Raw genomic sequence first — 118,684 nt, 5'->3', positions numbered from 1 at the left:
ACTTCATCTCCCAGAATCCCCCAGGCAGCTGGCTGAAGGAATTGAAGCCCACTGAAGTTGCCAAGGTTGGGCATCCCTGAACTAGAGGCTGAAGGAGATCCAAACTCAAAGCCAGGGGGATTTTCCTGACTGGAGGGCTATGAAGCTATCTGCTGGACATGGAAGCCTCAGCATGGCTGGCAGGGGAATTCTGGGAGATGAAGTGTTTATTTGGAATGCTTATTTAATTTGTATGCTGCCCCACTCCCGAGGGACTCGGGGCGGCTAACAACCAAAAAGGGGGGGGGGGAGAAGGGGATACAAATAGGACAAAAGACAGACAGAGTAAAAACAACGTCATAACATTTCAAGTGGGGCTGGAAATTCATCATCCCCAGGCCGGCCGGAACAACCAGGTCTTTGTGGCTTTGCGGAAAGCCTGGAGGGTGGTCTTAAAGTTGCCACAGTTGGACAGCCGGGGTTACGTCACTGAAGGCCAACTGAGATGAGGAGAAGAAACACACCTTCTACTCACCTACAGGTCACACCTGAAACTTGGAAGCAGCAACGACTGACCAGACCAGATAGGAAGACAATGACCAGAATTGGAATGCTGCTTTGATTCACACGTACGCAAAATCTCTTAACTTAGAAAAGCAACTTCTTCCTACCATTAACAGACCCCCCCCCCCCACAGACGGAGATTCTGAGAATCCTTGGGTTGGAAAGGACCGGGGGTGGGTGGGGGTGGAGGGGGTGTTCAAATTCAATCTTTCAAATCATCCCAGAAGAAGAGCTTTGGATTAAAGTCTCCTTCCCCACTCCCTCCCTCCCTCCCTCTCTCCCTCTCGCTTCCATTAATCCATCAATTAATCTAACTAATCCATAGTTAGACTGAGCTCAGCTAGTGCTATTCAGCCACCCCATCTCTCTGCCCCTCGCAGGCCCTTTTAGCAAGCCTTCCTTCCCCACACGAAGCCGATTTTCTTCTCAGCAGCAGTGAGGAAAGATTAAATAGGGCCCCAGGGAAGGTCTGAAATGAGATTCTGCTCAAGCAGAGGGTTGGACTAGGAGACCTCCAAGATCCCTTCCGACGGTGTTCTTCTGATATTCTGGTGTATTCCGGCCTCCTTTGGGCAACCAGCATGGCTGGCTGGGATAATTTTGGGCGTTGAGGCCCACAAGACTTACAGATCTTAAGGTTGGACATCCCTGGCTTAAGCTTTTCCACCCATAATTGAGTCTCCAGTTAGGAAACAGGCAAACATCTGCAACTTAGTTCAAACGAAAGAAAGGAGGAAGACGACAGCAGTATCCAAGTATTTGAGAGGCTCTGCCCGCAAAGAAGAGCTGGGGGGGGGGGGTCCCACCTATTCTCCCAGGCACCTGAAGGCAAGACAAGAAGCAATGGATGGAAACCAGTCAAGGAGAAAAGCAACTTAGAACTAAGGAGAAATTTCCTGATAATGAGGACAATTAACCAGTGGAACAGAAGTTGCCTCCAGACGTTGTTGATGCTGGATTTTTAAGAAGCGACTAGACAGCCATTTGTCGGAATGGTAGAGGGTATCCTGCTTGAGGAGGAGGTTGGACTAGAAGACCTCTAAGGTCCCTTCCAACTCTGTTGTTCTGTTCTGACCCCACAAAGAGACCTTTTTCCCAAGCAGATTTTCCCCCAAAGGTTAGTGTTTAATTCTCCCAATCACCTTTTATGGATTCTCTTCCTCATTCCTGCCCTGCTATTCCGAGTGATTTTTCTCCGGGATGAATGAGATTCATAACATTTTTCCCCCCGAATTAATTCCGAATCTTCTGCTACGCCCACCCCCTGGAGGGTAACATGCAACCTTTGGGCTCCTACTTTTCATAGATACCCCCAACCACATGGATGCCTAAATGCTGGTTTTCTGGCACCTGTTTTAGTCCTTTCACTCAGGAAACCTTCAGCTTCACGTCTTCTGTGGTGTCAGATGCCCTTCGCCCAGGCCTTTCTCTGAGGTGCACCAGGACTCAATTATTTCATCTCCTTTCATAATTCAAACTCTTGGTGGCTTACTCATTTTCCCTTCCGAGTTGCCATTCTCCATGGGCCCCCAGATATTTGCCTCCGCTACTTCCCATGGCTTTGATGAGTCAAGATGTTCTTATTTTTAATAAGTTCTCAATCCCTAATCACACCCGGGTCTCATGCAGCGTCTCCGGCTAAGCGTGACAATTGTATTGTTCACACTGGGTACATGTGTGTGCCAAAACGCCTTCCCCTACATCCAAAGTCTAGTTCAGGGCCATCCCCAAGGTGTGATCGAAACAGTCAACATCAGGGCTTCCCAACCTTGGCAACTCTAAGACTTGTGGACTTCAACCCCCAGAATTCCCCAGCCAGAAGGGTTGGAAGCAGGCGTGGCTTCCTGCCAGTTCTCACCTCTTCTATAGAAGAGGTTCCACAAATCTACTGTGCCGTTTAGAAGTGGTTCCAGCTCCCTCCCCTCTACCCGTCCGCACATCATCAAGATGAAGAGCGAGAGGAGGAATTCTGGGAGTTGAAGTCCACAAGTCTTAAAGCTGTCAAGTTTGAACACCCCTGGGTTTTTTTTTCCTAAAGGGTTAGGGGCGCGAGGGTCTTGTAACTTGACAGCTTTAAGACTTGCGTGCTTCAAATGCCAGAGTTTCTGAGCCAACATTTTGGTTGCTAAGCAAGAGCGTTGTTAAGTGAGTTTCACCACATTTTACAAGTTGGCCACGCCCACCTGGTCACATGGCTGGCAAGCCATTCCCATCCAGTCACATGACTACAAAGCTACTCCCACCTGGTCACATGGCCAGCAAGCCACTCCCACAAAGCAGGCCACACCTACCGAAGAGGTTCTAAAAATTTTTGAAACCCACCACTGGTTGGAAGGCACCTTGGAGGTCTTCTAGTCCAGCCCCTGCTCAAGCAGAAAACCCTATGTTATTCTGTCCAGTCTCTTCTCGAAAACCTCCAGTCATGGCGCACCCACAATTTCAGGAGAGAAGCCGTTCTACTGATTGTTTGTTCCCGCTGTCAAGAAATTCCTCCTTAGTTCTAGGTTGCTTCTCTCCTTGATTAGTTTCCATCTGTTGTTTCTTGCTTTGCCTTTTGATGCTTTGAAAAATAAGTCGACGCCCCCCTCCCCTTCTTTGTGGCAACCCCTCAAGTATTGGAAGCCTGCTATCATGTTGTGATGTTCCCGTGGGTCGTCCATGAGGCCAATGTGGAGAAAAGACACGGACACGATCCTTCTCGGGATGGAGCGACCAAGATTGGTGTCTGGAAGCCCCTTTTATTGAGATAGGACAAAGGCAGGAGGAGCAATAGCATGTGAGTAAAGACACCCTGTAAAAGTACAATTTCTAATCTACTGCTCAGGGAAGTTCTGTCTATATATGGTCAATTCCTGGAGTCGTTGGGTAAGGCACATCTAGAGTAAACCTCAGGATGTTATGTTATTCACTATCAGAATATTAGGATGTTATGGAGTTTGTTTCCTGTGGTTCAGCGTGGCTCTGCATGCCCTGTTATCCACTGGGCCATGGGTGACCCGCACCTAAACAAAGAGTTATATTACAACATCTCCTACTTTTTTCTTTTTTGTCAAAAAGACTTTTCCCTCTTCGTCTGACAGGGCTGTCAACAGTGTGAGAGACCGCCTGCTGCCAATCACCTCCGCTAGACCGATTAGATCCCACAGATTAGGCCTCCTCTGAATTCCATCCGCCGGCCAGTGTCGACTGGCGACTACCCGGAGGAGGGCCTTCTCTGTGGCTGCTCCGACCCTCTGGAACGAACTCCCATGGAGATTCGACCCCGCACCACCCTCCAGACCTTCCGCATAGCCCTTAAAACCTGGCTGTTCCGACAGGCCTGGGGCTAAAGAGCTGTTGCCCCCGTCTCGAATGGTATGACTGTTGTGTGTTTTTAAATTATGTATTGTTATGTATCGTTTATTTTTTATTTTTTTGTCTGTACCCTCCCTTCCCTGATTTGATTTGTTAGCCGCCCTGAGTCCTCTTCGGGGGGAAAGGGCGGCATATAAATATAATGAATGAATGAATGAATGAATGAATGAATGAATGAATGAATGAATGAATGAATGAATGAATGCTTTTTGTTGCTGCGCATCAGGGCCTGCTAAAGCCATGTTGATGCTCTTTTTCTGTACCATGCCCTCCACTGTGGACTGGATTATACTTCAGATGACAGGGATAATCACAGCATTCTACACATAAACCAATAGAAAATCACATCATGGCAAAGGGTGGGCAAAGGGGGAATAGAAAGTTACAAGCTGCATAGCATAGGGAGGGGAAAGGGCATGTGTGGGAGTAGCTGGCTCGCATAGTTCATGTTACATGAGGCTGCATAGTGAGTCCTGGCCGTTTAGCAATAGCAATAGCAGTTAGACTTATATACCGCTTCATAGAGCTTTCAGCCCTCTCTAAGCGGTTTACAGAGTCAGCATATTGCCCCCAACAACAATCTGGGTCCTCATTTTACCCACCTCGGAAGGATGGAAGGCTGAGTCAACCCTGACTCAGGCCGGAAAGATGTTTCTGGTGCGATGTTTTTGCATCCCTGTGTATGTGTGTTTCAGACAGCAGAAACTGCCCTGCACACACACACACACCCGGAATGGATTCCAACCTCATGTCACCCCTAGTCCTTCTTTTCACTAGACTAGAGATGCTCAATTAAGATTTATGCTTCTCTGGAGTTCTGGCAAGGAACCAGTTCCTAAGGCCAGAGGGTGCTTTTCCCGTCTCTGCTTTGAGCTAAACGGGAGCGACAAAGCAGGTCTTTCTGGCGGCCTTCTCACATTCCGGCTGACTTTGTGGATAATCTTGTTTGTAACAGGCAGCCTGATAGGAGTGGAAAGCACAGGGCAGCTCCTTGTGAAAGGAGTTCAGAGAAGCATCTCGGGTCTCTCGAAAGGCTCCTGGCGCGTGGGGCAAATTCAAGGAGGTTTTGTTCCAGATCAGTGGCCTTCAGTTAAGGGATGGTAGATGCCGTCTGGATGTTGGGCAGTTCCCTGCTTGAGCACGGGGTTGGACTAGAAGACCTCCTAGGCCTCTTCCAACTGTGTTATTCTGTCAATGTTTCCTAACAATAAAAGCCACCTGAGAGTAGACCTCCTTCCCTAGAGGGGTGGTGGGTTCAAGAGAGAGGTGTAGCAGGGTATGCCAGGCACAAGAAATCGGGAAGCAAGGCTGTTCAAATGAGTCCAGGTTTATGCCACGCTGGCTCTCTACAAGAATCTGAACTCGACAATTGGTGGTAGATAAGAGGCAATGGGATTCAAGGAGGGCTGAACTTAGATCTCTTAGAATGATGACATGCTTGACCCCTCCCTCCCTCCCTCGGATTCCGCCTGGCCATCTCCTACATCAGGACTGTTGGAAGAAACATCCTTCTGGGTTCAGCTCCAAGTGGGGGAAAAGGCCGCAATTGGTGTACCAGGCAAACCTGGGCAAAGGCCCCCCTGGCTTCTTAACAGGCTCCTCCTTAACAGCTCCCAGAATGCATCTTTAATGATGTCGATACTTTGCTTTAGTTTGGCAAAATTGGTGTCGAATTCCAAAACCCAAGAATAGGTATATTGGGATGCTTCCAATCAGATTTTTTTATTGATCTTTGTCTATAAACAGGTTCTTGCCAAAGTAAAGCATGCAAACATTCTCACAAGGCTTATACTCTCGGAACCCTTAGGGAGCACCCATCTTCAGCCTCTTTCTCTCACACAAACGATCTGAATTGAGTTGTCTCTTACTAACAGAATTACAGAGCTGGGAGGGACCTTGGAGGTCTTCTAGTCCAGCCCCCTGCTCAAGCAGGAGACCCTATACCATTTCAGACAAGTGACTGTCCAGTCTCTTCTTAAAAACCTCCAGTGATGGAGAAGGAAGGAAGGAAGGAAGGAAGGAAGGAAGGAAGGAAGGAAGGAAGGAAGGAAGGAAGGAAGGAAGGAAGGAAGGAAGGGAAAGGATAGACAAGTGACTGTCCAGTCTCTTCTTAAAAACCTCCAGTTATGGAGAAGGAAGGAAGGAAGGAAGGAAGGAAGGAAGGAAGGAAGGAAGGAAGGAAGGAAGGGAAAGGATAGACAAGTGACTGTCCAGTCTCTTCTTAAAAACCTCCAGTTATGGAGAAGGAAGGAAGGAAGGAAGGAAGGAAGGAAGGAAGGAAGGAAGGAAGGAAGGAAGGAAGGAAGGAAGGAAGGAAGGGAAAGGATAGACAAGTGACTGTCCAGTCTCTTCTTAAAAACCTCCAGTTATGGAGAAGGAAGGAAGGAAGGAAGGAAGGAAGGAAGGAAGGAAGGAAGGAAGGAAGGAAGGAAGGAAAGGATAGACAAGTGACTGTCCAGTCTCTTCTTAAAAACCTCCAGCACCCACAGCTTGTGAAGCCAAGCAATTCCACTGATTAATTGTTCTCAAATGTAAGGAAATTTCTCCTTGGTTCTAGGCTGGATCTCTCCTTGATTCATTAATTACTCCTCTGAAATGCAGCCCCTCCTTCTGGGAATCCTGGCCACATTCCACCACAGCCTTCCTGGACGGGGCAAGGGCGACTGTTAAGATCTTGAGCCGAGTGTTCATCAATTGCAGCTGCCTCTGAAGAGTTCCTTCAAGGCCCAGAGAGCGTCCTGGTGCTGATAAAACGAAATGAGATTCCCGTGATCTATTCATGTCATCCGCAGGGTGGGTCTTTTTAATTGGATTGCTGGAGCGACGAACAGGGCTTGCGAGCGGGATCGGAAACCAGGGGGATTAACGGGTGTGCTCAGCCGCCAGCAAATAGCCCTTCAGTCATAAAAGCTGCGGAAGTCAGCAGTGAGTCATAACCAGCAAGAAGCGATTTAATGAAATTCCATACTAATGCGAAGGAAATGGGCGAGCATGGAAAGACGAAGAAAGAAGAGATGCTCGCATTGAAAACATTCTTAGGTGTAACATCTGTGGATTTTTTTCCCCTTTCCTTTCAATGTGTTAGAATTGGCATAAGAGGCAGAATTTTACCAAGCGTATCACTTCACTGATAGAGGCACAGAAGCAGCAAAGACAATTCTAAAGATCCCCCCGGGAAGCAGCTAGGTGGATTCCCCTTTTCCCCATCGGCCCCTCCTCTCCAGTCCATTGTCCACCATTCCAAGGCATCCTTTGTGTTTTGAGAAACAGCCTGGGACGTAGGGAAAGTTCTCATATGACCTTGAATTGGGCCTGCAGCCTTCGCAGGATGTGAATTGCAGAGGGGGATCTGGGGCAGGGATTCCTTCTGCCTGACCCATCCAGAAGAGGAGGGCCAGGCGGACAGTGGTCTCCCGATGCTTACGGTGCCAGATGTTGGGCCAGGCGTTCTGTGGAAGCTCCCGCCTCACTCTGTGCATGGCCAGAGGAAAAAAGCTTTGCTGGGAGGAGCTAATAAAATTACCAAGTTGGAAAGGACCTCGGACAGGGGTCCCCAAACTTGGCCACTTTAAGACTTGTGGACTTCAACTCCCAGAATTCTCCACAAGTCTTAAAGTAGCCAAGTTTGAAGACCTTTGACCTTGGGGGGGGGGGTCTTCTCCCAGATTAAGATAGGGACAGAACCAAGATCAAGAGAGGTATTAACACCACTCTATAAAGCCTTAGTAAGACCACACCTAGAGCACTGCATGCCACGATAGGAAAAAAGATGTTGAGACTCTAGAAAGGGTGCAGAGAAGAGCAACAAAGAGGATTAGGGGGCTGGAGAATAAAACATTTGAAGAATTGGGTACGTCTAGTCTGATGAAGAGAAGGACTAAGGCAGACATGTTAGCAGTGTTCCAGTATTTGAGGGGCTGCTTCAAAGAAGAGGGGGGGGGGTTTCCACCTCTTCTCCAAAGCACCTGAAGGCAGGAGGAGAAGAAATGGATGGAAACTAATCAAGGAGCGAAGCAACCTAGAACTAAGGAGAAATTAACTGGCACTGCAAACAATTAATCAGTGGAATGGCTTCCCTCCAAAAGTTGTGGGTGCTCCATCACTGGAGATTTTAAAGAAGAGATTAGACAGCCATATTCTCCAGCCGTTGAGTAGGAAGTAGGGACTAGAAGATCTCCAAGGTCCCTTCCAGCTCTGATATTCTGTCCTCTTCTGCTACTCATATCTGAGTGGGACCAAAGAAAGCACAGAACAGCATCCATCCTGATTTCAGGCCGACAGAGAAAGCCCCCACCCTTGTCCCGAGAGAGTCTTCTGCTTAGCCTTTTTGTTTTATTTCTCCGGCATTTTGCATTTTTATCGTTCTGCTATGAGCCACCTGGGGAGACTTTTGTTTAAGCTGAAGGGGGGGAATCCCAGCACTTCCCAAGCGAGGAGAGGAACACATGTTTTGCTAACTCCAGGAGGGGGCTGACAGTTGGGCCGGCTGCTCCCCCGGGGAGCGCCATCTCCCCCTCGGCAGCCATCTGTCCCTGGCACTCGGATGCTGGCACTGAGCAGAGACCGGTGGAAGACGGATGAGCTCCCTTTGCTTCCTGCATCGGCCAGACCCCTGGCTCTGGGGAGCCTCCCCGTCTAGGAGTAGGTTATCTGGGGCTCTGCTGCCCCTAATCCAGGAGGAGAAGACCAGCCCTCGACTGCCCTGTCGTCCTCTACTTTTATTGATTTTATTTATTCCATTTCTATACCTGCCCATCTCGATTAATGGCTCAGGGTGGCTTTCCATTCCAGATCTGCAAATTTTTAATTCTGCAGAATTAAAAAAATCTGAGAGAAAATTTTTACAAGATGTTCTATAGATGGCATTTAGATCCTAAAAAGTTGTATCCGAATGTACAGCCTAAATGTTGGAGGTGTGGTTCTCTCGATGCTACGTATTATCATATATGGTGGACCTGCCAAAAGGTTAAGGCATTCTGGATAAAAATATGGTGGATTATGCAAAATATCTTTAAAAGAAGGATAAAGTTTACTCCTCAGTTATTTTTACTAGGTAAAGGTACTGACTTTACAGTGGTAGAGACTAACTTGATTCTGCACCTAATAACGGCAGCAAGACTGTTGGTGGCGCAATACTGGAAGAAGGAATAGCAATAGCAGTAGACTTATATACCGCTTCATAGGCCTTTCAGGCCTCTCTAAGCGGTTTACAGAGAGTCAGCATATTGCCCCCAACAATCTGGGTCCTCATTTTACCCACCTCGGAAGGATGGAAGGCTGAGTCAACCCTGAGCCGGTGAGATTTGAACCGCTGACCTGCTGATCTAGCAGTAGCCTGCAGTGCTGCATTTAACCACTGCGCCACCTTGGCTCTTGCCTACAACTCAAGAATGGACATTGAAAGTCACGAACTTAGCCGAGATGGCTAAAATATCGGCATATCTTAAAGATCACTCAAATGAGAGATATAAACGAGACTGGAAAAAATGGATTGACTATATACAAAATAAATACGGGACCAAGAAATTCCAGTTAGCCTATGCTTAAGATCAGAAATGATTTAAACTGTTAAAAGTTAGTTCAGCAAGAAGAAGCTAAGGTCAATGCAGAATGTCATTAATTTCTTTATTTCTTTTTTCTCAATAGATTTTAGACTGTGTTAGTTAAAAATCTATACCGTGTACGGGTTCTGGGAAGTCGGGGGGGGGAAGGAGGAGGGGGGGTGGGGGGTGGAGGGAGGGAGGGGCACACACAACAAAAAAAAATTGTACTTCCATGTTTTAATGATTGAGGAATGATGAAATATTTGTGTTTTTTAAAAGAAATAAAACCTTTGGGGGAAAAAACAAATCTGCAGAATTAATCAATCGATCTGAAGGAGTCTATGAATCAATATGAATCGATATTGGCTATTTGCTTTTATTATGAATTGCTTATGTTACTTTATAATTGTTACTGATTAAACCAATATTTGCCGTTTGCTTCTGATATGAGATACTGCTAGAAATCATTTATTAAGAATTGAGCTTTGCTGTTGGCTTCTGCTTATATTATTGCATACGGGTCTGCCCGTTAAAGCTTCCTATGTTTCTGACATTACCTGCTTTCCAGAGGCAAATGTGGAGAGTCCTTGGCTTACGACCACTCACTTAGGGACGGTTCAAAGTTACCACATGACTAATTTAGGATCCTTTTTTCACACTTACGGCCATTGCAGCTCCCCCGTGGTCACGTGATCCAAATTCAGACGCTGGGCCACTGACTCATGACGGTTCAAAGGGTCCTGGGCTCACCTGATCCCCTTCTGGGACAGCGAGGAAGCCGGATTTAATGGACAACCGTGCAAATAACTTAACTGCAAATGATTCACTTAACAACCATGGCAAGAAAGGCCGTCAATGGGGCAAAATTCATAACTGCCCCGCTTAGCAACATAACTTATAGGCTGAATTACTGTCATAAGTCGAGAACTCCCTGTATTCTTTATTTGGGAGCCATAAATATCCCCATGATAGAGGCAGGATGTAAGTTTGAGTAATAAATAAAAATAGGGGCAGAGAAGGCCCACCAGCCTCCTTCAATCCTAACGCTTAAGTCTTCTGCGTTCTTCCCAGCCTGGTCTGCAAATATAATGGGATGTGGTTTTTTTGGGGGTGGTGGTGGATTCATTCTAAGTGTTCACCGTTTTGCCACAAGGTCTGTCAATACCTGCTTATTTGACCTCCTACTTTTGACACCAGACTTCAGTCGTCTCTCTGCCTTGTCTAGAATAATAATAATAATACTTAGACTTATATACCGCTTCATAGGGCTTTCGGCCCTCTCTAAGCGGTTTACAGAGTCAGCATATCGCCCCCAACAACAATCTGGGTCCTCATTTTACCCACCTCGGAAGGATGGAAGGCTGAGTCAACCCTGAGCCGGTGAGATTTGAACTGCCGAACAGCAACTAGCAGTCAGCTGAAGTAGCCTAGAAGGACCAGAGGTGACACAATAGCATCTTCCAATGTTTGAGAGGCTGCCTCAGAGAGGAGTTGGGGGTTCGAGCTATTTTCCAAAGCACCCAAAGGCCAGACAGGGAATAATGGATCCAAGGAGAGATTCAACCTGGAATTAAGGAGGAATTTTCTGACAGTGAGAGCAATCAACCCATGGAACAGAAGTTGCCTTCGGAAGTTGTGGGAGCTTCATCCCTGGAGGCTTTCAAGAAGAGTCTGGACTGGCATCGGTCAGAAATGGTGTAGGGTCTCCTGCCTTGGCAGGGGGTTGGGCTAGATGACCTGCAAGGTCCCTTCCGACTCTGTCGTTCTGTTTGTCTTGGTGCTCAGTGCCCGTAGTGGATGTGACCTTCCTCCTTCCTTTCTCAGCGAACGCTCACAAATCCCAGGTCCTTCCTTTCAGCGCAACCTTCTGCAGGAGAATCCGTTTCTCGCTGCTCCCCTCCAGGGTTTTGCTGCTTCGCTGATCGCTTTAGATGGGAATTGTCCTCCTGTTGTCTCACAGTTGGGAGAGATTGCACGACACACAAAAGATTAAATCCCGTTGAGTGAAGCAGGGTTCCCATAACACCTTGTGCCTAAATCAATAAGCCAACCAGCCAGAAGGTGGCTTACAGAAGCCGTGGCATAAGCCGGGCCCCGCCCAGAGGCTCGTGTTGGATGGTGGTGGAAGAAGCCCCAATTTAGGACCCTTTAAAAACAAAACTGGAAGCAAATAAGCCAGACCCTTCATCCCCAAAGACTCCACTCCCACCTTCCTTGAGAGCCTCCAGACAGAGGGAGGGAGGCTGACAACCCTCCCATTGGCATAGGCCAGGGATGCCTGGCTGGGGGATTCTGGGAGTTGAAGTCCACAAGTCTTAAAGTCCCCAAGTTTGGACACTCCTGGCAGAGACAGAAAAAGAAACTCCGGGGACAGACGTCTCTGGAGATGTCTCAGCCATCATCCAGGCCACGCTTGTCCCCCAAGGTGCTTTTCCAAGAGGCAACTGGAAGACATTTTGGATTTTCTCTGAAGACGTTTTGCTTCTCATCCAGGAAGCTTCTTCGGTCTCTCAGGTCTCAGAACTGAAGAAGCTTCTTGAATGAGAAGCAAAATGTCTTTTTAAAAAAAAACCCAAAATATCCAGTTATACTGCAATGTGCTCTACATGGGGCAGCCCTTGAAGAGTATTCGGCGACTTCAGCTAGTCCAGAATGCGGCCGCGCGAACGATTGTGGGTGCACCTCGGTTCATCCACGTAACACCTGTCCTCCGCGAGCTGCACTGGCTGCCTGTCGATCTCCGGGTACGCTTCAAGGTGCTACTTGTCACTCATAAAGCCCTCCATGGTAGTGGATCTGGGTACTTGAGAGACCGCCTACTGCCAATTACCTCCACACGACCTATTAGATCTCATCGATTAGGCCTCCTCCGAGTTCCATCTGCCGGTCAATGCCGACTGGCAACTACGTGGAGGAGAGCCTTCTCGGTGGTAGCTCCGACCCTATGGAACGATCTCCCCGTGGAGATTCGTACCCTCACCACCCTCCAGACCTTCCGCACAGTCCTCAGAATCTGGCTATCCCATCAGGCCTGGGGCTAAGATTGTAACCCGCCCGAATGGTATGAATGTCGCGCTTTTAATTATGTATTGTCTTATATGTTAAAAGTTTGTCTCCCCCCTCCCTTTTTGGTTGTGAGCCGCCCTGAGTCCCCCCAGGGAAAAGAGCGGCATACAAATAAACTTCAAATCAAATCAAATCAAATCAGTTGCCTCTTGAAAAAGCACTCCTGGGGCAGAATTTTACCAAGCGTATCACTTCACTGATAGAGGCACAGAAGCAGCAAAGACAATTCTAAAGATCCCCCCGGGAAGCAGCTAGGTGGATTCCCCTTTTCCCCATTGGCCCCTCCTCTCCAGTCCATTGCCCACCATTCCAAGGCATCCTTTGTGTTTTGAGAAACAGCCTGGGACGTAGGGAAAGTGCTCATATGACCTTGAATTGCAGGGAATTTTCTCAGGCTCAGTCATTCAGCTCCCCCGTCCTTCCCAACTCCCACCCCGAGAATTCCTCCCCCTCCCTTCTCTTTCTGTGGTCAATCTGCAGGAAAAATTGCAAGGGGGGGGGGACCGAATCCGGGTCAGCCTGGCCCTCCCTCATGCCTTGGTGGGCAGCTCCCTCTGAGCGTGGCCCAGAAGGAGTGCTGGTGCTCCTTCCTTTGTGGTCTGTTGCGTGGGTGCTTGGGTGGTTTCGGGGCAGGGGATTTCGGGTGGGGGGGGTGCGTGGGGATTGTCGTGTGTGTAGGGCCTGGTCTCTGGTGTTATGTGAATGTTGTTGTATGGGCACACTGTGTATATAAGTACAATGACAATAAAGTATTGTTACTCTTATTCATTTAGCTCTCTTCTTCCTCGCCTGGTTCTTGGGGTCCCACCCCTTATGTGGGGGCCCCTGTGATGACAAAGAAGCCAAAGCGGTCCTGAGCTGCCTCCATCTTCTCACTTCTCCCCAGAAGTCCCCCTTTGGGGCTCTGCTCTGCCCCCGCCTGGCATTCCACTGTTGAAAGAAATGTCCTTCTGGGTTCAGCTCCAAGTGGGGAAAAAGACACTGGAGACATGGAGGCTGCTTGGAAAGATGGCTTATTGTTGGACAGGGCCACATGGCTTGAGGTGGCACAGTGGTTAAATGCAGCACTGCAGGCTACTGCTAGATCAGCAGTTCAGCGGTTCAAATCTCACCGGCTCTGGGTTGACTCAGCCTTCCATCCTTCCGAGGTGGGTAAAATGAGGACCCAGATTGTTGGGGGCAATATGCTGACTCTCTGTAAACCGCTTAGAGAGGCCTGAAAGGCCTATGAAGCGGTATATAAGTCTACTGCTATTGCTATCTACTGCTATTGAGCCCTGAACAGAAAAGGTGGATCACATGCTTCAATGTTGGTGGAGAAGAAGAGAAGGGCTGAGGGAGGGGCTTGCTAGGCTTTTTATACCCTGTTTAGTCCCACCTCTCTGTTTCCTATCCCTGCGTAAGAAATGTATTCTGATTGGTTGTCAGACTCCCATGGTGCCATGCAGGGGGCTACTCTCTAGGCTGTGATGAGTTCTCAGATGCCTTGTGGTCAGTTGAGTAATATCCCTTCCCCCTACAGCTGCAGTGAGGAGAAGTCTTTATTATGTAAAGTGGGCTGGCCTGGCCATCTTAATGGCCCATTAGCTGGGGATGGGCAGAAAGCTACAGGCAACTATTCTGTCTTTTAAAACATGTTTCTTTTCACATCCAGAGAAATATTCTACCTTTTCAATATTTCCTAGGATATTTCATTTTTCTGGGAGAGGGCTGCGTGATAACTTCCCACACCACCAACTTCCCTTCCAGAGGCATCAATCCCCCAGCCCATGCGCCCACACCCACAGAAGCACCCTGCTGTCCTCCTCTGCCTCCAGCCCTGCCATTGCTTCCTTTCCAAGTATTTCTATTAATTTTCTATTAATTGCATTTCTTAATGCTTAATAAACATCATGTTGTTTGGGTATTTAATTTGCTTAGCCATGCTTCCTTTCCAAGTATTGACAGCTTAGCCGGTCAACTCCGCAGAGAGAGCTTGTCCAAATGAATCACCTCGAAATTGACAAACCTGCCGGCTTGCTGGTTGGCGAGGGCCTCACCCAAGAGGCTGGGCATCAGCCAAGATCAGAAGGCAACCAGCAGCTGTGGCTTCCGCTCTCACGCTCGCTGGAGGGAGATGGTCAGTGGCGCAGAGCAGACTCACTCCAGGGCCGGACAGAGAGGACGAGGGAGAGGCCGGACGAGCGGGGTTCATGCCAGCTCCAGCTGAGATCTATTAACGGGCCTTTCCAGCAATGGGAACTCAGCTTTAACATTGGGGAGAGGGAGGGAGGGAGGGAGGGGAGGGGAGATCTGGAGATCTGTTTAAGAAGAAATTGTCCGATGTTCTTTAAGAAGAGATTGGACAACCTGAAATAATATAGAGTTTTCTGCTTGAGCAACGGGTTGGACTAGAAGACCTCCAAGGTCCCTTCCAAGTCTGTGACTCTGGGAAGGAAAGATTGAAGGAAAAAGTGAGAAGGGAGGGAGGGAAGGAAGGGAGAAGGGAGGGAGGGAGGGAAGGAAGGAAGGAGGGAGGGAAGGAAGGAAGGAATGAAGGATGGATCTGAATATGAAATACAGGGAGTCCTTAACTTACAACCGTCCATTTAGTGGCTTCAAATTTACAACAGCCCTGAAAAAAGTCATTTATGGCCATTTTCCACACTTATGACCATTGCAGCAACCCCATGGTCAAGTGACCAAAATTGAAATGTTTGGCAACCAACTCATATCTATGACGGTTGCAGTATCCCAGGGACATGTGGTCTCTTTTTGAAATCTTCTGACCAGGAAAGGCCCTGGGGAAGCCACGTTCACTTAACAACCGCAGCAAGGAAAGTCGTAAAATGGGACAAAACTCACTTAACAAATTTCTCACTTAGCAACATACGTTTTGGGCTCAATTGTGGTTGTAACTCGAGGATTACCTGTAGCCACTATTGTGATGCCTTGAAACAAGGCTCTGAAACCTTCGTCCTTTTAAGATTTGTGGGAGGGGGGCTTCAACTCCGTGGGCTCAGGCAGCTGGAGAATTCTGAGAGTGGCAGCCCAGCCGTCTTCAGACGTCCGTGGAGGGACACGGAAAGACCGATGAAGCCCAAGGGGAAAGGAAGGGAGTCTCTCGTGGGTCTCAGGTCCTCATCCAGAGCCTCCCGCCTGGTCCAGGGTGGGTTAAATCTCTCCTGCTGATTGTAACTCCTCAGCTGCTAAAGGCCACCCAGCCAGGTGATGCTCTGAGTAAAGTCAGGCCAAAGACACAATCCCCCCCCCACCCCGAGGATGGCCCTGCCGCCCTCCAGGTCACCAGATTTGCCCCCAGATGTGCTGGGGATGAAGCTCCAGAGCAGTGGGTCTCAACCTTCCTAATGCCGCGACCCTTTAATACAGTTCCTCGTGTTGTGGTGACCCCCAACCATAAAATTATGTTGTGTTTTCCGTATTACTTTGAAAATATGTCTTTTCCGATGGTCTTAGGCGACCCCTGTGAAAGGGTCCTTTGACCCCAAGTGCCCTGATCTCTAGGCCGCCCTCAGCAGCTCTCCAGGCCCCTGTGATGAGGAGCTGCAGCTTGGCTGGCTCGGCTGACCGGCGGCTAATTAATTGGCAGGAGGTGGATGGATGGGGGAAGAGCTGGCGGCTGGTGATTGATCTGCCACTGTCCCAAGTGCTGAATTCTCATGGCTTCCACCACCTGAGTTGCTGCTTGAACAGGGTGCAGAGAAAGGCTGTGTATTGTTCCATTCCATTCCATACCATTTTTGTATTATTTTATTTTTTTATGTTATTATTATTTTTTATTATTTTATTATATTTATATTATTTGTATTTGTATTTGTATCTATATTTATATTTGTATTTGTATTTATATTTGTATTTATTATTTGTATTTATTATTTGTATTTATTATTTGTATTTATTATTTGTATTTATTATTTGTATTTATTATTTGTATTTATTATTTGTATTTATTATTTGTATTATTATTTATATTTATGCAAGGCAAAGGCCATGTCAGGCCCGCAGCCCTCTTTTCTTTCGGATCTTTGGCCTGCCACACTTTGTATATCTATATATCTCTATACCTATACCTATCTCTCCCTCTCTCTTTCTATCTATCTATCTATCTATCTATCTATCTATCTATCTATCTATCTATCTATCTATCTATCTATATTAAAAAGAGTCAAGGTGGCGCAGTGGTTAGGGTGCAGTACTGCAGGCCACTTCAGCTGACTGCTATCTGTAGTTCAGCGGTTCAAATCTCACCAGCTCAAGGTTGACTCAGCCTTCCATCCTTCCCAGGTGGGTGAAATGAGGACCCGGATTGTTGTTGGGGGCGATATGCGGACTCTGTAAACCGCTTAGAGAGGGCTGAAAGCCCTATGAAGCGGTAGATAAGTCTAACTGCTATTGCTATTGCTATTTCTTCGTATGTTTTAGCCTCCAGCCCCCTCATCCTCTTCGTCTCCACTGGAGCCTGTCCTACTTCCCTACCTCTCGTTCAAGCCATGCCTCAGCAGACTGAACAGCCCAGGGCTCCGAATGTGCCTCTCGGAGCTTCTCTCTGCCTTGACGCTGGAGAGCAGATGAAGGGCTAAAGTGCCAAGGGAGACCCCCCTGAGAGATGGAGGACCACCTGCTGAAGGGCCTCTTGAAGCTGTTGCTTTTCTCTCGCCAAGCTTCCTTCTGCCTCTCCGAGAGCAGCTGCTGGGAAATGCAGCAAAGGAAGCCCTGGCTGGCATGGGCAGGGTCTGCTCCAAAGCAGATGGCAGAGACCCCTCCCCTTAAAAGGGAAGGGTTTCTGGGTCCCAGTCCACCCTGCGGCCTGGGGCTTCATAGTGGTCTCCCATCTCATTGCCAACCGAACCTGACCCTTCTTAGCTTCTTCAGGATCCACCATAATCAGCCAGTTGTGCTGGCATAGGTTGCGTTGCCCCCTAAAACAGGGGGCAACAGGGAAACTGTTGCCCTTGTATGACTTGTGGACTTCAACTCCCAGAATGTCAGCCTAGCCAGCAACATTGCTTTCCTTCAAGCTTGCTGCCGGCTGCCTTGGAAACAGGGAGGGAGGGAACGATGGGCATTTGGGAAGGGAATTGTGCAGGTGGTGTGAGAGTGGAATTGCTGAGAAGCCATAGGGAGGCTTGGAATCAGGGAGGGCAGATTGGGTTGTTTAACAGCTTCAAGGCCAACCGTCCGTGAAATGGCATGCAAGAGGGCGGCACGGAGCACCTGAACCAGAGACATTCTCAAAACATATTCCTGGCCAATGATTGGACTGTGGTTGCCTGGATACTGAGGTTAGTTTCAATTTGTCTTTTGTTCTTTCACAGTAAAAGTCCCTTTTCTTTGAATCTATGGAGCCAAGGTTTTTCTTCCCTGGGGGTTGATCGGAGGCAGCCGTGACACAGAAATTCCTGAGCCAACCATGCTGGCTTTGAAGTGCCCAAGTCATAAAAGGCCCATAGTCCCCAACCTCCGTTCTAAAACAAACGAAAAAGACGCTCCATTAAGTTGACCTGCATTCTGGGTGATTTCATGGATGTTTCCCTATATTCCTATCTTTTTTTTAATTGACAAATTAAATCAGGTGGTTGGACTAGAAGTCTTCCAAGGTCTCCTCCCACCCTCTTCTTCAGTTGTTTTCTTAATAACTAGATAACTGATTTTTCTTTTTGTTACTTTATCAAAGTATAAAAGATAAAGAAAAATGCAAATAATGGGAAAGTTAGGAAGGGGAAAGGAAATAGGAAGAAGTATAGGGTAAAGATGAAAAGGAAAAAAAACAGTATGAATACAGTAGAATAAGGTAATAACATGCAGACCTGATTGTTTCCTTTTGCACAATGATGCTTACGGGACGTTTCTATAGCAATAAACTTCGTGTTTCCTGAATAGTAATGAAGAAGTATATGAATCGATATTGGCTATTTGCTTTTATTATGAATTGCTTATGTTACTATATAATTGTTACTGATTAAACCAATATTTGCTGTTTGCTTCTGATATGAGATACTGCTAGAAATCATTTATTAAGAATTGAGCTTTGCTGTTGGCTTCTGCTTATATTATTGCATACGGTCAGAAATTAGTTTCTCTCTAGGACAGCAAATTGTAACCTTAATACTGGACTGCAAATGTTATCTCACTGCTGTGTCTCGCTTCTATTCTTGGCTTCAAAGCTAGGCACATTCTTGAAAACATAGAAGAAATTGTTACACGGGAATATCAGGCCCCATAGATAAAGGAACCAAACCAGGGAGTTTTCCTGGCTCATAAATCCTTAAAGCCTTCTGCTGAAATAACAACTTGGCCAAGGGGGGCTGCCACCCCCTCCCCAAGGCTCTAGGGATCCTCCACAGAGAAGGGAGACAGAGACAGGAGCTTGGCTAAAAGGACGCTTTAAAGATCAGGTTTGTCTCTGATTGGATAAACTTTGTTTCTGTCTGCCCAAAATGTATATAATACTCTGAGCTCCTCTTGCAGGGTGTGGCTATTCCTTACATGCATTGGTTTGTATGTTTTGGTCGTAGTTTCGTCACCCAGCAGCGTTTGCTACGGCCATCAATAAAAGCTGGTGGTTTTTTTGCAAGCCTCGTCTGGCGTCTCCACTCTCTTGGGCATCTCAGTGGCTCAGGCAAACGGCTGGGACCCCACAATAACATGCAACTCTTTCTTTTTTGCCTTCCCTTGGGATGACTCCCCATCCTCAGCCCAGCCTCCAGTCCTTTCGCTCTCCCACGTGAGGGGTCCCTGACAGGGGTCAGCCGGAGGGCTGCACAGAAAGGCTGGGAAGCCTGCCATGCACTCCATTGCCCCTACGCGGTGCTGGGCCTCCAGGATAAAACATCCCCCTGCAGGTGTGCGGAGACTGAGAGGAGCCTGGGTGGGTCTCCGCTTTGCATAGCACAAGGCCAGCCGCACCTTTGGGGAGGCTGATTTCCCCCCTCCCCCCCCCCGATCCCGGGTCTGTCTCCGTCTCTCAGCTGCTGACCCCCTCCAGCCGACCAACCATGAACAGGCTCTGCCTCTCTAAGTGGAGCCCTCCCACCCTCTGGGGAGAGCAGAGAAAAGGCAGCCTCAGGCCCCCAGAGGAGGCTCGTCTGGTGCACACAGACATACGCATCCCTGTGTCTGATGCGTCCAGGCAGATGCTTGCAGTTGGTGAAGTTGTGGCTTGCTTTTGTGTTGTCCTTGCTTGTGCTGCACGCTTGGCTGCCCTGGGGAGGAGGGGGGGGTGACCCCATTTCTCTAGGCAGACCTTTGCGCCTTGTTAAAATGGAAGCATGAATAGCCTCCGCGGGTAGCTGCTTGTTTCAGCCCTTCCGCTGCGCAGCAAAGCATGAAAGAAAAAAAAACCTGGATAGACACACGATGCGCAAATGTAGAAAGAGAACCGCAAGGCCTCTCCGTCTGAGGCAGAGAAAGCACACACCAGCAGGCAGCATTTTCAGCATCGTTGCGTTGCGGTTCTGGGCCTGTGCAGGAGAATCTGGAAGTCAGCACAGGATTCAGCATTTGACGTCCGTCTCCTTCAGAGTCAAAACGAGGAGACGTTTGCTGTTGCTGAGGCACAGAAAACCTTCTCCAGGGTCTGCCGTTGAGGCACAGATTGTCTGCACAAGGAGGCTGGAGATGAGGTGGGTCTGGGAAGCCCATTCCCCACAGATGGGGCCTGCCAGATGTTCGGTCCAGACTGGCTTTTGCCAATGGAGTCCTTTCTTCTCTTTCCCTTCCTCAACTGGTAAAAGCAGAAAGGAAGGAAAACGCACACAAAAACTAGCATTTCCCAAGTGATGTGAGATTCTCAGCCATCCAAGTCACGGTTGTCTCAAAGGTGTGGTTTTGTTTTGTTTTCAAAACAATCCAAGAAGCTTATTCATAAAGAGAATTGAAGATGCTTTTGGATGAGAAGCAAATTGCTTTCAAAGGAAAAAAATCAACAAAGTCCTGTTGCCTTTTTTTTTGGGGGGGGGGGGGGGAAGAACCTTTGAGATTTCCAAGGGACAAGAGACAGGCTTAAAGGAGGGAGCAGCGTGGACAACAGACCCATCTTCTAATTGTGTCATCATTGAACTTGGCCAAAGATGTCCAGATGCTCATCTTGCTGGTTTTGGGGGAGAAAATGGCTAGCAATAGCAATAGCAGTTAGACTTATATACCGCTTCATAGGGCTTTCAGCCCTCTCTAAGCGGTTTACAGAGTCAGCTGTGCCACCTCGGATAGATAGATAATTAGATAGATGATAGATAGATAGATAGATAGATAGATAGATAGATAGATAGATAGATAGATAGATAGATAGTTAGATAGATGATAGATAGATAGATAGATAGATAGATAGATAGATAGATAGATAGATAGATAGATAGATAGATAGATAGATAGATAGATAGAGCAATAGCCCCCAACAACAATCCAGGTCCTCATTTTACCCACCTCGGAAGGATGGAAGGCTGAGTCAACCTTGAGCCAGTGAGATTAGAACCGCTGAACTGCAGATAACAGTCAGCTGAAGTGGCCTGCAGTGCTGCACCCTAACCACTGCGCCACCTCGGCAATGTGTGGTTGGAGGGAGGCAGCTGGAGTGGACAGGGTGGTCTATAATGAAATGAATGCAGCAGGCCAACTTAGGGGTGGGGGTGGGGGCACAGTCAAGCTGGCTCAGGTCCAAAAACAGACTTTTGGAGATTTAGCAGGGAAAAAGGGGAAGGATAGAGAAGGCCTTCTCCGTGGCTGGGGGTAAGCAAAGGATGACTGTCTGGGGCCACACCCTGGAGAAACAGTTGTGGCCTCTGTCAGGGTAGTGACTTAAGAGCTGACCAGTTGATGCAATGATGCAATGATGGGAATGAGTCAGCAAGGTTTTTTGGCTGTTATCTCTTTAAGAGCTTGTATAATAATAAGAGGCCCTGTTAGGGCATCTCTCCTTCACCATGTGTTCTTCCCTGCTGTAATTTACTGATTGTTTGACTTCTGCCTATAGTACATGTATGTATAGTATATATCATTTTGTAGATAAAGCCTGTGTTTGCTGTTATTGATCCTGGGCTGTCTCACATAGTAAAGCTGGGCGAACTCTGATACCCTGCTCTTGTGAATTGGTGACATGATAGTAGTATTCCAATATCTAAGGGGCTTTCACAGGAATAGGGAGTCAAGCTACTCTCCAAATCACCAGAAGGCAGGACAAGAAGCAATGGCTGGAAACTAACCAAGGAGAGGAGCAACCTAGAAATTAGGAGGAATTCCTTGACAGTTAGAACATTAATCAGTGGAATGACTTGCCTCCAGAAGTTGTGAATGCTCCATCAAGAAGAGGCTGGACAGCCACTTGTCCGATATGGTATTGGGTCTCCTGTTTTAAGTTGGGGGTTGGACTAGAAGACCTCCAAGGCCCCTTCCAATTCTTGTTATCCTGTTATTTCTGCACAATGGTCACAATACAAAAAGTAACATTTTCAGCAGAAATGATTTAGGCATTATTGCTAGAGGTAAATGTACTCAGATTGCAATTCTTTAAGACTTCGCCAACCTCATTCCTACAAAGGCTGGGTGTCCCACCTTGGCTACTTTACGCCTTGTGGACTTCAATTCCCAGCATTCCCCAGCCAGCAATGCCTAGTGTTTCCCAACCTTGGCAATCGCTGGCTGGGGAATTCTGGGAGTTGAAGTCCGGACATCTTCAAGTTGCTAAGGTTGGGAAACACTGCCTTAGATATCTGGAACTGAAGTACACAAGGCCTAAAGTTGCCCCGGTTGGACACCCCTACGGCCAGTGGTGGGATACGACCGGTACCCCCCCTGTACAGGCGTACTGGTGCCTGCTGGGAGCACAGGTACCGTTCCGGAGGGCCCACCTGCCCGGCTGCTCTCCGCCAAGCAGGTGGAGCATTGCGGGTGGTGGGTATGCATACATGCGCATGCGGTGGACGCCCGGCCCCATTGCAACAGTTGCAACGGGAGCTGGAACCCAGCACTGCCTACGGCGTGTCCATTTCCCCCACCTCACGACTGAAGCTGCCCTGCTTGAAGGGGGCTTTGGGATGCCCCATTGCCTGGAGCCTTTGGAGAGGTCTTCAGAGCACGCGATCATGTATGTAGTTACAGCCAGGGCTTCTTGAGCAATTCTGCAAGGACTGAGATTGTAATGCAGCAACAAAAATTAGGTCAGCCTTGGCCTTGTCCCAGCGATGGACTCCCTCCCTCCCCTCCCCTCCCCCACCCCATCAACTGCTAGTAAAGGAGGAGAAGGACATGAAGTCTCCAATGAGCATCTCTTTTGTGTGAACAATTCTCTGGGACAGAAATCCCCGCACCTCTAGGAAATCAGGAGACCCTGTTGGACAGGCTGGGATGGCTCCAGTGGTGTGATCTGTTTTAGGACACCAGTCAAACACATCCCCACTTTACTTCCCCCTGTTACCCACCCACCCCCATTCCATGCTGGAATCTATTCAGAGCGGGGGAGGGGGGGAAGGGACCAAGCTGCAAAGTTAAGAATGGCTCTCAAAGCTTTCCCTTCACCTGTCCAGCCTTTGGGGCTGATGACCCAGGGAGTTGTTGTGTGTGACAGAGAGAGGCCCCAGGTTCTTACTACCCAGAGAAAGACAAAGTCTTCACCAAGTCACACTCAACTGCTAGACACGGAAATCCATGGAGAACTCTTGACAACATTGTGGAGGTACTCTGCTGGCCCTTTTCCAGGGGATTAGAGAGAGAGAGGGAGGGAGGGAGGGAGGGAGGGAGGGAGGGAGGGAGGGATGGAAATGTATGTATGGAGAGGGAGATATGGATGAATAGATGGATATATATAAGACAGAGAGAGGAATAAAATGATAGATGGACGAGAGACAAACAGGATAGATGATAGATAGATAGATAGATAGATAGATAGATAGATAGATGGATGGATGGATGGATGGATGGATGGATGGATGGATGGATGGATGGATGGATGGATGGATGGATTGCAATGTATGTATGGAGAGGGAGATATGGATGAATGGATGGATATATATGACAGAGAGAGATATAAAACGATAGCTGGACGAGAGACAGACGGATAGATAGATAGATAGATAGATAGATAGATAGATAGATAGATAGATAGATGGATGGATGGATGGATGGATGGATGGATGGATGGATGGATGGATGGATGGATGGATGGATGGATGGATGGGACTATGGATGGATGGATGGATGGATGGATGGATGGATGGATGGATGGATGGATGGAAATGTATGTATGGAGAGGGAGATATGGATGAATAGATTGATATATATAAGACAGAGAGAGGAATAAAATGATAGATGGACGAGAGACAAACAGGATAGATGATAGATAGATAGATAGATAGATAGATAGATAGATAGATAGATGGATGGATGGATGGATGGATGGATGGATGGATGGATGGATGGATGGAGAGAGAGAGTAATATGACGAATAAATGGGTGCCGGGCTGAGTGTATGAATGGGTGAATGGATAGATCAGAGGTCTTCAAACTTGGCATAGCTGGCTGGAGAATTCTAGGAGTTGAAGTCCACAAGTCTTAAAGTTTGGGGACCCTAGGGATAGATAGATGAGACAGAGAGATAGGAGAGAGATCGGAGAGAGACAGATGGACATAGAGATGGATGGATGGATGGATGGATGGATGGATGGATGGATGGATGGGGAGGCAATCCACTCTAAGTGCTAGGATTTGCAGTGGTGTCTCATCCAAGTACTGAGAAGGCCCATCCTGGCTTAGCTTCTGAGCCCATCAGCTGCCACCACTCACTGGGATTGCTGAGCTCGCCCTCTTCCCCAAATAACCAGCGCAGGGGTGTCGTGTTGCCCCTTTGACCTTCTTTCTAGCAATTCCGTGATGCCTCCCTGTTGGCGTTGACAATCTTCCGTTGTGAGGGTCCTTGTGATTGGAAGGAAGAACCGGGGGGTCTCAGACTAGCACCTACCCATTAAAGAAGCAACACATCGTGCCCAAAACTGCCATGGCATCAGAGCAACAAGCTGACACACTCGTCTTCACCACCCACTGCCAGCAGGCGTTTCCATGGCACTCAGCACCCAAATAGTGAGAAGCCTTGTCAAGGAAAAGCTGTTCAGATGGGGGCTACGGGGATGCAGGGCTTCCATCCTGACTTTCCCCTCCGTGGTTGACCCATCAAGGGCCAAGCGGTCCCTCCAGGGGTTGTCAGTCAGTGAAGGCCTCTGCCAGGGGAGGCTCCGCAGGCGAGGAAAGGGGCACGGGGAAAGGATGCTGCAGGGAAGCTCAGATTGCAGGGAAGCAAGGCTAATGGCTAGAAGGTGCCCTCGTGGTCACAGTTTTCCACCAGGCTAAGCCAAGAGTGCCCACCCATGGCAACTTTTAAGACCTGTGGACTTCAACTCCCAGAATTCCCCAGACAGCATTCTGGGAGTTGAAGTCCACAGGTCTTAAAGGTGCCAGGTTTGGAGAGCTCTGTGCTAGGCAATGGGGACGGCGGGCGGCTCTTCCCTCCTGCTGGGTTGAGAGGGGAGCTCTCCAAGGTGCTGATGGGGGGGACGGGATGAGGCTTCGTCACTGGATCTAGAGACCGGCTGTTCTTTGTGCCTGAATCTCCCCAGCCTCATTTCATTCATTTCATTTCATTTCATTTATTATATTTATATGCCGCCCTTTTCCCCTGAAGGGGACTCAGGGCAGCTAACAAATCAAATCAGGGAAGAGGGGGGTACAGACAAAAAAGAAAAAAGAAAACATAACAATACATAATTTAAAAACACACAACAGTCATACCATTCGAAACGGGGGCAACAGCTCTTTAGCTCCAGGCCTGTTGGAACAGCCAGGCTTTAATGGCTTTGCGAAAGGCCTGGAGGGTGGTGAGGGTTCGAATCTCCACGGGGAGCTCATTCCAAAGGGTCGGAGCAGCCACAGAGAAGGCCCTCCTTGTCATGAGTCACGAACGTCTGCAAGAAAACAACCAGCCACCCTCAGAGAGCACCAAGGACCCCACAGTCCTCCTCCTCCTCCTCCCTGCAAAGTCCACTCTCTCATAGCACTGATGATGTTTCATAGTTGGATCATGAAACGTCTGCAAGGAAACAGCCAACCAATCTCAGAGACCCCACAGAAAGGGTCCAAGTTCTTGAAGGGCAACGTGAAGATCTGTCCCATCCGCATTTACACATAGCTCCCTCACTCAAGCCCACCCTGAGGGCGGAAATGCCAGCCCTCTCCGGTCTCTGGCCCCTCACCCTCTTCCCCCACCCACCCCCAGGGAGGCCAGGATATTTGCCTTCTGCAGCCGGGGGGCTTTGAAAACTCCCCATCCCTGCTGAGCCAGCGCATTTAAAGGCTGCTCCTGGCTTCACTGGGTGTCTCTGCATTCCACCTGAAGGAATATTTGAATGTTTGAATGTTTATTTCATTTATATGCTGCCCTTTCCCCCCGAAGGGGGACTCAGGGCGGCTCACAACTCAAACCAGGGAAGGGGGGATACAGACAAATTAACAACAACACAAAAACAATACATGATTTAAAACCACACAACAACCATACCATTCGAGATGGGGGGGCAACAGCTCTTTAGCCCCAGGCCTGTCGGAACAGCCAGGTTTTGAGGGCTTTGCAGAAGGCCTGGAGGGTGGTGAGGGTTCGAATCTCCACGGGGAGCTCGTTCCAGAGGGTCGGAGCAGCCACAGAGAAGGCTCTCCTCCGGGTAGTCGCCAGTCGACACTGGCCGGTGGATGGAATTTGGAGGAGGCCTAATCTGTGCGATCTAATCGGTCTAGTGGAGGTAATTGGAAGCAGGCGGTCTCTCAAGAGGAAGTTCTTCACCCGGGGAATCTCTGGAGAGGGAGGGAGGGCATCAGCAGCTGCAAAGGAGGAGGGGGCCACACAGGCCCGTCTGCACCGCGGATGCTTCCAGACCCACAAGGGCAAAGGGGAGGCTGGATGTGCCTGGGGAAGGGGGGCAGGAGCCCTCTTTCTTTTGCTTTTTTGAGTGCCAGTCCCTCGACTCTTTCTCATTCCCTCCTTCTCCAGAGCCATCTCTCTTGTTGATCTGAAATAGGACACCCGGCCTCCAGCTTCTGGGAAACAGGCTCAGCAAATCCGGAAGGTTGCAGTGGCTCAGGAACCCGGAGGAAGGCGGGGGAGCTCGGATACACTTCGACAGCCGTTGGCAAACGTTGGTGGTTAAACCTGCGTTGCCCAGACTGCAGCTGCCTTCGCCCAGGGCCCACACTATGGGCTTTGTGGAATCCACTCAAGGGATCCCTCTCTGCCCCCGGATAGTGGATCCTCCTCAATGAATCTCAATCTCGATTGAGGGTGGGAAGTTTCTTCCCTTGCTGCAAGAGGCCTCAGCCAGAGTAATATATTAACAGAGTTGGAAGGGACCATGGAGGTCTTCTAGTCCAGTGTTTCTCAACCTTGGGGACTTTAAGCCCTGTGGACTTCAACTCCCAGAATTCCCCAGCCAGCTGTGCTGGCTGGGGGATTCTGGGAGTTGAAGTCCACAGGGCTTAAAGTCCCCAAGGTTGAGAAACAATGTCCTAGTCCAACCCTTGTTCAAGCTGGAGACCCTATTATATTTCAGACAAATATTTTCTTAAATTCTTCCAGTGTGGGCTCACTGACAACGAGCCGAGGTGGCGCAGTGGTTAGGGTGCAGTACTGCAGCCACTTCAGCTGACTGCTAGTTCTGCAGCTCGGCGGTTCAAATCTCACCGGCTCAAGGTTGACTCAGCCTTCCATCCTTCCGAGGAAGGTAAAAAGAGGACCCAGACTGTGGGGGCGATATGCTGACTCTGTAAACCGCTTAGAGAGGGCTGAAAGCCCTATGAAGCGGTATATAAGTCTAACTGCTATTGCTATTGCTATTCTGGAGACAAGTGGTCCCATTGATTAACAGAATAATACAGAAGAAAGGGACCCTGGAGGTCTTCTAGTCCAACCCCCTGCTTGAACAGGAGACCCTACATCACGGGTGTCAAACTGGCAGATACGTTACACACAGGCCATGCCCACCCCAGCTCCACAAATGGGGGGGAATTGCAAAACTTCACATGACAGCAACGTAACGCAGCAAGTTTGAGACCAACGGCTGTCTTCTTAACATTTCCCAGTGTGGGCACAGTCCCAACTTCTGGAGGCAAGTAGTTCCACTGATTAATTAACCGAATAACAGAGCTGAATGGGACCTTGGAGGCCTCTTAGTCCACCCCTCTGCTTCAACTGGAGACCATAAACTGTCAGACAAATGTCAGCCCAATCTCTTCTTCAAAACCTCCAATGTTGGAGCATCCACAGCTTCTGGAGGAAAGTCATTCCACTTTTAAGATAATAAGTTAAGTTAAGTTAAGCTAGGTTAGGTTAGGTTAGGTTAGGTTAGGTTAGGTTAGGTTAGGTTAGGTTAGGTAGGTAGGTAAGGTTAGGTTGTTAAGTGAAAGTGAAAGTTGTTAAGTTAAAGTTAAAGTTAAGAAGATAAGATGATGATGAGAAGAGAAGAGAAAGGAAGAGTTTATTGTTATTTTTTACTGTGGGCACACTGGCACACATTAAAAATGAAATTCTGTTGCCTGCTCTCAAAAGAAAGTATATATCTATCTGTTGTGACTCAGCAGCAGATTCCTGCGAGTTGCGTCGGGATGCAGGAATAATGAGCAGCTGTTGCTCGTTAGGGTCGTCTTCTGCAGATAAAAAACGGATGGTGCCACGCCTTTGTGGCAGAAGTCAACGTTCGTGGTTCGTCGTGTGTGGTTCATCGTTGCGAGATTCAAAGAGGCACTTGGATAAGTGATTTGCTTTCTGTAAACCTGGTTTGCTGTAAGAGCTTTTTGTTTTTGCTTTTGCTGTGCAACTTTTTGCCAGAGACTTCATCTACGTTTATTTTTGGGCTCGCAGCCAGCTTGAGCCAGGACTGATAAAGATATTTCCTTTGAAGTTCTGTCTGACTGTCGTTTGTGAACGAGCGAAGAAGGGGGGTCAGAACACCTATCCATACCCATACACAACACACGTATACACATACTATATGCATACATGTACTGTATATACCCTACACTGATTAATTGTTCTCAGTGTCAGGAAATTCCTCCTTAGTTCTAGGTTGCTTCAGTCTTAGATTAGTTTCCATTCATTGCTGCTTCTCCTGCTTTCATCCAAATGCTTCTGATGGGTCCCCATGGGGCTGAAACTAAGCTGAGGGGCTGAAGGCCCCCCAACTCTCCAGCGCAAAGATATTAAAACTCTCAAGCTAACAAGAACTGCAATACTTGCTGATGGTTCAGACATGCTTGTAAAGGCAGCTTTTTCCCGTTCTTCCTGCAGTCGGCCATCAGTCCAGGGAATCCAAACTCCACCTCCCTCCAGCTGCAAGGGCCTTCCCTTTTCCCACTGGAAGGAAAGCCACCTAGACATAACATCCCCCCCCCCCCGTTATCTCTGTAGCCCCCCTCCGACAGTTAGAGATTTGGCCAGGCTGAAGTAACACTAAATTCCTTTACTAGCAAACCTAAAAGCTAAGAAAAGAATAGACAATATAACATGCCATCTTCAGGCTTGACATAAGTGAAGTTAAGTGAATCTGGTCTCCCCCATTAACTTTGTTTGTCAGAAGGTCACAAAAGGTGATCATGTGACCCGGTGGTGAAATTCACATTTTTTTACTACCGGTTCTGTGGGTGTGGCTTGGTGGGCGTGGCAGGGGAAGGTTACTACAAAATCCCCATTCCCTCCTGATCAGCTGGGACTCGGGAGGCAGGGAATAGACAGGGGCGAGGCCAGCCAGAGGTGGCATTTGCCGGTTCTCCGAACTACTCAAAATTTCCGCTACCGGTTCTCCAGAATGGGTCAGAACCTGCTGAATTTCACCCCTGATGTGACCCCGGGACACTGTCACCATCATAGATGAGAGTCGGTTGCCAAGCGCCTGAATTTTGATTACGTGAATGCTGCAACAGTCATAAGTGTGAAAACAGTCATAAGTCACTTTTTTCCAGTGCCGTTCCAACAGTCCATCAAGGACTCTCCGCTGGCTGAGGAATTTTGAGAGTTGAAGTCCACAAGGCTTAAAGTTGTCACAGTTGAAGATCCCTGGCCTAAATCCCAGCTTTTTCTCTGAATCTGTTCAGAAATCTCACTCTCTTGAATGGGGTGGGGGGGGGGTGTTCTGTGTTTTGCTATTTATTGGGTGTGATTCCGGATCCGGGTCAGAGTCGGAATTGCACCAAGTCCTTGCCAATTTGATGTGTTCCTAATAAATGGACTTATAATAGTTATAAGAGGAATATATGTACATAGAATGATGGAAGATGTACAGAAGTTGAAAGAGTAATATGTATAGAAAAAATCTAAGCATAAATTACCATATGAGTAGATGAAAAATGTGTGTATGTGTATGTATGTATGTATGTATGTATGTATGTATGTATAAATAAAGGTATACATGTACGGATAAAAAGAGTATAATGGAGGCTTACCGATGTGGAAATGTTGCAAAGCTGAAATTTGTGTTTTAAAAAATGGGGGTGGGGGTGACCCGGTGTAATAAAAACATTTAAAAAAATCCATCATCTGGAATTGAAAATAAAATAAAATAAATAGGCTTTAATGGAAAATAGATACCTTTGATTTCATTTCATGGGACATGTTACTTGGAAGCCTGACACCGTGTTACTAACTGAACAAGTGTTTAGGTTTTAGGTTTAGGTTTCGTTTTATTTATATGCCGCCCTATTCCCAGCGGGACTCAGGGCAGCGCACAAACCCAAGAGGGGAAGGGAAACACAAAAACTACAAATACAAGCATTTAAAAATAACCAACAGACACACAATCGAGAGGGGAGGGGAACTCATCAACCCCAGGCCTGCCGCCACAGCCAGGTTTTGACGGCTTTTCGGAAGGCCTGGAGAGAGGTGAGGGTCTGAATCTCTGCGGGGAGTTCGTTCCAAAGGGCCAGAGCTGCCACAGAGAAGGCCCTCCCCCGGGTAGTAGCCAGATGGCATTGGCCAGCGGATGGAATTCGGAGGAGGCCTAATCTGTGGGATCTAATCGGTCCAGTGGAGGTAATTGGCAGCAGGCGGTCTCTCAAGTACCCAGGTCCAATACCATGAAGGGCTTTATAAGTGACGACTAGCACCTTGAAGGATATCCAGAGACCAATGGGCAGCCAGTGCAGCTCGCGGAGGATAGGTGTTACGTCGGTGAACCGAGGTGCACCCACAATCGCTCGCGCAGCTGCGTTCTGGACAAGCTGAAGTCTCCGAATGCTCTTCAAGGGCTGCCCCATGTGCAGTGATTCACTTAACAACTGTGGCAAGAAAGGTGCAGAATGGAGCAAAATCCACTTAACAACTCGCTCAAGCAGCAGAAAATTTGGGCTCAATTATTTCCCAAAGCAGCCAAAGGCATGACGAGAAACAACAGATGGAAACTAATCCGAGGGAGAAGCAATCTGGAATTAAGGAGAAGTTTCCTGATAGTGAAAACAATTCACCAGGGGAACAGCTTGCCACCAGAAGTTGCGGGTGCTTCATCACTGGATGGGATCAGACAACCGTTTTGCCTGCAGTGGTGCAGGGTCTCCTGCTTGAGCAGGGCGTTGAACCTCCCAAGGCCCCTTCCAACTCTTATTATTCTACGTTCTGTGGGGCAGCTAAGTTGTGGGGCCGGTCCCAACACCATCTCCTCCAAGGACGGTGCTCAGGCCTTCAGCTGCCCATTGTGGACAGCGGTCCTTCAAGCTTGGTGAGAAGGTGAAGCCGGTGACCCAGGTCCTTCCGTGTCCTTGGGGTGAAAGATGGGCTGATGTCCCTCTCCCTACAGGAGCTGAGCGGCTCCCCCAGGACCCCTCCCCGCTTTCTCTGAAGGCCTTTTCGCTCTGCCTGGTCAGATCCTCCTCCTCCAAAGACCCCGGAGGGCAATCGTGGGAGTGAGGCTCGTGAAAGTCTCCATAAATGTAATTTGAAGACAGAATCACGAAAGGCTGGTTTAGCTGGAGGGAAAACTCTTTATTTTCAAAGAATGAAACAACCTGAGAATTGTGCATTTGAACAATCTCATCCTTCCATTAGAAAATATCCCCATTGTTCCCTTTACGTAACTCATTTCCTTAATAAACCACGCTTGTGAGGGTTATGGGGTGATGAGCATCCCTCTGGCAGAGAATAATGGGGGCCCTGCAACCGGAGCTGGAGAGATGCTCTTAAAACACTCCAGTGAATGCAGACGCCCCCAACCAACAGAAGCAGCCCCCCGAGGGAAAGTGGGGCCGGGCTGGATGGATGGGGCTTCGCTTATAAGCTCATCAAGATCCCAACCAACATCTCCATCCCTCTCTCCTCTCTCTTCCTGTCTTTCTTCCTCTCTTTCTCTCCCCCTCCCTCCTCCTTACTCTCGCATTCTCTCTCTCCCTTCCTCTGTCTCTTTTCTTCTCTTCTTCTCTCTCCCCTCCCCCTCCCTCCCTCCCTCCTTTACTCATTTGCATCCTACCTGGGGCCTTAATTTTCCTCCCTCTCTCACCACGCAAAGGGACAGGACCACTGAGCTTCTCCCCACCCTCCAAGGTCCCCCCCCAAAAGCCTGGGCTTTGCAAGAGATGGGGAGAGTCAGAGGAGAGGGCACACACACACACACACACACACACACACACACCTTGGCTGACTGGGCCACCCTCCCTTTCTCCTTCTCAGTTCCACCTGCAAGAATCAGAGCAGGACACGCTGGCAAGGTGCAGGGGGGCTTAGGAGGAGACAAGGGGCCCTTTGAGAGGGCCCGTCCCCCTCCCCAGGGTCAGTTGCAGAAGTGCCCAGGTGAGAAACGACGAGATGAGTCTAGGGACCCGATTGGCTGGGCTGAGGCTCAGGGGATCTTCCTCTTTTGAGAGCTGGGCATCTGCTCTCTCCCCTCCCTCCCTCCCTCCGTCCCTCCCTCCCAGAGCTTGGAGCATCTATGTGCAGACCGCCTCCAGGTGCCGCTTCCTTCCCAGACAGGATGGCATGCAAACTATGGGAGGGTCCTCCTGCCCCCCCCCAATTCCTAGAGGCCAGGCCCCTCTGAAGGCAGGACCCCTGGTCACAGCAGCCTCCGGGGAGGATACGCAGAGGCAACTCAGTCTGACTCAGACGGTCTCTCCATCTGGGCGGCTCTCTTGGCAGCCACAGGGAAACTGTCTCCCACTCCTCCTTCTGGCAGGCTGTCTTCAGCCGCCTCCCTCTCCTCCGCTCCTGCCCCAGAAACCCAGAGGGGGGGGCGCTCCCAATTGAAGCCCCCTGATTTCCAGAGGCAGCCTGGGGGGGTCCCACCTGGCTGTATGGGGTTTAGAGCCAGTTTCCTCCCCTCCCCCCACAAACACACATCTTAACAGAATAGCAGAAGGGAGGAAGGGACCTCGGAGGTCCTCTAGTCCAACCCCCTGCTCAAGCAGGAGACCTTGTACCATTTCAACCAAAGGGTTGTCCAGTCTCTTCCTGAAAGCCTCCAGTGATGGAGCACCCACAACTTCCAGAGGTACACTGGTTCTTGGGGACTTGGTACCAGAAGGGATCTACCTGCTGAGTGGGGACTAGGACAGATTTTCTCTGCCCCACAGGGCTGGTTCTGGGGGAAACACGGGGAGCCCCAGCTGAAATCCTAGCTATCCAGGAAGGGGGCGGGGCGGGGTAGCCTCTCCAGGACAGTCCACTCCACTCCCAAGGCAATTGGGAGGAAGCACTTTCACAGGAGGGGGGGCTGTGGGACCCCAGGCCCCCATGGGATCGACCAGGGAACCTGCAGCCCCCCCCCTGCCTCTTCAGGAGCCCCCCCCCGCGGGTGGATGCTTTTCAAGGAGCCACAAGGGGGGCTCAGAGCATAGTCGGGTGGGATGGGGGCCGCGTGGCCTCACCATCTCCCTTGAAGCCAGAGGGAGAGACCCCCGCCCCGCCCAGCTCAGGTCGAGGCCATTTAGAAGGGCTTAAAAGGCAGGAGTTTGGTTGGCGCTGCTTCCCTCCTTAAGACCCGGTGGGCGAGAGCGGACTCTTGGGGGGGGGGGCGACCTCCTCTTCCTCGCCCAACAAGGTGGGGGCGGTGACCCCGGAGGCCGGCTGGGGGGGGTGCTGACCTGCCCCCCCCCCAACGCCCCGCTGTGGAGGACTAACTCGGGCGAGAAGCGGTGCTGGGGGTCCGGCCGGCCCCTCGGGGGTCGCAGCCCCTTCGGGTGTGCGGCGGCTGAGCGGGCGCGGGGCGGGGCTTCTTGGCGGGCGCTTCCCGGGGCTGCGGCGGCGTTGAAAGCCGCCAGGCGGGCGGGCGGGCGAGGGGCGCAGGGGCGGCTCCTCCTCCTCGTGCCAGCCTCGCTCCGGGCAGCGTCCAGCCAGCCACGCCTGCCCTCCCCCTGCGGCAGCCCGCCTGGATCCCGGGCAGCGCAGCTTCGGGGCCTTTCCTGGCGGCGGCGGCGGCAGCGGCGGGATGGGCTGGAGACGGGCAGCTCGCTAGGAGGGCAGCCGGCGCGGTCGGAGCGGCTCAGGTGAGCGCTGCGGGGCTGCGCTGCGGGCAGATGCGGGTCCCGGCCAACGAGGGAGGGGGAGGGGGGGTGCCGGGGAGGGGGGTCGAGGAAGGGCGGTCCCGGGCGAGGGGCAGCCAGGAGGGGGCAAAGCAGAGCCCAGGAGAAACCGGCCTCCCCCCTCCGCCCCTGCCTTACCCGCAGAAGGGAGCCCTCCGGGGCGCAATTGGGGGGGGGGGGGCTATAAAGCAGGAACGGCAGGACCCCGCTGGGCAGTTCCCTCTTCCCGGCCGCTGTCTGGAGAGCCGCGGGACGTCCCGCATCCCCTGAACTGCTGAACGAGTCCAACGGCCGCCCCCACCGGCGCACCCCCACAATGATCAAGGCGACCCCCCCCGGGCCTCCTGTACGGCGGTGGCCCCTGAAAGCGTCGCGGGCGATGCGGGAGCCGAGCGATCCTGCTCCGCAGCGGGAAAGGCTGGCGCGTCGTTTCTAGCGGCTTCAGCCCCGCATCCCGCCACCCCAGAAATAATGCTCTGGATGTGGGCTGAGTGGTCCCTACCTGCGGGAGGAGCAGGCGAGCCCCGGAAGGCAACGCGAGGCAAGAGAGGAAGGTGCAGGCTAAGGGCTGGGTGTGCCCCCCCCCGGATCCCTGGGAGGGAGCAGCAGACGGTGCTCAGGAGCAGATGGGGGGGGCGAGGGCGGCAGGGCCAATTCCGGACTCTCTTTCAAAGTGCTGGGGGCTGCCGAGGGGGGGGGAGTGGGCGAGGCCGAAGCCAAGATGGGTGGTCGTGGGACGCAGCAGCCTTTTTCCATGCAAAGACCCGGAGCAGGAGCCGCGCTGTGGGCTCAAAGGCCCAGCCCATCCGGGGTTGTATCTACACAACTACCCATCCTTCCCCCAAAGCAGGGGGGAGAATTTTTTTCTCCGCTGGGCACCGCAAGAATTCCTTGGAAAATGGCGCAGGGGCTCCCTGCCACGGAAGAGCCCCCCCTCCCCCTGGCGAAAGGTGTTCTTGGGCCACGGAGACACATACATACACACACACACACAAACACACGTGCTGAGATTCCTCCCCGGGTGAGGACCAGAGAAGGACATTGGGACATGTGCAAAGAGGCCCACCCTGGAGTTTGGGGCCAGGAGGAAGGTTGGGCTTCCTGGTCACTAAAATGTGCCGTTTGTGTTTATTGCCCCTCGCAAAGTGTTAGAAATCGTTGGGGCCTTTTGTTCCGGATACAGCCAAATGGAGGCTGCGTGGATGGGGTGGGCAGAGAAGGGAGGAATGGGCTCCATTGTCGTGATTCACTGTGGATCTGGGCCTGTGTTCCCAACACCTTCGAAAAAGCTCTGTGGAGAACCGTTTCTGTGATAAGGACGCATCTGGCATCTCTGGCGGGGGGGGGTTATCGTGGCAGATGAGGGAGGCGACTGTTGGCATTCCTGTGATGTTCTGATTTATTTGCCAGGCCGCTTAGCTGGGCAGCTAAGATAGGCTAAAACCATCCAAACATCGCATGCAAACCAGCACCCACGGACCATAACTCCCACCGCCTGGCCCCCTCCCTCCCTGTACGGATGGCTCACACAGATCTTCTGGGAGATGCCGTGAGGGCAGCTTGGCTGAGCCAGAATGCAAGGGGCTGCCACACCCACCCAGGCCAGCCAGGGCTCTGCCCTTTGGCTGATCTCAGATCCTTTGGCATCTCTTCCGCCCTCAGCCGGTGCTCAGAGGAAGCGGAATCCCTCCGACTGGGGGGGGGGAGGGTTGGGGAGGGGACCCGGGAACATCCGCAAAGCCCCTTTTGTACATTTTAAGTTTCCCCCTGACTGTTCTGGAGGCAACGATTTATTTGTTTGTTTTAACTGAATTTTTAGCTGCTCGTCTCAGCGACTCTGGGAGCCTTACAATATAATTACGAGTTTAAAAAGGCCGTGCAAGCAATTAAAATTAGGAGGGCTAAATAGAAAACCTACAAACCAAGATGACGACGGCCTGGGGTGGGAGGGGGTCTCCTCTACCGGATCAAAGTAGTGGGGTCTCTGGAGGGGCCCCAGACCAAGCGACAGAGCCAGGTTTTCAGGCTCTTCCGGAGGTTCAGGAGGTCAGATCTCACCTCTAGCAGGAGAATACGCCTGAGGGTGGGGGCCACAACAGAGAAGGCCCTTCTCCCGGACCCCCTTGGCCAAACTTCTTTAGCAGATGAGCTCTGCTCCGCCCATTGGAACAAGTGGGGCAGGACAGTCCCCTTGGGGTAAGGCAGCTCCTCCAAACCCTGGACCCACATCAGGAAGGGCTTTGAAAGTAAAGGCCCACAGCCCTCGAATTGGAACTGAAAGAAATCCCTCCTGTCCATTAAGATACACGTAGTTGTATGACACACACATAAACACACTCTCTCCCCCTCACTATCTCTTCTCTCTTTTTCTCTCTTCTCTCATTCCCCCTCCCTCCCTTTCTTTTCTCTTCTCTCTCTGTTTCTCTCTTTCTCTCTTCTCTCACTCCCCTCCCTCCCTCTCTTCTCTCTATTTCTCTCTTCTCTCTTTCTCTCTTCTCTGTCTCTCCCTCCCCCTCCCTCCCTCCCTCTTTTCTCTCTCTCTCTTTCTTCTCTCTGTTCTCTCTCTCTCCTTCCCTCTCCCTCCCTCTCTCTTTTCTCTCTTCTCTGTGTTCGCTCCCCCCTCTCTTCTCTCTTTCTGTCTTCTCTCTCTTTTCTCTCTCCTTCCATTTGTGAGTCACCCCTTGATGAAAGCCGTGCAGCCCCCCCTCTCTTCGGAGCCCCCTCCTCTTCGCTTCCAACACCACCCATCCCCATCCAGGTGTGGAGATCATAAGTGAGTGGAAAAGCGTAACAGGCACACTTGGCTCTTTCACCTCCCCCCCCTTCGAATGTGGGGCTGACGGACTGTCTAATGGAGAGGAAGGAGGCGTGGGCCCACCACTGCTGGGAGTTTGGGGCATGATGCTGCTGCTGCTGTGGGCACCTGCTGGCACAAGCCGCCTTGGGGATTCGCCTTGCCTGACCCCTTTTGGCCTGTTGCTGCTTTTTGTGAATGGAGTGAAGGGGCACGCCTCCAACGCGATGCCCAGCTTAGGCTTAACCTGATCCAGAGGGTCATCTCGCTGTTGTTGAAACAATATGACCAGGTGGATCTCTTGGCATAGCAATGGCCACCCAGCACTCAAACCACCTTTTAACCAGAGATGCCAGAGCAGCACCCGGTCTGGGCATCCTCACTCTGGGTGGAGGGCATGGCCCAGGGTGAGTAGGAACAGGTGGGAGGAAAGGGCTCCCTTGGCAGACTGAGAGCCTGGCAGAGGATCGGCTCCAGAGGCTTTTTTTCTGCCAGGGACCAGGATGGCCTCTAGCCAAGGAGCTCAGGGCTGAGATGAGGGGCCCTGGTGGCTTCCATGCAGACCTTTCATCACCCAACTAGGGAACTTCCTCAGTGCTAGAAGGGAGTGGGGTTTGTGGGGAGGAGGAGGAGGAGGAGGAGGAGGAGGAGGAGGGGAGGCTGTGGAGTCTTTGGTGCTCTCTGAGCTTGGCTGTTTTCGTGCACATGTTTCCTTACCCAACTAGGAAGCATCATCATCATCAAAACTGCTGATGTTACCTAGTTTGGGTCGTGAAACATCTGCAAGGAAACAATCCAGCTCAGAACATCAAGGGCCTACAGTCCTTCTCCTCACAACTCCCTTCTAGCACTGATGACGTTACCTAGTTGGGTCATGAAACGTCTGCAAGAAAACAGCCAAGCTCAGGGAGCCCTAAGGGCCCCCCAAGGACTGAGCTTGGAGCGGGAGGGGCCCCTGAAGCAGGGAGGGGGACCTCTCATCCTAGAGCACCCCATGGGGGAAGCGCCTGTTCCTTCCCCCCCCCCCAGGCAACCCCTGCTGGGACTCAGGTCTTCCTGCTTTGTGCACCTTTCTGCTCCACCCAAAGACTCCAGCTGTGGCTGTGGCTTCTGGGCAGTGGCATCTCCTCAGGGTCCCTCAAGCATCGGACTGAGGGCAGGGAGGCAGATCGGGCTCTGCCCTCTCTGTAGGTCCTCTGATTTCCAGAAGCCCTGGGGCTCATTCCTTCAGCTTTTGGGGGGGGTCCTCAAAGGCAGCTCTCCCTCCTCTGCATCCTGGCATGTTTAGCCCCTGCAAGCCAGGTTTGATTTTTTTTTTGTAAAAAGTTTTATTTATTTTTTCTTTCCATATACATTCCCCGTGGAGATTCGAACCCTCACCACCCTCCAGGCCTTCCGCAAAGCCGTTAAAACCTGGCTGTTCCGACAGGCCTGGGGCTAAAGAGCTGTTGCCCCCGTCTTGAATGGTATGACTGTTGTGTGTTTTAAATTATGCATTGTTATGTATCGTTTTTATTTTTCATTTTTTGTCTGTACCCCCCCCCCTTCCCTGATTTGATTTGTTAGCCGCCCTGAGTCCCCTTCGGGGGGAAAGGGTGGCATATAAATATAATAATGAATGAATGAATGAAATGAATGAATGAATATACATTCCCCTAGATACTATTAATATTTATCTGTTGACTTTTAGCATTCATCACAATCTGTTTAAGAATATAAAAACCACAATTGGGGTCACTTTCTTGCCACCCCGTATATCTATCAAATATTGCAACAACCCTCCTTCTTTCTTCCCAACCTCCCTTCTCTGCTTTCTTCTTTCCTCCTCTCCTTCCTTCTTTCTTCTTCCCCTCCCTCTCCCCCACTTCTCCTCTCTTCTTCTCCCTCCAGCCCTCTCTCCTACCCTTTCTGCCCTCCCCTACTTCCTCTCCTTTACCCTTTCCTCTTTTCCCTCCTCTTCTTCCTCCCTCCTTCCCTTGTTGCCCCTGCTTCTCTTCTTCTTCTTCTTCTTCACTCTGGTGGATTTTGGGGTGAAATTCGCGCAGTCCCAAATGAGTCACCTTTGGTTGCTCCTCAGGGATTTCAGCCATCAAAAACCCCACTGAACATCACGCCACCAGCTTTGGGCTCCCCGCACAACAACTACTCCCCCTCAACAGGTAGAGGGGAGGCCAACTCGCTCCTTCCTCTGTGAGTCTGGTTCTCGTGGCAGCCCTGGCATCCGGAGGGTGCCCCAGACCAAGGCCCACTTGACTTGCGGTGAGAGATTTCTGGTTTCTGAACCTTTTCAAATGGGTTTAAAAATGGAGAACGACGTTCATTTCATTTGAGCCCCGTTCTCAGCGGCCAGAATATTGTGCCATGAGAGACTCGCCTTTATGGGGAAGGAGAGGGAGCCCCTTGGCCGATGGCATGGCAGTGGCACTGGACAGGACAGTGCCATGGGCTCAGCTGGCAATGCCAAGTCCAGGAAAGTCCACTGTCAACCAGCCAGAGCAAGGATGCTTTTAGCAGATGTAGGGATTTCATGGAGCTCACCTGCCAAATCGTAGAGGTGGGATTCTGGGTTGCCGTGGCAACCAGAGAGAGAGAGACCCAAATGCAGTGCAGTTAGCAAAGCAGGACGGGGGGGCGGAGAATGCCAAATGAGGGAGGGGCAAGTCCTTGGCGTGGCTGCGGATGAGCTGAGCATCCCCAGATCAAATTGCTTATGGGGTGGGCAGGGGAAGCAGCATGGTGGATGTGTATCTACACAAGTGGGGGGAGGGCGGAATGGAGTAAAGGCCTGAGGGCACGAAGAAAAAGGTTAGCACAGATTGGATCAAAAGTGCAGGCGGTGAGATCAAACAGGATTGTGACCAAGGTGCACTCATCTGCAAAATCAGGTGTGGACAGTAGAAATGCCAACAATTATCCAGCAGAACGACTTCCCTCCAGAGGTTGTGGCTGCTCCATCACTGGAGGTTTTTAAGAAGAGACTGGACAGCCATTTGTCCGGAATGGGAGAGGGTCTCCTGCTTGATAGCAGAGGGTTGGACTAGAAGACCTCCAGGGTCCCGTCCAGCTCTGTATCTCCTCTTCACCAGGAAAAGAGAAAAAAAATCAGAGAATCGGGATCAAACGCTGGCCTGTATTATTCAGTTCTGCCCTGCCTGGAATTTGATGCTGGTCAATTATTCCCATGAATCTTCAAAATGGCATGCTTTTTTATAATTTTGTTTTGGACATCTTGGCGGTGGGCATGGGACCTGTAATCCAGAAATGCCAGGCTGGAGAAAGCTGCCCTAGGAGAAATCTTTTGACAGTCGCTCCTGGTTCACCACCGTCTCCCGGTTAGATGGGGAAAAGCCTCTGGACCTTCAATCTTCCCCTTCTTGTCCATGTAGTCCATGGAGATTCTAAACGGGACTGGCTCTTTCTCTCCCTTGAATGCCCGGGGGGGGGGGTGTTATCTGGAACAATTGGCACCGTCGCAAAAGACATTTCAGGTTGATTGGTGGGGCGGGACAGACCGAGTCTAACGAATTATATTAAAATGCATAACGGTTCGTGAGCTGCTGCTGACATGAGCTTATGCCTTTTAATACAATTTGCTCCTTGGAAAAGGTTTTCCAGATGAAAAGATTTTGGGTAACTATAAACCAGGGGTGTCAAACTCAAGGGGCCGCAGATCTGGCCCATGGGGCTGCTCTGGAAACAGCAAAGGATCGGTCCACAGGGCCCCTGCCAGCAAAAATGGAGCTCAGGAGGGCCACATGTTAACCACCACCCCCAAATAAAACCTCCGTTCTCGCTGGCAGAGGGCTAGCCAAGCCAACTAAAAACCAAACGAAGGGAGAAACGTTTCCCCTTTTGCATCTGAGCGTGCAAGAAGGGACAGGAAAGGGAAAGAGGAAGGAGAAAGAAAAAGAAAGATGTGAAGAGATAGAGGAAGGAAAAATAAGTAAAGAGGGGAAGGAAGAAGAAAGGAGAATGAAGAGGGAGGGAAAAAGGAGGAGGGAGGGAAGGAAGGAAGGAAGGAAGGAAGGAAGGAAGGAAGGAAGGAGGGAGGATGGATTGTAATGTTCCCGTGGTTCGTCCATGAGGCCAATGTGGAGAAAAGACAGGAGCTGATCTTTCTCGGGATGGAGCGACCCAGATTGGGGGTCTGAGAGCCCCTTTTATTGAGATAGGACAAAGGCAGGAGGAGCAATCAGCATGTGGTTAAAAACAACCTCTAAAAGTACAATTTCTAATCTACTGGTCAGGGAAGTTCTGTCTATATATGGTCAAATCCTGGGCGTCATTGGTAGGGCACATCTCAGAATGTTATGTTATGAACTATCAGGATGTTATGGAGTTTTAGGAGTTTGTTTTCTCCTGTGTGGTTCAGCGTGGCTCTGCATGCCCTGTTATGAACTGGGCCATGGGTGACCCACACCTACACAAGGAACTATATTACAACAGAGGATTACAATGAGAATGAAGCAACGTCTGAGGGATGTCCTGCATTAGCACTTGGCCACCACAGGTGCTTCCGACATGACTGACATTGAGCTGACCACACCTCCCCCCCCCAGGTCAAACACGACCCCGATGCAGCCCTCAATGAAATCAAGTTTGACACCACTGCTATCGACTAACCCCGCTCTTCTCCTAGATATGTAGAACTCCTACATATGTCCAATGTTGGCGATTTTCAGACTTGTGGACTTCAACTCCCAGAATTCCCCAGCCAGTCATGGGTCTTAAAGTCACCAAGGTTGGAGACCCCTATCCTAGGCCAGGGGTCAGCAACCTGCGGTTCTGGAGCCGCATGTAGCTCTTTCATCCCTTTGCTGCGGTTCCGTCGTCAATCAGTGCCACAATTCTGAGAGGAGCTTCCGGGGGTGGGGGAGAGGCACAGTGCGCCAGGAGAAGACTCTATGGTAAGGGGAGGGTTTTCCAGTTGTCTCCACAATTGATAGGGCTTTCGGCTATGACAGGTGGAGGAAAAAGTATGCCGCTCTAGGAGGAGACTCTATGATGGGGGAACTGAACTTCCGGTCAGCTCCAGAATTGAACAGGGGGCTTCCGGTTAGGACCTTTGTGGCTCCCGGTATTTTCTGTGGGAAACAGGTCCAAATGGCTCTTGGAGTCTTTAAGTTTGCCACCCCCTGTCCTAGAGGGTCTTCATGCTGGTGACTCTCTGGGCAGCCCTATAAATTCCCTCTCCAGACCGAAGCTGCGCATATAAAACGAAGGCATGTGACAGATGGCGGGAGAGAAACCTCCTATTTGCTATCAGTGTGAAATACTGGGGACATTGTGTTGGCTAAAGGCTAAAGGCTCTTTGTGCTGAAGAATACACAAAGCAGAGATGCGGCCAATTTCTCCGTAAACTCTGCAACTGGGTCACATCGATATGCTTTGGGTAGCCTAAAATTGCCTCCACTTCTATTTTTGACAGCTAAGGCAACCTATGGATGGGGAAGGAGATGATTTTACACTTTCTAGTCATGGAAACCAAGTATGGTCTATTTCAGTGTTTCTCAACCTTGGTGACTTTAAGTCCTATGGACTTCAACTCCCAGAATCCCCCAGCCAGCATAGCTGGCTGGGGAATTCTGGGAGTTGAAGTCCACAGGACTTAAAGTCACCAAGGTTGAGAAACACTGGTCTATTTTATCTTCTTTCTTCAACTCACCAATCTTCAGGGTAACATATAAGAGAATAATAGAGTTGGGAGAGACCTTAGAGGTCTTCTAGTCCAGCCCCCTGCTCAAGCAGGAGACCCTCTACCATTCCAGGCAAATGGTTCTCCAGACTCTTCTTAAAAAAGCAGCCACAACATCCACTGGTTAATTGTCTTCACCTGACATCACTGTTAAGAAGCTTCTCCTTAATTCCAAGTCGCTTCTCTACTTAATTAGTTTCCAACTATTGTTCTGGTGCTTTAGAGAATAGGTTGACCCCCCTCTTCTTTGTGGCAGCTCCTCAAATATTGGAAGTCTGCTATCATGACACCCCCTAGTCCTTCTTTTCGCTAGACTAGCCATGCCCAATTCCTGCAACTGTTCTTCCTATGCTTTAGTCTCCTGTCCCCTAATCATCTTACTTGCTCTCCTCTACTCTCTTTCCAAATCTGAATATCTTTTTTATAGTGACCAAAACTGGAAGCAGCGTTCCAGTTACCATTTGGAGAACCACAGCTGCTGAAACCAAATCTGATTTTTTGTTTTTTTTAGCTTTCTCTAGTTTTTCAGCATGAGGCTTCAGCCAAATGCAATCCCTGTGGTTTGAATTAAGAGCCTGCTTATTTCCTTTCCTGGTCTTCCCAAAATGTTCTCTGCTAGTGGAGTTTCCTGTTACAGAGGCGGGATTGATGGACGGAATAGGGAAGAGTCCAGCAGGATGATGGGCTTCTTTGCTGTGCCATAAGGGCAGCCTCCTGGCCTTCTGTAAAGCTACTAAGTCCTGGCTGTTCCGGCAGGCCTGGGGCTGTTGAAGTATCCAGCCCCACTTTAAATTGTGAATGTTGTTGTATTTTAAATTTTGTATTGTCTTGTTTATCCCGCTTCCCTTTTTTTTTAACTGTTAAAATGTTTTTATTTTTCATTTTTCATTTTCATACAGTCACATATATACTGTGCCTAACCGGGGCCATACAACATTAAACAATAATCACAGCAGTTCCTCTTGTCAGCAATACCCCCCAAAATATAAATAAAATCAAACTCAAACTCAAACTCAAATAGAAACCCAATATACCTCTTCCGCTCTCCGTACACCTCTTTCTTCCGCCCCCCTCCAACTTACTATCTTCCCTCCATCATCCCCCTCTACCCTACTTCCCCTCCCCCTCTACCACTCCTCTCTCCCAGTCCACTCCCTCCCTTCCTTCTCACCCTCCCTTCCATCCTCTCTACCCCTCTTCCTTCTATCCCACTCCTCCTCCCCTTGGTGTAGTTCTACTATATGTCAATGTATTCAGCTTGTCCTATTTTTACGGAGAAATTAAAGAGAAACGGTATACATGTGAAATCTAACTCATAGTATACGTCCCCCCCTGCCCTACCCTCCCCCCTAACACCCCACCTCCCTCCCCCCGCCGACTTCCCAGAGCCCGTACACGGTATAGATTTTTAAGAAACACAGTCTAAAATATATTGAAACAAAAGAAATTAAAAAAAAGAGGTTAATAACATCTCTACATTGATCTTAGCTTTTTCCTGTTACACTAACTTTGAACAGTTTAACTCATTCCTGATCCTAAGCGTAGACTATCTGGAAATCCCCCTTCCCTTTTTATTGTAAGCCGCCCGGAGTCCTTCGGGAGTGGGCGGCATACAAAACCAATAAACTCAACTCAACTGATGACCGGATTCAGGAGATGAAGGCCATTGAGAACAGCTGCTCAGTGATGATGCTGAAAAGAGAGAGAGAGACAGCATTGTATCTATTGGGGCTTCATGTCTTCGGTAGAAAGTGTTCAGCTGGAATATCTTCCTTCCATTCGAGTTCACCCCCCTCGGTTGGGTTCCCTGAAAGGATGGCATTTTGAAAAGGGTTTGTGTGCATCTCTTGATCTTCTCTTTTCTAGACTGTCCATTTCTTTCGCTGTCTTCATAAGGCTTTTTAGCAAGCCTCTTGATCGTCCTTGATGCTCTTCTCTGAACCCACCTTCATTTCTCTGGATCCATCTTCAGCCATGGGGTCCAGTCTGACCAAAGCAGAAGAGCACAGTGGCTTCCTGGGATTTAGAGGCTGTCCTTCCCTTGGGACAAACTGGGATTGCCTTTTGTGCCAGTCTTGGCAGTTGGCCTCTATTAAGCTTACCTTGAGTTACAATTCCAGGTCACTTTTTCAAGGATTCTTCATCCTTTTTTTTTTAAATCAATTTCATATATACATTCACAATTATATGATCTCATAACTGTTATTAATAATATGTATTTATAACAATTTTTCCCTACTGTTGACAATATACTTAAAGATTGCTTTCTTAACATCCCATAGATCCATCTTATCTTACAACGGTCCTACTTCTTCTTCCCTCCCTCCCTCTTTCCTTCCCTCGTTTCTTCTCTCCTACTCTCCTTCCTTCCCTCCTTCCTTCCCTCCCTCCTTCCCCCTTCCCTCCTTCTCTCCTTCCTTCCCTCCTCTCCTTCTCTCCTTCCTTTCCTCCTTCCGTCCCCCTTCCTTCTCTCCTACATTCCCTCCTTCCTTCCCTCCTTTCTTCTCTCCTTCTCTCCTTCCTTCCCTCCTTCCTTCCCTCCTTTCTTCTCTCCTTCTCTCCTTCCTTCCCTCCTTTCTTCTCTTTCTCTCCTTCCTTCCCTCCTTCCTTCCCTCCCTCCTTCCTACCCCCCTTTCTTCTCTTTCTTCTCTCCTTCCTTCCCTCCTTCCTTCCCTCCCTCCTTCCCCCTTCCCTCCTTCTCTCCTTCCTTCCCTCCTTTCTTCTCTCCTTCTCTCCTTCCTTTCCTCCTTCCCCCCCCTTCCTTCTCTCCTACATTCCCTCCTTCCTTCCCTCCTTCCTTCCCTCCTTCCTTCCCTCCTTCCTTCCCTCCTTGCTTCCCTCCCTCCTTCCTACCCCCCTTTCTTCTCTTTCTTCTCTCCTTCCTTCCTCCCTCCTCTCCTTTCCCTTCTCTCCTTCCCCTTCCTCCCCTTTACCCTTCCCCTCTTCTTCCCATTCCTCCCCTCTTTCCTACTCTTACATTCCCTCCCATTCTTCCTCTGCCTTTCCCTTTCTCCTATTCCTCTCCTTTCTCCTCTCCAGGATTCTTCATCCTGGAGCTCTGGACTTGTTCCTTTGCTGCTGATCCATTATCATTTGCTTATTTGCAGCTCTTTTCTGTACCCCCTCCCAAGATCTTTCTGGGTTTTATTCCTGCCACCCCAGTCTTCTGTCACTCGCATGCAGGGAACATCCCTTCCAAATTAAGACGGTGAAGCGTGGAAGACCAGGATTGGTCCTCAGGCCAGACTCTGGATAAGGTCTAGGACAAGTCTCCCCAGCCAAGTCACCGTGAAGACAGCTCATCGAGGGGGAAATTCAACAGGGAATAGATAACTCAAGCAAAGGAGAAGTGGATTGCAGTGGGCCTTGTCTTGCTTTTAGGTTTGAACCTTCTCCAGGTAGACATTCCTGAGTCTGGGCTGAGCTGCAATTCCCTCGTCCCCCTTCTGAGTTGCTCCGTTAAAATTGTCCTGCCACCAACTGTCCTCATGGCGAGTTGGCTTCAGGAGGTTGGCCAAGGCGAGTTCTCCCATTCTGCTTGACAAGGCTCTCCAATTTAAGAATTCGCTATTAGTAAGCACTCTTGAAGTTTTTAAAACCAGCTATATATCTACTTAATGTCAGCCCATCCACCCACATTTAAGTATTTATTTATTTATTTATTTATTTATTTATTTATTTATTTATTTATTTATTTATTTATTTATTTATTTATTTATTTATTTATTTATGTATTTGTCTTGTATGCCGCCCACTCCCGGAGGACTCCGGGCGGCTCACAAAAGACAAGGGAAAGGGGAGAACGAGACAAAGACAACATATTAAAAACAAAACCAACATTCACAATTTCAGTGGAGGTAGATGTTTCTCAGCTCCCCCCAGCCTGCTGGAACAGCCAGGACTTGGTGGCTTTGCGGAAGGCCGGGAGGGTAGTAAGGGTCTGGATCTCAACAGGGAGCTCGTTCCAGAGGGCTGGAGCTGCAACAGAGAAGGCTCTCCCCCGGGGAGTCACCAGCCAACATTGACTGGCAGATGGAATCCGGAGGAGACCCAACCTGTGCGATCTAATTGGTCTGAGAGAGGTAATCGGCAGGAGGCGGTCTCTCAGGTACCCAGGTCCGATGCCATGTAGGGCTTTATAGGTAGCGACCAGCACCTTGAAGCGGATTCGGAGACTAATAGGTAGCCAGTGCAGCTCGCGGAGGATAGGTGTAACGTGGGTGTACCTTGGTGCACCCACAATCGCTCGCGCAGCTACATTCTGGACTAATTGGAGTCTTCGAACACTCTTCAAGGGCAGCCCCATGTAGAGCGCATTACAATAATAAGTGCTCCTAATTAGGGTTTTTGCATGGTTCAAAGTATTTGGATAGTGTTCCCTAAGGCTCCAATTTACAGCATTGTTTTAAGGAATCTCCTAATTTTTTTTTTAAAAAATGAGATAAGGTTAATTTATTTAATTGATCGATGATTGATTGATTTAAGAGATCGATCTTAAATCTGGCCCATCCATCTTAAGTAATTCTGAGTGGCTCAGAATAATGAGAAAAGCAATAAATAAAGCAGTAAAAACAGAGAAACAATAAAAGGCTGAGTGGAAAAGACTCGTTCCTGACGCATCCATGCCAATTTTTTAGTAATAATCCCCGTCTCATTTAAAAGGTTCTTTTGAAGGTACATTTCATCCTCTGTTCACCTTCTTAAGACTTTAACCTCCCACGGAGTGGTCTGCAGACCCTCCTTTTGAAGATTGCTTTTCTTGAGTCCTCTGGCATGTCTCCCTTTGCCCAGGATTTCTCAGAGGCAACAGACAAAGGCTCAGCGGATTCCTTCAGCAGGCAGCGGCTCTTCCCCAGCCAGGAATTCTGGGAGTTGAAGTCCACAAGTCTTAAAGTTCCCAAGTTTGGACACCCCTGCTCTAAACTGAGTGAAAATAAAGGCATGTCCCTAACTGTGTTTCTGTCGAGCTCCAGTCCTGCTCTTGGGCCTCCTGGCTGGAGAAGAAGAGTGAGCCAAGCGCTGCCTCTTCTCATATTCTCTCTTCCCTGAACAGCATCAAAGGTTCAGGAGCCATTCTTCCTTCCCCCAGACTTCCTGGAGCTCTTCTCAGCCTCCCTCTGGAGCCTCAGGTCACCTTGAACCAAGCCTCTCTCCTCTGCCGTCTTCCTTCCTCTGCCGTGGGCCCTCTTTTTAATTTCAAGGAGGTCCAGAATTTTTTTTTCTTTATTTTTTTTTAATTTTTTAAAAAAGATTTTATTGGTAAAAAGAAAATACAACATCCATAACTTGTAAAAAACAATACAATATTTCGAGATATTCCCATACTATCAAATCATTATAAACATCAAAGGTTAGGTATCTTATTCCTTCCCTCCCTCTTCTCTTCCCCCATTTCTTCTTTTCCATACCCTTTTCTTCCCTCCCCCCCTTACTTCCTTCTCCCCTGCCTTCCCTCCTTTCTTTTCTCCTTTCCTCCTTTCCTTCCCCCTCCTTTCCCTCCCTCGGTCCCCCCCTCCTTCTCACGTACCTTCCCTCCTTCCCTTCCTCTTTCCCTCCTCCTTCCTTTTCTCTTAATCTCCCTCCTTTCCTCCCTCCTTCCTTCCTTCCTTTCAACTCTCCTTCTCTCTTTCTTTCCCTCCCTCTTTCCCTCTTTACTACCCTCTCCTCTTCCCTCCCTCCTTCCTCCCCCAGTTTCTTCTCTTTCTTCTCTCCTTCTTTCTTCCCACCTTCTTTCCCTTCTCTTCTTTCTCTTCCTCCTCTTTATCCTTCCCCCCTTCTTCTGCCTTTCCTGTTCCTCTCCTTTCTCCTCTCCATCCTGACTTCCCTACTGTCCTCCTTCCCTCCCCTCTAACCTTTGTTACATTTACATATTTTCCTCTGCTGAGAACAACCTGGTTCTCTTTTCCTTTCCTTGCTTAAAGAGGCAAGGATTATAAATCCTCTCGCCTCATCTAAAATGAAGTTTAATTGCTAATTCCAAGCAGGTAATTATAGCGGATTTCCTATCAGCTTTTTTAAGTTTTCCCAACATTGTAGTCTAACAAAAATTTTATTAGGCCTTTTATATACAGTATTTTTCAGAGTATAAGACACACCTTCCCCCCCCCCAAAAAAAGAGGGTGAAAATCTGGCTGCGTCTTATACACTGAATACAGCATTTTGGGGTTCCGGAAACCCCCGCTCCCTTTGCAAAGATGGATGTGCAGAGGGTTTGGGAGGCCTGCAAAGCGCAAAAACTTTCTTTTTTAATTTACCTCTTCAAAATCTTGGTGCGTCTTATAGTCCGAAAAATGCGGTACCCACTAGTGCATCTTCCAAAGAGCTTCAGAAGTAGTGGATGCTCCATCCTTAGAGGCTTTCAAGAAGAGATTGGATCAGATCATTTGTCTGAAATGTTCAAGGTCTCCTGCTCAACCCGGGGATTGGACTAGAAGACCCCCCCCCCAGGTCCCTTCCAACTCTGTTATTCTGCGAATTAATCAGTGGAATGTCTTGCCTCCAGAAGTTGCGGGTGACCCATCCCTGGAGGTTTTCAAAAATAGACTGGACAGCCACCTGTCTGAAATAGAGCAGGGGGTTAGACTAGAAGACCTCCAAGGTCCCTTCCAACTCAGGTCTTTTGTATTCTAATGTGCCCCCACTTTGGCTGGTTGTTGTCTTGCAAACGGGATGTTTTTCCTCCCAGGAAGAAAATGAAGGTAATTGAGGAGGTGTGGGAGACAAGGGTTGGTGAGGAGGAAGTGCCCAGTGAGGAGCAGACAAAGGGGGGCGTCTCTGACCCCCACCCCCAGGGACCTTCCTCCAGCCTGCCTTTGCTCTGATGTCAGCTGGCCACTGTCTTGAAGGCTTGTAGGTCAATGGAGGGGAGCCGGGAGGAGGAATGTGCTTGGGGGGGGGGGGAGCAGCTCCAAGGGAGTCCAAGAGATGAGATGGGGTGATCGGAGCCCTTAACTCGTCAGTTCTTGGAGTGGGGGGGGGGAGAAGACAACGCCAGGAAGTGGGAAATCCCCCCCCCCCCAGGCCTCCCGAAGCAGCTTTTGCCCGGCACAAGTGGGCACCGAGGCAAGGGGAGCCGTCCTGCCTGCCTCCTTCCCTTGCGGTCTCTGTGTCTCCTATGCCAGGCACTGCCCAACCCAGCTGGAGCGCCCAGAGGAGCCCCTGGTCCTGCACAGCCCCCCCCCCCCCCGGGCGTCTTTGGTGTCCGCTGAATTTCAGGGTCAGCTGGGCGGGGGGGGCTGCGGCAGGTGCCCCTCCTCCCCCAAGGACGTCCCAGGCATCGCTCTCCGAAGGCGAAGCGAAGGCTGCCCGGGAAGAGCTCCGAGGGTTCCGGCCGGGCGACGTCGTCCCAGCGGAGGGCTGGGGGGAGGCAGGGCTGGCGCGGGTGGCAGCGGTGGGGCGCTGCGCTTGGGAGCCCGGGCGGCGAGTGCGAGGGCTGCGCTGACGGGCGGCGCGGGCTGTCTCGGCAGGGCAGCCATGGGGGTGCTGATGTCCCGGCGGCAGACGGTGGAGCAGGTGCAGAAGGTCAGCCTGGCCGTCTCGGCCTTCAAGGACGGGCTCCGCGAACGGCCCGCCGCCAAGCGCCCGGCCGAGGGGGCCGCCAGCCGCCGCGGGACCCTGGAAGAGCACGCCGTGCAGGAGCTCCGCGAGGAGGAAGAGGAGGCGGCGGCGGGGGGAGCCTCCCGGCCGGGGGGCTTCAGGACCGCGAGCGCCGCCTGGGCCAGGCTGCGGGACGGGCGCGGCGTGGAACCCGAAGACCTGGACCGGCCGGGCTCCTTCTCGCCCCCGGCCCTGGTCCGCCCCGTCCGGCCGCCGCCCGAAGAGGAGCAGCGGCTGGAGATCAGCCTGGAGCAACGCGAGCAGGTAAGGTCCCCGCCCAACCTTTCCATGGGGGGGGCTGTTCCTGGGAGCGACCCAAGGTCTGAAGAGCCATCGAATCCAGTGGGCGGGGCGTTCCTGCACCTGCTGGTCTCAGGACCCGCCCCCTCTTGTCCAGGTGTCCTTAGGAACACCTTTTCCCCGGAAAGGGGGGGGGTATCAGTCAGCAAAGCTGGCCCCCAAGAGCCCCGGCTGTCCATGGCCCACCCTCTCTCTCCTCTCTCTCTCTCAACCACCTTGCAAGTGGCATAGGTAATGCTTGAGCAGGGGGTTGGTCTGGAAGACCTCTAGGGTCCCTTCTAAGTCCGCGACTCTGCTAACTGGGAACTGGGAAGTGTCCCAGTAACTGAAGAACCCTGGGAGTTCTCAGGGTTCTTGAGAGCCAGATCCTAGTCAACCCACCTGAGACTGGATTTTCACACACACACGCACACCCCACACAATTGGCTGCCATTCCTATGAGGACCAGCATCCATTCCCATAGCTGGAGTCTGCTGTGGGTGGGAGAGTTCCTTTGCTTGGCCTGAATCTCTTTAACATTTTGGGCAAGGGGGGGCCTGGCCCAGACCTTCTTCTCTCTCCAGACGGTGTGGCTGCTCAAAGGGGGGAGGGGGCAGCCTGCACCAGCCTTTCCCTTGTCTCCTTTGTGCCCCTTTTAGCCCCTTCCCCAGTTCTCTCGTCTCTCCCTTAAGCGCCCAGAACCACAGAGAGCCGACCTCTTTCTTTCTCTTCGCCAGGATTCCTCACTTGGGGAGTCCAAGCAGGTCACCCCCATGGTTCCCATTTCCATCCTTCTGCCCTCCGTGACTTCAAAGTCACTTTCCTATCCTTCGCGGCCGGCTCAAATCCCTGAGATGCTGCCGGTCTGCTATTGGGGTCAAGGACCCCAAAATTTCTGTTGCTAAGGGAGATAGTTTTAAAATGATCCCCCCCCCCTTTTATGACCTTTTGATATGGCCTTTTTAAGTGAATCTCTGCTGTTGTTAACACAGTTGTTAAATGAGCCTCCCCATTCACACAACTTGTCAGAAGGACACTGTTGAAAGAAATGTCCTTCTGGGTTCGGCTCCAAGTGGGGGAAAAGACACTGGAGACATGGAGGCTGCTTGGAAAGATGGTTTATTGTTGGACAGGACCACATGGCTTGAGCCCTGAACAGAAAAGGTGGATCACATGCTTCAATGTTGGTGGAGAAGAAAAGGGCTGAAGGAGGGGCTTGCTAGGAGAAGTCTTTATTATGTAAAGTGGGCTAGCCTGGCCCTCTCAATGGTCCATTGAGAAAGTGGGGATGGGCAGGAAGCTACAGGCAACTATTCTGTCCTTTAAAACATGCTTCTTTTCACATCCAGAGAAACATTCTGCCTTTTCAATATTTCCCAGGATATTTTACTTCTCTGGGAGAGGGCTGGGTGATAACTTCCCACAACACAAAAGGGGGTGACCCCAGGACAGCCGTCATAAATATGAGTCAGTTACCAAGCATCGGAATTTTGATGATCATGGGGAGGCCGCAATGGTCGTAAGTGTGAAATTAGAATGGAACGGAGTAGAATAGAATATGAATCAGGAATAGAGTAGAACAGAAGTCATAAGTTTCCGTGCGATTGTATTTTCGAACAGCCACTAAAGGAACGAAGTCGAAGGCTACCTTTGTGTCTTTGCTCTGAACTGCATTTGCTCAAAGCCCACCCCCCACTTTTCATGTCCTTTTTGGATTTTACCAGCCTGCATTAAGATCTGCAGAACGTACGGAGGTTAACAGCCATTTTTCTGCAACATTCGGCACCAAAAATTACCCAGCCCCCTCTTAGACTCAACTGTTGGGCCGGCCCAAGCGGTGTGTGTGTGTGTGTGTGTGTGTGTGTGTATGCTAAGGGTCGCTCACACAATGACCTTGCAGTCCTCAAAGCAAACTTTCTCTCCTCCTCTGTCTTGGAGGCCAGGAGAACAAACAGCTCCTCCGGGAGCCTCATAGAAAATTCAGTCACGTCTGGAACAGGTGAAGCTCAGGAGGAGGGAAATAATCAGCCTCCTGAGGGGAAGATGTGAAACAAAGGTCGTTTCCCCCCCCCCAAATAATAATCAGCACTCCCCGTTGACACAGTCCTGATGTGCTGCTGTTCATTGTCTAAACACATCTGGAAATGCCGAGTTGGACAGGTCTGCGCTAAAAAGACGACCCAGTTCACGTTGATTTATTCCTTCCATTTCGGTAGCTGCCCAAATCAACCAAGTGATTCTGGAAGGCTTAACATTCTAAAACAGTCGAAATATGACAGAGTAAAAACCAAGGAAAATGGTTTTTTTGTCTGCACTGTCACCATCAGAAGCTCCGGGGCTGTTGAGATGGGGAGAGGAATGGACAAAGGACTCTCCCGTTCATCGATGAATGTCAACCTGCTTAAATTAGTCTTTCTGACCCAAACAAAACTAAAGCGTATTTTATTAAAAATAAGCCATTTCTCCAGAGGTGAAATTCACATTCTTTTACTACCAGTTGTGTGGGCGTGGCACAGTGGTGGGTTGGAGGCGGTACACCCTAGTACAGGTGTACTGGAGCCTGCCTGGAGCATCAGATACCCTTCTGGTATGGTGCTCTGGTGGGCTCACCCGCCCGCCCAAGCCCCTTACCGATCTTTTAAGTCTTCAGCGCTTCTGCGCACGTGCACAGCTTGTACAACACCTGCGCGATGCTCTGCTGAGCAGCTGGAACATCATGGAGGCTCGCGGAAGCATTAAGACACATGCGTGCACTGTGCATGTGTGTTTGCATGCTGCACGCGTCCATGTGGACAACGCCGGGCCGGTTGGAACGGTATCCGGAACCCACCACTGGTGTGGCAAGGGAAGGATACTGCAAAATCCCCATTCCCTCCTCACTCGGGGGGCAGCCAGAGGTGGTATTTGCCTGTTCTCCGAACTACTCAGAATTTCCGCTACCGGTTCTCCGGAGCCTGTCAGAACCTGCTGGATTTCACCCAGTGGTGGGTTTCAAAAATTGTTCGAACCTACTCTGTGTGTGTGGCCTCCTTTGTGGGAGTGGCTTGCCACCCATGTGACCGGATGGGAGTGGCCTGCCACCCATGTGACCATATAAGAAGATGCCGACGACACTTGTCAGAACCACCTTAAATTACCTCACACACAGCGCTGGCATGCATCAGAATAGGATGTAAACTTGTTTTTTAAAAGGCATCTTTGGTTTGCGTTAAAACAACTTCAACACACGCAATGTCCTGATTGCACCACAAACGCAGTAGTCATCCTTACCTTTCACAGAGGCACTGAGTTTTATAAATAGGAGCATGATAGTGTAGAATAATCATATCCAAGGACCATTGGTGGGTTTCAAAAAAAGTTTGGAACCTCTTCTGTAGGTGTGGCCTGCTTTCCGGGTCCACTGGTGGAACCTCTTCTAACTGGCTCGGTAAATTTGACAAACCGGTTCTACCGAATAGGTGTGAACGGGTAGGAACCTACCTCTGATTTCACCCCTGCATTTCTCCCATTTTGGTGCAGTTCTTCATCCCAAAACAGCTGGAGGAAAATGCACTTCTGTGTATTAGTTAACAGAGGAAAGAACGGCTTTTGGAAGAGGGGGTTGCAAGGTAGGGGAATATTCTGAAAAAGGCCCAAAAATGGTAAAGGAGAAGGGCCTATTTTGAGGTGATGCATGACAAGAAATGGAATCCGGTATGGTTGGAAGAACAAATAGTGGAACCAACTGAAGATACTTGGGAGAATCAGAACATCTTCCAGCTGCCTCATTCTCCCCAGGACAGAGGTCACCCTCTGGCCCCAGTTGGCCCCAGTTGGGATCCTGGAGCTGCTGGTCCAAGAAAGTGGCTCCTGTCCAGGAAGACCCTGGAAACTCCTGTGTTTGGTGCTAATCGTTAACACCTGTCCTTGTGGGAGCAAATTTAGTGGCCCCTGATTTGGGCAGTCACATTCTCTGGGGGTCCCATCCACTTCCTGTCTGGGAAGGGATCCTGAGCCCTTCCTACAACCCTATTGCCCATAGATGTTGCCCATCTGCAATAATACAATAATACAATAGCAGAGTTGGAAGGGACCTTGGAGGTCTTCTAGTCCAACCCCCTGCCTAGACAGGAAACCCCATATACCATTTGAGACAAATGGCTATCCAACATCTTCTTAAAGACTTCCACTGTTGGGGCATTCACAACTTCTGGAGGCAATTTCTGTTCCACTGATTCATTGTTCTCATGGTCAGGAAATTTCTCCTTAGTTCTAAGTTGCTTCTCTCCTTGTTTAGTTTCCACCCATTGCTTCTTGTTCTACCCTCAGGTGCCTTGGAGAATAGTTTGACTCCCTCTTCTTTGGGGCAACTCCTGAGATATTGGAAGATGCTATCATGTCTCCCCTGGTCCTTCTTTCTATTAAACTAGATATACCCATTTCCTGCAACTGTTCTTCATATGTTTTAGCCTCCAGTCCCCTAATCCTCTTTGTTGCTCTTCTCTGCCCTCTTTCTAGAGTCTCCACATCTTTTCTACATTGTGGTGACCAAAACTGAATGCCGTATTCCAAGTGTGGCCTTACCAAGGCCTTATAAAGTGGTATTAACACTCCACGTGATCTTGATTCTCTCCCTCTGTTGATGCAGCCTAGAACTGTGTTGGCTTTTTTGGCAGCTGCTGCACACGGCTGGCTCCTATTTAAATGGTTGTCCACTAGGACTCCAAGATCCCTCTCACAGTTGAGCAAGGTACCACCTATACTGTACCTGTGCATTTCGTTTTTGTTGCCTAAATGTAGAACCTTACTCTTTTCACCATTAAATTTCATTTTATTAGACAGTGCCCAATGTTCAAGTTTGTCAAGATCCTTCTGTATCTTAAGCCTGTCTTCTGGAGTGTTGGCTACTCCTGCCAGCTTGGTGCCATCTGCAAATTTGATGAGTTCCCCATTTATTCCCTCATCCAAATCATTGATGAAGATTTTGGAAAGAGCCCTGGGCCTAAAACAGAGCCTTGGGGTCCCCCACTGCATCCCTCCCTCCATGAAGATGCATTTCCATTGAGGACAACACGTGGAGTGTGGTTGGTCAGCCAGTTCCGAATCCATCTGGTGGTGATGCTGTCCAACCCACATTCTTCTACTTTATCTAGTAGTAGGTTATGATCTACCTTATCAAATGCCTTACTGAAGTCCAAGTAAAATATATCAAGGGCATTCCTCTGGTCCACTAATTTTGCCACTTTGTCAAAGAATGCAATAAGATTAGTCTGGCATGATCTGTTTTTGACAAACCCATGTTGGCTTTTGGCTATTACTTTGTTTACTTCTAGGTGTTCGCAGATTCGTTGCTTGATTATCTTTTCCAGAATCTTTCCTGGTATTGAGGTCAGGCTGATAAGTCTGTAGTTTCCTGGATCTGTTTTTTTCCCCCTTTTTTGAAGATGGGAACCACATCAGCTCTTTTCCAGTCCTCTGGCAGTTCCATGGTGATAGTATGATAGCATTATTCCAATAACGCCACAAAGAAGAGGGAGTCAAGCTATTCTCCGAAGCCCCTGAGGGCAGGACAAGAAGCAATGGGGTTGTAGATCATTAAAGAGAGATTCAACCTGGAAATAAGGAGAAATTTCCTGACAGAGCAATTAGCCAGGGGAACAGCTTGTCTCTGGAAGTTCTGAATGCTGCAACACTGGAGGATTTTAAGAAGAGATTGGACTGCTGTTTGTCCAGAATGGTAGAGGGTCTCCTGCTGGAGCAGGGGGTTGGACTAGGAGACCTCCAAGGTCCCTTCCAACTGCATTATTCCTCTCCTTGGAGGCTCGGCTGGGCCAGAAGCCCCAAAGAGGCTCCCCCTCTGGGGCGGGGGTCCCAGGACCAGAGGGTTCCTCTTGGATCTTTCCCAGCCCTCCTTCCGCTCCAGGTGACCAACGATGAGATGTGTGAGGTGTGTGAGGTGTGGACGGCAGACAGCCTCCTGCCCTGCCGGGTGTGCACCAAGGTTTACCACGACGGATGCCTCCAGCGCATGGGCCTGCTCTCCCCGGCTGAGGCCTCCCAGGCCATCGAGGCAGCCCACTCGGCGGTCGGCTGGAGCTGCTACCACTGCGTAAGTGGTGGGGCTGGGAGGGGGGGCAGAGAGGCCAGGAAATCATGGCTGCGCCTTTGGGGGGGGGAGGGTTGCTCAGAAGGATTTGGGGAAGTAGGACGGGGCGGGGAATGGCGGAGAGGGGAGGCAGGGGGCCAGGAATAGATGAAGGGGGGGCATAGAGACAAGGTACATTTTGTGGCACGACAAAACCGCGCTCGACTAAAGCGCGCCCGATTAAATCGCGTCGCTGACGTCATCAACAGGGCGACAACAGTGAGCGCGGAGAAAGAAGGGCGCTTTAAATAGCGCTTTGAAAGCAAGCCGATTCAAGTTAAGGTAAGGGTTAGGTTAAGGGTTAGGTTTAGGGTTAGGGTTAGGTTTAGGGTTAGGTTTAGGGTTAGGTTTAGGGTTAGGTTAAGGGTTAGGGTTAGGTTTAGGGTTAGGTTTAGGGTTAGGGTTAGGTTAAGGGTTAGGTTTAGGGTTAGCTTTAGGGTTAGCTTTAGGGTTAGCTTTAGGGTTAGGTTAAGGGTTAGGGTTAGGGTTAGCTTTAGGGTTAGGTTAAGGGTTAGCTTTAGGGTTAGGGTTAGGGTTAGGGTTAGGTTAAGGGTTAGGGTAAGGTTTAGGTTTAGGGGTTAATTTTAGGTTTAGCGTTTACAGTGTGCTTCTGTCTCCGCGCTGTTGTCGCTCTGTTGATGACGTCAGCTACGCAGTTTCGTCGAGCGCGCTTTAGTCGAACGCGGTTTTGTGGTGGAATCGGTACATTTAGCCGTGGGAGGATTGGTGGGGGAGCTGATATAGGTACACAAGGTTTTTTTAATGCTAAGTTATTAAATGACTTTTGCCCCTTTTGGCAAAACCGTCCAAGGCCCCTTGGCAAGAAAGGGGGCTCAGCAGACACCCACCTTTCCCTCCCTCCCCCCCTCCCCACTGTGGGAAAAACAGTCCTCAACCGGACCATCTGGCTTGTAACTGCCACCATTCCCTTCTTCCGGGCAGGATAACCTGAACTTGCTGCTCACCGAAGAGGAGATGACCTCCCTCTGCAATGCCTTCCGGCAGAGCAACATCCCACCTGGTAAGGCTGCCCCCCACCCAACCCGTTTAGGGCAGAGGAGGAGCGCTGGCAGAGGGGCATCGCAACCCATTGGGGTCTCCTTCACAGGGCAGAGACTCCCTCCCTAACTGCCAGGGAGGATTGGCCCCCCAACCAACCCCCTGTCTTAGCCAAGAGACTAAGGGGGTCACATCGGGAGGGGCTTCCTCTCTGGTTGGAGGGCAGAGCCCTGGGGGAGGGGGGCTTCTTTGCCCTGGGGGAGGCCAGGCAGCCAAGTGGCCCCTCTAACCGTGACTGGGGGAGGGGGGTTTCCACAGAGAGCAGCCTGAGCCTGGAGGACTTCCTGCGCTACAAGGGCCTCGGGGGGCAGCCCAGCAGCGAGGAAGAAAAGGCGCTCCACGCCCTGCAGTTCGGGGCCCTGGACGCTGGGCAGAAGGGCCACGTCACCTGGACGGATTTCCTCTCCCACGAGTCCCTGCTGCTGCTGCAGAGAACACGCACGCAGGTGGGGTGGGGTCTCTTCCACAGGGGCTGCAGAGAAGGAAGGAAAGACCCTACTACCCCATGTGAGGACAGCTCAGCCACCAGTGAGAAAGAGGCTTGTCCCTATCCTGGGGCTGAGCTGGGGGTGGGGAGGGGCCTGGTGAAGAAGCAGGGGGGGGGGTCTGGCCCTCTTTCCCACCCCCTCCCCTAGAGGAGTCAGGAAGGCACCCCCATCCCTACAAAAGCAAGAAGATTGGAGGGTGCATGCGAACCCCCTCCCCTCTGCTTTGCTTCCCTCCCCAGGAGGGGCTGCTGCACCTGCTGACGGGCAAGGAGAGGGAGCGGGCACGAGAGGCCTTCCTGGCCCTCAACCGCCAGGGGGACGGGCTCATCAGCCAGGAACAGAGCCGACGCTCCCAGCACGCTTGGTTCCGAAAGCGGCCTCCGGGGATTCCCTCCTCCATCGCCAGGTAAGACCTCAGCAGGTGAGGGGTGGGTTACCTGGGCCCCTGCGGCTGGATGGCTGCCCATCGGCAGGCGAAGGAAGCCTCACCTGTGGGCAGTTTCGACAGCTGGTCGCCATCCCCCGGGCGTAGCTCTCACAGTACTCGACCCACTTGGGGTCTCCAACGGCGGCAATTTTAAGGCTCAGGGATTTCAACTCCCAGAATCCCTCACTGGAGTTGAAGTCCTCAAGTCTTAAAGTCGCCAAGGTTGGAGAGACCTCCCTTGTCCCCGAGGGCTGCCAGGGATGGCCATCCGGGCAGGGCGGGAGGCAGCTGGAGGCACAGCTGGACCAAGCCATACAAGGCCACCCTGTCCCCAGGCCATCGGGACCTGTGGGCATCCTTGGCTTACGACCGGTCACTTCGGACTGTTCGAAGTTACTATGGACCCCCCCCCGAAAGGTTCTTCAGACCCGGTTCTCCCCATCCCACAGTGCCACGACTGTGCTGTTGCTTGGCAACCGGTGCATTTCCAGCTGGTTTCAGCATCCCAGGGTCACGTGACTGCGATTCAAGACGTTTTTTGCAAAAAGCCGGCATTTATTCCAATTTCCATCGAAACAGCAATGGTCTCATTTAACGACTGTTGTGTTTGCTTCATGACCACTGCACAAAAAAACGTCGTAAAATGTAGTTGGTCACCTGATGGCCTGCTTTACAACGGTCGTGATTTGTGACCGAAATTGCCAGGCTTGGTTTTTTGATCGCAAGTCGGGAGCTCACTGGATTCAAGGCAGAAGGGAGGTTTCTTTGTGGGGGGGAGGTCATCCTGACCCGCCCCCCCACCCCACCCCGGCTGATCAGCCCATACAGATGAAGCCACCTTATCCACTCCCCCACCCCTCCCCCGAATGCTGGGATGACTTGTGGCCCATTGGCTGACCCAGTCGTGACCCGTCAAAACCGCGGTCCACTAAAGCGCACCCGATCAAAGCGCGTACGTGACGTCATCAGCAGCGCGACAAATAAAATTAAAAATAAATTAAATTAAAATTAAAATAAAATTAAAGCAAGCCGATTCACATAAAGGTAAGGGTTAGGTTTAGGGTTAGGGTTAGGGTTAGGGTTAGGGTTACGTTAAGCGTTAGGTTTAGGGTTAGGTTAAGGGTTAGCGTTAGGTTTAGCGTTAGGTTAAGGGTTAGGTTTAGGGTTAGGTTTAGGGTTAGGTTTAGGGTTAGGTTAAGGGTTAGGGTTAGGGTTAGGGTTGGGGGGGTTAGGGTTAGGGTTAGGGTTAATTAATTTTAAATTTACCGCTCACAGCGTGCTGTTTTCGTCGCGCTGTGATGACGTCACGTACGCACTTTCGTCGAGCGCACTTTAGTCTACCGCGGATTTGTGGTGGAACCGACCCAGTCGCCCTCCCCGGAGTAGCCCCCCATGTCCCCACCCCTAATCCTGGGCCTGGGTCTGTGTGTGGCTCTCTTCCAGCGCCAGCCAGGCGGACGCCGTCTCTGAAGACAACAGCCCAAAGCAGGAGGACCAAGAGCTTCCCAAAGAAGAGCCAGGGGAACCCAGGTAGGTGCTGAGACCCTCCCCCAAAGATGCCCCGGGGCTTGCGGGGAGGGGTCCAATCCGGGCAGTGCTACGAGCCAGGGCTCATGGGCAAAGGACCTCTGGATGTCCACGCTTGAGAAGGGCTCCCCCTGCGTGGGAAGCAAGCCCAAGCTCCTTCTCAGCCGGAACCATGAGCCCAAAGGAAGGGGCTCTCCCCAGAGAACCCAGAAGTGCTACGGAGCCCCGGGCAGCCCCATTGGCCGAGGTGCCCAAAGTGAGGAAGGTGGACATACGGTGGTCTTCCCAGGGGGTGACTCTGCCACCTGGCTGTTCTCCTGGCTCCCTCTGGGGTGCTTTTAGCTGTGGTGCCAAGACGGTGCCCTCTTCCCCATGCCCTGTGGAAGGGGGGAGCTCTCCCCCCAAATCAAGAAATGCAGAATTGAAGCAGCCTTTTGCGTTGAGGGCCCTGGAGGAGGTCTTTGATGAGGCCTTTCTTAGTCAGCCCCAATGAAGGCAGACCTTGGCAGATGCCGGGGGTTTTAGCCATATTTCTGTCCTGCCCTAATCCTGAAGGACTCCCGGCAGTGGGTCATAAAGCTTAGACCAGGGGCTTCGACCAGGAGTCCCCAAACATTTAAGACTTGTGGAAAGTTTTGACCGGGGTCTCCATGCTTGGTTTAGTTTAGTTTAGTTTAGTTTAGTTTAGTTTAGTTTAGTTTAGTTTAGTTTAGTTTAGTTTAGTTTAGTTTAGTTTAGTTGTTTAGTTTAGTTTAGTTTAGTTTAGTTTAGTTTAGTTTTATTGATCTTGTATGCCGCCCACTCCCGAAGGACTCCGGGCGGCTTACAATAAAACAAGGGAGGGGGATAATACACAAACAACATTAAAATATACAACAGTCACAATCTCCAGGGGGCTGAATATTACGAGAGCCCCCCCCCGGCCTGCTGGAGCAGCCAGGACTTAACAGCTTTGCGGTTTAAACCACAGCTTTCCAAACCTGGCAACTTTGAGACTTGTGGACTTCAATTCCCAGAATTCCCCAGCCAGTATGGGTGAACTTCAAGGCAAATTACATCCACAATGTTCCCTCCATCTACTAATGCAGCCTTTGGCTCCCCCAAAAGAGCAGTGAGATTTGTCTGTTTCTTAACCTCTGCAACCTCTTTGAGACTTGGGGACTTCAACTGCCGTAATCCCCCAGGGAGCAGTGCTGGCTGAGGAATCCTGGCCGTTGAAGTCCACAAGGCTTGAACGAATAGAATGGAATGGAATGGAATTTTATTATTTGTATGCCGCCCTTCTCCGGGAGGACTCAGGGCAGCGAACAATTCAAGGGGGAAAAAGGGGAACATAAAAAAACAAAATACAAATAATAAAAGTAAACAACAGTCGCACAACCATACATGTCGAGAGGGGAGGGAACTCATCACCCCCAGGCCTGCCGGCAAAGCCAGGTTTTGACGGCTTTTCGGAAGGCCTGGAGAGAGGTGAGGGTCCGAATCCCTGCGGGGAGACGGGGGAACGTTGCCAAAGAGGGGAGGGCCCTGCTTTAGACGCCATGGCGGAGGAAAACAAGCAGGGGAATCAGGGGAGACAAATCCCAAGCCCAATTAACCACCTAGCTAACGGACTTCCCTTCGTTACCCCGGCTCAGCCGCTCTGGCCCCGCGTGAATCAGAGACGGAGTTCAGCAGAGGGCCAAGAAGGGAGCAGCGGAGCAATTGCCAGGGTCTCCAGCTTTGGTGTTGAGAGTCAGAGTCACCGCTGCTCTTCCTTTCACACCTTCTTCCAATCTGGGGAACAAGGAGGGTGATCGACAGGTGTCCCCATTTGGGGAGATGGACAGTTGCCTTGCCCCGTTGGGTGAAAAGATGCCCACATTCCTTCTGCAGCCAAATCTCTCTTTCTCTCATGACTTCTGGAGTGGGGGGGGGGCTGAAAAGGGGCTTGGAGAAAAGGCTTAAAAGAGGCTGAGGTTGCTCCATCACGGGGGGGAGTTTAAAGGAGTGGGGGACAGCCGTTTGTGGGGGAAAGTATAGGGCAAACCTTCTTGGCACTGTGCCCAACCTGGAACATGCATGCACGCGCCTGCGCCAGAGCCCCAGGAATTCAAAGACTAGTTGGCTGGCACCAGTGGTGGGTTACGACCGGTACAACCCGATACAGGCCTTCCGGTGAGCACCAGGTACCGTTCTAGCGCCCACCCGCCCACCCATGCTCCTTCCCGGCATTTGAAGTTTTTGGACCTTCCACACAGGCACACCGAGCGCATGATGCCTGTGCGACGCTCCACCGAGCAGCTAGAGTGTCACGGGCAGTAAGAGCACATGTGCGCACTGCACGCATTCATGTGGTGGGCGCCCGGCCACGTTGCACCGTACTGATTACAACGAGATCTGGAAGCCACCATTGGCTGGCACACACCTGCCTGTTTTTTGGGCTTTTTTCTGGCTGTTTTGACCCCGAAAATGCTCCCCAAACAGATGACCTGAAAACAGCCAAATGACCCAAAGGTGCCCTGTGTTTCTGGCCGTTTTCCAGGCCACCGTCCAGCGCTCTGGTGCCTACAAAGGGCAGCTGGAAAACAGAAGAGCAGCTGGCGATGGCGTGAAAGGGCTCTGCGTGGCACTTCTGGCACACGTGCCATAGGTTTGCCATCGTGGGTGTAGGGTCTCCTGCTTGAGCAGGGGGTTGGACTAGAAGACCTCCAGGGTCCCTTCCAACTCTGTGGTTCTGTTATGCTGAGCCGGGACAGGCTCGCCAGCCAGTCCAGAGGCCAACATTTCACGAGCGGAATCCCCACAAAGGTCCTACTTCTTGCCCCCCCCTGGAAGACCTCCCTCCCTGTGGCCGCTTCTACCTTTGGGCTCTGCTGGCGAGAGGAGTCGGCAATCAGCTCGGCCTCGTTAGGAATTGCGATGAGGCACTGGTGTTGCCATGGAGATAGTTGGCAGCGGCGCACGCTGTGAATCTTCAGAGGCGTGGGAGGGATGGCACCTGGCTCAGCCGGGCAGCCGTGGTCAAGAAGGAGGCAGGCAGAGAACGGGCTTCCTGCTGGAGCTGTGAATCTCCGGTCAGGGAGCGATCCGGAGAAGGCTAGACTGCCCCGCTGTCCAATTCCTTCTGCCTGCCGTTTGCATTGTGGGCGCTGCCAGCTCACCCACTCAGGCCTGGAGAAAATCCACAGGGGGCATGCGGGGATGCCAGCCTCCATTCCTCTGGACGCCGAAGCCCTTGCCAAGCACCCTGGCACTGTGCCACCCTCTTGAAAAGGCAGGAGGCCTGGTTGTGCAAGAGAAGCGTGCCAAGTACAAAACCCAGGATCTGCATGTGGCATCCAGCAGAAGGGCGGGATGCCCCTTTCTTCATCTTTAACTTTAACTTTTAACTTTTAATAGATTTATATGCCGCCCAATCCCGTAGGATCTTGGTGGTGGTTAATCAATGAACTCAAAGTGTGGGATGAGGAGCATCTGGCTGGACCACAAACAGAGCAACAAAGAATCTTGGAAAAGGGTTTTTTTCCCCCTTAAATTAAGGAGAGCTTCACTTGTTGGGTCTCCATGTTTACTTGATCAGAAAGGATATCTAATCAATTGATTTCTTCTATAGGTGGTCCTCGACTTATAACAGTTCATTTAGTGACCGTTCGAAAGTACAACGGCACTGAAAAAATTATGGCTCTGAATTATGACCGTTTTTTTCACCCAACCGTTTGTAGCATCCCCGCGATCACGTGATCAGATTTCAGACAACTTGCCAGCTGACTCATATTTATGACGGCCGCCGTGTCCCTGGGTCACGTGGTCCCCTTTTGCGACCTTCTGACAAGCAACGTCAATGGGGAAGCCGGATTCACTTAACAATCGTGTGACCAACTTAACAGCTGCAGTGATTCACTTAACAACTGTGGCAAGAAAGGTTGCAAAATGGGGCAAAACGTGGTTAACAACTGTCTTGCTTAGCAACAGAGATTTGGGGCTCAACTGTGGTCATAGGTTGAGGACTACCTACAAGGAAGGAGGTGGAAGGACTCTCCTCTTCTCACTTGACAATCCCTCCTGATAACAGGCGCATCTCACCCAGCACACAACGGTCACCTGCTTAATTAATGCTTTGCACAAATCCCATGTCTTTAAAGTTTCACGCAAAGATACACAGATCCATTTTCTTGGTCCACTTCCCCCGTCATTTGTGTAAAATGTGCAGTCGATCCCTCCACTTTCACTGTCTAACACAACTACATGGTCCTTTCGTAAATCTCACTTCCACCTCTTGGCCGGACACAGACTGGACAAAAATGATTGATGTTCCCAGCCAGCAAAATGGCGCCATCTGTGCACCACCACTAATGTGCTTCTGCTGCTCCCTCCCTCGTTTGCCCGTAGGTATTTTAAGCAATGGGGCCAACATCCCACACCATTACCTTAGTTCTACCCCTAGGAGACCCTCTCAAGCTAGAGACACCTGGCAAGTCAAGTTGGCCACATCTGCCAGCTGTTTGTGGCAGCAGCCAAAAAAGCTAATACAATCCTTGGCTGCATAAACAGAGGCATAGAATCAAAATCACCGGAAGTATCCGTTGTTGTTGTTAGTTGCGAAGTTATGTCCAACACATTGCGGCCCCCTGGACAACATTCCTCCAGGCCTTCCTGTCCTCTCCCTTCCTCTGGAGTCCATTGAAGCTCACTCCGACTGCTTCAGTGACTCCATCCAGCCACCTCCTTCTCTGTCGTCCCTTCTTCTTTTGCCCTCTGTCCTTCCCAGCATGAGGCTCCTCTCCAGGGAGTCCTTCCTCCTTCTCATCAGGTGGCCAAAGCATTTGAGTTTCCTCTTCTAAGAGCAGTCAGGGTTGATCTCCTCTAGGATTGACCAGTTGGATCAGCTTGCAGTCCAAGGGACTCAATGCAGGAGTCTTCTCCAACCCATTGTAATTCCATGGACCATATTCCTCAAGGCCTTCCCGTACTTTACCATCCTCTGGAGTCCATTGAAGCTCATGCCGACTGCTTCTGTGACTCCATCCAGCCACCTCCTTCTCTGCCGTCCCCTTCTTCTTCTTTTGCCTTCCATCGTTCCCAGCATGAGGCTCTTCTCCAGGGAGTCCTTCTTCCTTCTCCTTAGGTGGCCAAAGCCTTTGAGTTTCCCCTTCAGGGTCTGGCCTTCTAAAGAGCAGTCTAGGACTGACCAGTTGGATCGGCTTGCAGTCCAAGGGACTCAATGCAGGAGTCTTCTCCAGCACCAGAGTTCAAAGGCCTCCGTTCTTTGGTGCTCAGCCTTCCTTATGGTCCAACCTTCACAGCCATCCATGGCAACTGGGAAAACCATAAGCCTTGACTATACTTTTGTTGGCAGGGTGATGTCTCTGCTTTTTAGTCTGCTGTCTAGATTTGCTTTCCTCCCCAGGAGCGCCTTTTAATTTCTTGGCTGCAATCCCCATCTGCAGTGATCTTGGAGCCAAAGTATCAGTACCGCTTTATAAAGCCTTAATAAGGCCACACCTGGAATATAATGCCTCCAGTTTCGGTCACCACATAAACCAAAACTAATGTTGAGAATTTGGAAAAAGTACAGAAAGGAGCAACTAGGATGATTAAAAATCTGGAAACTAAAATATACGAAGAACGGTTGCAGGATTGGCGTATCACTAGTCCAGAGGAAAGAAGGACCAGTGGGTGGCATGATAGCAGTATTCCAGTATTTGAGGGGCTGCCCCAAAGAAGAGGGGGCCAAATTCTCCAAAGCACCTGAAAGCAGGACAAGAAGCAACAGATGGAAATTAACCAAGGAGTGAAGCAACCTGGAATTAAGGAGAAACTTCCTAACAGGGAGGACAATTAACCAGTGGAACAGAAGTTGCCTTCAGAAGTTGTGGATGCTTTTAAAAAGAGACTGGACAGCCACTTGTCTCAAATTGTAGACGGTCTCCTTCTTTTTTTCTATAATTTTATTTTTATTTTTAAACAAACAAAAACAAAGAAAGGCATAAAACACATAAAACCTCCTTCCATTTCATATAGCGTGTCATTTGGTTTCAAAATTTTGTGCGTCCTTTTCATGGTCACCAGTTACGTATCGAATCACAAATTATTCATTAGATAAACATAAGAACATTATTATCATTATATAACAATTATTCAACTGTAATTATTATTCCTTAATTTTAAATGAGTTATTCCAAGTATTGAATTCATACATACAACATCATTTTGCATCAATAGTTCAACTCCAATTATTATTTCTATATTTTAAGCGGAATATTCTATATATTGAGATCATACAACATTATTCCATTACATTGTTCTAATCTGTTTAACAATGCTAAACTCTTAAAGTATTGCATATATCATTCTATTAAATATAAGCAGTTCTCCAACATTTTCCATTACCATGATTTTTTATCTAACCATTGATAGAACAAGTCCCAAAACTTATAAAATTGTTCATCTTCTTGTTCTCTAATTTCAAATGTCAATTTACTCATTTCCGCACACTCCATTATTTTTTGAATAGTTTCCTTCTGCGTTAGTATTTTCTCATTTTTCCCGTTTTTTGCAGATACAATTCTAGCTACTATTAAAACATTTACAATCAAATATTTCAAATTTCTATTATATATTTCTGGTATAATTCCCAATTTAAAAAAATCTCTGGTTTTAAGTCTATATGTTTTTGTGTCATTTTCTCCAACCACGTGTGGATCTTAGTCCGATATCTTTTAGCTTCTGCGCAAGTCCACCACATGTGGTAATACGAGCCCGGTGTCTGATGACATTTCCAACACTTTTCAGATTTGTTCTTGAACATTCTTGCTATTCTTGTCGGAGGTAGATGCCACCTGTGAAACATCTTATACAAATTTTCTTTATATGCTGTTGACATTGTCATTTTATAATTTTGACACCACAATTTCTACCACATCTCTAATTCAATCCCATGTCCAAAATCCACCCCTCCAGGCTATCATAGATTCTTTAACTTGTTCTTCTTCTAACTTAACCTCTAATAAGTGTCAATAAAAGTTTTTTTTAATTACTTTTTCATCAGTACCCATCAAAAAGTTTTCTAGGTGATTCATTTTATCATAAAAAACCTTCCTCTTTATGATCTTTCTCATATCTAGATTGTATTTGCACATAAGAAAACCAGTTCATCTTTATTCCTTCCTGTTCCAGTTCTTGCATAGATTTAAGTTCACCCTCTGCATTCAATAGTTCACCATATCTAAATGTTTGTTCCTTTTTGTATATTATTGAATATGAAAAGGCTTCAATGGTTGATAGCCAGACTGGAATTTTTAGATAGTATTGTCTTTTAATCTTCTCTCAATTTAGTAGCAAGGCCTCCCGTAGGTAATGTCTTCTAAAACACCCCCGTGATTTTATTCCCTTGTTCCATAAAAAAGCATGCCATCCCAGCAATAGATCATGTTGTAGCAGAAAATAAGACAAGACCAGCTTTTTGTCAGAGGGAGAGGTTTATTTGCGCAAAGGTTCAGGACCGATTGGCCAAGCAAAATCTGAACAGTTTTTGGCAGTTGTTTACAGTCTTTTATACTCTTAGACAACTTATCAATCATCCCCAAATACCTGGCCTTCCTGTGTCATGTAGGCCTCGTACACGATCTCCCAAAACAGAGACATGACATCCATTACTCAGGGGGTATTGATACCAATATCCTGTTTCATTTTGTTTTAGTTAGGTGAAGCAAACAGAACAACTAATCTTAAAGGTAATCATTCCTTTTTCCCATTCCACATGGTAAAGAAACTTTAATACCCAAATAATCTGTCTAGTTGTCAAATTCTCTTTTAATGTCCTTCAACTGTCAATAATGTAGTGTTCCTTAATGTTATCCATCCTTTAACCCACATCAAACTTGCTGCCTGGTAATATAATTCCAGAAGGCCCAGCCTGCCTCTTATTCTTGCATCTTGTAACGGTTTAAGTTTTATTCTTATGCTTTTTTCCCCTGCCAGGTGTACTTCAACACTATTTTATTTAAGTCATTAAAGTATTCCTTCCCTAGTCTAATTGGAATTGTCTGGAACAGATGTAAGATTCTAGGTAAAATGTTCATTTTAATTGTAGATATTCTCCCTATCATCGATAGTTGTAAATTTTCCCATTTCTTCAGCTCCATCGCGATCTGTTGTTTAAGCTTATAGTAATTGTTCTCTTTAAGGGCACTACATCTTGCTGTTAAGTATATCCCCAAGCATTTGACCTTATTCGTAACTTGCATCTCCAAAGTTCCCGCCAGTTCTTCCTTTTGTCTTGTTGATATATTCTTAGTCAAGATCTTTGTTTTATCTTTATTTATTTTCAGTCCTGCTACTTTTCCATATTCTTCTATTTCGTTGCCTCTTCCATTGTTTTGTTTTGTTTTTCGGTTCAAAAGTTTTATTTCTTTTAAAACAAACATTTCATCATTCCTCAATCAGTAAGACATCGAAATACAATTTTTTGTGTGTCAAAATAGTTTTAATTTAGCCTAATGTATACCCCTCCCTCCCTCCACCCTCCCCCCCAACCCCCCTCCTCCTTCCCCCCCCCCCGACTTCCCAGAACCCGTACACGGTATGGATTTTTAACTAACACAGTCTAAAATCTATTGAGAAAAAAGAAATAAAGAAATTAATGACATTCTAGATTGACCTTAGCTTCTTCTTGCTGAGCTAACTTTAAACAATTTAAATCATTTCTGATCTTAAGCATAGGCTAACTGGAATTTCTTGGTCCCGTGTTTATTTTGTATATAGTCAATCCATTTTTTCCAGTCTCGTTTATATCTCTCATTTGAGTGATCTTTAAGATCTGCCGATATTTTAGCCATCTCGGCTAAGTTTGTGACTTTCAATGTCCATTCTTGAATTGTAGGCAAGTCTTCCTTCTTCCAGTATTGCGCCACCAACAGTCTTGCTGCCGTTATTAGATGCAGAATCAAGTTAGTCTCTACCGCTGTAAAGTCAGTACATATACCTAGTAAGAATAACTGAGGGGTAAACTTTATCCTTCTTTTAAAGATATTTTGCATAACCCACCATATTTTTATCCAAAATGCCTTAACCTTTTGGCAGGTCCACCATATATGATAATACGTAGCATCGAGAGAGCCATATCTCCAACATTTAGGCTGTACATTCGGATACATAGAAGCCAGCTTTTTAGGATCTAAATGCCATCTATAGAACATCTTGTAAAAGTTTTCTCTCAGATTTTGAGCTTGTGTGAATTTCCATTGTTAGAAGTTATGAATGAGGTGATGTCAGAGGATACCCAAAATATGGTCAGAAGCATATACTACACTTTTACCAAAATAGGAGGCCGATTTACTACAGATTAAGAATTACAGACCGATTCCCTTTTAAACTCAGACTATAAATTGTTTGCGTCAATATTGGCAGAACGACTCAAAAATACTTAAATAAATTTATTCATCATGTCGAGTGCTGACAGAGCTCAGGGTATTGGCTTTTCCTTAAATTACAGGTCTGAGTCTGGGAGCATAATTTCCAGCAAAAGAAAATATTAAAAAGTTTCATTTTATTTTTTAAAAACCCTATATTTTAGAGTATGCTCCCAGGGGAGTGTGTGGTGCATTATTTTCAGTGTTTCTCAATGCACTATTTGTGAAATGCTTTTCTTAAAGAGAGAAAGGAGGGAGGGAGGGAGGGAGGGGAAGAAAGAGATTGCAGGGAGGGGGGAGATGGCACCAGGCCACTCGCAGCTCTGGCCATGCACCCCTGGCCTCAAGCAATGGGGCGCCCCTCAGATTGAGCCCTCTCCTCCCGCTGCTTGGTGGAGGGGCTGGAGCCAGCCTCCATCCGGTGGTCTCAAAGCTGCTTTTCCAAAAGATACCTGGACTTCCTTGGGGGTTTTTTTTCCTTCGAAAACATTTCATTTCTCATCCCGGAAACAACTTCAGTTCTGACCGACTTTGTTTCCCCGCCAGCCAGTTAGAACTAAAGAAGCTTCTTGGATGAGAAGCGAAATGTTTTCAAAGAAAAAGCAAAACCCACGGAAGTCCAGTGGTCTTTGGGGACAACCATGGCCAGGAGGGTTGAGACTCACCCGGTTGTCTTCTCTTTTGTCCCCAGCAGGACCGTCACCTGGCCGGCCTTTTTGAGAGAAAGCACCGTCTACATCCTTGCTGCCCGGCCCAACAGTGCCGCCATCCATCTCAAGCCATCGATGTGAGGCCGTGTGACGGAGCCAGGAGAAGGCCAGGCATGGCCTCCTCGGAGGAGTCAAGGGAAGGAGCTTCTTGCCATCGTGACGGACCCTGGACTGGCTGCCCCAAAGTGCCCCCCCGGGAGCTGCACACACACACACACACCCGCCAGGGCACTCGCAGAAGGGCTGATGGGAGCCCCTTTGCCCTCCGGATACCCCCTCCCCTCCCTCTCTCTCTCCCTGTCCCTGCAGCCCCCCCCCCCGTGGGCAGAGGGGCAGAATGAGGGCTGAGGGGGAGAGCAGCCCGTTTCCATCAGAGACTGTAGCCTCCTGTCTGGGGAGCCCCAATGCCAGAGCTGCCAGGTTTCTTCCGTTCCCCCTTCCTTTGATTGTTTGACTCTGAATCCAGATGTTCCCACAGCACCCCAGCCTCTGGAAACGAAACTGGAGCATCCGTCAGCCCCCCCCCCCACTCTTCACGGCAGGGCCAAGCCGAGGGTTTTCTGGCCGGCCAAGATGGACGGAGCGCAGCAGCTCGGAGAGCGAGGGGGAAACTGAGGCCGGCTTCACTGCAGACTCTGCTTTCTGGCTGGCCAAGGAAACCAGGCCACAACCGGCTGGGCTGTTTTGGCACTCCAGTGGCCCCACCGCTTTCACCCTGGAGCTTCTGGGGGGCTGACTGGGAGCCAGCTCCACCCACTGCGGCCCCTCCCCTTCCTTGTCCCTGGTCTTCTGCTAAAGAGCTCCTTCCTAAGGAAAGTGGGGCCAGGGGGTTTCCTGGGTGCTGCCCCAATCTTCCTCCCAAAGAGACGCCGCCTTTGCCACCTGGGAGAATGCCAGGTCCACCTTGGCACAGTCTGCCAGGAGCACATTCAGCGGCTGCATTTCCCCCCCCCCCTTCCTCCTTTTCCTCCCCAGCACAGGAGGAGCTGATCCCACCCAGGGGGTGTCTCAGTAAGAACCGCTTTTTCCCTTGGAGAGCACCGGGATCTCAGCCCCAAACCCCCCGTCCTGCTGGCCAAGAAGATGCCTCCTGCCAGGGCAGCAACATTGCCAGCCAGTGAAGCCACCCCCCCCCCACCCCGCCTTGGCTTGTCTGCACCCGAAAATCAAAGCCCCCCCCCCCAACATGATTTATCCCTCCATTTCCTGCCCTCCTTCCAGCCTCTTGGGGGGGTGTTGAAGAGTTCTGGAAATCATTGACTGTATTTGGGGGAGGGACTTAGAAACTTTCACCATCTGCATGCAAACAGGGGGGGGGGATTGGATTCCCAAGTTCCTCAGCCCCCCCCCCCTCCGAGCCGAGGGGCAGGGCAGGCCCTGTGGCCAGGTTTCCTCTGCGTTGCTCCGTTTGAACATAGAATAACCGAGTTGGAAGGGACCTCGGAGGTCTTCTAGTCCAACCCCCTGCTCAAGCAGACCTTAAATCATCCCGGACAAATGGGACCCTCGGCTTCAGAAGGGAACCTTGCTTGGCTTCGGCAGCTATTTTGCAGGTCCTGCCTGAACATCAAACCCCCCCCACCCACCCCCGAGGTGGACACCTGGTGAATCCCCCGCCTGGGGTCCTGGCTGACCCATCGGCCTTCACTGCAGCCTGCCTGCAGTGGCCAGTCCCGTTTTGTGGGAGAAAGGGGGGAACCCCTGCGGCTCCTTGCAGAATTCCCACTGGGTTGGGGGGGGGGGGTCGAAGGGAAGAAAAACTTCAGATCAAAGCCATAAGATCAGCCCAGGCCAGCAACAAAGAAAACCAGGGTTTGTTGGGGAGCAGCTGGTTCCCTGGGCTAAAATTAAACTGGGGTGGGGGTGGGGGGGCAGCCTCCTTTCTAGCAAAGCCGGGCGTTGTGTGGGACAAGGCTGTTAAAGTCGATTTCGTTGAGGGCTGCATCAGGATTGTGTTTAAACTCGGGGAGGCGGGGGGGGCAGGCCAATGTCTCTCGTGTCAGAGGATCCTGTGGTGGCCCAAGCGCTCGGCCAGCGAAAACCGTTTCCTCCCGAGCTCCCTTTTCACTGGCAGACGGTTGCGGGAGGCTGTCGCAACCTAAAACAGAGCCCGGAGCCCCTTTTCACTGGCAGAAGCATTGTAGAGGGCCGGCCCTTCGCTGTTTCCAGGGTGGCCCCGCAGGCTGGATCTAATCCCCCCGTGGCCTGGATCCGGCCTGTAAGCCTTGGGTTTGACACCTGGTGGAGAAGATGAGAGGGAATTCTAGGGGGTTGGTCTGCCTCCCCATAACCCCAGGGGAAACCTGAGATATGGGTTCTCCCCCAGATAGGGGTGCATTCCCACCAGTTTGGAACCGGCAGCAATCCAGGCCTGCCCTGCCCCTGAAGCGGTTCTCCTGGTGGCGCCATACATGCCACCATCTTGTTTTGGGCTTCTGCGCATGCGCAGAACAATTTTTATTGAACTACGGATGCGCGCATAGCGCAGATCAAGCACACACACAGCCATAAGTGAACCGGCGGTAGTGCCTGCCGGAACCCACTCCTGTCCCCGACGTATAAGCATTCAGTTAGCGACCACTGAAAATTACAAGGGCACTAGAAAAGTTGACTTTCCCCCCATTTTTCACACTTACGACCGTTGCAACATCCCCGTGGTCACATGATCCAAATTCAGATCCTTGGCCACTGACTCTTGACGGCCGCCGTGTCCCGTGATCCCCTTTTTCCAACCTTCTGGCGAGCAAAGTCGAGGGGGAAGTCAGATTCACTTAACAACCATGTTACTAACATAACAACTGCAGTGCTTCACTTAACGACTGTGGCAAGAAAGGTGGTAAAATGGGGCAACGCTCCCTTAAGAAATGTCTCACCTAGCATTCAAAAATTTCAGTTTCTCAATTCTGGTCTTAAGTCAGGGACTTCCCTGTACTCCATTTCTGCTGCTCTTAAGGGCATGGTCAGGAAGTCAAGTTGACATCTAGAACGGTGTGATTCCACATTTTCAAATGTGGAAGTTTGTTCACACCATCCTGGCCTCTCCTAAGCCATCATCCTCTGACCGGAAGCTTCTGCCTGCCCAGGAAAAGACCTTGCCTGGATGGGGGTTTGAGCCCCTGGAGGCCTGGCTGGCCTTGCCATCCCTTGGGTCTCCTCCTCCTCCTTCCAAGAGCCATGTTGCAGGATGAGGCAAGAGCCCCCCTGTCCTGCAGGGCAACCAGCCAAAGACCAAGCATGACGCCCCCCCCCCCCAATCCAAGGCCTTGGCAGCCGGAAGTGGCAATCCGGCTGGTCCCATCCGTCTCCCCGTGGAGACTCCCTGGGGTCTTAGGGGACCAGGAGAAGGAGATCCTGGTGCCTGAACATCTACCGAGATTCTCCATCCTCTGGGTCACGGTTGTCCCACAGGTGCTTTTTCCAGCAGGCAACTGGGCTTCCTTGCTTTTTTCCCCTTGGAAGACATTTCGCTTCTCCGAGAAGCTTCTTCAGTTCTGACTGTCGGAGAATGGAAGGATTTAGACTCATCGCAGTCATCATTCAGGCCTTTAGCACTTTGGACGTTGGTCATTGGCTTCCTAAGAGGCAGAAGCTGGTCCACCGCAGGGACAAGACCCCCCCAGAGACAAAGGGAGCCTTGTGGTCTATGCAGTGCAATGCAGCAAGAGGTGGGCAGACCTGGGTGCTGGGGAAACAAAACAACCATTTCACAAACGCAACGCAGAAGGGCAAACGCATCAGGATGAGATTCAGCGGTTCCGAGATGAAGTCAACTCTCTTGAAGACAGCAAAATCCACATTCCGGACAGAGAGGGACCATAGTTTGAAAGAGGGGTCAAAGGGGCATCACCCTATATATGAAAACAGAATAACAGAGCTGGAAGGGACCTTGGAGATCTTCTAGTCCAACCCCCTGCTTAGGCAGGAAACCCTAGACCGTTCCAGACAAATGGCTATCCAACATCTTAAAGACTTCCAGTGTTGGAGCATTTATAACTTTTGGAGGCAAGTTTTTCCACTGATTAATTGTTCTAATCTAATTGTCAGGAAATTCCTCCTCAGTTCTAAGTTGCTTCTCTCCTTGATTAGTTTCCATCCGTTGCTTCTTGTTCTACCCTCAGGTGCTTTGGAGAATAGCTTGACTCCCTCTTCTCTGGGGCAACCCCTGAGATATTGGAAGACTCCCATCATGTCTCCCCTGGTCCTTCTTTTCATTAAACTAGACCTCCCCAGTTCCTGCAATCGTTCTTCATATGTTTTAGTCTCCAGTCCCCTAATCCTCTTTGTTGCTCTTCTCTGCACTCTTTCTAGAGTCTCCACATCTTTTCTACATCGTGGTGACCAAAACTGGATGCAGGATTCCAAGTGTGGCCTTCCCAAGGCCTTGTAAAGTGGTATTAACCCTTCACGTGATCTTGGAAATTCCTCCTTAGTTCTAGGATGCTTCTCTCCTTGATTAATTTTCACCCATTGCTTCTTTATTCTACACTCAGGTGCCTTGGAGAATAGTTTGACTCCCTCTTCTTTGGGGAAGCCCCTGAGATATGGGAAGACTGCTATCATGTCTCCCCTGGTCCTTTTTTTCATTAAACTAGACACACCCAGTTCCTGCAACCGTTCTTCATATGTTTTAGCCTCCAGTCCCCTAGTCATCTTTGTTGCTCTTCTCTGCACTCTTTCCAGAGTCTCCACATCTTTTCTACATTGTGGCGTCCAAAACTGAATGAAGCATTCCAAGTGTGGCCTTCCCAAGGCCATCCATGTAAAAACTGTCCTCAACAGAGGGGGAAGGATACGACACCATCCATCTCCTGTTTAACAACACAGTCCTTTCAAAGGGAGCTCCATTTGTACCATTCAGCTGACCCTGAGGGCACAGACTGGCCTCAAGGACTCTCAGAAAGAGGACGGACAACCAGAGGACTGCAAAGAATATAAATCCTTCCATCCACCACTATTCAGTCAGAACTGAAGAAGCCCCTTGGATGAAAATGCAACATTTTCACAGAAGACGTCAAGAAACTCCGATTGCCTTTTGGGGGGCATCTTTGAGGCCCCCCGTGCCCCATTTCCTCCTGTGAAACCACCGGGAGCTGCCCCAATGAATCCTCCTGACTTGGGATGGTTTGGTGTCTCTGGAGGGTCCCCAGTCAGCCCCGAAGCCCTGGAGGGAGGGAGCACACAGGTCTCTTGATAAAGACTCCCCCGAATTTAGGAGAAACGGGAGACCAGCTGAGCTGCTGATGCAGATGCAGAAGACCAGCAGATGTTCGTGGAAAAGGTGCTGTGTGGCCTTCCTGGTGCCCCCCACTTGTTTCTGGAAGCCCCTTTCAGGACTGAGAAGTCACCTTTTTCATCAGGTCCCCCAGGGATTCCTGAATCCATGGACCAGACCCCAGGACTACCCCCTCCCCCCCCTCTCAGCGGCTCCTGTTAATTCTGTAGTAAAACAGCCCAAACTCTGTGACATGAATAAATTATGTACATTACTTGGTCTTCTTGCAATATTATTGTGGGGGTTGCATAGTTAAGTAGGGGGTTATTGTGTGTGTGTGGCTTATGCTTAACAAGCTATCCATTGAAAGGGGGGAGGTGGGGTTAGACAAGAATCCTGGCCGTCTTTTGTGAGATTTCACATGGCACAGGCTGGTACATTTTAATCTCCTCTCCAGGGACCAAAGAACAAAACGTAAGATTACATCTTGGAATAAAGGATGGAGTTTTTTTTAACACTAGTAACAAATTATTTGTGCAAACGTTTATAGGAAGTTAGCTATACAATTAGCCACACTAATATATTTACAGAAAAGTCCAGAGCAAGAGAGAAGAAGGTGAGATACTCTTCCTAATTTGTAAAGGAGTTTAAGAGCATCTGCTTCTTTTTAGAGAGAGAGAGAGAGAATGAACGAATGAGAGAGAGAAGGAAGGAAGGAAGGAAGGAAGGAAGGAAGGAAGGAAGAAGAAATCTGAAGTCTTCATGCATTGCGGTATCTTTTCCAGGGCTTCCTGCCTTGACCGTCTGCCAAAGAGATTCTGTTGCTGACAAGCATCCCACGATATGCCAGGAAGGAAAAACAACGTGTTAGAGAATCTGCTTTTTGAAACGTAATTGAATTGAATTGAATTGAATTTTATTATTTGTATGCCGCCCTTCTCCGGGAGGGACTCAGGGCAGCGAACAATTCAAAAAGGGGAAAGGGGAACATAGAACAGAATACAGATAATTAAAATAAGCAAGAATCACGCAACCACACAAGTCGAGAGGGGAGGGGAACTCATCACCCCCAGGCCTGCCGGCACAGCCAGGTTTTAAGGGCTTTCCGGAAGGCCTGGAGAGAGGTGAGGGTCCGAATCTCCACGGGGAGTTCATTCCAGAGGGCCGGAGCTGCTACAGAGAAGGCCCTCCCCCGGGTGGTCGCCAATCGGCATTGGCCAGTGGATGGGATTCGGAGGAGGCCTAATCTGTGGGATCTGATCGGTCTAGTGGAGGTGATTGGCAGCAGGCGGTCTCTCAAGTACCCAGGTCCGATGCCATGAAGGGCTTTATAAGTGACGACTAGCACCTTGAAGCGTATCTGGAGACCAATCGGTAACCAGTGCAGCTCGCGGAGGAGAGGTGTAACGTGGGTGTACCGAGGTGCACCCACAATCGCTCGCGCGGCTGCGTTCTGGACGAGTTGAAGTCTCCGAATACTCTTCAAGGGCTGCCCCATGTAGAGCGTAATAACCATAGAAAAGGACTCCTTGGCCAATTCAGGCATTGTAGAAAAGAAAGTGATTCCCATCCAGTCCTGGATTCGTTCTGGCCTTTTTCCTATTGGCTTTTATTTATGAAAATCAGTGTAAAAAAAAATGGGGGGGGGGAGGAATTCAAAAGTAGTGCAATAAAGATTTTTGTTGAACTTTTCATTTCCACTCCATTTGGGGCATAACCCTTAGGATCTCAGACCATTCCTGGAAGGTTGGTGTCACCACCTCTTCATTGAGTAATTAGGAAATAAAACCACGTGAGTCCATTGGTAGAAATCAAGTGTACTTTTACTAATTATAAATGATCAGAAGCGTAGCAAAGCGAAGTCTGATTATTTAGGCGCGAAAGCGAGTGATATATAGAATAACCCATTCCCCCACCCCTTGGCATCCCAGTTGCAGTCCAATCATAATTCTCCCAAGTGTCAGGTGTGAGATAACTTCGAAAGGCATCACCCAGATGGAATGTCGGTGCCGTTGGCCTTGGCGGGAAACCTCCTCCGCATGCGCAGTAAGACAGGCAGCAGAAACTCCAGAATCTTCCTCCAGCACAATTAGTAGCCCCTCCCAAATACCATGCCCTCCCTCCCCGTTTCAATGGCAGCCGAAGCAGCAGCAAAGCAGAGGCTGACAGTTGGTTTCCCACCCAGAGAGATGCTGGCTTCCCAGGGGCCTCCACTTGCCTTGGGTGGGTTACCTCTCAACCATTGGGACCTTGGGTGAACAGGCAGGGACCCAGGAAGCCTCCATGGGGTTCTGTCTTAGTGTGTTACAGTGAACACCGTCCTGCATTGCCGAGGGGAGAGTGTAACTGGGGCACAACGGCTCCTCGGGGAACCTGGTCCCAGGCCACGAAGGCCTTGGAAGGTGGGAACCAACCCCTTGAATTGGATTCAGAAGCCAACCAGCAACAGGAGCATCTCACGTAACACGGGTGGCTACATGGACAGCAGCACCAGGGAACCCAGAACTGCTCACCCTGCTGCATTGTTGCGGATAATCTCCAAGGGTGGCCCCATGCAGAGCACACATTGCAGTAATCCATCTGGGAGGTGACCAGGGCATGAACGACCGAAAGGAGGGCTGCTTCATCCAGGAAGGGGACATAAGCGGGGGGGTGAAATTCGTTTTTTTTTGTACTACCGGTTCTGTGGGCGTGGCTTGGTGGGCGTGGCAGGGGAAAGATACTGCAGAATCCCCCTTCCCTCCCCCCCTCGGGGGCCACAGGTGGCATTTGCCAGTTCTCCGAAGTACTCAAAATTTCCCCTGCCGGTTCTCCAGAACCTGTCAGAACCGGCTGGATTTCACCCCTGGGCATAAGTGGTTCACAGCCCAAAGCTACAATTGGTACCTGCCCCTGGAGCAGGAGTCACAAATCCAGCAGGGGGGCGGGAGGGGGGCAGATTACACACGAGGTCTGTTGGGGCAATGCAGCCCCGTCCAAGATGAAGGAGAGTAAAGCCCCAGACACACAGGTGGAATTTGCTGGTTCTCCGAACTACTTAAAATTTTTGCTACCGGTTCTCCAGAACCTGCTGGATTTCACCCCTGCCCTGGGGGTACTTTGGGTGTCTAACAAGAGTGAAACAGAAAAATGGAAAAAACAAAAACAAAATGTAAACATAATAGCAAAGCAATGAAACAATAAGCCTAAACAATAAAAGTACAATGATATTAATTAAAAGGTAATCGGTGGTGGTGGTGGGAGAGAGAGAGAGAGAGAGAGAGAGAGAGAGAGAGAGAGAGGGAGAGGGAGAGAGGGAGAGGGAGGGAGAGAGAATTAGTCCAGCCACCACCTCCAGAGTGGTCCTCCTCCCTTTTGGGTCCCCAGGCCAATCTGCAGAGCCAGCTCTCCAGACCCCTGCAGGAGGGGAGGAGGCTGGGAGAAAGCCTCACCCAGGGGAGGGCAGTGCTCCTCTTTTGCTCCCCCCCCCCAAACTGGTGTCCCTTGACTGACAGGAACGATGCTTTGGGTGAGGCCTGCTGATTGCATGGCGTGCCCGTCATCTGCCCTGTGGCCTGCCAGCCTCCACACGAGACACATGCAGTTGCCCGAAGGTGTTTTTTCAAGAGGCAACTGGGCTCTCCTTGATCCAAGGAGGAGCTTCAGCTCTGAAGAAGCTTCTTGGATGAGAAGCGAAACGTCTTCAGAGAAAACCCAGAGACTCCAGTTGCCTTGTCAGGCACTGAGGATTTAATAGCTGCCAGCTGATGTAAGGTTGTAAGCTGTAATTTGTAAGCTGATGCAAGGAGGAGAACTCATTGCATGGGAGGACCGGTGGGTATCAGAGGGCCTCTCTTTCCCTCCCTCCCTCCCTCCCTCCCTCTCTCTCTCTCTCTCCTTTTCTCTCCTTGTGTCCGAGCTGTCTGTGTGGGGAGAGGTTTTTATCTACCACCTTTATGTCTGTATATCTTTGTATATAAACCCCTGTTAATTGTCTAAAAGGCTCTGGGTGCTGTGATGAGTTCCTGGGCTTCTCTTGTCATCATAATAATACTCACACTGCCAAAACTCTGACATGCTTCTTAAAAAAGCACCTTTGAGACAACCATGACTTGGTTTGTAGCAGAAAATGAGACCAGACCAGCTCTTTGTCAGAGCGAGAGGTTTATTTGTGCAAAGGTTCAGGAGCGATTGCTCAAGCAAAATGTGAACCCCGAAGGGCAGTTGTTTACAGTCTTTTATACTCTTAGCGAACTTATTAATCATCCCCAAAGTACCTGGCCTTCCTGTGTCACGTAGACCTCATACACAATCTCCCAAAACAGAGACATGACATCCATTTCTCAGGGGGTATTGATACCAATATCCTGTTTCATTTGTTTTAGTTAGGTGAAGCAAACAGAACAACTAATCTTAAGGGTAATTATTCATTTTTTCCCCATTCCACATGATAAAGAAACTTTTTTTTTAATTTATTTATTTTTTATTTAAATGTTACAGTTAAATAGATAAAAAGAAATACAAACTATTGCTGGTGAAAATTCATGGCATATTACGTGTCTCTGAAGGAACAAAGTTGGCACAATGGTGGGATTGGCAGTTAGAAAGTAAATTCCGGCTGGCAAAATCTCTCTGGAAAAGGGAAACGTCATGAAATCACCCTCTTCTTCTCCAGACAACCTCTACTCATACGTAATTCAATTTGATCTGATAAGCCACTGTAGATGTCATCGTCTACATAAGAGACACCACAATCTTCCTAAGAAAACTGAAACTCTTTGGCAATCTTCTTGGCAGCACTATCTTAGCTATCATGGATATTGAAACTCTATATACAACCGTCGTTTGCAAACATGGGCTTCAAGCCGTCAGGAGCAGCATCAGTGATGGCCATTTCCCACGGAAGAGAGATAAAGAAACTTTTAATACCCAAATAATCTGTCAAATCCTCTTTTAGGATGAGGGAGACTCTCCATAGACACGGAGTTGCCTAGCTCTGATAGTGCTATGGCTTTTTTTTTTTTTTTACTCCGATTGGCCCTGAGAACTAAGTAGAGCCTCCTCATACAGGAGCAGAGAGTAATAGACTTTCTCTCCTGCTGCTCCTGGAGTTTCTCACCAGTATCTCTTTGGCCACCAGAGGGCAGCAGAGCACTGAGACAGAGAGAGAGCAAGAGCCGGAAGTGGCAGGCTCTGACTATATACAAGGCATAGCTGATTAGCAGAGTTGAAAGGGACCCTGTAGGTCATCTAGTCCAACCCACCGCCCAAACAGGAGACCCTACACCATTTCTGACGAATGGCGTCCAATCTCTGCTTGAAAGTCTCAAGTGGTGAAGCTGCCACAACCTCCGAAGGCAACTTCTGATCCATTGGTTGATTGCTGGTCTCATTGTCACAAATTTCTCCTTATTTCCAGGTTGAATCTCTCCTGGATCCGTTTCCATCCATTATTCTTTATCTGACTTTCGGGTGCTTTGGAGAATAGCTTGACCCGCAACTCCTCTCTTTGGCAGCCCCTCAAATACTGGAAGGCTGCTCTCCTGTCTCCCCTGGTCCTTCTCTTCCCTAGACCAGCCAGGTTCAGTTCCTGCACCTTTTCATTGTATGTTTTAGCCTCCAGTCCCCTCATCATCCTGGTTGCTCTTCTCTGCCCTCTTTCTAGAGTCTCCGCATCTTTTTTTCTATCATGGCAACCAAGAGCCGAGGTGGTGCAGTGGTTAGGGTGCAGCACTGCAGGCCACTTCAGCTGACTGCAGTTCTGCAGTTCGGCGGTTCAAATCTCACCGGCTCAAGGTTGACTCAGCCTTCCATCCTTCCGAGGTGGGTAAAATGAGGACCCAGACTGTGGGGGCGATATGCTGACTCTGTAAACCGCTTAGAGAGGGCTGAAAGCCCTTTGAAGCGGTATATAAGTCTAACTGCTATTGCTATTGCTAAAACTGGATGCAGTACTCTAGGTGTGACCTTACTAAGGCTTTATAGAGTGGTATTGCTACCTCCCTTGATCTTGATTGAATCCCTCTGCATAGAAGTCTTGGAGGTCTTCTAGTCTAACCCCCTGCCCAAGGCAGGAGTCCTTGTTCCATCACAGATAAAATGGCCATCCAATCTTTTCTTAGGAACCTCCGGCAAGGAAGAACCCACAGCTCTGGGATATAATCTTTGTCGTTGATTCATGGTTCTCTTGGTCACAAAGTTCCTCCTTAGTTCCAGGTTGGGTCTCTGACTTCAATTCCCAGAATTCCTCCACCAGCATGCTTTAAAATGGGTGGACTTGGAATCCTAGAGCTGAAAGCAGTGGTGGGATTCAGCCCAGTTCACACCACTTTGGGAGAACCGGTTGTTAACTTTCTGAGCAGTTTGGTGAACTGGTTGTTGGAAGAAATCATTAGGGCAGAGGACCGGTTGTTAAATTACTTGAATCCCACCACTGGCTGAAAGGGACCTTGGAGGTCTTCTAGTCTGACTCCGCCTGAGACAGGAGACCCCTATGTATCATTTCAGACAAATTATTGTCCATTTTTTTTCTTAAAGACCTCCAGTGATGGAGACCCACAACTCTGGGAGACCAAGCTGATTTACTGATTAATTGGATGAAGCACCAGCACTGATGTAAGGTTGTAAGCTGTAATTTGTAAGCTGATGCAAGGAGGAGAACTCATTGCATGGGAGGGGTCTATGTGGACAGGTGGGTATCCCCTCAAAGAAAGATTCTGCAAATTGACCCCCAACCCCATAAAACCACCCAAAGTTTTCCAGCCAGCTTTCATGTTTAAGAGAGGCCTAGAATTCTTCGTCTCCAGGTTTCTCGGCAAGCACCTGATCCTCCCACCTCAACCGGCCCTTTTCTCCACCAGAATTCACCCAGGGGCATCACTCCTGTCAAGGCAAGAGGGCTCAGCTGAGCCCTGAGCTCTTCTCAGATTCTCCTCTTTTTAACCTTCTGCTCTGTTCTTTTAACTCTTCTAGGCTCCTCTATTCCAGTGTTTCTCAACCTTGGCTACTTGAAGATGTCTGGACTTCAACTCTCAGAATTCCCCAGCCAGCGAATGCTGGCTGGGGAATTCTGGGAGTTGAAGTCCAGACATCTTCAAGTGGCCAAGGTTGAGAAACACTGCTCTATTCCACTCTGCCCTGCTCTGCCCTGCCCTGTCCACCTTCTCCTCCCTCCTCCTCTTCCTCTACTCTTATTATTATGAAGGCTGACTTTAGCCAGCACTGGACACAGGACATTCACCCAGGTCTAACCAGCAGAATTATGGAATCTCCCACAGCTGGATATGGTCTTTCTGTTGGCCTTTCAGCTGCTGCATCACCCTGCTTGCTCATCCCCAGCTGGGGGTCTGCTAGTCATCCTCCCCATAGTGCCCCCCCCAGCTGCCTTCCCACTCCTGCCTCCCCAGGAGCTCTTAAAATCATCCTACTGGATTTGGCTCCCTGATGCAGCCCTGTGAGGTCATCTGGAGTCAGGGTTTGTGTCCCGAGTGGTATTTCCCCTTCCCCGTTCTGTCCTCTGAGTCAGGCCAAAAGAGGGCAGATCGCCTGGGCCAAGAATGGGCCCTGGGGGAGCCCACTGACCGTACCCCTTTACTCCTGCAGAACAGAACCCACAGCAAACCCCTTCGGCTCTGGCTCTTCCACCCGTCACTGGGCTGCTGGGCTGACTCCCCCACCCCCCAGCCCTGGATATTGTCCTTGGGGGAGAGGGGAGGGGGACTCTGCATCCCCTATAAGGAGAAGACTGGGAGGCTTCGGCCAGGCATTGGGGGTGGGCTGGGGGGGGGCTGGCATTATAGCAGTCCTGATCTGGAGAGATTTTTCCCTCCTCCTCTCCAGGCGCATCCTCCATTAGAAATGTTTTTCAACCCAGTGGAGAGCCGAGGCAGGTGGTGGTGGGGCTGCCAGGAGGGATCCGTTGGGAAGGGGGAGAAGGGGAGCTCTCAATGCCCACCCAGGCCCACCGGCAGCTCCCAAAATGGGCAGCGCTGTCCTGGGGGGCGGCGGGGGGGAGTCTAGGGTAGCTTGTCGTGGCCAACTGGAGCCAAGGGACAATTCGAGGCTCCATGAATCATCGGCTTGCTTCTGTTCTTGGTGGCCTGGTTTTCGTCAAAATTGTGTATTTCTGGATGGGCTTTCTTATTCTCCCCCTCCTCTCTCCTGGGGGGACCAGGCGGAAGAGGTGGGGGGGGTCTGAGGACACTCGGTGGAGGTGGTCCTCAACGCATGACCACAACTGAACCGAAGATTTCCGTGCGGCTAAGCAAGATAGCCGCTACGTGAATTTTGCCCCTTTATACAACCTTTCTTGCCACGGTAGTTAAGTGAATCACTGCGGCCAATAAGTTAGAAAGATGGTTGTTAAGTGAACCGGGCTTGTCAGGAGGTTGCAAAAGGGGATCACGTGAGCCTGGGACACCCTGCGACCGTCATAAGTGTGAGCCATTTGCCATGCTTCTGACTTCTGACCATGTGACCAAGGGGATTCTAAGGCAGTGTTTCTCAACCTTGGCAACTTGAAGATGTCCGGACTTCAACTCCCAGAATTCCCCAGCCAGCATTCGCTGGCTGGGGAATTCTGGGAGTTGAAGTCCGGACATCTTCCAAGTTGCCAAGGTTGAGAAACACTGCACTAAATGAACTGTTGTAAGCCGAGGACTTCGCAAAGGCACTTCCGTAAAAATTTGGCGTTTGATGACAAAAGACGCCCCCAACTCAGCCTGGGGGGGGCAGAGGGGGAGGGGTCCTGTGCCCCCCTCTTGCAAAGAGCCCGGCCAGCCCTTCTCTGTGGGGTGACAGCTGCCCCCCCCCCCACAGGGCAGCCAGCGCCTGAGAAGCCTCGTGGGGGGGGGGCTCTCCCTGCAGGGCTCCTCACAAGAGTCGGGGGGGGGGCCATCCTGGAGCTTCACAGACAACACAACCCCCTGTTTTTAAAATACTTTATTTTTCTTTTAAATATTAATACAGGACATTACAAAAGGAGAAAATCCAAAAAAACGCTATAAAACCACCCAGGGTCTCCCTGAAATGGGGGCACCCAGCAAGGAATGGCCCCCCCACCCTCCCTCATCTCGGCCTGCCGGGTCAGCAGCCCACGTAGTGGGAAAACACACACACACACACTCACACACACTCACCCCAGAGGGTGCCCAAAGAAAGGAAGGGAGCAAGGGAAGGGGGGTGGGGCTCAAGGATGTAGGTAGTTGGCCATTCCCGGGGGTCCCAAACCATCGGGAGGGAAGCATTCGGTTGTGTACACTATACAGGGAGTGGCTGGGGGCGCCCCCTCGGCTCCCCCCACCCAGCCCAAAGGAGGGTCAACCCGGTGGGGGCCTTGGCAGGAAGAGACTGAGGGGACCCCCAAGGAAGCACCTCTTAAGTTTCAGTCAAGAGAAAATTCAGACTGAAAAGGGTGGGTGGAAATCCCCCCCCCCAAAAAAAAGAGTCTTGACCCAAGATTTGAACTTGGGAGGGGAAGAGGGGGGAGAAGATGAGAAGATGTCCTCTTGCAAAGCCCCTCGGGCCCTTATCTCCCCTCCCCTGTATCTCCCCTCCCCTGAAGCCCCCCCAGACCCAGACCCAGACCCAGCCCCCCTACCAGCCCTGGCCCAAAACACAGCATAATCCTCGTCAAAAGATGAAGAAACGTTTCTTGAAAATTCTCCCTCTGAAAAGTGAAAATAAAGGCGGCCTCTCGACCCCCCCCCCCCCCGGTGCCCACAGCCCTTCGCCCACCTCCCAGGAAACACACAACATCCCTCCCCCCCCCCACCAGCATCAGACGATATCAAGACCCCCTCCCAGCCTCCGGCAGTGCTCAACAGCAGCCCACCTTCCTTCTCCCCTTCCCCAGGGAGCCGTCCGGGACCACTCCCGCCAGCCCTTCCCCAGGATCCAGATGAAAAGCCAACACAGCCGAGAAGAGGTTAGTCCTCATGAAGGTTCTATTCGAATACAAAGTCAGAAGCACCCTTGAATGGCGGGTCCTTGTTGTGACCCCAACGCTTGCTGGAGGTGGTCTGTCCGGCCAACATCGCAGGGTCTCTGTGTGCACAGAAACGGGAGGGACGCGGAGGGGGGCCTCCTCAGTGCCCAAAACAGGAAAGGGGATTCCGGCTCCTGGCGTGTAGGACCAGGTTGGCCCCCACCGGCTGCTCTGGGGAGGCACAATCCAGACAGAGCCGGCAGGGAAGCAGAGGAAGAAGGGCTTCTATTTACAGGGCTCTGGTGTCCTTGGCAAAATTTGGGGAGACCCTCCTCGGCTCTGGACCCCCCCCCCCCGAGACTCACGCAAAGCAGGGACACCAGATCCAAAAACGGGGACCTCTCGAAGAGCCGAGCTGCCAGAGGAGGAGGGGGGTCGGGGCAGAGAGGGCCCCTCGCAGGAGGAGGAGGAGGACGTGGCTCGCAGCCAGAGGCAGGAGGGTGCCGGGGCAGCCCCCCAGGGCCAGGTGCAACGTGGCACAGCATGAAGCGTGGCTGCTACTCGGAGAGCGAGCTGGCTGGCAGAGAGAGAGAGAGAGAGAGCGCGTGAGGTGGGCAGGCGATGCCCGGCCTGGCATCTCTAGGAGCAGGGCAGGTGTTGCTTAAGGATTTGGCGGGTCTGGGGGGCTATTCTGTCGGGGAAGCGGACTTTGAACTCCACAATCAAGTCTCCGCGCTGGGAGGGCACCTTGGGGAAAGGCAGCCCCTCCCCTCGCAGCCGCTTCACGGTGCCCGGCTTGATGATGTCGCTGCAGGGCAAGGGGATGACGCGCCCGTCCACCGTCGGGATGTTGACGGTGCAGCCGCACAGGGCCTGCCGGAGAGAGGAGAGAAGAGGGAGGGGGTGAGGCAGGGAACAGCTGGAGCAGGTCACCCTTAAGCCCTGCAGGCAAGACCGTATGACGGAGGCCTTCAAAATTGGCAACTTTAAGACTTGTGGACTTTAAACTTGGTCTTCAAAGTTGGCAACTTTAAGACTTGTGGACTTTAAACTTGGTCTTCAAAGTTGGCAACTTTAAGACTTGTGGACTTTAAACTTGGTCTTCAAAGTTGGCAACTTTAAGACTTGTGGACTTTAAACTTGGTCTTCAAAGTTGGCAACTTTAAGACTTGTGGACTTTAAACTTGGTCTTCAAAGTTGGCAACTTTAAGACTTGTGGACTTTAAACTTGGTCTTCAAAGTTGGCAACTTTAAGACTTGTGGACTTTAAACTTGGTCTTCAAAGTTGCCAACTTTGAAGGCCTCCGTCATATGAAGATGAGTCTTTCTTTCCCCCCCCTCTTCTGCCAATTTTTTTTTTATTCTCACATATCATTTTAAACTATACATTGACATAATTGTTGTTATTCTTTACATTTGTCATTCTTATACATTTGTTATTCCATTTAATAAGATTATAATATACATTTTGCGTTGCTTTATTTACCCTCCCTCGCGCCTGTTGTAACACCGCCTCCTTTTTCTCCCTCCCTCCCTTCTCTCCTTCCTTCCTTCCTTCCTTCCTTCCTCTCCTTTCCCTTCCTTCTTCCCTTAAAGTTGCCAAGTTTGGGGAGACCTGCCATATGAGGATGAGTCTTGATGGCCTCCTATAGCCCCAGGCCTTTGGGGCAGGGGGTGGGGGTGGGAATAGGCAGAACTAGGGCACCAGCCTTCTGCAGGCTTCACAGCCTGTCCGGGCAGTGCAGGAGCCCCCCAGAGGCCTTCTCCCTTCTCCTGCCTGGGCCGACTTCCAGAAGTGGAAACATTGGAGGGCTGCTGCTGCTGCCAACTTCCACAAGGCCCAGGAGGGCCCAACGCTGGGTTATTTTCTGCCCACAGCTGACCCCCTCGGCTGCCAAAAAGCGAGCACCAGGTTGGGAAGGAAGGAAGGGCAGGCCGAGAGGTCGTGCTCTGCAGCCCAGCTCACCCCAAAAGCCCCTGGGAGGAGACTCTCACGCCCGACGAAGGCGGGAGGGCCTGCCCTCAAACCGCCTCCTGGACCATCTCGAGGTCCTCGGCAAGATGAATCCGCTGACCCAAACCAGACGGCCACCAGTGCCCCCATTTTGACCCCCTGGCCTCCAAAAGGCTCTCCCCCTGTGATGGAATGTGGCCTGGATTCCGGAGAGGGAGGAGGAGCGAGAGGCAACTCGGTTCAGATGCTTTGTGCGAGAGAAAGAGGGTGAAGAAGGCGCCTCCTTAACAGTTCCCTATGCCTTACGGGAGTGTTAAGCGTGCTTCGGTTTGGCAAGATTCCATCTATGGGCGAGGAACCATTTTAAAATATATATATATATACTTGGAAGACTCACGACGTGTCTTTTTTCAGTTTTTGGATCCTGATGGGGATGAATAAACTTAAGTGGGAGAAAGAGAGGGAAGGCAGGTCCCCCCTAAGAGTTCCCAGAGTGGGTGTTTTACGGCACAAATATAACCTGTTTCAGTTTGGCAAGATTCTGTCTGCAGGTGAGGAAGGATCAGGGAAACCGCTTAGAACAGTGTTTCTCAACCTTGGCAACTTGAAGATGTCCGGACTTCAACTCCCAGAATTCCCCAGCCAGCATTCGCTGGCTGGGGAATTCTGGGAGTTGAAGTCCAGACATCTTCAAGTTGCCAAGGTTGAGAAACACTGGCTTAAGAGATCCTCAATGCATCTTTCCGGGGGCTTTGGGACCACCTGGCGTCCCATTTCTGCACAGAGAAAAGTTCCTGAGGCTCAAACGGCTAGCCAGAAAGCCCCCCCCCCTTCCCCACTGCCTCCCACCCCTCCCTTCAATTCTTCCTGTCCCCCCCCCCCTCCCTTCAGCCGCACATGGCGAGTCCCCATCTCAGCGTCAGGATCAGGTAGGAAATCTCTTCCCTCCCCAGCTGGGAAGCCTCGTTTCTTGTCCGGCCAGGTCTAGCCGTTCTCCCTTGTGGCCACCTGGCCAAAGGCCACTGGGCAGAGGGCCGGAATGGCTGGGGGGTGGCACTTCTCTGAGCAAGAGGAAGGGTCAAGCACAGGGGGCCCAGGAGCTGCTGCAGAGAAGCCGAGGGCCCCTTAACCTTCCCTGGTCCCCCACCTGCCGGACTCCCTCCCCTGGTTAGGAGGGGGCGCTGGGGAGTCCCGGAGGACGCGAGGAGTTTGTGGGAGTGGGGAGCAGTTCAGGAGAACGAGGGTTTCCCCCTCTGGATGTGGCTGGGACGCCCCCCACCACCCCCAAGGGCAACAGCAGGGAGAAGATCCCAGAGGCCGAGGGGAGGGAGGGAGGGGGCTGCAGGACAAGTAGTCCTTGACTTACAACTGTTCATTCAGTGACGGTTCAAAGTTATAACGGCACTGAAAAGAGGACCATTTTTCAAACTTCGCGAGCGTTGCGGTGTCCCCACGACCACCTGATCAAAATTCAGACGCTGGGCAACGGACTCGTATTTACGACGGTTGCAATGATCCCCTTTTGTGACTTTTTGACAAAGAAGCTAGCAAGTGTTTCACTTAGCAACATAAAATAGGGGGCTGTACCATGGTCACAAGTTGAGGACTACTGTACTCCACCCTCTTGACTGATTAATTTAAGGTGCTCCAGGGACACCAGAGGCCCATCGTACAGGCGCCCTCCCTCTCCTAAAAATGCAAGAACCGCCTCCATTCTCTAGAAGCAGAGCTGGGGGGGGGGGCTGAGCCCCACTGAGGGACGGGGGTGTGTATGTGTGTGCAGGTGGCGCAAACAGAAGCGTCTCTCGCACACAAGCGGAAAAATTCACACTTGGCCAATCTTTTTAGGAGCAGCAAATGGACATTCAGCCAAGGGTGGGGAAGGGAAGAGCCAGCATGCGCCCCTTGGCCACTGTTCCGGGGTGGGGGGTGAGGAGAGGGCTACTTTGGGGGAAAGTGGGGCCCAAGGAAGCCCATCGGTCCCCCCCCTCCTTGCCCCCTGAAGGGGCTTGGAACGAAGGGGGGAAAGGCACGAATGGGCCCCGAGTGGGGGGCGGACTCTGAGCCCCCCCCTAGAGCAGTGTTTCTCAACCTTGGCAACTTTAAGTCCTGTGGACTTCAACTCCCAGAATCCCCCAGCCAGCGAATGCTGGCTGGGGGATTCTGGGAGTTGAAGTCCGCAGGACTTAAAGTCGCCAAGGTTGAGAAACACTGCCCTAGAGTGGAGACCCCTGGCTAAAAACCCCCTGGAGGGCAGGGGAGGCGAAGAGAGGCCGGCTTCTCCTAAAACCTTGGGGACAGTCAGCCCCCCTTCTCCAACGTGGCCAAGAGAGACCTTGATGGGAGCTCCCGATTGAAGCTCCCCCTTGGCCACACTGGGGAAGGGGGCTGACTCGGCTCTCCCAGCTTGTCCGAGAGGAGCCCAGCATGAGGGTCCTGGAGGGGCTTTTTCACAAGGCCACTGGACTCTCTGGCTTTTCTCTGAAGACGTTTCGAGAAGCTTCCCAGGTGGTCTTCAGAGAAAGGCCAGGGGGTCGAGTGGGGCAACCATGACCTGGAGGGCTGAGGACCCTCAGAGCACGCTGGCTTTGGTCCCCCCCCTCCTGGACCCTTCAGATCCCCGGCCCAGAGGGCCACTAGTCCCTCACACAGGAGACAAACTGCTGGGCACCCCAAATCCTGCACCACCCCCCCGGTCTGCTCTTTCTCCCATGGGAGGCAGGAGATGAACCAAGGAGGTGAGGCAGGGCCCAGGAGAGCCAACAGAGAGACAACCAGTTGTCCCCAAGGGTCAATCCTCAATGTCTTCCATCAGCTTCAAGGGAAAGGTTCCCCTCGCACATCTGCGCTAGTCTTTCCCGACTCTAGAGGGCGATGGTGCTCATCTCCGTTTCAAAGCCGAAGAGCCGGCGCTGTCCGAAGACGTCTCCGTGGTCATGTGGCCGGCATGACTCAACGCCAAAGGCGCACGGAGCGCTGTTCCCTTCCCACCAAAAGTGGCTCCTATTTTTCTACTTGCATTTTTTACGTGCTTTCGAACTGCTCGGTTGGCAGAAGCTGGGACGAGGAACGGGAGCTCACTCCGTTACGCGGCGCTGGGGATTCGAACTGCCGAACCTTTCTGATCGACAAGCTCAGCGCTTCAGCCACTGAGCCACCCCGTCCCTCAACTTCTCCATTTCTAAACCAAACTTCCCGACTGCCCGTCTGCCCGGCCCCCTGGCCTCAACGCCCTGCGTCCGAGAGACCCGTCCCGTCCCCCCGACCTCCAGCCAAAGACCCACCTCTTTAAGACTGATCATGGCCGTGTAGATGATGTTTGTCCCGTCGCGCCGGAAGTGGCCGTGTGGCTTGTCCTTCAGGACGAAGACGATGTCGGCCGGGATGTTTTCGGGGGTGGCGTCCCCCTCCTTGGGGAAGGTGATCTTGGTGCCTTCCTTCCAGCCCCGCTTGATGATGATGTTCAGGATCTTGTCCTCTGTCCGCATCGTTCGCCCGTCCGGGTTCAGCCGCCGGCGGGTGATCTTCATCCGCTTGGTGGCCCCGTGGTAGATCTCCTCCAGAGAAACCTTCAGCTCGTGGACCACGGGAGGATCCTGCACCTTCCGGCGCATGTGGATGGGCTCCGGGTGCCGCCGGTGGACCCCGTTCAGGCCGTTGAAACCGAAGCGGCTGAAAGCGCTGAAGGGGTCGTCGCTGTCGTCGTCCACATCCATGTCCTCGTGGTCGAAGCCGTTGAAGACCCTGGACCGGCTGCTGCTGAAGAAGATGTCGAAGGGGTTGGAGCCCCCAAAGAAGGAGGCGAAGGTGGCGTGGGGGTCTCCGTGGAAGGTGTAGTGGAAGGTGTTGCCAGAAGGGCCAGAGGGACCCCCACCCGTTTTGAGTCCTGAAAGAGAACCAAAGGGAGGAACCGTCAGAGAGGCTGCTTCGACCGGTGGCAAGAAAAGCCACAGTGGCCCTTGGCCACCAACAGTCCGCACCATCTGGGGTGGGCAGAAGCAGGGGCCCAGCCTCAACTCTGCCCTGCTCCAGCCCCAGAACCTGCTGTGCCCCTCGACCACCAAGTCCCACAACCAGCCTCTCGGCCACCAGCAAGAAAACGGGGATTGCACACCCAATAAAAAAGGTTGGAAGGTTTTCTAGTCCAGGCCCCCATCCCATCCCCGCCCAAGCAGAAGACCCTGAACCATTTCAGACAAATAAAGGAGGGGTGAAAGGATAGGTATGTCCCAATATTTGAGGGGCTGTCACAGAGAAGGCGGGGGGGGGGGGCAACCTCTTCTCCAAAGCATCTGAAGGCAGGAGAAGGAACCACGGAGGCAACTAATCAAGGAGAGACGAAACCTCGAATTAAGGAGGAATTTCCTGTCACTTAGAACAATTAACCAGAGGAACGACTTGCCACAGGAAGTTGTGGGTGCTCCAACACTGGAGGGTTTTAAGAAGAGATTGGACTTGTCTCAGATAGCATATGGCTTGAGGAGGGAGTTGGACTAGAAGTCCTCCAAGGTCCCTTCCAGCTCTGTTTGTTCATATACCGCTGGGCTGGTCTCTCCCGTTAAGTTTTGAAACCCAGGGGTCAAGAGTGAAGACCACGGAGCCCTCCGCCCCATAGCCATTTCGGACAGGGGAGTCAGACTCTAAGGAAACATCCCGCAAGGACCCAGCCCAGGTTCGTGGAAGGGCAAGGCCCCGTCCCCTGAAGCCAGGATGGCTGGTGCTGCACGGCAATTTCTGCTCAACCCCCAAAGAACGAGGGAGAAGCCAAATCAGGGGATCGAATCCTTCTGAGTTGGCCTGGATGCGCGGGAGGGAATCGCTCCGTCTATGAAGTTCTGGATTGTGTCTTTCAATCAGTGACAAAGACCAGGAGACCTTTGGGCGGGCATTGAAGAGCCAAGGTGGCGCAGGGGTTAAATGCAGCACTGCAGGCCACTTCAGCTGACTGCAGTTCTGCAATTCGGCTGTTCAAATCTCACTGGCTCAGGGTTGACTCAGCCTTCCATCCTTCCGAGGTGGGTAAAATGAGGACCCGGATTGTTGTTGGGGGCGATATGCTGACTCTGTAAACCTCTTAGAGAGGGCTGAAAGCCCCATGAAGCGGTATATAAGTCTAACTGCTATTGCTATTGCTATAACTGCTATCCAGAAGGCGGCCCCAGAGCATCGACACAGAGCTTCTGCCCTTTTTTGCATCAAGGGGGGGCTTCGATCCAAATTGGAGAAAATGATATTGAGTTACCCTTTTATAAAATGTTAGGAGGTTACATTCCTATTCTTTTACAATGTTAAACGTATAAGCCATTATATTCTTGCCTAAAATGTGTAATAAGTTACTGCGTTTTTGCTAACTAAACAGGACAAGATAACCTTTGTCATTCCAAGCCATTTACAGGCGCCTACGTACAAGTTAGACAGGAAGCCATCTCCTCAGGCAAAAAGGCACCGGAAAAAAAACCAAATAAGAGATAGGCGCCTCTCAAGAAATTGTCAAGTTGACCCTTAAGTTTAGAAAATGGAATGACGAAAGGAACGGCATCAATGAATGAGCAGGAAGTGGGAGGGAGGGAGTTTCTTACGAGTAGACTCTATAAAATGTATTGTTTGAATTCTATTCTCTGCTCGCCTTGTATTCGATCCGCTTGGGAGGAGTGTTGCCTTTGCAAACGCTTTTTATTTTTCTGTAAATAAACCTTTTTGAATTGTGAGCCAGGCTGTGTTTTGAGGATTTAATAATTGAGTTTTTAATCTCACAAAATCACCCAAGAAAAGGACTCTGAGATAACCCCAAGAGCAGCGGCAGCAAAAAAAAAAATCAGCCCTGAGGGGGAATCAGAGTCAGAATCGAGCTGGAAGGGACCTTGGAGGTCTTCTAGTCCAGTGTTTTTCAACCTTGACAACTTGAAGTCCTGTGGACTTCAACTCCCAGAATTCCCCAGCCAGCTATGCTGGCTGGGGGATTCTGGGAGTTGAAGTCCACAGGACTTCAAGTTGTCAAGGTTGAGAAACACTGTTCTAGTCCAGCCCCCTGCTCAAGCAGGAGACCCTCTACCATCTCAGACAAGCGGCTGCCCAGTCTTTTCTTAAAACCCTCCAGTGATGGAGCACCCACAACTTCTGGTGGCAAGCAGTTCCACTGGTTAATTGTCCTGACTGTTAGGAAGTTTCTCCTCAATTCCCCGTGGCTTCCCACCCGTTGTTTCTTGAAGCCCCCCCCCCTCTCTCCGCTCTTTCTCCCAGCCCAGCTGCCCATTTAAAAGGGGGCTTCCCTAGCTGAGCCCACGGATTCTCAGAGCAAGCAGTGGGCAGAAGGCCAGGAGGGAGATGGGGGCAGCCATTCCTGGAAGATGTTTCAGCAGCTGCCGGCTTCCAATAAGAGTGGAGCAGAAACAGCAGCCCCCCCCCCCCCGGTCTGAGGGGAGGGAGCACTCAGCTGGAAAAGGGGGAGGGGCAAAGGGAGGGGCGGGGCTGCCACTAATAATATAATGCTCCCACTTTGTGACCAAACTGTTTCCTCCCCCCTTCCTCCTGTGGGCATTCTCTGATTAACAGGCTAAATTGGGATGGGGGGGGGGCACATTCTCCATTCAACTCTCACTCCTTGCTGACTAAATTCTTCTGAGAAATGTGTGAATGGATTTCTCCCCTCCCCCCCCCTCAATTCTTGCTGGACCTCGGAGCAATCAGGCCTTGTCAGTCACTGCTCCGACATAATTAGAACGCCCACTCACAGATGAGAGCAAAGGGGTTTATTTTTAGACCCTGACCCCCCCAAAAAAACTTTCCCAAGGAAGAGGCCAACTTTACTTTCCCCCTCCCCTCCCAGGCTTCTGGCTCCCCCCCTCCCCCCAGGAGCCCTCCAGCCCTAAGAGCTGCCTGCTCCCCAAAAGGCCAGGAGCAGGAAAAGGAGCCAAGGAGCCCTGGGAGGGGGTGGTGGTCCCACAGCGGCCTCAGTGGCCTCTCTTGCTCCCCCAGAGACTCTGCCTGCTGCCCCCCCCACACACACTCCCTCCCGCTTCTCAAACCCTGCAAAATGCAGAAGAGATGAGATATTTGCAATTTGCAAGGAAGGAAGTTTCCAAGACAGACAACTGTGCCCCAAATTCTTTCCTCCTGCAGCAAATGCAGAAGGCCCAGAAGTATTCTGGCCACCGAGCCCCCCCATTTGTTTATTTCGTCCCTGGATTTTTTGCTGGGCTCTTAAGTTATTCCCGGCTGCCAGGTAACGACAACAAAACAGCCTGCCAAAAGTTGCCACACGGCCCAGGATAGCTTAGGAAAGGATTACTAAAATTGGGAAAGGCTCTTCAGGTCCAAACACAAACACACACACACACACACAGAGACAGAGCAACATGGACTGAAAAGGAAGCAGGAGATGCCGGCCACCCTCCTCCCTCAGGCCCATCCTGCAAAGACCCCCGGCAGAAGCAGCCAGGACCCCCTGTCAATCCCGTCCAGGGACCCCAGGCAGAAAGGGGACTGTATCTGCCCTCCCTTGCCCTCAAGAGCCCTCCCCCTCCCCTGACAGTGAATGGGGAGGGGCTGCCTTGGGGTCCGGGGAGAATCCTTTGAGTCCCGCTTACCCTCCTCTCCGTACTGGTCGTAAACAGCCCGTTTCTTGGGGTCGCTCAGCACGTCGTAAGCCTCGGCGATCTCCTTGAACTTGTCCTCCGCGTGGGGGTCCTTGTTCTTGTCCGGGTGATACTTCAGGGCCATTTTGCGGTAGGCCTTCTTGATCTCATCCTCGTTGGCCCCCGACTGGATGCCCAGGGCCTTGTAGTAGTCCTTCCCCATGGCCGAGACCGGGCCGGCCGTGGACTCCTTGTTCCTGCACCAGGGAGGGAGGGAGAGACCCAGGTCAGCGGACAAGGGGCGGCACCGGCGGAGCTGGCCTCTGAAGGGCACCACGTGGGCCCTGCCCGGACAGCCTCCTCCTGCCCACAAGGAGGCCGGCGGGGGAAGCAGACGGGACCCTGCAGCCCCTCCCGGCCATCGCCACTTCCACTGCCGCCGGCAGCAGAAGCAGCGGAAGCCTGCCAGCCAGAAGAGAGGCTCTTCTCCCCAGACGAGACGCCAGCAGGTTGCCTTACGAGAACCCTTCCTCGAGCGAGCGAACGAGCGCTCAGCCCGGGGTTCACGCAGGGACATGTTCCCAGCATGTACCGGCAGAGACAGCAGAGGACGGAGCTGTGAGACGGAGACATCTTGCGATGGTGGCAGGCTATTTTTTAAAAAAACTCCCAAATGGGAGCCCGCCACCGCAGGGAAGGGCTGCCCGAAGGCACAGAGGAGGCTGGGAATTGCAGCGACTGGCATCCCAAGGCCAGGAAGGTGATGCCAGCCAAGCTCGGACCGTCTCCGGCCAGGCCAGCTGAGGATGCTTGGGGTGGAGGCTCCCTTGGCGGCACCCCCCAAACCCACCTCTGGAGACAGTGAAGCCAAGCAGAGCTGCACCCCCTCCCCTCCCTCCCCAGCTCCAGGGTCCCACTGAACCTCCCCACCTTTCTCTCATCGGGGCACCAAAGGCCGGAAAGGGGCACCTGAAAACGCTCAGGGGAGTTGAATTCACCATTTTGCTGGATTTCAGAAATTTTGGGGGGGGGGGTAGGAAAACCTACACACACACACACAGAGAGAGAGAGACCTGTCTGCCAGCCCACAGCACATCTTCCAATCCGACATTGTCCCTTTTGGACCCATTCATCCCCACCCTCCATGCAATCACCTGCCCCACTATCGCACTCCAGCTTAGGCTGGGGATGATGGGCGCTGCAATCAGAGTGGGGGACCTAGGGGCGCCAAAGAAGGCAGCCAAGGCATTCTCTGGGGAGACCCCACTCCCACCCAGTACCCACAACGGCCCCCACTCGTGAGCCAGACCCTCCCGGGGTTCCCGGCTGCTCCCCAGCAGAGCCCGGGCTCCGGAGGACGGGGGGGGGGGCTGCCAATCTCCTCCGGGCGGCTGGGCTGCTGCCCGGGGGAGGCGGCGAGTGACGCCAGCAGCGCTGCTGACACCGAAAGCAAGAATTCCCCAAGTTAACGGATGAGCTCAGGAGCCCGAAATAACCTCCGCGGCAGGTGGGCAGCAGCTCCCGAGGCCCCCAACACTCGCGGACACGCACAGCCGCCCGCAGGGGGGAGGTCAGGTCAGAGAAGGGGCACCTACAACGGGGGGGCTCCGCGGGGCAAAGGCGACCTTCCCTCCGGCCCGAGGGAGCCGCCGCCCCCGCCCCGCAGACCGCCTGGGGGCTGCCTGAGCCTCGCGGGTCCCCCGGCGCCCCCCGACCAGGAGGGGAGTCGGCCCCCACCCGCCGGGAGGGGCCCCGGGACAGCCGTGAGGCTCAGGCGACCCCCGGGCTCGCCCGTCGCCGGGACCCCTCGCCCGCCCCAGCGCCGGCCGGGAAGCGCCGCTGGAAAGTAAGAGGCGGCGCGGCGACCCCCCCCCCCCCACTGGCGGCCCCCGGGAAAGGCAGCCCGTCTCCGCCGCCGCCGCCGCGGGGCCCCTGGAGGTCATCGGTGCGGGCAGGGCAGCCTGCGGGGCGAGGCGGGCGGGGAGGCGGCAAGGGGCTCCGGAGCAGCGTCGGGGGAGGCCGGCGCCCTACCTCTCCAGGCGGCTCCAGAAGAGCAGGACGGCGGGCATGGCGGAGCGTCGGCGAGCGCGGCAGGCGAGGAATGCCGAGAGAAACGCCGGAGCCGCCCCCGCCCCTCCCGCCTCCCCCCGACGGCACCTGCCGAGGCGGAGGCGGCGCCGGAACAGCTCAGCGCAGCCCGCCACCACCCTCCCTCCGCAGCCGCCGCTGCTACTCACCGCCCGCGCTGGCCTTCCTCCGCCGCCGCCACCCGCTCGGCCGAGCCGGGGCAACTAGCGGACCGGGAGCCCGCCCTCGCCTAGCAACGGCGCGCCCCGCGCCGCCCCCAGCGTCCTATTGGCTTCGGGCGCCGCCCGTCTCGACCCGGGGCCCATTCCCTTTGGAGAAGAGGGGAAGGCCGAGCGGCCACGCCCCCCCCCCGCCCGCCACCTGAGAAGGGCCGCGCTCCTCGGCCCCCATTGGCCTCGCCGCCGCCGGTCCCGCCCATTCTCCGCTGGCATTGGTTTCTAGGAGACGGGGTGGGGGGAGTGGGCGAGCCCTCCCCGCGCGCGCCGCTCCCATTGGCTGCCGGCGCTCCGCTTTGCCTTCCAAAGGAAAGCCCGCGGGAGGCTTCTGGAAGCCCCGTGACGTCACAAAGGCGGCCGACGGGGGCGCCTCCTCCTGGGTGGGCGGGGCTTCGGGCCACGTGGAAGGGACGCGCTCCGCCCCTTTTTGGCTTCCGAAGCGCCCGCATCGTGGCTTCCTCCGCTCGCACAAGCCGAGATGCCCCGAGTCCTCCGGCCAGCCCGCCCCAAGGGAGCCTCTCCGGCCGATCCCCCCGGAATCGCAGGGGGCGATGGGGGGGGTCCTCAGCAAAGCTCCCTCCAAGGCCGGCTCCCCCGGCTCCGCGCCCCGTCCAAGCTCTGCAGGGGCGCGGTGGCTCTTCCGACCCCCGTGGGTGCAGCCGCTCCTCCTCCTTCCCCCCGGAGGAGCCCCGGGGTCCCTCGGTTGCCACTTCAGGGGTCACTGATGGGCAGGCACCCGAACGAAACCCCGCTTCTCCCGCCGCCTTTCTGGAAGGAGGAGCCCCTCGTGGACCTGCAGTTTAATGGGGGAGGGTTCAGAGGGGGCTCTGAGGGGGGCTCCCCCGGTGGGGGCTCCTGTTGGGTGGGTGGGACTCTAGGGCAGTGGTTCCCAAACTTGGCAACTTTAAGACTTGTGGACACCACGATGGCATCAGCGCTTCCTCCTTTCGCGCCATTCGGATCCGCCGGAGAATCATGGGACGGCTTCATGGAGCGTTTCGAGTGCTACTTAATCGCATCGAAGAACCAGGCACAGACCGACGAGGAGAAATGCAGCTTCTTCTTGTCCTGCTGTGAGCCTTCCATGTTCGCCTCTGCGAGAGCCCTGGCCGCCCCGAGGCCAGCCTACAAACTTGGGTGGGACGAGCTGATGTCCAGGCTGAGGAACCACTACGCTCCCTCACCCTCTCTGATCGCACGCCGCTTCACCTTCCGCCGCCGAGTGCAGAAGCCCAACGAATCCATCAGCCAGTTCCTAGAGGCTTTGCGCACAGTGGCCGCCCAGTGCGATTTTGCAGACCTGGAGGAGAACCTCGTGGAGCAGTTTGTATGCGGGGTCCGCGACGTGCATTTGCGCAGCCGCATGCTCCGGAACCACAAAATCACCTTGGTGCAAGCCGTGGAGACCGCGCGAGCAGCGGAGCTCTCCGAACAATCCACGGCCGACATCGAACGCCTCCAGCTGAAAACCCCCGCGCAAACCGCCGTGGGGCCTTCCACCCAGACGAACCTCGTCGACGACCTCTCTCCTGCTGAAGACGAGGAGGAGGAAACCGTCGGACAAATGAGGACGCAGCCGAAGCGGAGGCCACACCAGCAACCACCGACGCCCGCTCAGCCAGTCTCAAACACACCTTGCCGCGTATGCGGCGGCCGCCACAGCCGCGCATCCTGCCCGTTCCGTTCCGCCGTCTGCCGCCGCTACCGAGGAGAAGGACACCTCGCCAGGGTCTGCCGGGCTCTCGTGCCAGCCCCATCGTTCATGCAGCCCAGCGACCAGCGCCAGCGCCAGGCACCGCAACGCCGCCAACAGCCACGTCCTGCGAGGCGAGCTGAGGACTGCCACTCAACCTACCAGCCCTCCAGCGCCGACTGCGTGGTCTACCAGGCTTCCCACGTTCCCGCCGGCGATCGCAAAATCAGCACCGCCGTCCGACTCGAAGGTCAGTTTTGTCGAATGGAGGTGGACTCCGGGTCTTCCCGTTCTCTCCTATCTTGGGCCCTGTTTTCCCGCCTTTGCCCCGGGGTTCCCCAGAGCCATTTGCGCCCCGTCGGGGTCTCCCTCCTAGACTACCAGGGAAATGGGATTCCCACGGCAGGAATATTCCACATCCAGGTGGAATATGGAGACTTTAAGGGGAAACTCCCAGTTCTAATCGTCAGGAACGATCTGCCCGCTCTCCTTGGGTTGGATTGGTTTCCCGCCTTGGGCCTCACCATAGAGGGGGTGCACAGGGTAGTCCCCCTCACCGTAGATAGCGTTCTAGATGAGTTCGCAGATGTGTTCGATGGGAAATTGGGCTGTTATAAGGGCACCCCCATTTCCCTCTGCCTCGATCCCCAGGTCGCTCCCATTAGGCTGAAGGCACGCAGGGTCCCCTTCGCATTGAGAGCAAAGGTAGACGCTGAACTTGATAAGCTTATAGAGCAGGGGGTAATCGAGCCCGTAGATCACGCCCGTTGGGAAACCCCCATAGTCCTCCCGGTCAAACCCGACGGATCGGTGAGAATATGTGCCGACTATAAGTCGACCATCAATTTGGCCCTGCAGGCAAATCCATATCCGGTTCCCGTAGTGCAACACCTACTCCACTCCTTAGGGCAGGGCCGCATTTTCGCCAAGCTAGATATGGCACAGGCCTACCAGCAGCTTCCCGTAGACGACGATGCGGCTACAGCCCAGACCATCGTCACCCACCGCGGGGCCTTCCGTTGCCGCCGCCTCCAATTCGGCGTTTCGGTTGCCCCGGGGATTTTTCAGAGCCTCATGGAGCGGTTGCTCCACGGGCTCCCAGGCGTCGTTCCCTACTTCGACGACGTCCTGGTCGCAGCCCCCAGCCACTCGGAACTCCTGAAAATACTGCGGGAGGTTCTCACACGTTTTAGGGAGGCAGGACTGAAACTAAAGCGCAGCAAATGCGAAATTGCTGTTCCCAAAGTAGAATTCTTGGGGTTCCTCATTGATGCCCAAGGCATCCACCCCACTCCTTCCAAAGTCGCCGCCATCAAAAACGCACCCGCACCCACCTCTAGGGCGGAATTGCAGGCGTTCCTGGGGCTTTTAAACTTCTACGCCCCTTTTATTCCCCACAAGGCGTCGCTAGCTGAGCCGCTACACCGACTGCTTGACCGGTCAGCGGCCTGGCAATGGGGTAGCCGTGAAGCGCACGCGTTCGCGGCTATAAAAGACATTTTGACCTCGTCGGCAGTCCTAATTCAATATAGCGATAGGATGCCCCTAGTTCTGACTTGCGACGCCTCTCCCTATGGTATAGGGGCGGTCCTGAGCCATGCCCTCCCGAATGGCTCAGAGGCCCCCATAGCCTTCTATTCCCGGACACTCTCCTCCACGGAGCGGAACTACAGCCAAATCGATAAAGAAGCCCTGGCTGCAGTGTCCGGCATTAAGCGGTTCCATGACTACCTCTATGGTAGGAATTTCACCCTTGTCACGGATCACAAGCCCCTCCTGGGGCTACTGGCAGGCGACAAGCCAACCCCCCCCCCCCATTTTGTCTCCGCGCATGACACACTGGACGGAGTTCCTAACGGCGTATTCGTATACGCTGTTATACCGTCCGGGTAAGCAGCTAGGGCACGCAGACGCCCTGAGCCGTTGCCCTTTGCCAGAGACGGACACAGCCCACGTGCCCGCTCTCTCTATTTTGTCCATCGCCGAATCCGACCTCCCCGTCTCTGCCGCGGACGTCGCAGCTTGCACAAAGGCTGACCCCGTCCTATCCCAAGTAGCTTCATGGGTTTTGAGGGGTTGGCCCGCGGAAAAGGTAGCGGAAGGATTTCGACCATTTAAAGCACGACAAGCCGAACTCGCCCTTCACGGGGGTTGTCTTGTCTGGGGGGATAGGGTAGTGATCCCCACAGCTCTGCGGGCACGAATCCTGCCCGCACTCCACAAAAACCACCCAGGCATAGCGCGAATGAAAGCCTTAGCCCGTAGCTATGTGTGGTGGCCCTTGCTAGATTCGGAAATTGCAGACTACGTAGGCCGATGCAGGATCTGCCAAAACTCTAGGCCGAATCCCCCCACAGCCGCCTCTCGTGAGTGGGAAATCCCTAGAGGCCCATGGTCCCGTTTACACATTGACTTTGCCGGCCCCTTCCACGGCCGAAACTTCATGATAGTAGTCGATGCTTACTCCAAGTGGGTGGAGCTGGTAATCATGACCTCCACCACAGCAGAGAGTACAGTGAGGGCCCTTCGTAAGATGTTCGCCACCCATGGGTTACCGGATGTGATAGTCTCAGACAATGGGCCCCAGTTTACCTCCACCACATTCCAAGAATTCCTGGCCGAACAAGGAATCAGACACGCAGCCACAGCCCCTTATCACCCAGCTAGTAACGGCCGGGCGGAGCGCGCAGTTCGCTCAGCCAAAGAAGCTTTGGGCCGCATGGACCAGGGCGACTGGCAAGAAAGAGTGGCGGCTTACCTCTTGAGCCAGCACTCCATACCCTGCCCAACGACTAATAAAAGTCCCGCGGAGCTCTTGATGGGTAGGAGATTGCGAACCCCCCTAGACAGGCTCCATCCACTTTACGCAGGGGATCTGCCGAGCAACCTGGGGGCCCTCCCTTCCCACGCGTTTAAGTTAGGGGATCCTGTATGGGCCCGCTCCTTTTCTGGGGATCCACGGTGGGTTCCCGCAACCATCACAGCCCTGACTGGCCCCTGTTCCTTCAGGGTCGGCCTGGCCGACGGAACACAATGGAGGCGCCACGTGGACCAGTTAAGGCGACGCCTCCCCGCGGAAACAGACGGCCCGAGCCTCTCAGACACCCGCTCTCAGCATGAGCCACCCTCGATGACCTTCCCCCCAACGGACCGCCTCCACCCGGGGAACGGGGGACAAGCCGATGCGAACCTTTCGGACAAACGCGCCTCACCCGGCTACTCCCTTCCTCGAAGCCCTTATCGAGACTATGAACCTACACCCCAACCAGACTGCACGGGGCCACTGTCGGACACTCCTGTTGCCACGGAGACGCCACCCTGGACAAATGGACATCGGGCACGGGACCCGGGGCCAGCGCCATCTCACGGGGCCGCGTCGCAGATTCACCGCCCCGCCACGGACACACCTCCGCCGGCGGTTCCCCCCCCGACGACAACCGCCGGGGAGCCACGAAGGTCGGGACGTGAACGTCACCGTCCCACCTACTTACAAGACTATGTTTGCCCTTCCTAAGGGAACTCTTTGATTAGGGGGGGAGGGGTGTTGAATACTAGCGCGGGAAATACAAGCGCGGGAATAAAGGACCCCCTTCTGATTGGTTCCCGGGCGGAGCCGGTTCAATCCTCAGCCCTGATTGGTCAAGCTACTCGACGCCCCATTGGCTCCTCGTTCAAACCCGGAGGTATAAATCTTTGGCGCGAACCACGGCACGTTGAATCGTAGTCACTCTGTTCTCAATAAAGGTTGCTGTTTGCATACCCGCTTGTCGCGTCCTTTCCCGTCGCTCCAAGATGCAAAAGACTTCAACTCCCAGAATTCTCCAGCCAGCTGGCTGGAGAATTCTGGGAGTTGAAGTCCACAAGTCTTAAAGTTGCCAAGTTTGGGAACCACTGCTCTAGGGAATGGGTGGGGGGCTGATGACGTTGGAGGCCGTCTATGGTGGGCTTTTGAAGAGGGTCTTACCCATCCATGGGGTGTCAAGGGCACCTCTGGTGCAGGGGCTAGGGCAGCTCCTCCCCCTTTGGTCCCCACCTGTCACTCAACTCTCACCTGTGGCTCAGCGGCCACGCCCCAGGCAACAGCTTCCACAGGCTGGCCCGACCAGGTGGAGAGTAGCAACTGGGCCATTGACCTTCGGATTCACTTAACAACGGAGACAAGAAAGAAAGGTCGTAAAATGGAGGAACGCTCACTTGCTAAGCAATGAACATTTTGGGGCTCAATTGTGGGTCGTAAGTCAAGGACTAGCCCCAGGTGCTTCCCCCCCCACCCCTTGCGTAAATAAATGTTTCTTGCGGCTGCGCGTCCAGCCGTGGCCTATGAACTCAGGGGATTGGCCCAGGCGCCCATATCGCGCTTAGGGGGCTCTGGGTGCCCCCCCCAGTTGAAACAAGGCAGCCGCTGTGAATGAAATGAGTTTCATCCATCGTATCCGAATAGGACCTTGACTCCTAATTGAGGGGGGATGTGGAGATTTGCGCGTGAATTGGATTAGAGTGAGGGGGAGGTTTTGCAGAGTCAGCCTCCGCCTTCATGACTGCTCCCCTGTTCTAGTAGGTTCTCTTGGAATCTCTCTTCCCACGCCCAATCGGGATAGACAAGTCCCTACTTTGCTTGGTGGAAGCCAATAATACTTACAGTAAAGTAAATGAACAAAATTTGAATGGATCAATTGTAATGTAGTATGTGATTCAGTAATGCATGTTTTGATCTTTGGAAATCATTGTAGCAATAGCAATAGCAGTTAGACTTATATACCGCTTCATAGGGCTTTCAGCCCTCTCTAAGCGGTTTACAGAGTCAGCATATCGCCCCCAACAACAATCCGGGTCCTCATTTTACCCACCTCGGAAGGATGGGAGGCTGAGTCAACCCTGAGCCGGTGAGATTTGAACAGCCGAACTGCTGAACTGCAGTCAGCTGAGTAGCCTGCAGTGCTGCATTTAACCACTGCGCCACCTCGGCTCTGGTAAGGTCACAAAATGGGGATCATGTGACCCCCCGGAAGAGCGCAGCCGCCGTTGGTACATGCCAGTTGCCAAGCCTCTGAATTTTGATCGCATGGCCGCAGGGATGCTCCAGCGGTTTTTGTGAAGAACGGTCATAAGTCGCTTTTTTAAAGTGCAGTTGTAACTTCAAATGGTCACTAGACAAGTTGGTTGTAAGTAGAGGACTACCTCTCTTATTAATATGCTGCCCAACTCCCAGTGATGCCATTCTTCTTGGTTGCAGTAAGATGGCAATTCTTCTACATGGAGAAAATGGAAGGTAGTGTTGTCATATAACTCCTTGTGTAGGTGTGGCAGTCACCCATGGCCCAGTGCATAACAGGGCATGCGCAGCCACGCTGAACCACACAGGAAAAAACCAGTCCCAAAAGATAAAACATCCTGACCAGGATTTGACCATATATAGACAGAACTTCCCTGAGCAGTAGATTAGCAATTGTACTTTTACAGGCTGTTTTTAATCACATGCTGATTGCTCCTCCTGCCTTTGTCCTATCTCAATAAAAGGGTCTACCAGACCCCAATCTGGGTCGCCTCATCCCGAGAAAGCTCGTGTCCGTGTCTTTTCTCAACATTGGCCTCATGAGCGAGCCACGGGTATGTCACAAGGTAGTCCTTGACTTATGACTGATAAGTTAGTTTTGTAATTCAGCCTGTAGCGTGAAGAGAGCCAAAGCAGTGTTTACACTTGTTGCAGTATAGCATAGCTGTGCTGAAACACTATACAACAGCAGTAATCATTTACCATAAGACCAGAGGTCACAAACTGTTAACTCTCAGTACTAAGTAGGTCAGAGGTCACAACTGGTTAACTCTCAGCATTAACTAGGGGTCAGAAGTTTGCATGCTGGTAAAAGATTTATTTGCTGACTATGAGCATTCTTTAGGTTCAGAGGTCTACATGGAAGTAAATGAGTTACCATATACCATAGACTTGTACAACCATGATTGGTCCACATAGACCATGTGACTCCACTCTTTCCTTGTGTATGCTCAATAAAAGAGGCCTCCGGATTCTATTCCGTGTCGGCTCATCCCGAGAGGAGACCTGTGTCCGAGTCTTCCTTCATCATTGGCCTCATGGGCGACCCGCGGAGAAATCGCATACACTGGTTCTACTTTTTGGTGCATTTGGGATGAGGCTGTTGTGTTATAATAAAACTCCAGTGTGTCTTGAGTTTAAATAAATGTTTGACATCAGCAGAAGAAAATGTCCTGTTTTCACAGCTACCCCCCTCCCCCCAAAATAAGTGTGATGGCACTGATCCCTCCTCCCTTCCACACTGGGCTAGCCGTGAGCCACCTCTCCCCCTCCCGCCCACAGGGACCTCGGAGTAAAAAGTCACTTCCCCACCCGCTCCTTTTCCAGGTAGGTTCTTGGCAGGATTTTGCAGGCAGAGCAGAGAGGATGTAAATAGGAGGCGGCCTCTGTGCTCTCTCTCTCTCTCCTCCTGCTGGCTCAGCCCAAACTCCTTATCTGTGTCAAGTCCTCCCAAATCAACAGGAAGTCGGGAAGAGATAATTGCAGCTCCCGTCAGCTCCAGCTGAGAATGTGGTTCAGAGGACCGGCTGCATCTGGCGGCTCTCGCCACCCATAAACATCTCACGAGGTGCCAATTTGGTGCCCGAAGCCGACTGCTTCACAGAGGGACTATTTCTGGAGGAAATAGACGACACCTCCCAAGCCCCATATGATGTAGAGAAGGGGGTTTGTTTTTGTTTTTTTTTCCAATTTTTGGCTAAGTTAACCTTATGGACTTCAACTCCCAGAATTCTGAGAATTGAAGGCCAGGCAAATTGCCGGGGTTGAGAAATGCAGCTCTGGATGCATGAAAAGCCTCTTTGGTGGGGAAAGGAAGGATTTTAAAAACTTTCATTTAGGAGAGAAGGAGGGAAGGGGAAGGAGGGAGGGAAGGAGGGAAGGAAGGGGAGTAGGAGAGAAGAAACGAGGGAAGGAAAGAGGGAGGGAGGGAAGAAGAAGTAGGACCGTTGTAAGATAAGATGGATCTATGGGATGTTAAAAAAGCAATCTTCAAGTATATTGTCAACAGTAGGGAAAAATTGTTATAAATACATATTATTAATAACAGTTATGAGATCATATAATTGTGAATGTATATATGAAATTGATAAAATTAAAATAATAATTTTAAAAAAAACCTTTCATTTCCCACCACTCAAGTCAGAACTGAAGGAGCTTCGGGTTTCCAAAGGAAAAAGCCAAGGAAGTCCAGCTGCCTTTTTGGGAAACGCATCTTGGGGACATCCGAGGCCTGGACAATGGAGGAATGTGGGGCCAGAATATACCTGAGTCAATACCGACGGTCCTCAACTTGTGACCATAATTAGCAATAGCAGTTAGACTTATATACCGCTTCATAGGGCTCTCAGCCCTCTCTAAGCAGTTTACAGAGTCAGCATATTGCCCCCAACAACAATCCAGGTCCTCATTTGACCCACCTCGGAAGGATGGAAGGCTGAATCAACCTTGAGCCGGTGAGATTTGAACTGCTGAACTGCAGTCAGCTGAAGTAGCCTGCAGTGCTGCACTCTAACCACTGCGCCACCTCGGCTCTTATAATTGAGCTCAAAATATCTGTTGTCCGGTGGGACATTTGCTAAGTGAGATTTGCCCCATTTTACGACCTTTCTTGCCACCGTTGTTAAGTGAATCTGGCTTCCCCGCATTGATTCTGCTTGTCAGAAAGATTCCAAAAGAGAAATTCATCTGAATTCTGGGAGTTGAAGTCCAGGAGTCCTAAAGTTGCCAGGTTTGAAGACCTCTTTTTCTAAAGCAGTGTTTCTCAACCTTGGCAACTTGAAGATGTCCGGACTTCAACTCCTAGAATTCCCCAGCCAGCATTCGCTGGCTGGGGAATTCTGGGAGTTGAAGTCTGGACATCTTCAAGTTGCCAAGGTTGAGAAACACTGTTCTAAAGCATTGTGCAATGCGGAAGGGCAGGAACCAGTACTACAAGCAGAAATGGGGTGGGGTGGGGGGTAAAAAGAATGGCCATAATTCTTGAGAGAATGCTGGAAAAAGGTAAGGCTGCAGGTGTTGATGGTGTAATTCAAAAACGTTTTAATATGTGGACGTGGTTTGCCCCAGGAGCAGTTGTGCAACTTGTTTAACGTGCCACATCTGGGCACGACACCTGGAAAACCGCCAGAATCGCTCCCCTAATCGGAGGGAAAGGCGACACCATCACTTTGCTGAAAGAGGATGGATGGGGCTGCTTGCCAGGCCTGAGGATGGCACAGAATTGGGCCATCTGTACAACACCCAGCAGGGCAGGAGGAGTCTCGGCAGGCTGGGCTCAGAGGAAGCATTGGGGAGGCTCTGAGGGAAAGGCAGCGCCCAAACCCCTCGGGGTTCCTTGAGGGAAGCAGGTTCTGCATGGGCCCAGGGAAAGGTTTCCAGGGCTACATTGGTGCAAATTAGCTTTAGTTGTGTTTCTCATGATTGTATCTTAATTAAAATGTAATTAAGGTAATGGATATAATTAATGTAACTGATGAGGCTATTCTGCCTTGTCAAAAGAATTCCCTTCTGACAAATTAAACATTCGCCCTTTGGAAGCCCCCTGGGCCACCGGCCACAGCAGGGCCTCCGCCCGCAACCGAAGCATGGGGCAGGAGAAGCCTGTTCCCCATCCACCCCGCCTCCCCCACACCCCCCGGGGCAAAGCAGGGCCCTGGCAGAAAGTCTTCTCAGGGTGCCAAGAGCCGCCTGGCGGGGCAGGAGAGCAAAGTTCCCACCAGGCATTTCCCACGCCTGGGCAGATCTGGGTCCAGATGACCTCTGGGAGGCCCCTCCCTTTCTCACACAACAGCCTCCGCCTCCAACTACGGGTGGCCCTCAACTTGCAACCTTGTTCAGCTGAAGTGAAACGAGACTGGAACACATGACTTATGGCCTTGGTAGCATCCTTGGAGAAGGAGGCACAAAACTCCCAAGTGTGATATCAGGTGAAATATTTCTCTGTGTCTGAACTGGTTTCTTGGCAAAACATGTGGAGCTCAATTCCCAGAACTCCCAAGCCAGCATAGTCTATTACAGGTAGTCCCCAACTTATGACCACAGTGGGGACCGGGGTTTCTGTCACTAAGTAATGCAGTTGTTATTGTTAAGCCAGCTGCCTGTTTTTGCCCTGGTTATGCAAATCCAGCCTCCCGCAGTGCTTGTGGGAAGACATCTGGAAAGGTCGCAGTTGACAATCAGATGACGTGGAATGCTGCAGCCATCATTAATGCATGCCGGTTGCAGAGTGGGGGGGAGGGGGGGAGAGAGGAAGAGAAGGAGACAGACAGACAGAAGGGGGAAGAGAAGGAGAGAGAGAAAGAGAGAGGGGGAATGAGAGAGAGAGAGACTATCTGACCCCATCATCTCTTACGGGGTGCCTGTCTTGAATGGAAAGGAAAGCAAGTGAAGAATAGCAATAATATAGCAATAGCAGTAGACTTATATACCGCTTCATAGGCCTTTCAGCCCTCTCTAAGCGGTTTACAGAGAGTCAGCATATTGCCCCCAACAATCCGGGTCCTCATTTTACCCACCTCGGAAGGATGGAAGGCTGAGTCAACCCTGAGCTGGTGGGATTTGAACCGCTGACCTGCTGATCTAGCAGTAGCCTGCAGTGCTGCATTTAACCACTGCGCCACCTTGGCTCTAAGAAGCTGCCGACTCTCTCTTATAGAGGACAAACAAGGTGACCCCCCCACCCACCCTGTCCCCCCATCCCAGAGGCCACCCTGCAGGCCGAGAGCAAGGGGGGGGCCATCTTGAGTCTTGACTTCCCTGCCTGGCACTGCAAGGCCCTTCTTTGCCGTATCTCTTCCCTTCAGCAGCCCAAAAGCCCCACAGTTCGCCCTCCCCCTCACTGGAAGACTCCCCCAGGAGCGTCCTTGGGCCCCTCCGCCCCTTTCCAAGGTGGCGCAGTGGTTAAATGCAGCACTGCAGGCTGCTTCAGCTGACTGCAGTTCTGCAGTTCGGCTGTTCAAATCTCACCGGCTCAGGGTTGACTCAGCCTTCCATCCTTCCGAGGTGGCTAAAATGAGGATCCGGATTGTTGTTGGGGGCGATATGCTGACTCTGTAAACCGCTTAGAGAGGGCTGAAAGCAACCTATGAAGCGGTATATAAGTCTAACTGCTATTGCTATTTCCCTGGGGAAGCCTTTCAAGGCAGGCAAATGCCACTGAAGGTGAGAGTGAGAGCACTGAAGGCTTCTGTGGCGATGCCTCCCCCCCACAGGAACAGCCCCCTCCCCACACCCAGGTCTGGAGGACTCCCCCTCCTTCCCCCCCCCCCCCCAGCATCCAGGAAGGGGCCGAAAGAGAAGAGCGGCTGAGGAGCCCTTTCCAGGCCTTCTGGCTCTATGATAGCATATTTAGGGCTGCGTTGTCCCTTCGGGGGGTTTTCACCTTGTGAATCACCAGGAATCTGTTGGGAACAAAGGGGGATAAATAATTAAATCCAAAGGGAAGGAGGGAAGGAGTGGAAGGAATCGCATGGCAAGACAGAGGCCCAGGATGAGCACCAGGGACCAAAGGAGACCATTTGGGGTGGGGGGTGGGGGAGGATGCAAATACTAATCACCAGGATAAGCAGAAGATCGAAAGACCAGGGGTGGCATGATAGCAGCGTTCCAGTATCTGAGGGGCTGCCCCAAAGAAGAGGGAGTCAAGCTATTATCCAGAGCAGCAGGAGGCAGGACCAGAAGCGACAGATGGAAACTAATCAACCCGGAATTAAGGAGAAAATGTCCTGGCAGAGAGAACAATCAGCCAGTGGAACAGAAGTTGCCTCCAATAGCAATAGCAATAGCAGTTAGACTTATATACCGCTTCATAGGGCTTTCAGCCGTAAGCGGTTTACAGAGTCGGCATATCGCCCCCAACAACAATCCGGGTCCTCATTTCACCCACCTCGGAAGGATGGAAGGCTGAGTCAACCTTGAGCAGGTGAGATTAGAACCGCTGAACTGCAGATAACAGTCAGCTGAAGTGGCCTGCAGTGCTGCACCCTAACCACTGCGCCACCTCGGCTCGTAGCTGTGGGTGGTCCATCAGGGGATGGGGGGAGGGTTAAGAAGAGATTGGACAACCATTTGTCTAGAAGGCTATAGGCTTTCCTGCTCGAGCAATGGGTTGGACTAGAAGACCTCCAAGATCCCTTCCAACTCTCTTATTCTGTTAGTTCAAAATACTAGGAGACATCCCATGGACCAAAATCCGCAGAAGGAAGAGAGTGCAGGAGGGCTGGGACATAAAAACAAGAATGTGTGTTGGAAATGCAATGACACGCCAGCCCAGTGACAGACCACATTGGCGGGGGGGGGCACTTGGGCAGCCCCTGCAGAACCTTGGACTGGTCCAAAGGAAGAAGCAGAGGGAAGGGAAGACGGAGAAACTCTTACGGAGACCCACCAGGGGAGCAGCCGGTGGCTGTGCAAGGGACATTAGGCTGAAATCTGCAAGAGAAACCGGGACCAGCCAAGGGGTCTTTGGGGCTGGAGAAGGAAGGGCTGGAGATCGGGGCAAGAGGGCAAAGGTGGCAAGGGAAGCCAAAAGGAAACCGTCCAAGCAGCTGCAGGCAGAGCAGCCAAGATAAGAGAAGATGGGGAGTGGGCACAGGCGTGTGCCTTGGGAAGCCCCTCCTGTGTTGTAATATAGTTCCTTGTGTAGGTGTGGGTCACCCATGGCCCAGTTCATAACAGGGCATGCAGAGCCACGCTGAACCACACAGGAGGAAACAAACTCCTAAAACTCCATAACATCCTGATAGTTCATAACATAACATCCTGAGATGTGCCCTACCAATGACGCCCAGGATTTGACCATATATAGACAGAACTTCCCTGAGCAGAAGATTAGAAATTGTACTTTTACAGGCTGTTTTTAAGCACATGCTGATTGCTCCTCCTGCCTTTGTTCTATCTCAATAAAAGGGGCTCTCAGACCCCCAATCTGGGTCGCTCCATCCCGAGAAAGATCGTGTCCTGTCTTTTCTCCACATTGGCCTCATGGACGAACCACGGGAACGTTACACTCCTGTCCGTTTCCTCTGGTGAGGAATTCAGGAGATTCACGGGCAAAGGGCCAGAGGAGGGGAGTGTGACGTTCCCGTGGGCCAGCACGGATCCTGTCAATGGGGAAGAGAGGGCCAGGCTAACCTCAACCAACCAACTTGACGTCAACGCTGATCAAGACTCTGCGGGAGACTAATCAGCAGTTGGCTTGCCCACATTTTGCAAAGAAAGACCGCCTGGCAGGAATCCGTAGGAATGCCTCAACCAGGCCGGCCCGATCTTCCTTTCCTGACAGAGTGACCGGTTTCATTGATCGGGAGAGAGCGAGCGAACAAAGGCAGCCTTGTCTTCAGCGAAGCACCTGACAAGCGTCTCTTAGAAGATTCCCGCAGAGAAGTTGGCAGAAGCCAGGCCGCTCTGCCCTGCCAGCAGACGGAGCTGGAGCTGGTGAACCATCGCACCAAGTGGCTGCCCATCCGTGGCTCTGCATATAGATGGAGGGAAGCCTGGTGGGGCCTGTGCCCTGCAACCATCAGTGTCTTTGGGTACACGTGGGGCTCCCAGAGGAAATGCTGCCGTCCGATTTTCGGGTGGCCGATCTGCAGATCTCCCCGAGGGAGGCGAGGGCATAGCAAACTCTAAAGGGGTAAGATCAGAATTCAGGAGGAAGCTGGCAGGCAGGATCACTGGGCAGAAACAGGCAAGATGGGATGGGGAGAGGGGCAGGGGAGGGGGCAGAAGGCACATGTGCTGCCTGGGGAATTCTGGGAGTTCAAGAAGTCTTTGGCAAGGGTGGAGAGGCTGCCTCAAAGACCATGCCAAGCAGGGCCAGCCTAGGCTGATCCAGGGCAGGCGGCCAGTCCTGCTCCACTCGAGCACCCCTGCAGAGGAGCCAAGAGCCCAAATGCCAGGGTGGAGAGCGGCAGGCAGGCAGGGAAGAGCAGGGCGGGCTCCGGCCCTTCCTAGCCTCTGCAGAAAGGACAGCCCCTGCCCAGGCTCCCTCCGGAGGGAGAAGCCAGAGGGGTGGGGGGCTGCGTCTGGAAGCCAGGGAGCCCCGAGGAGAGACACGGCGAGCAGCGCATCCCCCACGCGGAGCCAGGCGGGTGGGTGGGGGGGGGTCTGGCTGCCGGAAGCCGCTTGGCGCGTGGCGGAGCCTCTGCTGGGGCGTCGTGACGGGGGGCGCCGCCCGGCGTTGTGTAACTTCCAGCGCCCCCAGAGCGGCTGCCGCTGAGCGGGGCGGCGGGGGGGGGGCAGCGCTCCCTGGGGAAGGGGGGGGGGACGGCGGCTCCCGGTTGCCAAGCGCCGGTGGTTACTAAGGTTACGGTATCTAGGGCGGCCGAACGTGCCGGCTTCCCACTCGCCGAGGGGCTTCGTCCTCCCCCCCCCCCCTTGAACCCGCAGGCCTTTCCTGCGACATCGGCTTCGCGCCGCTGGGAGGTGGCGGTCCGGGAGGGTCCGGGAAGGGTCTTTCCACCCCACATTGGGGCTCCTTCAGTCCTTCGGCCGGCAAGGCTGCTGCTTCTGCTGGAACCCACGGAAACCCCCGGATGAGGCAGCAGGGGGGGAAAGTGTGGCTGCAGCCCCAGCAGGTGTTGCAAGGGGGGAGGAGCACCGGGCCAGATGCCCCCCCCGCTTCAGGCAACCGGCTCTTTGCGGGGCTGGTTCTCCTACCTGAGCAGCAGCTGCCAGGTGAGTGGGAGGTGCCGTGATGCCACTCAGCATCTGCCCCGCGCTGCAGCCCCCTCTGACTTCACACCTTCGTCCCACGCTTGTTCGGTACAGATTAAGGGGCCACCTCATCACCACCCCCATCCCCATTCAGCTGGCCTGGCCCTGCAGGTAGCGGTTTTGCTCCCCATCAAAGCCCTTTGGGGCTGCCCATCCGGAAAGGAGCCCTGGAGGTGCCTCCTTCTGAACCGCTCCAGACTCCTTTCAAGGCAGGGAAGTGGGGGGGGGCTCTTTTCTGCAGTCTCACCCAGGACGGCCAGGTCTTGGAAGAGCTAGTGATGGCTCCGCTGGACATCAAGCAGAGCCCGCTTGGTCTAGTGGTGAAGGCATCAGGCTAGAAAATGGGAGAGCCAAGTTCAAGTCCCACCTCAGGCTTAAAAGCCAGCTGGATGTCTTTGGTCCAATTCCCCCGTCTCAGCTCAACCCACCCCACAGGAGAGTTGTTGGATGGGGGTGGAATAGGAGGAGGGAGGTGTGTGGGATATGTCTATGGAGATTCCCCGTCCTCCAGGTCATAGTTATCCCAAAAGTGCTTTTTTTCAGCTGGTTTTTCAGCTAAGGAACAAGGGCCGACTTGGGAGTAAAGGCACAGGTGGACGGTGAATGGCCCCTCCCAGAGGAAATAAGAGAGGAGCAAAAGGGGAGGGGAGCTTGCAGGAGAGGATTAGTTTGCTTCATTGGTTCATGACTCTCTAAGACTCCTTGCCAAGTTCGGCCTGGCAGCCCTCCAAGCCAGATAAGGTCTGTGACTGTAAATCCTCCCTCGAAAGGGAGGTCCAGTTGGATATGTCCGTTGCCTTGAGTTATTTGTAAAAATAATAAAAGGCGGGACACAAATAATTAAATTGGGGAGGGAAAGAGAGGCAGGACCAAGAGTGGGCTTGAAGTATATCTCCGAGAGCACCACCACCGTCAGAAGGAAAGAAAGGCTGTGAGCTGCCAGTGGGAGAACCTGCCTGGGCATCAGATGCCTCCTGCACGGAGGAGGCCCTTGCTACGAGGAAGGTTTGACATGTGACAGACAGAGGGGTTCAGAGAAGTTCCACATCAGGGGATGTAATATGACTGGTGACGCCATGAAACCTCCCTTTTGATACTGGAATTTGTGTGTATTTTGAAGGCCAAAAGATGCCCACGAAAGCTTTCCATCCGATGGCAAGAAGTGGAGATTGCTGCTGGACAAAACTTCACCAGTAAGAAGAAAATGGGTTGGATCAGGTGATTTCAGCAAGTCACCAAATTTCAAATCCCAAATTTGATTTCCTAACGAAGTTTAGAAAACGGCTGGAAGTGTGTAAACGGTTGGTATAAATTGAATTGAATTGAATTGAATTTATTGCACTTATATGCCGCCCTTTTCCCCGGAGGGGACTCAGGGCGGCTCACAATCCAAGTCAGGGAAGGGGGTACAGATAAGGGATAAAAAAGACGAACAGAACAATACACAATCTAAAAGCACACAACAGTCATACCATTCGAGACGGGGGGGGGGGGAAGCTCTTTAGCCCCAGGCCTGTCGGAACAGCCAGGTTTTGAGGGCTTTGCGGAAGGTTTGGAGGGTGGTGAGGGTTCGAATCTCCACGGGGAGCTCGTTCCAGAGGGCCGGAGCAGCCACAGAGAAGGTGGTCGCCAGTCGGCACTGGCCAGTAGATGGAACCCGGAGGAGGCCTAATCTGTGGGATCTGATCGGTCTATTGGAGGTGATTGGCAGCAGGTGGTCTCTCAAGTACCCAGGTCCAATACCATGAAGGGCTTTATAAGTGACGACTAGCGCCTTGAAGCGTATCCGGAGACCGATTGGAAGCCAGTGCAGCTCACGGAGGATAGGTGTTACGTGGGTGAACCGAGGTGCACCCACGATTGCTCGCGATGGGGGAATCTGAAAACCTGTGGACTTCAACACCCAGAATTCCCCTGCCAACCGAGATTGGAGAGCCCTGTGTTGGACAAAGGATTCAAGGTCAGGATGGTCAGCCTGGCTTCCAGGCCTGAAGAAGAGCTCAGGACAGGGAGGAAGAGGCATTTTATCATGTTGGGGACTTGGGTGGAGTCATCTGTGGGATTTGTTTTATTGATTTAAGAAAATGTACACGGTCGCCCAACTCACTCTGAGTGACTTAAGCTAAAAACTGAATCCCAAACAATAAAACTCCTACCCCATATAAATATATTCAGCAATAAATAACGGTCAGTAGAACAAGCCAGAGTTTACAAGAGCAACGGAGTGATGGTTAAAAGCATAGTCTGGATTCTCACAATGCACCAACACACAACGCCTGACCCACAAACTCCCCCAAGGCCTCTGAGCTCAGCCCTGCACGAGGGGCCAACCCTGGAAATTCTTTGTAAGATTGTGGCTTCATTGGGGGCGGGGGGGCGCTTTTGGCCCATACCAGGAGCTGTGTGAACTCTTGCCAACCTGAATGGCTTCCAATTGTCCTGCCAGGCTTCAAAGTTGGGGCCACTTCTCCCCCTCCCTCCCTCATAAATAGGGTGCCCAAGTGAGACGTGGGGGTCAAAACGAGGAGGAGGGGCAGAACTCTAGGAATCCGGAGTGGCAAAGGGGGCTGGGGGGAGGGTCTCCCACTTCTGATCAACCGGTATCAGAAAGAAGGAAAATATGGGTCTAAAGGAGGCTCTGTGCTGCCACTCGATGCTTCAGCAACCAGTCAGAGGGGTGGGGGGGTGGGATGGGGGGATGGTGGGGGCAACCAGCTCAGCTCCCCTCCTGCCCTGCCCTAGACCCCTCCCTCGGGAGGGAAGGAAGCTGCTTGGGGGGGGGGGGGCGCTGGCTTTGGTCTCCAGCCTGCGTCTCCCCTCCTCCCCCTCCCTTGGTTCCCAGCCACGCACGGCTTTCGTCAGGCGGGGGCAGAGCCGCGCGGGGGAAGCGCCTCGCCGAGGTGCCTGCGTGCCCGCGGCGTAGAGAAGAGGCGTCTGGCGGGCTCGCTTCTCCTTGCAAGGCTGCCGGGCTCGGCCGCGGGTGGGTGGGTGGCGGAAGCCGGGGTTGAGCGACGGCAGCCGCGGGGGAGCCAAGGCTGCGCTGCTGCGTGGGACGCGGCCCCTCCTGGAAGGCAGCTCCTGCCTGTCTGGGTGCCAGGTGGCTGAGCAGCTGCCTGCGAGCCGGCGTGACGTCCCGGAAGGCTTTCATCACTAGGAAGGCCCACCCAAAAAGGAGAACGCGCTAGAGTCTGACAAAGGCGCTCTGCCCATGCTCAGAGATCGCCTTGCCTGGAGAGATCCCTGCAGTGAAGGAAGCACCAAGAGGCAACGCAGGAGTAGGTGGGAGGGAGGCGGCCTTGTCCCCTGCCCACCAAACAGCTGTCAATTTGGGGAGGGGGGAGGAAGCGTCTTTCCTGCACTGGGGGGGGGGAGAAACAAGGGCTGCTGGGGAGGCGCACTTTTGCCAGTGAGGGGGGGACATAGGTGAACCTCCCAGACGGGGGTCCTGGGGGTCTCTGCAGGGAGTGGCAAAGTGGGGCTGGCTGTGACTCAGACTCTGCTGGGCTGACCTGGTTTGAGGCCGTGGGAGGTGCAGTGGCAACGGAAGGCACAGGGACACAAGCTACACAATCGCAACTCTGTGCCAGGCCCTGGCGGGGGAGGGTGCCAATGCAGCTGCTGTGGTGCTGGAAGGAAAGGAGGGGGGGGGGGGCAGCTAGAAAGGGTTCTCAGTATTGGAGGGCCAATAGAAGCCCAGTGACCCAGACTGGAAGAGGGGGGGGGAGGTGTCAGGAGTCTGTCAGCCCAAAATTAGGGCACCAACCCCCTCCTTGCAGATCCCAGGAAAGGGGATTCTCCCGGGCGAGGGGCTCCCTTGGCATGCTGGGATTTGTGATTGGAGCAAGAAAGGCTTTCCTGTGGGCACCAGGCAGAGCTGGCCTGCCAACCAGGGATTCGCCTCTCCAGTCAGGGCCCCTCCAGGACCAGCCATATCTGGGGTCACTGGGGGGGGGGGTTGCTTCAGGCAGAAGCAGCAACCAGACCCCCCCCCCAAGAGTCTCAGCAGGAGACCCTCGTATTATTGGTCACAAGCTACCTTACAAGCATCCTTCCCCTGGGAACGGTCAGACAAGGCTTGGGGTATTCTGGGGGGGGGGGGTCAGGCCTGCACCGCTTTCTCCACTGCAAGGATTCTGAGCTTGACCCCCTTTTCACCCCTCCCTCCTGCAGGGGTTAAGTTGGAGATGCCATCACTAGAAGGGAGAGAGGAGAGATGGACAGAGGGATACAGAGAGATAGGAAGGAAGGAGGAACAAAAGGAAGCAGAAAGAGCGGGAGAAGGAATTACAGATTGACAGAGTTGGAAGGGACCCAGTAGGTCATCTAGTCCAACCCCCCCCCTGCCCAAGCAGGACACCATTTCTGACAGAGGGCATTCCACTCTCTTCTTGAAAGCTTCCAGAGATGAAGCCCCCTTCTCTTCCTTTTGTTGATTGGGAAAGAAGGGAGGGTGGGAGGGAGGGAGGAAAGGAGATAGTATGGAGAAGGAAAGAAGGAAGGAGAGGGGAGGGGGAAGGAAGGAATCTCCACTGCCACTACAGTCCTCTAAGCTCCCCCCTCACTTAACACCTCCCTCCATTTCCAAGGTGCACAATAAAATGTGTGTGTGTGTGGGGGGGGGGATCATACACAGCAGGGTTTCTCCACTAATGGGATTCCATGATCCCCCCCCCCAAATAAGTGTGATTTCCCCCCTCCCCCCAAGTGGGTGTGTTTTCACTGAGATTAGGGCTGGGCAAGAAATAAATACCCCACAACTTAAAACTAAATGTAAAAATGAAATAAAAGCACAAGTGTGAAGTTTTACACCAAGAAAGGACTTCCTCCACAGACGCTCCAAAAATGAGCCACACGGGTGATTCTGGAGACACGTCACCACAGGCGGTCCTCGAGTTACGACCACAATTGAGCTCAAAAACTTCTGTTGCCAAGTGAGACGTTTGCTGTGGCTTTTACCCCATTTTACGACCTTTCTTGCCACAGTCGTTAAGTGAATCACCGCAGTTGATAACGTGAGTCCCATGGTTGTTAAGTCCACGTTCGGCATGGACTTTACTTGACCCTGGGACATTGCAACCGTCATAAATACGAACCAATTGCCAAGCATACGAACGTAAACAGATGCTGCGACAGTGTGGAAAACGGTCCTGGGTCACTTATTTCAGTGCTGTTGTAACTTCAGACTGTGGCTAAGCGAACTGTTGTAATTCGAGGACTCCCTGAATTTCCAAGAGAAGCCGAACTCGGCTTCCGCAGCCGGTGTGCCTGGAGCTCCTTCTCTGAGAATGGCTCCTCCTGTCCTTCCCACAATGGCAGCAGTTGGAACGGATTCCAATCTTGGACATTTCAACCGCCTTCAAACCCCTGGTGCTGCCCCCCCCCGCACCCTTTGAAAAGCCCCAGGGAAGGATAAAGAGGAGGAAGAGAAAGAAGGGAAGGGAAAGAAGGAGAGAAGAGAGAGAAGAAACTGGGGGAGGAAGGAGGGAGGGAAGAAGAGAGGGTAGTAAAGAGGGAAAGAGGGAGGGAAAGAAAGAGAGAAGGAGAGTTGAAAGGAAGGAAGGAAGGAGGGAGGAAAGGAGGGAGGTTAAGAGAAAAGGAAGGAGGAGGGAAAGAGGGAAGGTATGTGAGAAGGAGGGGGGGACCGAGGGCGGGAAAGGAGGGGGAAGGAAAGGAGGAAAGGAGAAAAGAAAGGAGGGAAGGCAGGGGAGAAGGAAGTAAGGGGGGAGGGAAGAAAAGGATATGGAAAAGAAGAAATGAGGGAAGAGAAGAGGGAGGGAAGGAATAAGATACCTAACCTTTGATGTTTATAATGATTTGATAGTATGGGAATATCTCGAAATGTAGTTGTATTGTTTTTTACAAGTTATGGATGTTGTATTTTCTTTTTACCAATAAAATCTTTTTTAAAAATTAAAAGAAAAGAAAAGAAAAGCCCCCCCCCCCCATCCCCCAGGTGGTTGCTCTGAGTTCCCCTTGACTCGGTCCTCGCTGCCCTGAGGTTGGGCTCCCAGCCACCACCCGACCATCCGGAAGGAAGACGAAATCTTGCATTAACAGGAGGCGAAGGCAGCCCTTCTTAAAAAATGGAGCCTCACCTGAGATCTTCAGAAAGCAGCCAGGTCGGCTGCTGATCTTGCAGTAGGACAGGGAGCCAGCA

The 118,684-nt window shown here is 51.8% G+C and overlaps 2 protein-coding genes across 5 annotated transcripts; one reads left to right on the top strand and one right to left on the bottom strand.

The window, feature by feature from the left end:
- Positions 1-33,813: 33,813 nt before the first annotated feature.
- On the top strand, positions 33,814-71,067 carry PHF24 (PHD finger protein 24). 3 transcript variants are annotated; one of them, XM_087715203.1, is made up of 8 exons: positions 33,814-33,992; positions 49,989-50,377; positions 56,295-56,480; positions 57,459-57,537; positions 57,834-58,021; positions 58,303-58,469; positions 59,934-60,020; positions 70,101-71,067. In XM_087715203.1, exons 2-8 carry the CDS (start codon positions 49,991-49,993, stop codon positions 70,198-70,200), a joined length of 1,194 nt encoding a protein of 397 aa, XP_087571329.1. In that variant the 5' UTR covers positions 33,814-33,992; positions 49,989-49,990; the 3' UTR covers positions 70,201-71,067. The 3 variants fall into 3 exon arrangements, with proteins under 3 accessions (XP_087571329.1, XP_087571330.1, XP_087571328.1); XM_087715204.1 differs by having other exon boundaries at positions 49,984-50,377; positions 70,104-71,067; XM_087715202.1 differs by having other exon boundaries at positions 49,984-50,377.
- A 14,525-nt stretch (positions 71,068-85,592) lies between these two features.
- Positions 85,593-97,114, bottom strand: DNAJB5 (DnaJ heat shock protein family (Hsp40) member B5). 2 transcript variants are annotated; one of them, XM_087715201.1, is made up of 4 exons: positions 97,001-97,114; positions 94,776-95,020; positions 90,474-91,075; positions 85,593-86,108 (listed from the first exon to the last, which is right to left on the bottom strand). In XM_087715201.1, the coding sequence occupies exons 2-4, from the start codon at positions 94,984-94,986 to the stop codon at positions 85,875-85,877; spliced, it is 1,047 nt and encodes a 348-aa protein (XP_087571327.1). In that variant the 5' UTR covers positions 94,987-95,020; positions 97,001-97,114; the 3' UTR covers positions 85,593-85,874. The 2 variants fall into 2 exon arrangements, with proteins under 2 accessions (XP_087571327.1, XP_087571326.1); XM_087715200.1 differs by lacking the exon at positions 97,001-97,114 and adding an exon at positions 96,795-96,901.
- Between the last annotated feature and the right edge of the window lie 21,570 nt (positions 97,115-118,684).

Source organism: Thamnophis sirtalis, unplaced genomic scaffold, assembly GCF_051295495.1.
Source record: "Thamnophis sirtalis isolate CommonGarterSnake01/CBP01778 unplaced genomic scaffold, rThaSir2_p1.2 scaffold_5, whole genome shotgun sequence".
In the NCBI taxonomy this organism is placed as follows: domain Eukaryota; kingdom Metazoa; phylum Chordata; class Lepidosauria; order Squamata; family Natricidae; genus Thamnophis; species Thamnophis sirtalis.
The sequence above is the reverse complement of the archived record's forward strand: the minus strand, read 5'-3'. Positions and strand labels throughout refer to the sequence as shown.

Coding starts and splice junctions, on each gene's coding strand:
- PHF24 (XM_087715203.1), top strand. CDS start 49,991: ATGGGGGTGCTGATGTCCCGGCGGCAGACGGTGGAGCAGGTGCAGAAG. Junction 50,378..56,294: donor GCCTGGAGCAACGCGAGCAG/GTAAGGTCCCCG, acceptor CTTCCGCTCCAG/GTGACCAACGATGAGATGTG. Junction 58,022..58,302: donor TGCAGAGAACACGCACGCAG/GTGGGGTGGGGT, acceptor TTCCCTCCCCAG/GAGGGGCTGCTGCACCTGCT.
- DNAJB5 (XM_087715200.1), bottom strand. CDS start 96,832: ATGCCCGCCGTCCTGCTCTTCTGGAGCCGCCTGGAGAG. Junction 95,021..96,794: donor TTCTGGAGCCGCCTGGAGAG/GTAGGGCGCCGG, acceptor TCCCTGGTGCAG/GAACAAGGAGTCCACGGCCG. Junction 86,109..90,473: donor CCATGATCAGTCTTAAAGAG/GTGGGTCTTTGG, acceptor TCTCTCCGGCAG/GCCCTGTGCGGCTGCACCGT.